The sequence below is a fragment of the Mchenga conophoros genome, linkage group LG12, assembly GCF_057382185.1.
Source record: "Mchenga conophoros isolate Kocher_MC1m ecotype Shallow Benthic linkage group LG12, M_conophoros_male_GT1.1, whole genome shotgun sequence".
Taxonomy (NCBI): Eukaryota; Metazoa; Chordata; class Actinopteri; order Cichliformes; family Cichlidae; genus Mchenga; species Mchenga conophoros.
Genome location: NC_140537.1, coordinates 31,230,770 through 31,374,948, shown reverse-complemented (window position 1 = coordinate 31,374,948; position 144,179 = coordinate 31,230,770). Strand labels below are relative to the sequence as shown.

The 144,179-nt window shown below is 39.2% G+C and overlaps 5 protein-coding genes across 6 annotated transcripts; 3 read left to right on the top strand and 2 right to left on the bottom strand.

Annotated features, from left to right (window-relative positions):
• Window positions 1–49,435: 49,435 nt before the first annotated feature.
• Window positions 49,436–56,616, bottom strand: hscb (HscB mitochondrial iron-sulfur cluster cochaperone). Its single transcript, XM_085295261.1, has 6 exons — window positions 56,142–56,616; window positions 55,950–56,046; window positions 51,616–51,705; window positions 51,322–51,466; window positions 50,033–50,080; window positions 49,436–49,880 (listed from the first exon to the last, which is right to left on the bottom strand). Exons 1-6 carry the CDS (start codon window positions 56,507–56,509, stop codon window positions 49,786–49,788), a joined length of 843 nt encoding a protein of 280 aa, XP_085151387.1. The 5' UTR covers window positions 56,510–56,616; the 3' UTR covers window positions 49,436–49,785.
• A 39-nt stretch (window positions 56,617–56,655) lies between these two features.
• Window positions 56,656–68,363, top strand: lrrc8ab (leucine rich repeat containing 8 VRAC subunit Ab). Of its 2 annotated transcripts, none has more exons than XM_085295259.1 (4): window positions 56,656–56,716; window positions 57,321–57,439; window positions 62,019–64,128; window positions 64,311–68,363. In XM_085295259.1, the coding sequence occupies exons 3-4, from the start codon at window positions 62,026–62,028 to the stop codon at window positions 64,584–64,586; spliced, it is 2,379 nt and encodes a 792-aa protein (XP_085151385.1). In that variant the 5' UTR covers window positions 56,656–56,716; window positions 57,321–57,439; window positions 62,019–62,025; the 3' UTR covers window positions 64,587–68,363. The 2 variants fall into 2 exon arrangements, with proteins under 2 accessions (XP_085151385.1, XP_085151384.1); XM_085295258.1 differs by having other exon boundaries at window positions 56,669–56,770.
• A 576-nt stretch (window positions 68,364–68,939) lies between these two features.
• ppil3 (peptidylprolyl isomerase (cyclophilin)-like 3) lies at window positions 68,940–71,087 on the top strand. The gene is made up of 6 exons (XM_085293178.1): window positions 68,940–69,047; window positions 69,266–69,340; window positions 70,103–70,196; window positions 70,291–70,358; window positions 70,445–70,563; window positions 70,679–71,087. The coding sequence occupies exons 1-6, from the start codon at window positions 69,045–69,047 to the stop codon at window positions 70,803–70,805; spliced, it is 486 nt and encodes a 161-aa protein (XP_085149304.1). The 5' UTR covers window positions 68,940–69,044; the 3' UTR covers window positions 70,806–71,087.
• A 699-nt stretch (window positions 71,088–71,786) lies between these two features.
• Window positions 71,787–76,194, top strand: LOC146562963 (uncharacterized). Its single transcript, XM_085295257.1, has 8 exons — window positions 71,787–71,860; window positions 72,100–72,270; window positions 73,259–73,437; window positions 74,616–74,709; window positions 74,824–74,893; window positions 74,989–75,025; window positions 75,719–75,782; window positions 75,940–76,194. The coding sequence occupies exons 1-8, from the start codon at window positions 71,837–71,839 to the stop codon at window positions 76,096–76,098; spliced, it is 798 nt and encodes a 265-aa protein (XP_085151383.1). The 5' UTR covers window positions 71,787–71,836; the 3' UTR covers window positions 76,099–76,194.
• A 33-nt stretch (window positions 76,195–76,227) lies between these two features.
• Window positions 76,228–143,521, bottom strand: col27a1b (collagen, type XXVII, alpha 1b). The gene is made up of 62 exons (XM_085295256.1): window positions 143,380–143,521; window positions 143,055–143,186; window positions 141,202–141,266; window positions 134,268–135,568; window positions 130,508–130,561; window positions 125,663–125,716; window positions 123,442–123,495; window positions 123,283–123,336; window positions 118,249–118,293; window positions 115,438–115,491; window positions 114,042–114,086; window positions 113,176–113,229; window positions 112,527–112,571; window positions 110,629–110,682; window positions 109,685–109,729; window positions 109,372–109,425; window positions 108,413–108,457; window positions 108,154–108,207; window positions 107,691–107,744; window positions 106,618–106,671; window positions 105,457–105,510; window positions 105,328–105,381; window positions 105,193–105,237; window positions 104,180–104,233; window positions 103,908–103,952; window positions 103,690–103,743; window positions 102,848–102,901; window positions 102,631–102,684; window positions 101,323–101,376; window positions 97,841–97,894; window positions 97,353–97,397; window positions 96,319–96,363; window positions 96,088–96,141; window positions 95,410–95,463; window positions 95,271–95,324; window positions 93,350–93,403; window positions 93,102–93,155; window positions 89,971–90,078; window positions 89,820–89,873; window positions 89,446–89,553; window positions 89,315–89,368; window positions 88,752–88,805; window positions 87,722–87,778; window positions 87,579–87,632; window positions 87,420–87,473; window positions 87,256–87,309; window positions 87,062–87,115; window positions 86,873–86,980; window positions 86,689–86,796; window positions 84,129–84,236; window positions 83,985–84,038; window positions 82,494–82,556; window positions 82,277–82,330; window positions 82,139–82,174; window positions 81,618–81,635; window positions 81,447–81,482; window positions 80,789–80,815; window positions 80,625–80,690; window positions 80,270–80,438; window positions 80,062–80,171; window positions 78,920–79,138; window positions 76,228–77,887 (listed from the first exon to the last, which is right to left on the bottom strand). The coding sequence occupies exons 2-62, from the start codon at window positions 143,105–143,107 to the stop codon at window positions 77,741–77,743; spliced, it is 5,094 nt and encodes a 1,697-aa protein (XP_085151382.1). The 5' UTR covers window positions 143,108–143,186; window positions 143,380–143,521; the 3' UTR covers window positions 76,228–77,740.
• Window positions 143,522–144,179: the final 658 nt, after the last annotated feature.

Sequence of the window (144,179 nt, the reverse complement as noted above, 5' to 3'; positions counted from 1 at the left end):
GGTTTGGGGAAGGCCTTGGCGACGGCTCCCGGGCCTGGCAGATCCGCATGTACTAAATAGGAGTGAAGAAGTTAAAGAATTGAGAACAAGGAGGGAGGGAGGGTGGGGCACGTAACGGAGAATGAACAGCTTGCAGAACTGGGGGAACCTATATAGATGACAACCAGAAGGAACGTGTTTGGAGGCGTGGCCCTGCTCCTGAAATTCCTATACATAATCTCCAATATAATGTGAGGCAATTGTAATGTAAAGACAATTATCACTCTACTATCATACAGTTTCTTGAGAGAAATATTGCAGGGAGGCCTAGAGAACCATTAAGAAGACTCTAAGATAGCATAGATCAATTGATTAATTTGAAAATTTTCCTCCAGAGGCACACTATTTGTCTGCATGCATATGCTCAAGTGTCATTACTGCCGTTATTAACATACTCCAGTAGAGTGACTGCCACACTTGCAATGCCCATAGAAAAGTAAGTCTCTCAGCAGATGTGTGACATTTGACTCTTGACCAACAGAGATGTGCAATCCCCCTAAAAAAAAATGAAGATGATTTTTCTAAAGATTTTTTTTTATTTCTGTTCAGTGTCCATTAGCAGTTTGAGTACAGCCATGTATGACAGACTGTTCAGCATTTCTCTGAAGAAATATAATGGCCAAATTGTGATAATTAGCTTATGTGAAGCAAGCTTATTCATTAGTTTTGTTAGATGCAGTTGTGCTTACAGTGGTGACACCCTTGTGCAAAGGCTGTGTGTATTCCTTGAGGATTTAATATTGGTATTTTTAAAGCTTCATTTTAAATATTTTAATGACTCCTTTGCACTATAGTCTACCTAACTCTAGGGAGTACTGTTGTTAATGGGACATCATTACCACTGTGCTTTAAAAAAAATGTGATGCAGGTCATCGACTCATCAGTGTTCCACTGCTCGATGAAACAAGAGCCTAATTAGTGCCTGAAATCCAATTCACCATAGATTGATTCATGACCTGCTGAACTAGGGACCAATTTAAGACAGGTTTGTGTGTTTTTGTTTACCTTAGCAGAAGATCTTGAAAGTAGATGTGTTCAATAGTAGAGAGACTGAGTTACATTTAATTTTTGGCACTTTCACATGAGCACGACCTTCTCTAAATAAAAGACTTGATAGTGCAGTTAGCCTCAATAACTGGCTCTGTATAAAGCTTTGATAAGGTTTCTCTTTGGCTGTAAACCAGGGTAAACAAAATAATTTGGGTTAACCAACCCTTAAATAGGTTTGTAGATGTACAAGAGGAGTAGTTTTGCGAGATGAGTGCACAGGTATTAAACTCAAGGCAATTTAAGATAAGGCCACTGACTTCTTTGTTCAGGTCGATAAGCAGAAGCTTGACAGGAAGAAGTAGTCTGCAAAGCCCAGGAGGGTTTCATGGTGTCAGGGTTGTGTGTTTGGGTTGCTGTACCTCGGGGCATGGAAGAGCTAACAACTGTGCTGTATAGTACATCTGTGGTGGCTGCCAGCTTCTCCGAGGTGACACGGAAAACAACGATCAATAGTCCAGCTTTCGTGTGTCACTGGCACAATTCATGCATTTAGCTGTGTGAATGCACACATTTAACCACCATATATCATGCATGACCTGGTATCACATCCATTTCTCTCTCACTTTTCTTGTTCACATCTCCCTTTCCGCTTGCTACAAGTTCCCTTCCCTCACATGACCATCCTGCTCTGAGCCCTTATTACTAGATTATTGATTGCCCCCCATTGCTTTTCTTCACTGTCCACTGCTACTAGCTGTGTTGCAGCAGTGTCTATATATAATAGCCCCACCCTTTGGTTTTCATTTGGAAATGATATGTAGGTAGGTTCTGCTATCTTCCTAACAATCGGTAAGGCATAAAATTGACACATGTTAGCAACTGTCACTTAAACACATGGAGTATATAGGTAGAGAGAGGCAGGGAGAAATAATTGAGATAACAGTTGGCATCTCAGCAGATAAGCAGGTAAAATACAAATAAAAACAGTATTCATCCTTTTGAAAAATAAGAAGAAATGTTGTCAAATCTCACTGCACCTCGCTCTGTGCATTCGCTTGTTTGCTCACAACCAAACCTCAAATCTTTGTCACTCCAATGTCGTTTTCCCACATCACTAAAACTCAGGTGTGAATCCAGCTGACTTAACCTTGCCACAAGAATACACATTGTGGTACGGAAAAACACAACATCTATCAAAACCAAGCCCCCTCTTTTTCCCTCCTAGTTGATTCCAACCACCCCCAGCTAAAGTGGAAGGTGGTGTCATCAAAAAATATGACAGGGATAGTGATCCACAAAGGACCTAAGCCTCTCATTGCATCCATGACAGAAAGCACTGGGATGGTGGGCGTCAGAGAAGGGGCTTTGTGAATACCTGATGAGTTCAACCACGGAGGTTCAATCAGGCCTGCAAGACGAGAAGGAGAGGAAGGAGTGGTGGGAGGAAAGACTGCCTCACCCTAAAAGGTTTTCTCCCTCCTACCTCTCCCATTTCTCTCTCTGAATATCTCTTTTTCTCATCTTCCCATCCCTATCACTCATTTATCTATCATTCTTCTTCTTTACAACCTCACAATTCTCTCGGTCGGCTACCCTCTCTGAATTTGTCTGTCGCTCCATCACGCTGTGTCGCTTCATCCCCTGCTTGCCGCAGTCCCGAGAGGGCCACTTTAGCTAAACAAGGGATTTGAAGATCAGAGGCCAATCTTCTGTGAGAGGTAAACACAAGAGACTTCTGCTGTCCTTAGAATAGCCAAGATGACTAAGAATGAAGGTATCGACTGGGCACATTCAGTCAACTGCATGTTAAAGGGATTACTGCTGATATGAGTCATTGACAGTTCTTAATTGAAAACCAGCATGAGGGAAAATGACAGGGCAAAGGCAGCATGTGAATTCACAGTTCTGTGCTCTCAGTGATGCTGTTTTTCATTTCTTCCATTCAAATCATGACTATCAAATAATAAAATGAAAGCCAAAATGAAAGGAGAGAATAAAACCACAAGATGCCAAACCTCTAGAATGAAACTATGCCTTTTTCTACAATAGAAAAATAGAAAATAGAAAACACAGATTACAACTTCTTAAATATTGTATTTTTGTGTTATAATTTAGTACCTATGAATGCCAAACCAGTGAGTGGAGAAACCGAAACTTTGCTTTATGGAAGAAAAAAATGTGAATTGTGAGAATTGGGCTTTAAATTTGGTTTTGAAAATGATGAATAGATGATCTCATTTATATTTATTCATGTTTTTCACAACCTGAAATTTGAATTAGCTAATTATTGATGAATAGATTACTTTAGTGATCAAAAAAATATGGGCACATTAAACATTAATGTAGCAGTATTTTCAGTCTAATGCGTTTATGGTGCCACTTTGACTTGGGGTCATATTAAATATTGAAAATTATAATAATCACGATATCATAACTTTGGCCTTCCCTGCAATTTTGAGATAAGAGTTGTACACCAAACAGATGTGCACACTTTCAGAGTCTTTTGTTAAAACCAAAGACCAACAAAACTGCGCTTTTCACTACTTCATTAAGAAGATGTGTCTTGACATTGTCAGTGATCCAAGAAAACAACAAAAGCGGAACATAGCCCTTTGTTACAGTTACATAAGACTGCTGTGCTAAAAGGTTTGCTGTTATTAAAGGCACTGCATCCACCAATGCGCCAAAGCCACTGTGACATAGCGGGGCACGAGGGGCAACGTGATGCAAATGATCCCCGATGTAGCTACAAAGCCTGCATCATTTACTTACTTGTCTGTTCACCTGAGACGCATTCAAAGAAAAAATTGCCTTCTTTTAGTTTGATGTGAGAATATTTTTTTTAATCTAACAAGAACTGCGAAGGCAAACAGTCTACTGAGAATGTGATGCCGTTTTTATGAAGTGCACTAATGAGGTGAATGTTATTGATTTCTCTTATTAAAGGAGAAGGTTGATGTAAAGAGAAGCAGACAACAGTGAGAAACAAGTTTGATCTTTACGAATAAGTAGCTTGATTCAAAATGGACCACATCGAATACATGCAGGTACATTTCAGTGTAGTCGGAACAGCATATTACAAATAAAAAACATTATATCACAAAGATTATACTAAAATTAACACCTAGGAGAGTCCACAATAAAGGTCTCTATTCACCTTCTGTATTTATTCTAAAGCCCACGTGGACCCATGATGCAACACAGCACTCTTTCCTCCCATGTCTAACCCAAATCTGCTGAGATCCAAGAACTCTTCAGCGGTGAGTCTGCAGAACTAGAAGAGGTGTTGGCAATTTGCAGACGAGACTTCGAGATGGAATATGCAAACCAAAATAAAGGCGGTGAACCACTGGAGCAGGTGTTAATTGGATACATCTGTGTACTGTTTCTTCTGCCTCTTGAGTGTTGGAGCAAGGAAACCACTGCCGCAGGAGGAGCAGTTGCAATGTGATGGCTGTGAACCACAGCAGGGCGTTGATTATGCATCATCTTATCCTGGGGGAGACAGCCGCTGCAATAGGAAAAGGCTGTATTTAACCAAATGCTCTAAATGCAGTCCCAACGAGTTTTATATGCGTGCGTGTGTGAGTGTGTGTGGCATTGGGTTTTTTGCATGGCAACATGTGTGCGTTCACATTTTTCTTCTAAGCCTGACAAGGATCAGCCTTTGGACGGGGAAGCAGTTTTGAGAAAATCACATTATGAATGTGAAGTGCACTCTCTGCATTTCCGCTGATGTTTGCTGCCAGTCCTCTAGCTAATCATTTTTATCAGTTACCTGCCCAACTCGCAGTCCTCTCTGTTGAGCAGCAATCTGAAATGACAAACAGTTGCAGTCATAACGACTCTCCTATAGCAACCATTATTTCAGTTTAATAGCAGCACTCTCTCGTTATTGTATCATCCGATGTGCTGTAAGCAAGAATAATCAAAGTCACAGTGACTGTAAGGATGAAATTGATACTCACAGCTCACGAGCACGAAGGGGATTGGGATTCGCACATTCATTTTGTTCTGTTAATCACTGGGAATTTGTACAACAAAAAGGGCAACAACTAAATCCCATCAGAGGCCCCAGTTGCCACATGTCATCCTTCAGGCTGTAGGAAATGGATGTGCTTCATTTCGCCACCCATAATATCTGCAGGGGCAACCACTTGACTCCCCAAAGGGCATGTGCTGGTGTATTAAAACTGTCCATCGTCACCGTGCTCATATCTTCTGCTTTTCCTGGCGACCTACAAGGGGTCCAAGAGCCAAGGGACAAAAAATGGTCATGCTGAGGAGCCCAATCTCACTTCACACAACTATTGCTCATCTGAACAGTAAAAGTAGTTGTTTGAGTCAGTTGCCTGCGGAACAAAGTCAGAAATTTAGTGAAATTGCAATGACAAAGCAAGGGATTGAAGTCAAAGTATGTCAGAAGAAGATGAGAGAATTAGTTGCCTTTCTTAACAGAAACGATACTTTTTTTCCCTCTCCCACAATGTTTTTGACTTCATTAAAGTTCATGTTTGAGCATGAATATTACACTGATACTCCTATGCCAAATCTCTGTATTGGTGGCTGAGTATGAAACTATTTGAGCCGCCTCAGTCAGAGGGATGGAAAATATTAATCTGTGTAACTCACACATATGCCATTTTTGTGATAAGTTCGCCTGAATTTCCAGTGATTAGCAGGTCAACACTTAGCACTTGTGCATATAAAAATGTGGAAATAGGACTCACAGTCCAGAAAAACATATAAATGATAGCACAGATGAGAGTACAAAATCAGTTCATGCTGCACAGAGGTGAAAGCAGCAAAGGAGGTAGTGTGATTTTGAGGGTAAAAGAGCATGCATCACATAAACAAGACAGGCTTTCTGGCAGTGCATTCATTTTCAACTTTTAACAGCACGGTGCAACGAAAATCTTTGCTCATTCACCTCTATAGTTTATTCATGCAAGAAAGCATGCCTCGGGAATATTGAGGGGGTCATAAAAGCAACGAGACAAGAAAAAGAAACATCTTACACTGCATTAACATTAAGTGATAAATATGTACTTTTAAATACTGCCCGATTCTTATTAACAAATGTATTTTCAGTCATAAATGTGCATCATAAACATCATTGCAGGGCGGTCTGCATACCACATCCTGATACACAGTAAACAGCCTCGTAAAAGCAAGTTATTTGCGTGTATTTATATCCAGTATTTTATTATTCAAAAATCTTTGCTTTGTTTTTCTCCTTCTTATTTATACATAGCCCTTTGTTGTTGTTGTTGTATGTTTTGGTTTTTTAATAATGTTTCCCAGGCAGTAATGGATAACATCTGATACTCATCTGCAACTCTTGCAGCTGCCCTAAAAATGTCATTGCGGCACTACCATATCTCCCTAAGGGCCGGTATCCTTCCCTGATTCTGCACCAGTGAAAGCCTTTTCTTCGCTATGCCTGCTCTCTCGTCTTTTCCATGCCTTCCTCACCCTTTTAACTTGTGCTGGGAGCTAAGGCCCTCCCACGCTTTAACCCCCCCTCCCAGTAAAAAAAAAAACAAAAAAACCACAGCACATATGATCAGACTGGTTTTTAAACAAAGGCTTCAAAATGATGCAACTTCTTTGACTCGATGTCGCCTTTGTTGTTGATGCGGACGCCTCAGCTCTGCTTCTTGCTAGTCATGTATCATACCCTGCGAAAAAGGAGGGCAGAAGTTGCAATTAAGAATTCAGCAGCCGTAAAGCAACGTTGGGACACGCCCACAAAGATTCACGGTGACATCCAAACTGAGATTTATACAAACACTGTTACTGTGAGCTTAGCGGCTGCAGCATCGTATTTAAGAAACTCCTGTCTGAGGTGCGCCACGCCAGTTTTTAAAAATGACCTGATCAACATTACTCAAGGTCAATAAGCTTTTTCTAACAGCGTCTTCCATCTTATTGTTTCCCTCCATTCCCTTTTTTTCCCCTGCATCACCAGCTTCTGTTCTGATTACTGACAACTGCAGCATATCATCCTCTGCAGTCTGAGAGGACACCTTAGAGTGAACCATTTAATTCCTCTTGTGGTGGCATCAGGATAGATTAACTAGTAGGAGTTCACCTTTAATCAAATTCACTTCTCAAGCACATTTTTACATTTTTTTTTTTAATTCTGTGAGGCACCACATTCCCTATTCCCCGAGGTAATAATGTGTATTTTTAGTAGAAAGTGAGTCTAACTATTGCTCTCAGAATAGGTTCATGATGGACATAACTTAATGAGATATCAGCCTAGTTGTGAGGTTGAGTATTTTTTTCCAGACAGTGTGTGAGCTGGTCTCCAGCTTAGACCCAGTAGGATTCCAATTTATCCAGCACAGCTTGATGTCATTGTTCGATCAGCTTTGTGACAAATGCATCAAGGCTGAGTGACTCTGCCCTTCATCAAGATATACAGGAATAAAGTTGCCGCACACCCAGGGTTCTAGGTATGCCATGAATAGTGATTGTGTAGATAAACAAGCAGGTTCTGGTAATTCCAGTCACAACCAGTCTAGCTGGAATATAGCATTCTAAAGGAGAGATGGCAGAACAAGGTAAGGCAGAGAAAGAAGAAGTGCAGCTGCAAAATCACCTCTGTGGCCCTGATTTGTCTTCCAACCCATCTCTGTGGCTCCCTCAGGAGAATCTTGTGCCGCAGTCTCTACCCTGGTGTTTGTTCTTGCTTTGCTCTCCTTTTCTCCGTCTCTTCCTTTACCTCCCTTTATCCTCCCTTTCCTTTTATCCTTTCTCCCACTCTGCTTGTATTCACGTTGTCCCGATGCATGCAGTGTTGAAAATGTGTGATTTTTAGTGCATATGTGTTCCAAAGTTGGAGAAGATGGAATATTTAAAAACTGCCCACTAAGACTGAGGGTTTTTTTTTTCCTTTTTTGGGGGGAGAGTTGGGAGAGGGGGAGATATTTGTTCAGTTCTTGATATGAAAGGTTTGCTAATTAGATTTTGAGAAAAAGGTGCAAGAAAGTACTGATATTCAATTACTTCCAATATGAATCATTAGTCATCCAATTTGCTAATATTGGATTAGGTAGCAGCGTAATGCTGGTGTGAAAAATGAATACCTCTAGAGGCTTCCCCTGAAAGGGCACTCACATCAGCCAGTGCAGTTGTGAGCTTTTCCTCCATGTGGTGCATTACAGGAGTGAATGGAATCTTAAAATGGTAAGAAAACTAAAGCAAAGACTAGGTGTTCATGATTTGTCATGTGCTCGCTTTACCACTAGTCAGCATAAGCTGTCGGATTCATTGTATATTTTCATTTGCTGTGTTCACAGCACATAACTAATTTCCAGTTTCTCCATTCTGAAATGAAGAGCAGATTGAGCTTATCAGTGTGACCCAGATAAATGGCGCACAAGTGTTGCAGAGGTTGGTCTTGTTTAATTCCAGTGAGTCATGGCCACTAAGAAAAATGCAGACATTATAAAGAAATAGATCAGGCTCAAAAGATGTCTGGCTCCCCTGAGAATTCACAGATAGCCGAGGAGAATCCTGTTAAGATCCTGGCAAATTACACTTTGAGCTAGCCTCGAGGAATGTGCTGCTCCAAAATAAGCAACGTCTTTCTTAGCACTGATCGAGGATACTTGAATTAGTGGCGATACAGCATAATGACTCTCACTCCAGGGGACTGAAAAGTACTTTGACTGTGATGCTAACCTGTCCTAATAGATCTCATTGCAAGGAATCCTTTCAAGCATGCAACTCAGATGAATGGAGTTCAGTGCAAACTTTGCTTAAGGGAAGCAACACTCCAGCAGTCGGGTATGTTGTTCTGTCATCTTAGTTTGCTGTTATGTGAAGCGAAGAGAGTGTTCTTAAGGAGTTTGCCTTTGTTTGACTCGGGGGCAAATAACCTCTAACACTAATGATGATATTACTGCAAGACTACAAAAGAAATGGTGCAAGTAAGTCATCTCCTCATCTGTGTACCCAAACTCCTACTGTTTGATCATAGTTCTGACTCGGCGACCAAATCTCTGACTGAATTCGAAAACTGTTTGTTACACCTGCCTGTCTCAGAAAAAAACTCAAAATGTAGACTTTTCAAATTATGTGGCGTCTGTATTTGTTATATATTCATTTACTGCATAAAAAACAAGCACACGTTTCTTCAGTGACTGAAGTCTTCTCAAAGCTTTCTTAATTTATTAAGAATATAATAAATGAATAAATCTTCTAAAGCAAGTTCATTTTTGAAACCCAAGAATGCTATTGTGCAATAAAGACAACATTTTGTGTAACTGCTCAGTGTGTTTTCCTGCTTGTATTCCACATTTTTGAAATATCTTAACTGTGCCATTTTCATTCCAACTTTATTTCACTTTCCACTGAGGATCTACGTTACAGAATCACTACAGCTTTCTAGGATCCTCCTGCTGCTGTGTGTGCTTTAGGCATGTGTCACAACAGTGGTTACTTTGTTAATTATTTAGTCCATTATTTCTTACACAGAGGAGATGGTTCAGGGACAAACCATTAATCACAATTTACCTCTTCCACTGAGATGGGTGAGCTGTCACACACAGAGTTAAATTATCTACATACAGTAGAGATCCTCAGGTTTAGTAGCCCTGACCTCTGCAGAACTGTCAGACTTCTCTTATTTACTTTGCTTTTAGTAAGTCTAAATCATTTCCTGAACAAATGTTTACGTTTACTATATTTTCTGTTTAAATTCAGTAGTAGGAAACATTAGTCTTCTAGTATGAACCTTCCAGATCTCTCAGGTCATCTGGATCCGGTCTTTTATCAGTTCCCAGAGTCAGAACCAGACACGGAGAAGCTGCATTCAGCTTTTATGCTCCTTATATCTGGAACAAACTCCCAGAAGGCCTCAGATCAGCTGAAACACTCAGTTTATTTAAATCCAGGTTGAAGACTCACCTGTTCTCAGCTGCATTTGAATAAAGCACCAAATCCACACTTTTAAGATTAAATTTCAAAACTTATATTTTAACTACTGATTTTATCTACTGTTTTTTTATCAATTTTAAATCATGCTTTTTATTGTTTTTGTGCGTTGAAGATCTCGCGGACTGGGGCCTCTGCTAGACGTTCCCAGCACACCCTCACTACGCGTTTAGGTGCACCAGGTCTGTCCAGCGTTCTCCCCCGCCACCTGATCCAACTCACCACCAGGTGGTGATCAGTTGACAGCTCAGCCCCTCTCTTTACCCGAGTGTCCAGAACATATGGTCGCAGGTCTGGTGATACGATTACAAAATCGATCATCGACCTACGGCCTAGAGCGTCCTGGTGCCACGTGCACTTATGGACACTCTTATGTTCGAACAGGGTGTTCGTTATGGCCAAACTGTGATTAGCACAGAAGTCCAATAACAAAGCACCGCTCGGGTTCAGATCAGGGAGGCCGTTCCTCCCAATCACGCCCCTCCAGGTCTCGCTGTCGTTACCCACGTGAGCATTGAAGTCTCCCAGCAGGACAACAGAGTCTCCAGGTGGAGCACCTTCCAGCACTAACTCCAACCTCACGCACTAACTCAGGCTCCTTCCCCACCAGAGAGGTGACATTCCATGTCCCTATTGCCAGTCTTGGCAGCCGGGGGTCAGTCCGCCAGGGCCTCCGCTCCTGGCCGCCACCCGGCACACAATGCACCCGACCCCTATGGCGCCTCCTGCGGGTGGTGGGCCTGCGGGAACCATGGCCTCCAAATCTGAGGCCATGGTTCTCAGCCGGAAAAGGGTGGAGTGCCCACTCCAGGTCGGGGATGAGTTCCTGCCCCAAGTGGAGGAGTTCAAGTATCTCGGGGTCTTGTTTGCGAGTGATGGGAGAAGGGAGCCGGAGATCGACAGACGGATTGGGGCTGCAGCTGCAGTAATGCAGATGCTGCACCGGTCCATCGTGGTGAAGAGGGAGCTGAGTGTAAAAGCAAAGCTCTCAATTTACCGGTCGATCTACGTCCCTACCCTCACCTATGGCCACGAGCTGTGGGTAGTGACCGAAAGAACGAGATCGCGGATACAAGCGGCAGAAATGAGCTTCCTCCGAAGGGTGGCTGGCCTCTCCCTTAGAGATAGGGTGAGAAGTTCGGCCATCCGGGAGGGGCTCAGAGTAGAGCAGCTGCTGCTCCACATCGAAAGGAGCCAGCTGAGGTGGTTCGGGCATCTGACAAGGATGCCCCCTGGGCGCCTCCTGGGTGAGGTGTTCCAGGCATGTCCCACCGGGAGGAGGCCCCGGGGCAGACCCAGGACACGCTGGAGAGATTATATCTCTCGGCTGGCCTGGGAACGCCTTGGCATTCCCCCGGATAAGCTGGAGGAGGTGGCTGGGGAGAGGGAGGTCTGGGCCTCTTTGCTTAGGCTGCTGCCCCCGCGACCCGGCCTCGGATAAAGCGGATGAAGATGGATGGATGGATGGATATTGTTTTTGTTTTTTAATGTCTCTATAAAGCACTTTGAATCACCTTGTTGTTGAATTGTGCTATATAAATAAACTTGCCTTGCCTTGCCTATTTGTGAGCATTTGCAATAGTGATTAATACAACAGTATGGATAGATGTTTAGATATTCTGACCTCTCAAATATTTAATTCTATTTTATCTTAACACTTTTTTCTGTAGCTGTTTAACATAATTTCAAATATTGAGGCCTATAATACACTCTCGCTCCTAAACCCTGTATTAGAAATCCAATCTATTCTCCACTAAGAACGACCCCCATTGGGGAGTTGACGAACGACACGGCACACTGCATTATACTCTGTGATTAGGTTAGACTGCAGACTACGGGAGGCAGTTAATTTTCAGCAGAGCTCCAGCATCATCTACCTCAGCTGCATATTTATTTGAATAAGCCAGGACCACTGAGCAGCACGCAATACACTAGCGACAGAGGTGTGATAATGAAAGTAAAACAGTGGTTGATAATTCTTGCGAATTGCTCCTGATCCCACCGGTGCCTACTCCACTAAAGCTCCCCACTAACTCGCTCATCAAGGCTAATGTAATGTACCAAGCAAAGAAGAACACAATCTGTCTCAGGACTGTTGGCACAGTTTTCTGCAGTATGAGTAAATATCACTTGAAACTGGTGAGGTTTGAGGCGCAGCTGCTCTGTTGACAGCACGGTTACAACAAGAGAGGTGCAATGTTCCACCTCTGTGTTACCAGATGTTGGAAAGCAAAGAAGTACAGTAGTTATTTAAAGCCCCATTAAGTCTCCACTCAGACTATGTGCGTGTTTTTAGATCATCTTTTTTTTCTTTTAGAATTCACGGTGGGTGTCTAATGATTTCATCGCAAAAACATCCTTTTTCAAATGTGTGAGGAAAGTGAGTAAAAAGGTAAAAAGTCTTGCAAGGGCATTGGAAAGGTATTGATTTGAGGCAATTAACACAATTTCTAGCAAAGCGTGGTTAAACATCAGCACAGCATTATATTTAGCAACCAAAATGTCACATTTGAATATTCCAGCGCACAGATGGGTCAGCTCGAGAGGGGAGAAAGTACTTTACATTTTTCATATGTTACATGTCAACAGAAGTGCCTGACAATGGTGGGAAACTCAGATTGCATATCTTAAGCATTAATCAAAGCGAAAATAACATTTCTGTCTGCATAAACACCCCCATCAGTACATTTTATGGTCATTTAATCTGATGGGTTTGTGCTAGTAGCACACTTTACTGCATTTCTCTTGTGCCACTGTGATCTAAGACTTGTAACTGTGAATTGCAAACAAAACTCCAGTTATTCAGGCGTTTCTTTTAGCTTTTAATGTGTCTATGTTCGTCCAGTTTATATTAAATGGTGTTGTTGAGTTAAAACATCTAAACATACTGATTTCTTTGAAAAACAAATGGAATTTATGTGATTTTTTTTTTTTTTTGTGATATGCTGTAGACTGATTTTTGGTGAGTATAGTCAGATTTTCTGTATTGTTTGCACTTTTTTCTGTTCATGCATGGCATCATTGGTTTTGCCAGTAGACAGCACTGCAAACAAAGTCTGTTTGCTGATACCTCTTTTTTTTTTCTTCTGTACCCCAGCTATTTTAAACTAAGAGGCTTTCTTGGACTATTTTGTGTAATACCAAGTACAAAGAACTTTTGTTGCAAATTGTTGAAACTAAGTGCCCGAATGTAAAAGAAAAAATACCCAACAAAGCTAAAGCAAAGTGCTGAATTTAGGTTACCTCTCTCAGTTTCTAGGAGTAACACTATTAGTTTCCTGCTACCTTAGAAAAGTGATGTTGCCAGTCTGACAGCAATTATCAGACACGCTGGTGTTGCATCTGAAAGTTGCACTGGCTCAGCACCCAGGGGTGTCTAAGTTGGAGAGTCACATATTTTCAGGTTTCAGATTTTACACAAGTTGTGTCAAATAAAAGTAAGCACAGTAATTGAGAAGACTGAGAGTGATTACCATACGCCGGTAAGACACTTGTTCATTCTTAATGTTTTTATCAATAACCGGTCATCGTAATAGCCTTGGTAAAATGGTTTCACTTTACATCTGTGGATCACTGTGTGTGTGGTTGTGTGTGTGTGTGCCGTGAGTGAGAGGTGTGGACACTGGGAATGAAAAGGATCCGGTTTGATAATGGGTTGAGAATGACACCTCGACTCCCCAGAGAGTCTGTCAAAATAGCCGTTTTATACTCGGACCTGCACACGCATTCATGCACGCACACACACTGAGAGAGACACGGCGTCCCTTGCTCAGTGCCAATATATTGAGCACTGGAAGGAAGTCATTAAAACGGCAATCAGTGTTTCTTAATCACTAGGCATTGCACAGCGATATTTGGTCTGTGGGGGCCAAGGGACAATTCTTAAACGTTCAGCTCTATTTCAGTCAATTATGAGGGCCGAGTGTTAAAGACCGGCTCCTCCATTTCCATTCTGTTCAAAAACAGACTTAATGAAATTGCCTGGCTATCTGAAAGCCTTGGCCTTGTTAAGTTAAAATACAATCAACATTGGAACCTAACTTTAATTTGTGCGAAAGGCTTGCTTTAATTTTCTCCCACAAAATTGGCATCAACTATAGTTTGCGTTCTAAACAGGTCTGAGGTACTCTGGGCCAGCTTTGAAATGAGCTAAGTGTGAATGTTTAAGTTTCATATGGTAAATATAGTCTTCCTTAATACATGAAACAAGAATTGCATTCTTGCAGGGGAAGAGGAATAAGTCTAGCATTCACTTGCAATTCAATGAGCCTGTTTGATTGATTATAGCCTGAGGGATAGCTGGATAATTACCAGACATGTTTTAAATATGGAGATTGTTCAGTGTTGCCTCTGTCTATGTTGCCTTATTTACATCTATTAAAAACCTGGGGGTTTGGGGTTTTTTTTTTTTGCTTTTTTATAGTGGCCACAAAGAAAAATGTGATTTCACAGAGACAGCACGTGCTGACAGTCAAGGACATGTAGGCAGACTTTGTCCACGTCTCTATATCACATCCGGCCACTTGGTCTGCATCAACAGGCTCGGTAGGAAGTGTGCCCATCCACACAGTACTTACATTCTGATTAGTGGTGGCAGTTTCCGGGAGTGCCAGAGAAGACAGCTTGGAGGGTTTGTTTGGAATAAATGCTCCTCTCCAGGACCAGAGGTTAAAAACCAATCCAGAGAGCCACAAATATTCTCAGAGTGAGTTTGATCTTCATTGACAGAAGAGATTTAGATCATTGCCTCAAGTCTCAAGTGCATGGGAGACAAGGATGACCTCACTGGTATAAGAATCCACATTTTAATTGTCAGTGAGGCAGGCAAATCATAGCAGTTATTTGTCTTTACCTTTATTTCAAGCCAGACACGTTACAGCTGTCACTTGGTATCCATTATAATCAATATTTTTAATAAATAGTTTTCATCAAATACTACATTACGTAGGGTTATTTTTGTTAATTTAAGACTTCTCTGTTCATTTGACACCTAGTGTTTTCACACACTCTTTAAACTCATTATTTTCTATTTATATTATTTTATTTTATTTTTCTCAATCTTAACAGCTTGGTCCACAAGATATCATGATAATAAGGCAGATTCAAAGCAGTCCAAAACTCCAATGATGCTGAAATTTACATGGATCAGTAAAAGCAACAGTCAAAAATTTTGAAGGTCATACACAGGAGATACAAGAAACAGCTAGAATGCTAAACAAAAAGTACAAAGGCACAAATGGAAGCAGTGGAGTAAAGGTACCCGTTGAGTAATTGGATAATTGAACACAGGCTTTGCTGAAAACTGACAAGAAACAAAGGATGAAGTAGAACTAATGGCAGTAAAAGATGGTGAGCAATTTCAAAACTCACATCCCCGCTCCCCACCGCCACATGAACATCCCTCGGGTTGAAGAGCATTGGGTTACAGCACCATAGCTAAAGTGTAAACATTTGATATATTGAGGCAAAACATCACAGTTTTAGAGAAAAGCTTGACCTAAGGAGACCTCAAAAAAGCTTTGAACCTCTCAGTTCAGCTCTTAGTTTCAGCTTTGCCGCCTGTTGTATTTTGAGTGGTATTGCTAGAAGTACCCCATGTCTCAGCTTGTTTACTCTTTTTAGTTGCCTTGGATTAGACTGAGCACCAGCCAGTCACTGTCTGTTCCCGGCATGAGGCCGTTTTCACAAAAAAGAAGAAGAAAAAAACAGTATCTCAGCATCTGGACTCCTCTGGAGATGAATACATGAATGTCCAAATACCCCGGTCAAAAAATGCTGGAAGTCAGCTCTGTTTTTTTGCACATTAGGCAAGGTCAAGGTGTACCCTCACGGGGCAGAATGAATCCTGAAATTCAACAATAGCACTAATAAGGCTGGAGATGACCCAAGGAGAATGGGGGCTGTTGAAAAAAACTGATAAATGCCAATCAAGAAGTTGCTGAATTATTTATCATCCCTGCTCTGCCGTCAATTTGTTTCTGCCATTTGGTTTTGCTGTAAATAAAATCTGTTTGAGTCAGAAATGGAATTCGGATGAATAGCCCACTATATAAGAAGAGAGGGATTAGGGCTTTCTTTTGTTTGACTAAGAGTTTTGTGCAACATTACCAAAGCCCCTTGGCAAACAGAGTCATCTCCCAATGAGCAATTGGCAAACAGCATAGGCTTTGCGAGATTTAATTACGTCTAATTGTGTCTGTTTCAGTGAGGTCCCATCAATCAGTCTGAGCTATTTTCTGTTCTTTTGCATTTTTAAATAGACAGAATTCAGATTCTTTGATAATGATGAGTGGATGGGGGGGAGAAAATTGTTGCTTATATAAGATGTTACAGCTTATACTCCGCACATCAAGGCAGTCCTAGCTTTGGGTGAATGTGCCATTGATGTTGTTGTGTTTGATCACTAACTTCCATCTCTAGGATTTGGTATGATGCAACAACCAAGAAAGCACAACGCTGCAGCATATGGCTTTAAAGAGTGGCATGATAGCAAAAGCAAACATAGCGGCATCTGCCGCCGCACTGTTATCTGCAAACCTGTCTCACGGCCTCTGCTGTCCTCACATCTCTGTGTCATCTGTGTCTACCCATGAATGATGTTCCCTTGCACTCAGCTCCCCCAGCCCACCCTCACCGTAAGATTAGTTCCACCTCCTCTCACCCCCTGAAGTGTTCTTCTTAAGGGCTTAGGCTGCTTTATCTCCTCTCTGTTTATATTTACCTGGATATATTTGTGAGAACGTGGGGTGTGCTGACCTGTCAGCATTTGTTATTAAATCCTGCAGCTGCTCATTTCAAGAATATCCAGCATATTGTCATTCTTGATGACGGATCAACAACAAATGGTCGCTAAAGTGGCACTAATAAATTGAAAATCCGTTGCAAGTAGGACTTTTATTCTACATGATTTTCCAGTGTTGCAGAGGCTGAATGTAGTAATTTTAACAGAGACCTGAAGCTTGGTGAGAAAAAAATATTCTGTATCATGGTGTGGCACAAAAGTAACACACCAGGTTCGAGTCATCTTACATGTTAATACTTTGCATTTTCTGTTTTGTTTTTCACATAATATTTTAAGGCATGTCTCTGCTTACTGTTTGTTAATATTTGTGCAGAGGTGAACACTAACCTTGACATTAACTTAAACCTCTAACCTCAGCCTATTTTAACCATAACTATTTTCCAGGATGACTCATCTAGATATTTTCAAGTAAACACAACATGTTATGCAGGGGTATCTGAGCAAGATAACAATCCACGATGACAAACACAGCATCTACAGTGGGGCAAAAAAGTATTTAGTCAGCCACCGATTGTGCAAGTTCCCCCACTTAAAATGATGACAGAGGTCAGTAATTTGCACCAGAGGTACACTTCAACTGTGAGAGACAGAATGTGAAAAAAAAATCCATGAATTCACATGGTAGGATTTGTAAAGAATTTATTCGTAAATTAGGGTGGAAAATAAGTATTTGGTCACCTCAAACAAGGAAAATCTCTGGCTCTCATAGACCTGTAACGTCTTCTGTAAGAAGCTTTTCTGTCCCCCACTCGTTACCTGTATGAATGGCACCTGTTTGAACTCATCATCTGTATAAAAGACACCTGTCCACAGCCTCAAACAGTCAGACTCCAAACTCCGCCATGGCCAAGACCAAAGAGCTTTCGAAGGACACCAGGAAAAGTATTGTAGACCTGCACCAGACTGGGAAGAGTGAATCTACAATAGGCAAGCAGCTTGGTGTGAAAAAATCAACTGTGGGAGCAATCATCAGAAAATGGAAGACATACAAGACCACTGATAATCTCCCTCAATCTGGGGCTCCACGCAAGATCTCATCCCGTGGGGTCAAAATAATCATGAGAACGGTGAGCAAAGATCCCAGAACCACACGGGGGGACCTGGTGAATGACCTGCAGAGACCTGGGACCAAAGTAACAAAGGTCACCATCAGTAACACACTACAACGGCAGGGTATCAAATCCAGACGTGTTCCGCTGCTGAAGCCAGTGTATGTCCAGGCCCGTCTGAAGTTTGCCAGAGAGCACATGGATGATACAGCAGAGGATTGGGAGAATGTCATGTGGTCAGATGAAACCAAAGTAGAACTTTTTGGTATAAACTCAACTCGTCGTGTTTGGAGGAAGAAGAATACTGAGTTGCATCCCAAGAACACCATACCTACTGTGAAGCATGGGGGTGGAAACATCATGCTATGGGGCTGTTTTTCTGCCAAGGGAAAAGGACAGAATGAATGGGGCCATGTATCCTGAGATTTTGAGCCAAAACCTCCTTCCATCAGTGAGAACTTTGAAGATGAAACGAGGCTGGGTCTTCCAACATGACAATGATCCAAAACACACCGCCCGGGCAACAAAGGAGTGGCTCCGTAAGAAGCATTTGAAAGTCCTGGAGTGGCCTAGCCAGTCTCCAGACCTCAACCCCATAGAAAATCTGTGGCAGGAGTTGAAAGTCCGTGTTGCTCGGCGACAGCCCCAAAACATCACTGCTCTCGAGAAGATCTGCATGGAGGAATGGGCCAAAATACCAGCTACTGTGTGTGCAAACCTGGTAAAGACCTATAGTAAACGTTTGACCTCTGTTATTGCCAACAAAGGTTATGTTACAAAGTATTGAGTTGTATTTTTGTTATTGACCAAATACTTATTTTCCACCCTAATTTACGAATAAATTCTTTACAAATCCTACCATGTGGATTCATGGATTTTTTTTTCACATTCTGTCTCTCACAGTTGAAGTGTACCTCTGGTGCAAATTACTGACCTCTGTCATCATTTTAGGTGGGGGAACTTGCACAATCGGTGGCTGACTAAATACTTTTTTGCCCCACTGTAAATGTTCATACCACTAGCAATAAAGCTTAACTTATGAATGAGAGAGGGCCGATGATACAACAGATGATATATAAAAGATAGAATTAGCCACTGTGTCTGAAAAGTGAAGTAAATGATAAGCAGGCTATGATTCCTTTGGTTTGCAAAGTAACTCAGACAACTTCTCACTCAAATTTATTACCTCAGTAAACACTTTCTTCATGGGTTCATGGTCTCCAATGCTAGTTTCAGTATTTAATGTAAACCAGGATGCTGCAGCAAATGTTATAATAATGTATGGAACCTTTGTAAAACTAGAAAAAGTGAAGGTATTAGCCAAGTCAGTGAGATTCAATCTCTGAATTTATGGGATCGCTTTGGCATCAATTATGAAATGTTTGGGGATTCTTTTGTAAAGAATCAGACTCGTGTTAGTCTGTCAGTGGAAGTCTCAGCTAGCTGTAAGAGATTTTCTTGTTTTGTTTTACACCCTGCGAGCATTTTTCACTTTATTACGTCCTCGCTATGAACCAGCAAGCAATTACAGACATGCAGGCAGCTCATCCCCCTGCCAACCCCCGTGTAACTATACTCAAGAGTGCGTATGAAAATTCACTTGTCATTTCTTCTCTTTTTCACAGCCTCTAAATAAAATGTGCTTTTCCACAGACTAGTTTCAACTTCAATCTTCTGCATAACAAATGTTCTTCCATCACATGTCTGCATGTGTTGTGTGGATGCGGCATCTCAGATGTACTACTGTTATTGCTGTAGCTACACTACTTGTCATTGGACCCCTGAGCAGCTCCCGCGGTCTAACGATACTAGCATACTTATCCTGTCATAATTCCAGTTACTGACTTTAGAAAACAAAGCAGCAGAGAATAGTTCCTAAGACAACTCGTGCAGCCATTACTTTCATGTTTCGTGTGTAGGGGGGGAAATGATCTGCTACGGAAACTGATGGCCAGCGTGATATTTCAAAAGGTTACGCTGCATCTTGCTCAGCAATTGTTTTCCACAGATTTATATTTGTTTAAAGGGGGGTTGTGGTTGTCAGCGATAACAAATGCACTGACAAATAACTGGGCAGCGTGCCATTTGGAATTCATTTACCCAGACAAGGTAGAGATAAAGGCACCACCCTGACTGTCTGCAAGCGACACTTCGTAAATCAGAGAACAGCGTAGATGAATTACACTAGTGAGAAAGTCTCTCTACTGAAGGACAACAGCAGTGTGTCTATTTACAAGCAGCTGGCCTACAGCATAGGTCAGCTCTCACTCCTTCTCTCTTTGCCCTTTTGAAAATGGTACACCAGGCCACAATGCAAAGAGTAATGAAAGACAGAACACAAGTTCAGAGTGTCATTTGAGCTGTTTCAAAGCCGTGAACCTGAGACAGTATTTCAGTGGCTGCATCCGAACGCTCCCTATCTTGTGATCAATCAGTCAGAACTATTAAATAAAAAGGTAATAAAGTATCAAAGAGTCGCTTTACCTTATATGTCTTAGTGATTAATAAATTATTAAGATTAAAGTAATTATTGTGATTTGTTTTACATCAGTGACATGAATATATATGTATGACTAAGCAGTAGTTGGCTTTTTTGCCTTACATTTTGCCACTTTGCATGTAGTTTAAACAAATCTGATTTTAAAAGCTAAATGAGCATATATTAAGTGGAATAAGTGTCTTTTTTGTACAGAGTAGATGATGTGTACACCTTAAATAGATTGTTTTAGCATTTCCACATATGTTTGTGTATTTTTAGTCTTTGTTTTAGTCTGATCAGTGTAGATTTCATACATTTTCCATAATAGAAGTTACTATTAAACACTGATCACTGTCTTGACATTGATTAGTTCAAGCTTTTAATAAATATAAGCTAAAATATACCCTAAAATGACACTATAACTGATAATATACATGAATTATCATTGTCTTTCTTCAGCTCCACTGGTACATAATATATCAGTTAATGATAATAATAATAATGGATTGGATTTGTATAGCGCTTTTCAAGGCACCCAAAGCGCTTTACAATACCACTATTCATTCACTCTCACATTCATACACTGGTGGAGGCAGCTACAGTTGTGGCCACAGCTGCCCTGGGGCAGACTGACAGAAGCGAGGCTGCCATATCGCGCCAACACCAGTTGGCCAGAGGTTAAAAAAATAAAGAATGAAAAATAAAACACTGAAGGAGGGACAGAAAGACACGATGGATTCATATCTTTCCCCACTTTGTGCCTGTATTATGCATTCAGTCCAATATTTAACCATGCCACAAAAAGCTCAAATGTGCTGAGATATGCAAAAACTCCTACACGGCTTTTAATATTTCTGACATGATTTATTTCAAAAGAAATGTTCAGAGGAGACATAAGAAATAAAATGCTATTTTTATGCAAAATGGTTACAGTGCTGCTGTTGTGGAGATCTTCTTATCTTTTATCATTTTGGCACCACTTTGTAGTCACTGCACATTATTAGTAAACAGAACATGTAGTAATGTATTATTCAAAGTAACCATACCATCGCCATTTACAGAAGCTGATTCGGTTTGACACAGAAGAGCAAATGGTTACACAGCTTCTCAATACATGATTTTAAAGTCAGTGTCAAATTACTTAGTCTTGCAATGTTTCCTGGCCCTTTTTCTGTATTTCATAATTGCTGACAAGTTCCACATCATGTTTTATATTAAAACTAGCAAAGGAGTGAAATCAGATTTTCTCCAATAAATGGATCGATTGAGGGTCAGCAGGAAGTTGGCAGAGACTGTCGACTGGAAAGCCATGCATACTTCACTGGACAGCGGGGTTAGTGCTGTTTTCACCCTGTGAAATATATGCTTGTTTATGTGTCATCATATGTTCCTGGAGACATCAGGAACTACCAAGAGAAGTGATCTTGACAGGCATTTATTACCTTTGCCACGGAGGTTTTGCTTTCAGTAGCGTTTGCGTGTGTGCGTGTCATTGGGACTGTAAACACAGTAGCTCAAAAAGTTTTGAAAGAATTCTGATAAAACTTTGTAAGATTATAGAGTGCAGTGATATAAACAATCCATTTAATTTTGGCATATGTCCAATGAGGTTCTCAAGGTCAACTTAATAATTTATTGGTTTTAAAATGGACAAAAAATGTAAATTTAAAAACTATGATTCTTACAAGTGTGGTGTATATGTTGAAAATATACAGAGTACAGTATAAAGATTAAAAATTTTATTTGACCTCTGACCTCTCCTTTAAGGTCAATAGATTATTCTGAAGATCAAAGTGATAATAATGCCAGACAGAGCTATTTAAAACAATGTTTCTTATTGCTATTGCTTCACTTTATTATGACTTTGTTATGTACATTGCAGTAGAAGGTTATAAAGATGTAAATATATCTGAATACAAAATAAACTTCTGAACATTTTTCACTTTACTATTAAGCATTTAAACAAATTTACTAAATAGTGAAATTATTGCTAATGTCTACTATATTAATAAATACATAATTGTTATACTCAAAATGAATGTTTTTCATTTATTTTAATTCTGCAATGAATTAAGAAAGAAAACAAAATGAATATATACAAAATACAACACTATTCCCTCAAAAGTAAATACTCCCCAGACTGTGAGCTTCCTTGGTGGAGTTTGCTTGTTATATTTATGTCTGGATGTGGGCAGCAAGATACAGTTGTTAAACTACTGAGGCTTTGCAGACACATGTCTATTAATCATGTGACATAAACTTGTCCACCATTTTTAGACATATGAAAATCACAGTGACAGTTAGAAATCTGGTAAATAAGGTCCCAGTCACATAGACCAATAGATTAATCTGCAGCCATCCAGGAACCACCTGGGGAACAATGTGTATTCCCCAACCTGTCGTCAAAAGCAGTTCTCATAGTTAGAAAGGAAGTGACAGACTTGTCTACAATTACTGGCCAGCTACTCTGTACTGAATAAACTGAATATCCAAACCGTGACTTCAGAGTAAAACGTGCACATATTTTGAAGCATTTTAACTGCAATACTGACGCACATTTTTTCTTTGAAGGTAGCCCTTCTCCATTTCCAATTTTCTTTGCACTTTATAAACTTTTACTACCGCTCAGCCATGTAGTTAGCAAGTGTGCAATTTGCTAGAAGCCGAAGTAATCCTCAGGCTTTTGGTGCATCACTGTCTTTACATCAGAGTTTACAGCGTGAGAAACAACAACCTCCAGGAACTAACTAGTCAGGGAATACACATCTTAAAACAGCAATCAGTGGTTGTATCAGGTCTGATATGGTGGACAGCTCTTGAGCAATGTGCTCAAAATGTGCTGTGAAAAACCTCAGTACCAATATGAGCATGGGATCAAAATTAATGCTGACTTAAAATGAAAGTGGCTTTCTTTTTCTTGGCCTACATTTGCACGCCCTGCCCTCAGCCCCAGATGGTTTGGGCTTAGTCCTAGACTTCGTCAAGCCTTAGAAACCCACTTGAGGTGTGTACTACAAAGCAAGCTCAGCATATCCAAGCTTTCTTTGAATTAGCTTTGTCTTTGTTAACCCAGGCTTTCACTCTTTCTCTCTCTCTCTGACACACACACACACACACCCACACATACACATATAGTGCACAAAACTGCACCAACAATTACACTTACAAGCAAAATCATAAAACCTCGTGAATAACCTTATATTTAATTGTATATGTGCAGGAAATTAGGCCAACTGTAAGAAAAATGCCAGCTTTCCTTTCATGAGAAAAATAAAGTCCACATGAAAATAACAAAACCTTTAAGAATCAGGTCAGTCATGAAGTCAGTTTACAACAACAGTCTTTGAAGGTTACCCCGAGTATTTCATGTAGGCCAGGGAAAGTGGCTGGCTTTATTTCCTAAGCTGAGTGGCAGATACAGTACAACGCTTCATTGCACCCATAGCACTTGACTGTGGGTCCAAGCATGTGGCCTTGATTTAGGTGAATGAGCACATCCAATTTATATTCAGGCAATCACCAATCGCTCAGAGAGACACATGCACGCACACAATTGCATTGACTGTCTCTCTCGCCAGCAGTGCTCATTACCCAGCTCAGACAAAAGAAAGAAAGAAAAGCAGAGACAGAGAAAACCCCCAGACACAGAGGAAATCTACTCCCACAACAGGCTGTTCACTCTACGCCAACAGTCATAGAGTCAGTGATCCTGGAAGCAGCTGCATGGCACTCACTCACTTTGCTCCCTCTCCCCACTGCCAGAAAGGTCCGTGACAGGCCTCCAGACTGCAGACCTCCTTGCCCCCTAGCCCCCTGCTCATGCAGCTTAAACCAGGTGCTGAGTGTTCATGCAAGGGACTTCAAAGAATCAGAATGAAGGTAATAAGAAGACAGCTGGCGTGCACAAAAAGGTAATGTAAGGACAAGCCAAAAAACAAAGACACTAACAGAGTAGAGTTACAGAATTGGAGGATAATCGTCATTTGAGTCAGGACTGTGTAGCTCCTTTTACAGTTCACATACAGCTTACAAATGAATAATAAGATGAGGAATGGTGCATACGCTTGATAAACGTGTTCTTTAATTTCTTGTTGTGTTAATGCAAAATTACAAATGCATGTTTTAATGTGAAGAAATCTACTTTAGCCCAACTTTGAGTTGAATCAAGCTAATAGCTCTCTAACAGTCTCAGCAAAAACACTGTGAGAGCTGAATTTCATGATGTTGTACAGGTGTTCATTCCCATGTTGCTAGGCAGGTCCAGATGGTTAGCAGAGTCACATGGCATATATTGCAGATGTTGCAACAAAAAAAGGTGGCTGTGGTTCAATTTGGACAAGTGTAAATGCAGTGCAGGTGGCAGTTAACCAGAAGGAAGGAAGGTAGACATGGTGTCAGAACAGCTCTGATAGAAAGTCACAGAAAATAGAAGCCTTTGTTCTCCTGCAAGTCATCCCCGTAATTATTTTGGGGTAAAATTTGATAGCGGCAGGATCAGAACCCATTTGTGTCCTTTCTATTTCACAAAACTCGAATTCCTGCCGCTCTCTCACAAGCTACACACTTCACTCACATGCACAGGATTATTACAGGCAGCTGTCAGTGTGGAGGATTATGTTAACAGCTTAATTATACTATTGCTTTCCAGGGTTGATAATAGTCATTATTGTGTGTATGTAATTGTAGTCAGTGATCAATTAAATCATCTATTATAATGTTAAACTGAATAACATTCAGTATTTGCAGGATATTAGGGCTGGGTGTGTTACAGTGATATCACATTACTTATAATAATGCAACACAATGCAGTATTTTACAGTTTTTTCCAGCAATTATGCAAATTAAGAAGAAATGAGGATGACGCGGGATGGATAGACAGGTGGGGAAGGAAAGATGGGCAGACATTACACGATGTTCAATGGAAGCTTCAGTTTGCCTGGGGCTCTTACCTAAGCATCAATCTGTGCTTGTCCACACTGACATACAAAAAAACACACGACAGCACAATGCCTGACAAGTGTGTAGTAAATGATAAATCACAGGCAAAGTTAACAACGTTTCAATCCGTGATATTATTTGCTCTGTGAGTAACAAATATGGAGTTATGGAGTAGAAACTGACACTTTTTTCCCCTAATAAGGCAAAAACAAGATTATGCTCCATTCATCCCATCTGAAAGGAAAGAGGACGATAACATCGTGTTACTACAGCCACAGAAAGGTTTAGTCACTTAATTTAAGCACTCAAGATGGAGACGGGCAGGGCATTTGTTGTTGACAGTCGAGATTAGAATCAGCCGCAACAGACAGTAGTCAATTTCAATAAGTGGACCTGGTTGCCTTAGCTGATTACTTTGATTTTTATTAGCTTTGACTGCTCTTATCAATAATCTAAAAATAAATTAGATTATATGAGGATACAAATAAAGGATAAAGGCAAATAACAGTAGACTGATTAAACTGAATAGGATAGATATGATTTTTAAAAGGCAGTCCAGACAGAGTGTCTTGTTCACCTGTGAAAACACTCCTATTAAAGTCATCATTTTGACATTAATCATTATTGTGGTTCTGGGTTTTCAGCCCAACATTTTGAGTTTGGCCTTTATCTTTTCTGTTTTTTAATTGTTTTTGGATTTTTGAGCTTGCATTCTTTTACACCTAGCAGACACTTCCTGTTTGTGACGATGTTACTCTCAGGTTTTCTTCATCTTGGTTTTGCCACCGTTTACAACCTAGTTTCTGTTCGTGGATATAGTTTTATTTATATTTGATTCCTCGAGTTTCAGTTTATCGTGTCTCCTCTGTGTTCCCTATGTCTTACTGTCTCCGTGTCTGTGTTACATGTTCTCTTGTTCTGGGTTTCCTGTTTTATTTTCGTAGTTATCTTGTCGCTTATGTTTCGTGTTCACCTTTACTTCCTTCCATGTCTCATTATCTGGACTATGTTCACTTGTGTTACCAATATGTTTCCATCTGTGCCTGATTGCCCTCTGTGTCTGAGTGTAGTTAAAGCCATAGTTTGCTTGTGTTCCTTGTTCCAGTATCTGTTGTCCTTTTCCACTGTTTCCCTCGTAATGTGTTGAAGGCTGCTTTGTATACTGTTTTAATTTTTCTATAGACTTCTGCATTCTGTGGATTTTGTACAAGCTATAATAAAGGGTTGGCTTTTATTTAATCTCAGAGTCAACATTCAGGCTCCAATCCTGCAACCCCGGACAATCATGATGTGAGTAAAAAAAATAGCAAACATGTGCAGAAAACGTATATCTTCTATGCCAATTGGCCACTGTAATTTTCCTCTTGTGACAGACATACTAAAGATGCCCTGACCCAAAGAGAGGCTCGGCAGGAGCAAATGACATTTCCTGTCAGCACTGCAACTCATGTGACAGTGTCAGTATAGGATGTCAACAGCATTACTATAGTCTCGGGGTACACTGATGACTGTCAGAGGAACTGCAAAATACTGTCAAGGGATTTCTCAATCTTCTTCAGCAGCGTTGTTACTTCGCACACCCAGATAACATTATAAAGATTTTTTTTCACCCCACGCTGGAGCCTTCTGAAATGGAAGAGAGACTCATTTTGAAAATTCATGTGTGTTATTCTATTGGCCCTGGAAAGTTCATGCAGAGTTGTAGAAAAACTTTCCTCCAAAGCTTCAAAACCAGAGTGCTGAAACTCTAATCTGCATTGTCACATCGATGTACAGCCTGGAGCTGCTCCATTAACTATGATAACAGGGAGGAACAAACTCTTTTCTCTTGTTTCAGTCTCTGGCAGACAGCACTCACAGTTACCAATACAGGCTGAACTCTCTTAGGACAACAAGATGACATATTTCAAACCTCAATACAATGGTTCTCTTCTTTGTATTCCAACCACCTCTGAGGCTTTAATACTTTTTCTCTAGAATTTAGTTATTCCGAGAACAAAACTGAGATTTCCAAGGGGAAAAAAATCTGGTTAGTGCTTGAATTTTTTTCTCTTTGCATGATTTTCTAATGAGCATCATTCAAAGTAAACCTTCCTTCCCAGAGAGCCTCACTGGGAGCTTCCACAGTAAGACATTGCATCTAATCGTCACTGCAATTATCTGTCCCACTGGCTTCATAGAGTCTGCCAGGAGTGGAACCTTGTCCTCAGCTCTCTCTTAATTTTCTTTATTGTCATTCCATAAACAAGATGCATTAGTAAAGAAAATGCACATTAATTTCCATTGGTCTATTTAAAAATTAATTCTAAAGGAGGGTGGTTTGATTGATAAACTGATATACATCCAGACATATCGATTTTTGTTTTTTCCAAATTCTACTAAAACTGGAATTATTTTTGATAAATATTTATCATTACCTGATAGTGTAAGGTGCAAATATATGAACTTGATGTAAGTGAAAATAGCAGAAGATCTGAAAGTGCAGGGGGATCACATCTTTCGTCAAAATCCTTCTGTTTTTGAACAAAGCAGTCAGCTTAAACATTCTGCGTTTGGATTTTTTTCTTTCCTCTCACTCGGCCTCTTTCTACATCCCAACAGTCCCATCCCTCCGCTTTATCTGCTCTTCCCTCTAAATCTATCTCTCCCGTCTTGTTTTGTTGCTTAAGCATGGGCTCTCTTCCCCTTCTTCTGTTTCTTCTTCTCTTATCTTCCTCTGTCTCCTCCCCTTTTCCTTTAACTCTGCCTCTCCAGTATATGTCTCTCGCAATCCCTCCCTCTTCTAGTCTTAAGCAAAAATCCTGGCTCCCATCTTATCTCAAGCCTCCATGTAGCAATGCCAACCATGACCAAAAAAAACAGGAACTTACATTTCCTTGGCTGGTTGCCATCTTCTCTGCCTCTCTCCTTCCCCACGGCTTTGGCCGGGTCATGTATCTGCCTGCCAGCAAGCAGAGAGTTGCATGAGCGATCGAAAAAAAAAAAACAGCAAAGGGTTTGCTTTACTTTGCCTTGAGTTGGCAGATCAGAACCTTTGACACCTTATCTCTTCAGACGATTCAGCAGTCGACTTAGTTATCATGCTTGTGTATGTGTCTATACACAGCCTGTTAAAGAATTTTATAAAAAGGGATAACTCAAGTTTTTCAGGCACCTGAGGACAGATTCCAAAAGAAGTATTTTATGTTGCCCTTAAGAGTTTCCAAAATAGCACAAAAACTACAAGAAATAGAAACTTTTAAATGTGAACAAATCAAAATCCAGAGCTTGGACTAAGGAAAGTGTTTCTCTTTTCGCTATAAATGACATCCATATATCCAGAATAAGTTCATAATAAGTATATGTACAAGCTGATTAATAAAGAGAGTAGCCAGTATTGGGGTGCTTTGAATCATCCTAACCCTATCTACCACAGTATGGTTTGCATAAAATGAGCTTTTTTGTACAGCATGTCAACCAATAAATAGCTCTTGTGTTTGGATTTTTGGAAGAAATCATTGCAAATCTCCCAAATCCATTTATTTTGAAGGCATGTGGGTTTTAGATGGAACGTATCCCAGCTGACATTGGCAAAGAGATGCGGCGCACCTTAGACAGGTTGGCTTTCATTCACAAAGCTAAAGCAGGAAGGCAGACAATCATTCACTCACACATTCACACCACCCAGTTCCAACAATTCACCAAGCAATCAAGTGAAGTGGCCCCATTTTTCAACTGCTGCAACAGTAACACTGTGCTTGACCCTTAAAGTTTGCTAGCAGATTTATTTTATGAGCATTTGAAGATATTTCCCCACTTAAAAACCAAAAAGCATAACATCATGGTAGCTGAGAGAAAAAATGTGGAGATCAAGGTTAGTATCGGGTGTGATGTGTAGGGATTATATATCTAAATATCTGAATCTAAATATCATTGCTTAGATTAGAACCATGTGGTGGACCAAAATAAAACTGAATCAACTGATTTTCATAGAATTTCCCAAGTAGAAGTCATGTTTGGGAAAGTTTGGGTTTCAGTCTCCATGACTGTAACTGTAACTTCAATTTTGACCAAGCAGAAAACTCGATGTTGCACACTTGAATTAATATCAGAGTAAAACCATAAAGTGTAGCACAGTGGTGCAGTGGTTAGCGCTGTTGCCTCAGAGCTACCCACCGGTTGACTGGGGCCTTTCTGTGGGATCTCTCCGGATACTCCTCCCACAGTTAGGTTAACTTGCAATAGCAAGCTGGTCATAGGTGTGAATATTAGTGTGAATTTCTGTTTGTCTGTATTAGACTGGGAACCTATCCTCCAACCTCCAAAATTCTTAAGCAACAACATTCAAGGTGAATCCAGGGTTACTTTGTGACTATAACTGGCTTAATTATTAATGCTGTTTCAGCCTCAGTTTCATAAGCTAACAGATTAGTATTAATGGACACCCTGCTGTTGGCTCGTGGGTGTCAATTGTGAAGCATGTTTTCATCATTGCTGGACTGCTTTTATTTAATAACCCTGTTTATATAACCTTTTTTTCACCATAGGAAACAGCCATGTTCACAACATTTCAAATGTTTAATCGTTCTAAATATTTAATGAAGATGGATTTTCATTTGTGAGAGACTCACAAAATAATTTAATATGGACTAAATTATGTTACAGTGGATTCATGTGCAAATTCCAGCATTCCTGAACGGTGCTTGCTGAGACCTCTTGAGTGTTTTGCATCTTTCTTCTCTGTGAACGTTTTTTTTTTTTTTTTTTTTAATTACTCCTATCCTACATCCTGCTACAATTTTGAAGAAATTTGGAAAGCTCACTGCAAATATTAGTATAATGTTTATGAATATCAGCTCAAAAACCTAAGTCATTTTCATAACAGTGGGACAACCACAACATTTTTCATGTTGTGGCTGGAAGGCACCATAAATCGCTCAGTGTGTCCTCAAGATCCATGGCAAGGCATGACGATCAATAAATGTATTTACCATGGGTGCTGAGTGACTCATGAATTTTACATAGATAGGAAGCCTCTTTCCAAAGTCAATATGTCATTATGAATAATTCTTTACATGCGAAACCCCCTTCACAGAAAGAAAAAACATGAATGGAGAGAGCAAAATGAGTCGCTACCATGGTGTAGTGTGGGAACATGCTGCGTGATATATTGGCAGATTTCAACATAGACACAGATGCGGTATTTGAGAATCATGTCTGCCGATTATTGGTGGAGTAATGCAGTCTGCAGATGCTGGCTATCTGTGCGACGCAAGGCAAACAAATGTGTCCGACTAGCCAGCACCGGGTACTCTGCAACACTCGGCCAGTACCTTTTCCTGTATTTGCATCTGAACATAATTATAACACCCACGCAGTGACATTATTGCTATCCGGCTTTCTATTCTACCCAAACATTGTGAGTCTCGGCATAATAAATAATAAACAAAACTGGAAGAAAGAAAAAAAAGAAGAGACATAGAAAAGCCAAACCATATTTGCACTGGAAATGATGAATAATTGAATCTGGGAGGCATACTCACAGATGCAGACACAGACGTGCTTTCATGCACACACATTTACACGCACACATGCTATGCACACACTCCACTGGGTCTCCAGTGCCATCTAGAGTTTGACTGCCCGAATGTGAGTGAAAAATGCTAATATTACAATTATGGTTTTTAGGAGTTTCGTTGTCATGGTGGCTCAAAAAACGAGGGTATGGGAGATTGTACGCTCATGTTCACACTATTTCCTCCCACTGTTCAAAGACATACGATTGCCATTAAGCAACGATCACTCACACGAATAAATGAATATGAATGACTGTCAGTTGTTTTTGTGTGCCACTCAGTAAAGCAGCAGCCCTTCGTGAGTACAAAAAAGGAGGCTAGTAGAAAAATTTAATGATTTATTTATTTATTTTAATTAATTTTTTTTTCTGCATGTCTTTACAGCTTTTTATGGAGAAATTAAGACTTCTGTGTTTCACCCTGCAGTGTCACAGTGAGTGCTCAAGCTTCTTGCTCAGTCTCAGCTGTACTAACAAACAGCGGAGCGTTTTGCCGAGGGTGACCACGCACCAGACCTCGTGTCTAGCAGCTGTGTGCTTTCACATATGTTCTTCACATTAATGAGAAGATGTGTCACTCTTCCGGCTGGCCGCTCCTGACAAAGCAACAAGCCATGCATGAAGTGTTATCAGCTTGCCGAAACACCAGCAGAGTGATTATCCCTCAGGGTATTGGTGTTGTTACAAGGATTAACTTTTTTCCCTCATTTTTCGAGTATGTTAACTTCCACCAGCATCAACTGGCCTTGGTTATTAGGGTTCCTGTTACTTTCTAGCTCTCTAAACTTGTCTGCCGAAAAACGTGTCTAAATTGTCTATCATCTATCTTCTTGTTCTTAAAATGTTATCTAATTAAGTTTTCAGATTAAATATTATTGTATTGTATTGAAATATCTAGTATTAGAATAGTGTGTATTTCTATCACTAAACCATATAGTTTTTTTCTGTACTTTGACAAGATACAGTACAAAAAGTTTCATTATATTTTAAATGTAACAACAGTCCACTAATATAACACATGGAGTAATATGACCATGTAATAGTTTTAAAGAGTATTCCGTTTGTCAGTAATACTCCAATAAATTTAATTTCAAGATTTAAAAAAATGCATAAATGCATGTCTTTTGCTTGTCCTTATTCCAAAATTGTAAATAAATTCTCTACCACTGCCTTATGGATTGTTATTTTCTGTGACTGTTAATACTGTGTTTCCTACATGCACCTCTTGCATGTAAGGGAGCAGACACAAACACAAAAATTCCAGAAGTTTTCACAAGCACCTTCATATCTGCCATCCTTTTTTTCCCCTATGGGCGCTGGCAAAGGAATACACAACATAAGCAGCTGTTGCTCTTTCCACCGCTATAGACGTTAATGTTGTGTTTCCCATTGGCAGCACTTCAGATGCCATTGGCAGAACCTGTGCTCTGAACATGGCACCACTCCAGAGGCTATCCATCCCTTGCCATTTAGTGCCTCTGCAAGTACACATAGGTCAGGGTGATTTTGTTTTTCCCCCCTCACGGGAGGCTGAATAGACTGGGGTAAGAATTGAAAAAGGTACAGAAAAGCAATTTTGGTTAGTTAAAAAAAATCACTGATGCTGTGCTTTGGATGTCCTCTTCTATCTTTTGATCCCTTTTCTTGCACCATAGAGTTGAAACTGAAAAAGAATAGCCAATACTGAGAGGCAAAGAGGTGAAAGGGAAACTTTTAATTGGCTACACAGAGCACAGCTGTGTTTTGTTGTTGCCCCCAAAATTCCATTTGTCAAAAGTGCCGAGCACTGCAATAGGGAGGCAGGCACCTGAAACTAATACATACTGTAAATACTGGTACCGGGGTTTATAGAAGTCTGGTCACCTTCAGCAGTCATGCTTCCAATTTCCTGGATAAGATAACTAGCTAATTCAGTCAGGAAGTAGATAATTCAAATTGTAAACTATCATATTTGTCTAATTGACAAGGGGTATGTAGCTACTGAATGATTAAAGGCGGCTGCGTCTGACCCAAAATATCTGCACAAGCAGTGCCTCAGTGCAACATTTACTTTGATATGTTTTATTCATTTTTCCTGACTCCAGAGAAGGGAGGAGGGGAGGCGATGTTGGGAATCAGACCGTGTTTCCAATCACCGACAGCATTGCCTCATTTCACTAATCATCATTCAAATTGATTTGCTTCCCCCACCTAGTCCCTCGTTTTAGTGTAAACGCTTTACAGTGACTGCACCCCCACCCCCTACTGAATTGCAGCTGAATGGTCCCCAAGTTCCCAACAATAGGCTCATGAATACTGAAGTAGTATTTTAGTATTTTATTTTTCTCTGGCTGCACAATTCTATTTGCTGTCATAAAAGAAATGAAATCCACTTGAAAACGAGGCCTTTTGGATCATTTGCATGCAAGCTTGCCTAGTAATGAAATGAAATATGACACGCCAATTTAATTACTGCTTCAGAATTGTCTCGCCTCACAGTATAAATATTGATTTAGGCTCCTCTCTCTTCAAATCCCATTCCACTATCCCTTTCACTCTTTCTTTTGATTCTTCCATCTCTCATATAATATTCCAATCTTCTCTGTTTCTAAACACTCTCTTTTTCTCTGTGACACAGATGCTCAGAACTGCCGTCTCTTCCTCAAATTTCCCTCTCAGTCAATCCACCTCTCATCTCCCTTCCCCAGCTGCCCACTCCCCAGTCTATCCATTCCTTATTCTGCTAGCATCAAGCGATGCATGTCATGTTGGCGGGGCAAAGACTAGCAAAGGAGCAACAAATATGAGATTCTGCCCTGGGTGATCTTCGGCTCCAGTGTGATGATAGTAGTGCTCTATATGCACGCCCGCACTCACACTGTTAACGGCCCCTGAAATTACACACAATTTCCATAGCAATAGGCTTTATAGAAGGCAAATGGGTCCCTGTGGGGGCCCCAGCCACGCCTGTACAGTGTAGGAGAGTGCAGGGAAAGAGAAGATAGGCAGCATGTACAAACGCACAGAGGAGGAGTAGGACTGGTAATTTCTCCTCAGGCATCTCCCATGTGGACTTCTATAAACTCTTTGGCACTGCCGCTTCTTCTTGAGTGTGTGATGGGTCAGGCTCATGGCAAACCTCAGGCTCTCAGTGGGAGGGATACCAGCCTAGTGATGTGGTCCTGACTGTGAATTCGTTGGCTGTGTTGTGGCTGCCTGCCCAGCCAACTAGAGCCATAGCAGGAGAAAAGAGTTGAATATGTTCATAAAGTCAAACATAAAAAGAGGCGTAATAAACACATTGAGCAAAGGTGCCCTTTTAAGGATTTAAATGCAGAAGATCAGCGTGTTGCTCTTGGCTCCTTGGACCTTTTTTCCCCAAAGCTTTTCTAAGTCAAAGGAAGAAAAACACGTAGCATCCTTAAAAGCACAGGCATTTTGTAAACAGCATATCCTTGCTCACAAGGACTAAGTGTTTCTCATGTTTTCACAGTGCTCTTAACAACCTGAATGCCTAACAGGGCTATCCAAACAAGAGATGGAGAACTGGATCATTGTTGGAGGTTTTACTCATGAAAACACAGCCTAACAGCTCTTGTTGTTTTATTTATATTAAGTAGATTCTATTTTTACAAGTCATACTATAGACACGCGGAGCCTAAAGACAATTATAAAGATGGCTCTGTCAAATCGTTTTTAAAATTTATCTGCCTCACACATCTAGAGATGCTATGTGGGCTTTTAGGGCACCTGTCTTTCAGAAAGCCTGCACTTTCAACCCACTCGCTCTTCTCCTCACAGGGTCATGGAACATGAGCCATTTCCCAATGGCTCACTCATGTGAATCATCACAATATAGCCTAAAGAAATGGTGACAGTGCTGCCCAGTCTGATGCACTGTTAACACTGTGTAGCTGGAGCAAAAGGGAAGGCAGAAACATGACCTGCTGGCAGATTAATCCACCAGACATGGAAGTTAAGGTCAGCACTGCATCCAGGGACACCGGCACGATACCGTGGTAATCGCCTGGTCCGTGAAGCGGGCTAAAATAATTGTGAATATATGAAATAAAACCGTGTTAGAGCAAGAGGTGTTAGAGCCGAGAGAAGAATGTGAAAGGAAACCAGATGTTTTGTTTGTATGATTAAACATTTCAGCCTGCAGGGATCTCACCAGCAATAATTATGCAACAACTGCAGTCTCAGATTTTTTTTTGCCTTTATCTCATCATACAAGGTCTCATGTTGAAATGCAGCATTTGATTTTTAATTAGCTTTTGCAGTTCTGTTTGTTTAATTTGTGCATCAAAGGAATTGATGGGTAATTTTAGGCGGATAACAAAAATTAAGAGCACTATTCTGATCAATCGCAAAAGTCCTTGGATTCCAGCTCAATAGCACTTAAGTTTCTGAATATTAAAGTGCTTCAAGTTCTTGTTAGAAAGGCAAGTGAAACTAGAAACTGTGAAAATAGCCCTAATACGTTAATTTTATTTATTAACAATGAGTTATTAATACTGAGCTGAGTTTTAGAGCAAGAGAAAAGACTTCCAGTCCACAGCAAAACAAACAAACTTATTAGAGACCCGAACTATCCCTTGAAGGTAGCAATAAGTATGTCTTTACTGCTACTATAGCAGAAAACAACCATAATATATCTGCAGAGGACTATGCTTTAAAAACTCTCTTTTACTGCTTGAAACTTTGTTTTAAAATAAAAATAGAAATTCTAGCATCTATATTTGAAGGCATCCCTCTCATGAGGTTTACTATACAGAAGGCTAAACTCAGAATATTTTTATTTGTTATTAAAGCATTTTTAATTAAATTTATATGATCACATTCATATGATCATATAGTCAATTTTTGTTTTAATTACTTGATTATATATCTCTAATGCGAAAACCGCATCATTTGACTTTTTGAGTCGGCAATCCCTGTAGAGTTTGAGACGGGTTTAGGGTGCGGTGTAGTAAAGAGATTTGTCAGTGATGTTGTAATTCCTTCTTCAGAGGTGGATTTAAGTTATCTACTGCTAGATGCAACATTAAGCAGCTTTGGAGGTCTGATGAATTTGAATCATGTATGGAACAGGGAAATAAGCCAATCAATGCTTAATCAAGATGCAATCAGTATCAGTAACAGTAGCACAGCGAGCACAGATGGAAATAGTTTGTTATACATGCAATCCTTTTTGCAGAGAGCTCATTAACTGTTGTGTGACAAAATGTTGAATTCATCACCACCTGCAGATCTTTATACCAACTGTTTTTGTAATTTCACTTTTAAAAACAACCACTTGAAAAAGAGACGTACAGATCTGCTGGTCAGTCATTAGTCAGGCTACTGCAGCTGTTGCAGTCTATAATGTTAATTGTTATAGAACACAAGATCAAACATTCAGATTTCTGAGAACTCTGAAAGAAATGGAAAATCTGATAAACACTCTAAATAGCTCAAACGTATAGTTTAAAAACACCTGTAAAGTGTCAATGATAAAGCATTTTTAATTAAAATATTGCAAATATGTGTTTAAAATTATATAAGACAATTTAAGATTTATGTTTTCATCATGTCTTTCTAACCCGTGTTTCATTAACACCCATGGAAAAGTTTTGGAAATCCTCAATAACGAGGATGAGCTTCACTGACGCATTGAATGCATCATAATACCAGTGATCTGAAAGCCTACAGGCGACTCACGTAAAAACATAAAATATTGCAATATATTTAATTGTTACATATGTTTTTTTATTTGTGATTTTTAGCTGTGGTCATTGTGGTGAAACAGAAGATTCCAGTTTTGTGTGATGAAGTGATTTCCGTTATATGCCAAAAAATAATTGTAGGTGTTTGAACTGTTTAATATGACTTGTTGAATATCTCAAACATATCTGTCATGAATGTTATCAAGTCTCTCTAAGCCAGTTAGATCATTTTTATCCCAAGGCAGAAGCTGCAATTAGTTTTTGGCAAAGTGACTTTAATTTATATGTTATTTATCAAGGTAAAGAGATCTGACCAACATGAAAGCAGAAATTCCAACAAATGTAACATTACAGTTCTATAACAAAGTTGTAAGTGGCGAAAATAAACTGGATTGAACATAATGTAGATACAGAAGAGTCAATAAACTCTTCATAAATCCTGTTGATTATAGTGTATTTAGCATCATAAGTAAAGATAATACAAATAGAAGACACATGGAAACATCACTGCTTTGGGATACAGGGGGTTAAGTGAATATGTGTAATTGTGTGATAAAAATGATGCTCCCAGCCAGCCTTGAAACATTCCTAATTTGTATGCTTTCCATACATATGAAAGTCCACAGGGATGAAATTATTAAAGATGTGCTTGATCACTGAAATTTTTATGGAGAGCAGGTGAGAGCTTGCATCATTTTGTTCACTATCCCAGAAGAGCTGAAAGAGCAGAGAGCAAACACTTTGAGTTCATAAACTGGAACAAATTTAATTCTCTTGCATTCTCACATTCAGACATAGGGCCCCTTAACCTTGATTAATATTTAATATTCCTGTTCACATATACTGATGCAGTACAAGTTGTTCTCACACAGCCACAAATGAAGGAAAATAAACAAATCTGTCATGGGTAAAAAAAAAACAAAAAAACAGACTGCTAAGAGAGATGACTTCATTTATCATTTCCTATTATGACTTTGTTGCAAAACTTTTGGGCACAATAAATTACTTACTATGGCATTTGTAGTAACTTTGTAGGGTGCGGTACGTGGAATATCGAACAATTGTCCATAAAAGAGCAAGACAGATCAAAGGACAGGACAAAATTTGGATACCGCATATAGCGTTTTCATTAAGTCTAGTTATTAAAAATGAAACAAATTTAGATATGCACTCAGTGTATAAGTAAACAGAAAATAAAGCAAGCAACCAATCACACTGAGAGAGGGAGAAAGAGAGACTATATGTAGGTGAGCTGTCACACCAATCCAGGGTTCAGCATCATTCCCAAAGCCAAGCAACCTAACAGGAAATGGGTCTTGAGGCCTAGGGGCCCATCACATATCTTACAGAGACCAAATAGTCATTCCATTTGCACAGCATCCTGATAGGCAGCACATGTGAATAGAACGTAAAACCTGGTTCTGAAACCTGCCAACAGTTGATTAAATTCTTCAGTTTAAATTTGTTGCTTATTTCTGGGATGAGTAACATGAAAGAGAAGTTGTTTTTCCAGAGCTTCACCTAATTTGCATCCTACTTACATGCTGCTAAGCTGGCAGCTAGTTTCCCTGAGGTCATCTCAGGTGGTCAAATTTTGCAGGTCTAGCGGGTTTTCGCACCTGCACACGCCAGTCCTCTATCTCCATGCCTTAAAATCCACGTGGGCAGCGGGCAGAAAATACACTTTGGCTTGCAAGTCAGAAAGCTTGTCTGGGACATAATGAAGCGAGCGACATCCTTAAGCCTCCTGGTTACTAGTGCAGAGCATTTCTCTCTATCTGAGCAGTATGTTGTCCCATGCAGGCTAACGTCAACTCAGCTGTTACATCTGCCCAGGCTCTCCAAATCTCCTTAATTCCTTCAGCAGGCAGCTGGAATCAGCCAAGGGGGCATGCCAAAGATGGAGTAGTAGTTAGCAGCTGTGCAGCCATTCAGAGCTCTTTATGTATTTTGAAAAAGTCACCAGTCTTGAAATAGAACCTCTTTTTTGTCATTTCTTTTTTATAAAGTGTTCCCTTTCCAGAACAGTATATAAGGTCACTATCTGTGATTTTAATGGTTACTGCATATCTACACTTGAATGTGAGGATGATATGCTTGCTAGACCTCTTGCAATCGCTCTGCCAGGGGACTAACCAGTGTAAGAACGTACATCAGTAAGAAGAACATTTAAGAGATTTCAGGGAAAGCTGTGAAGATAAGCATAATGGCTGTAAAGTATACTAATCCAATTACAGCTATTCCATTACATTCAATTACAGAATTTAACTTTAATAAGGTATTACCAAGGGAGGGGTCACAGTGCGGTTGTCTTTCCATGGCTACAGCCAGAAACCTACACTTGAATGAAATATAGAGTGAAATATATCACCCACACACTATATAGTTTCAATCCCCCCCCCCATCAACTGGCAAGTATTTGTCAGGCCTAGAAAACACACGGAGTCACACTAGTCAACCCCGCAGCAGGAGTTCGTGTAAATGATGGATAGGTAGAAGGTTATATTTGTCTAAACAGTCAAGCAGAAAATGAACAGGTGAGACAAAAGAAATAAGCACACATTTTATTGAGATGTTCTGGAGGAAAGATGACTGCAAGAAGCGAGAGATGAAGAAGGATCCATGGAGAGGGGAGAAATTGATAAGCCAGATGAGACCACCAGCTGGCAAAGAAACAATTTCCCACGACCTACACTGTCAAAAATGCAGCTATGAACTCACTTTGGAAACAGTAGCTGTCTCTATCTGACAAACAAGTCAGATATAGCCGGCTACTGTACTTGTTAAATCGAGACTGGCTTTATTTCCTGCAGTCTTTGCCACAAGACTTCCATTCATCGGTATGTGTCTGTCCAGTTACCAAACAACTCTGGCTCATTGTTCTTTGAGAGCTGTTTTGTTCTAAAACACTGGCTTTATTGCATTAGTCATTTTGACAAGTGGTCCATGGAGGGTTTACTTTTTATGTATTTTATGTATTATTTTCTTATGAATAATTCCAATTTGACACTAAAAACATTTTTTAAATTCAGAATACCAATTAAATTCAGTAAAGATGGCAATTTTTCATCTTGACATTTAGATGAATTAAAATAATAACACACGTGATGCTCAGTGTTTCCCACTAATAGATTTAACAGTGTGGAAGATAACAGTCATTAATTTCCATTTAGCCTGTTAAAGAAAGGTTGTGTGGAAATCTGAAAATAAATAAATAAATAATGCCTGGGAAACCTGGGATTGCATTCTGAGCTGTCAAATGAAAAAGAATAAGATATCCTTAGAGCGTTGTTTACCTCTCAGGCAAACCCCTTGAGAGCCATTGAAGTGAACATCAAGTTTGTCCAAATGACAAATCAAGAGATGGTGGCAATATGTGCAACGACACCTGCTGAATGAGCGCTTTCTCTTTCAGGTTTGACAAAGTATTGTGTCTTCCCTTCCTAGAGGAATTTTTTCGGTGCATGCTCAAATGAACTTTGTTAGCTTGAGATGTGTCAACACTTTTGCTTAAGCAGCATGACTAAAGCTGATCTGGGGACACAGTCAGCCAGTGCTGGAAAGCAATCTGCAGCACTGCTCTATAACTAGCCTGAAATCAGCTGAAACTGTCTAACAACACAAACATCCACACTGACAACCCACCTTAGAAGATGTGTCTGCACTCAGGCAGTGTTTCATATACAGTAAATCATGATAAGTGTAGTTTAGTATACGACATTTATCTGTATTGTCTTTTTTTTTTTTACGCAAGCCTAATCACTGTAAAGTTTGAGGGCCACAGAATTACAGGATACAAGCATCATCAATCTGTCACTGTCTGTGAACTCCTGCTCTCCTGGCAGAGATTCAGGCAGTGAATTAATCAAAGGAACCGTTATTGCCAAATTACTGACATGGGTTCAAAGATAAATGTCTCCTGGCTGACGCCAACTGACAGCCCTGAGAGTGATTAATTTCACTCCACTCGGGTGATTGGCAAGAGACTCAAACTGAGGAGCGTGCATCATCGTTGTGCCACACATCATCACGTGTTGCACTTTTTTTTCCCAGAGTCTGGATTACAACAGCAATCCGTATTTTACAGCTTACGGCACCAGTAAAGTGGACAACATATTCTTCAGTTTTTAACCGAAGGGGCACTGAAGCCCAAGGGTCAATGACACAATACTTTCTCAAAGGTATTTGAGCTGGCAACAGGATTGATTTATGTGGACACTGTCCTGTCAAATGCAATGAAGAAAGCAAGTCAGTGAAAAGCCCAAGGTTTTCTTCCAGTGACCAGAGCTTCATATAGCACACAATTCAATAACTGCTGCTGGCACTAATGCAGTTATGTTTTCCTACCGTGGACAGGCAGGGCTGCATCTCTGCCCGAGAAATAAATCTACTTGGATATTAGCATATTATTGTAAACATTCTGCTAAACGTCGTGATGTATTCACACTCAAAACAAAATGACAGTTTAAAGAAATCCTGCGATAACCCTAACAGGCTGTTCATAAATAATCAACTGCAGCAAATTGGTAAGTAGAGCAAAACATCACCTTTTGATCTTGCCTGTTAGCAGAAATATCCCTATCAGTCTTGATATCACTCCCATGGAGAGTAACGAGATCGATCAAATCCATTATCTGGCTTTTGTGTTTATCACGCTTTAAAGTTGCAGCAGGGGCTTGCGTTGTCATAGAAACAGCTGCAGTAGAAAAAGGTTAGCTCGTTGTTGAACTTGGTAGGATGCATGGAGCGAAAAGAGTCATCATTATGGGAGATATCAGCAGCAAAAGCGAAGAGGCGACTGTTGCTTCTTTTGTTTGCTTAGAAAGCAAAGCCTTACAAATTATTATTTGCTGGTGACTGCAAATGTTCTTCCGCTATATGAAAAAGCAGGAGAATGTGTTGAGACGGAGGGGCAATATTGAGTCAAGGCAATAATACTGCCACAGGTGCAGGGATCTGGCTGAATTCCTGCATAGTAATAAAAGTCAGTGACAGAATTTTGTTTTCAAAGCACAGAATTGGTTTGTACCTGCACTACAATGCAATCATCTTGTCTTCCTTCCCCTCGAAAATGAATCTTGGCTGGCCCACACGCAGTAAAGCTGAGCCTCAGTGTGATGTCTTTTAACTTGAAGATTGCACATTAGCATTCACACTGTCTGGGGAAGCTTACCGAGCCTCACCAATGCAGCTTACAATCTATAAAAGGTTGGGCTATTTACAATAAATGCTTTCACTTCAGTTCAATTTTACGAAGAAGTGACAACGAGGACTCTATGATGTGTAGAGCCATTATCTTAAACAGAAACCATAACACTGCTCAGTTTTCTTATCCATGTAAAAACAGCGTATATTGTTATAGTATATAGTTGTAACAGTGGCCTAATGTGGTGTGAAGAATGTGATGAAAGTCGGCGGCATGATAACTTTAAAATGGAGCTTTCTAACTCCAACTGTTTGATGTTGTGAATAGAGTGTGTTTGAAAAGAAATCATTTTAAAGTGGAAACTTCAACATGTTGTTTTAGAAGGAAGTAACAAACAGCCATTATGATCATTTAACTGTGGTCATAGTTCACCATTTCATCTTAACATGGTTATATAGTTAAGTAATAAATACTAAATACTATAGGCGGCAGGTAGTCCTCATGCAGCAGTCGCCCCCAGCTGATGTCAGAGTAGGAGATATTCACCCCTATGCTACAAACTGCAAATTAATCCCGCATGAGTGAAGCCGCTGGCTGGCTGCTATGTCCATTTTGATTGATAATGGTTAAAAATGTTCTTCTTTTACTGTTACTTTTTGTGGATGACAAGGTTTAAAACTACTTAAAAAGACACACACAAAAAAAGTTACTCCGCCAGAGTGCCTATTTTGGGTCACTTTGCCGGTCCCAAGTCCGGATAAAGGAGGAGGGTTGGAATTACTGAAAACAATAATAAGAAAAGAGAAAGAAAATTTTAATTTGTAGTTCTAAAAATATTCTATATATTCTAAATGCTTTTAGTGTGTGTGTTTTTTTTTAATCACTTTGTCTCTTCCACGATGTTATGTCTCTCTCCTACAGCTACAGCTACTGATACAATTACATATGCAGGACAAATTATGCAAATTAGGTGAGGACGTCATTTAGCGACTTCTAGCGACTTTTAGGATAGCCAACAGTGATTTTCCTTACTGAGGAGTTGGCAACACTGAAAAAAGTTAGCATTCATTCTCCAGCTTCACTGTTTATGTTATGCTAACATAGCTGTGTTGCTAGCGATCACAAAGCACATCATTAAATACCAAGGTAGCCCAACTTCAGTAACCCTACAGACGTCACTGCTGTTTAGTTTCCTGTCTTCATTTATGTTGGAAGTGATAGCAAAGCTGTACATTAAAATTTTTTCACAAATCTCTCTTTCAGAACATGGTATATCATGTTTAGGTAGAAACTAGTGAGCTAACTTTTTGCTAACTTCTAACTCCGTTAAATTTAATACATTCTGTTTTCATGGATGCTTGGATGTTAAACTTCATTGTTACACCTGTTAAAGCAGCAACATTGATCATTTTATTAAAGATGAAAGAATTAGACAGTTTTTAACTCTCAGTGATGCTGCAGTGTTCGTTTGACTTTGGGACCTGAAGCGGAAAGAGTTTTGGACCCAGATTCCTCTGCGAGGCTCCTGACTATGGTAGCCATAATGCTCAAAACAATCCATCGAGCAGTGCGGCTTTGTAGCTTACCAAAGTTGCACTAAAACATTTTTTGACAGATTTTTGAGTGCCGTGTACCACATAAAATCAGTTCAAAGAGTGCATTTCTTAGTTTACACAGCTCGGTCAAAATTTTAAGCCACTTGAGTTTTCAGAAGGGAATCCAGAGCTCGGTTAGGCAACGAAACACAATACTGCCTATGGTATTCAGATGAGATGAGAAACTAACAGGCTAGATCTGAACCGAGGACAATGTGATTGCTGTAAGATAGGCAGCAGGAAGTGTCTGCAGTGTACGACAGGAGATAAGGTGAGGAGAGCGATCTCACCAGAGGCAAGTGTTTTGCTCTGGCTGATCTGTGCATCCACATGTATACACCTTGTTTAAAACCCCTGGTTCTTTTCCTTCAAAGGCTTTGCAAACTCAAAAGCCACAAAGGAGCCTTCTGAAGGAATATCTCCTGGTGTTTCAATGGGACAGCCGTGCACCTAAAAATTTCTCTTAACTTGCAGATCCACATGCAGCCTCCTGCTTCACAGATGTTTAATTAAAAGCGGATCCCACTTTTTCCACTGAGATTTCTCATCTGAGTGGGAGAAATGATGTAAACATAGCAGATATTTGATATTTGTTTTTATTGGCTTATTTGACGTAAATGCATTGTGTCTTCGTCTTCTGTTTTTGCATACCCACACGTTTAGGGGTAAGAAAATGCAGCTGTAACATATGGGATATGACGAATGTGCAGTTTGAAACAAGCTTCCTGTATAAGCACTTTACTAGAAAGATCACACCTTTCCATTTCAGCTAGGTTATGGTGACCCAATTACTAAGTTTTCTACAGACCATGTTGACTGGTTCACAAATTGTGTAGCTAATTAACAAGACAAACCTAATATGCACCAGTGGGAGACTAGGCTAATCTAAGTTGTATGAATCATTTAAAAAAGAAATTGCAATGAGAAGAAGCACGTGTATTTGACAGGTGCAATGCACCCCATCAAACCAAAAATCATTTGAAGGAATACGTGTGACAAGAGGTCCTTCACAGGGCAGTTGATAAGGGGATTACTTGACTGGTGCTTTTTGGCAAGCCAATACCCCATTCTTAGAAGTCAGAGGGATTTGAAGATAGACATACAACCATGTGTGCACAAACACACAAAAACACTGTGTCTAAATGCTCGAGCTTTTCCCTCATATTGCTGAGGAGAGCACAGATCCCACCAGAAATCTCCCGGCAGGGCCTATATCAAAAGCTTAGTCTGCTGCAGCAAGGATCACACCTCTGGGAATTCTCCCCACAAACACGTAGCTGAGAACAAAGGCAGTTATTGTCAAAGTGTGTTCTGATTTAACTTATAATTACATTCAATGAGGAAAAGCAAGGCAATCTAGGCTGTGTGAGATATCACATCCAAAGATTCAATGAACCGATTTGCCATAAAAGCTGAAGATAAAATGAAACAAGGAGCAGAAAACTGAGACAATCAATGAGGAAGGTGATGCAAGCTTCCCACATATTTAAAAAGCAGAGGGAAAAAATATTATTACAGTATTCGTATCGTGCTACAAACTTCTGTTGCTCATGTTTAATATAAAATGCTGGTGCAAGTTCAGATAAAACAGAACATTACTGCTGTGCTTCATAATTCGTGGGTACTTTTGTGTAAAATACTGACTTCAGGAATTTCATTTCTTGAGCTGTTGTGTTTCAACTTTTTACATTGCCTCAGAAAAATTCTACAGCTCTTTGTCCATTCATACATCCTTCTAACTACTTATTCAGTTCAGGGTCGCAGACGGGCTCTGACATGCAAAATGCACCGATAACAACAAAAAAAGAAAATTTTAGAAAGAAAATAACAAAACCAAAAACACAACAATTATACAGAAAACTTCAATGCAATCAGTGGAACCTAAGTCGGTGGTGACAGGCACAAATCTTTTCTCAGTCTTTGCATGTCTTTGCATGAATTTTAAACAGAGTTTGAAAGGATGAAAGATGAGATTGGAATCATAAAGTACCTTTTTAACAAAGGACATTTGAAATTAGAATTTCATACACCACAGAGTGTGAAAACTTATTATCAGTGTTTAACCCACCAACAGGGTCTCTGCAATTGGTATTACAAGTCTCTCACTTGACCCAAGCTTGAATACAGAAACTAGCCATTTTATACTATGTACAATAAAAAAAACTCTCATGTTATTAACAGTGTGTTTAAAAAATAGACCATCTTAGCCTCACAATTAGCATTATACCTGACTGATGTATACACATCACATTATATGACATAATAAGTGCAGCATATCCACCTTCCTTTGTTAGTTTAAAGCCAGGAGAGTTAACAGTTTTGCTGATATACTCTATGACAAAGAGTATTAGTATTGTTTTTATTTTAGCTATGTGTGGTCTCTTGATGGAGACAAACATTGGCAAACATACAGAGCATTGGATAACACTGGCAGGCAGAACAGGTATCATCAGTGCTGATTCACTGCAGTGTGCTTTTGGCGTTTGAACGGACTTTTTCATGATATATGTTGAAAGGTGATTTACATTGTATGAATGCCCTTATGATTCTGATCTCATTGATTTCCTCCTCCCTCCCATTTAGCAGTACATAGGGAAAGGACTTACTGTGTACTACAGAAAAAAGAAATTATATCTACTTGTCACCAATGACGGTTTCCATCCACTCAAAATAAATAACATTCTTCGTACATTTAAATGAGTATTCTGAAAGGGTAATGTGTGTGTGCAAGTAAGCAATATGAAAGTTATAACATAATGATTATATAATTAATTTACACTTGACACCTACTTTATTGCATACACCTTGCTTGTTTGGGTTAGACCCATTTTTGGCACAGGCTCAATACGTTTCTGGAAATATTTCCGCATAGATTTGGATCCATATTGACATGATAGCATCGATGATGTGAATCTCCCTTTTCACCACATCCCAAAGGTGCTCTGGTAGATTGAGATCTGCTGCTTGTGGGGCCATTTGACTACAGAGAACTTAATGTCAGATTCACCAGCTTGAAACCAGTTTGAGATGATTTTGAGCTTTGTGACGTGGCGTGTTACCCTGCTGAAAGCAGCCATTACAAGACGGATACCCCGTGGTCACAAATGGATAGACATGGGCAACAACAATACAGTTGGCTATGGCTTTTAAATGATGCTCAATTGCTACTAAGTGGCCCAAAATGTTCAAAGTGGCCATTCTCTCACACTATTACATCACTAGTAGTAGCCTGAACTACTGATACTAGGCAGGATGGATCCATGTTTTCATGTTGTTTATGCCAAATTCTGACCCTTCCACCAAATGTCGCAGTGGACTAATCAGATTAGGCAACATTTTTCCAATCTGCACTTGTCCAGCTTTGGTGAGCTCATGCAAACTGTATCCTCGGTATCCTGTTCTTAACTGACATAACCCATCTGCTTGAAGGTTCAATAGGCGAAGTATTCAGAGACATCTGTATATCTTCTTCCATCGCTGATTAGATATTTGCATGAACAAGCAGTTGTGCAGATGTACCTAATGAAGTGGCCAGTAAGTGTGGACAGTCCCGATCCAAATATTCAAAGAGAACATTTTATAGAGCAGCATGTTTTAAGTAAGCTATAGCTTAGAGACTCTCTTTTATGACACAGAGACTCCAGTTATTAAAAGAATGAGGCAAACAACAGAAAACACACTAAATTGAGAGTGGGAAGAAAGCCTAATGGTGGTAGATTATAATGGTATTACTACTTTGTGAGACACAAGTAGGATACACGCAGCAGGCTTGAGGTGTCTGCGGGATGATGGGACTGACACTCAGCGGATGAGTCACACACAAGCTAAGCAGAGGGGTGAGGATCATAAAGACTTCTGCTCAGCTGTGAGCAGAAAAGAGCGTTGCTCCATTGAGTCATCCTCTACTGGTTTTGACCTTTGTCACTCAGACCTTTATCTGCTGACTGTTTACATCCATAGCTGAAGGTCTATATGGAATCCTTGGGTGTTTATACTCCTTCGTTGCAAGCCAAAGATGATGTAATGAGGGATTTTTCCAGTAGGTTTTAGTCAAAAGTGCTGCAATGGCTCACTACCTTTGCAGTTTAATGGGATTATGACAACATTGTGATATATTAATCTTGTTGTGATATTTATGCTAAGCTAATACGGAGATGAATTACGCTCTGACTACAACCAGTATTAGTCACAATTTTAGAGGCTTTTGATATTCTAAAATCAAGTGAAACACTTGCCTGGAGTACAAAATAAGCATCGTCTGTCATTTGACTTTAGATCAGCAAAAGTATTACTTTTTAGTACGCATCTCATTATTACTGCAACAGAATTTAAAGAATATTTTGAAATTTTGGGACGTACACATCTGCTTTCTTGCTAAGAGTTTGACAAGAAGATTTATATCACTCTTATGTGGATCCTTTAAGTATTAAACTATAGCCAGGAGCTAGTTAACTTTGCTTGCATAAATTTGGGGGAGAAAAGAGACACATTGCCTTCGGTTGCTTTGGAATCGAATCAAAGTAACAGTCTATGTGCTGTCACTGTGCAAGTACATATCCAGAACATATCATCTAGTTAAACTGTACACTGGTATTTCTGACGATTAAAACACTGAGAGACAAAGTAAAAGGCGATGGCGAGCTAATTTTATTTCTTTGGGACAAAACCAGGATAGCTATTCTTCTTTTACCCCTATATGCAAATCCAGAGATATGAAAAAAGAGACATGGGTCTTAAAATTTTGAATGTGAGAGACTTTCACAAAAACAAAAAAGGTAGAATTCACAAGTCTGAATTTAAAAAATATAAAACTGTGTCCGATGTGACTGGTGATTCTAGATTAGATAACTGAACAATGCTTAAAAAATTGCTTTAAAAAATTGAGCAGACAAATAACTGGGAGATGCCAAGTTTGCACTACTTTTTTCTTGAAAACCTTTAGTTAAGCTGACCAGCTACAGGCTGGAACTTCATATTTAGTGACCACACATAACAGCGGTATCTTCCCATGTCATCGAAATCTTGAAATCAAAAAAGCTTATTTTGCCAGATGTACAACCATTACAGTAACTAAGGGGAATTCTATGTCCTGGGTCATGTAGACCTCAATATAACTGTTGGATTAAACCAGTGCAGCATAACTAGTAAACACTCCATCAGCAGCAGCACATTATGTAGTGCGCCTGAAGCTGACCTAACTCATTCCAGAAGCTGCACAGTGGTCACATGTACCTAGGTCCTTTGCCAAGCCATCCCATCCAAGTCAATTTCACAGCTCGCCTGTAGTGAGTTTTTTCCCTTCTTTCTTCTCTTTCAAACTCAATTTCAGCAACTTCTGGGAGACAGCAGTGGCCTCACTGTTAGTCGATCACATTTTCTCATTAATTTAAAGGCACCGTAGTTGCTGTTTAATTCATTGTCTATCCATGTGCATTAAGGAAACTGCTTCGCCATAGTTTAAAAAACCCAAACAGCCTCAGACGTATGACACTGTTGTTCCAGACTTGATAAACCACCAGTCAGGATGTGTTACAGTAGGATGTTCCGGAGGACTGTCACACACAGAAAGAAAAAAAAAAAAGAGTAAAACTATTCATACACATACAGTTTAGTGTGTGATCCTAGTATATACAAATGATATTTTTTACAGGATATGTGAGCTAATGGCTCTCTCAGATGAAGTGCCTCACCACATATGTCAGAGTAGTTACACCTCTATCAGTATCTTTCTACATGTGATTTGAACTCCAATTTGTAATTACAAAATTATGAGGATTTTTCTCTATTACATTAAAGAAAAATGAAAGCATGTGTATGTGAAGGTGCATGAATTTGCATTCTGATGCATGCACCAGTACGCTGCTGGCACAGGTGTGCAGGGGCTATTTACATTCATTTTATGAGCTATAAATGACAGAGCAGGAATCTTAGATTCATCAAATAATCGTCATTCAGTGGGGGTCATCCTGATTATCATAGCATTAAAGCGACATATGAAACAACCATTAATAATTCATAAGGTTGTCCGCCTCAATTAAGGGCTTCCTTCTGGTCTTATATCTGGCTTGTACACCAAGTATTGGTTTTCTTTATGATTGTTAAGGTGTTATGTCTCCACCTAAAGGTACTCCGAGGAACTGTGTGGGGATCGTTCATCTATGTGTGAGCCCCACATGACAAAAAGCTGAACTGATAGGCAGGATAATCATATAAACACTCAGAGCAGCATTTTAATCAGAGCCAATTATAGATCTCTGTCATATTTAATGACACATTAGGTACAAGTTGATACGATTAGCCTTGTGAAATTAGTGGAATTCAAGGGAGATATTGTACTCATCCAATTACAGATATATATCTATAGTTTTTCATTGGGAAAAAAAGCAATTATTACCATTAATGCAACTGTAGATAATGCATTACAAGTAAAGTTTTATTATTCAGCTTTAAAAATACCATTACATGCTCCCAAGATAAATGTACAATAGATTAAAATGTTCTGTATAGAATTGCACAAAGTGTCAAAAATGTTTCATAAAGTGGTTTAAATAGTGAGAAAACTACAGGAATTCTGAAAGTTTTTCCTTTACTTTCTCTTCAATGTTTGCATAGTATTTCATTTGGACAAGTATTGCTTTTGCGGCCTGTAGCTCTCCTGAAAAAGAAAGAAAGAGGGTGAAAAAGGAGGTTTAATCAATGACTCACTCAGTGACTTAAAGGGAAGCTTCAACTAGATTACAAAACACACAAAGAAGAATGAGTGGGAGGAATAGACACTGTTTCAAAGCAGCATCTGAATATTATTACCTTTACGAAGAGCAGCATCTATATGCGCTGTCAAGTCTGCCAGTTTTCCTGCAGGTAAGGAAAAGGCAAGTTCTATATCTGCACGTGTTTACAACATACCCCACACGTGGTGCTGTTTATTCACAGTGAAGAGATCTACTTAGAAACTGTACAGATTCTATACACATAGGCAAGTCTGTCACGTACTGACTTTACTGGGAGGCAATTATGACTGTTTCTGTAATGTAATGGGTCATTTGTTATGTAAAATTGGGGGCAAATTAAAAACTACTGTAGTCAGTGAAACTGTTCCCATTGGACAAGCACATTTCCTAATATCCTATGATTTGTCCTCTTCAGAGACAAGGTTAAATTTTAATCATCCTTAAGCTCAATAAAAACTCATCAAAATCTGCAAGTTCTGCCACATGCAGCATGATGTGAGCTATACTGAATTGAATCTGAAGGCACACAATTGTATCTGCTCCATCAACCAGCAACTGGCTCTGTTTGAAAAATCCAAAACAATTGTATAGGGACATTGTCTTTAAGGACTAATAGATAGCGGCGTGTGGAGACTGCTGTCTGCCATGTATAAAGCCCCTTGCAGTAGCAAACAGACATACATTATGCTGAGCGTTTTGCACTACAATTGACATTTAAAAATGTTTTTCTTGTGACACCTTCAGCGTGAGCAGTTTTGAATCACAATGAGAAATTCAAAGCTGCTCACACTGCATTTCCTGGGACACGAGTACATTCTTCCATAATCCAGTTTTTTTTTTTTATCCTGTTCATTTTTAGTATTTATTCTGCATTAATGATTCTGAGTAATTACTGTGTATTCAGTGTTTAATGACCTTTTCATTTACTATATTTCATTGTTCATGTCATTCTCACCTTGGATTCAATCTGCCTACATATGCACTCCACCAGTGCTGGTCTGTTTGGTTGCTGTGAAAATGGGTAAATCCCTTGCTTCTCTGTTGTATTTCTGACAAGAGTAGCTCCTTGAGGAGTGTTAGATGTAGTGCTACACTGCACTTGAGGTTACTATGGTAACCACAGGTGTTTCCAGATAGACCAGAGCTGAAATCTAAGGGATTGCAACCTTGACCCTTAAAATCAAGCATGTGTGCAGTTCAGCCATTAAGTGATTCTCATCTCACACTTTAATAACTGACGATTTAGACTGAAGTAGATACATCTGACATGCAGAAAAATGTACATTACACATCCACTTTTGCTACATTAGGCAAACGACTTGCTAGAAATCTACTTAAGTAAAGTTAAAATAACAACTTGTTTACCTTTTATATCTCGGCCAATCATAATGGCCTCTTCTGGAGCCTGTGCTTCATCGAGGGCCTCATTAATCTCCATCAGCTTCATTAGAAAATTTGAATCAGCTCCAGAGTCTGTGCCCTCTTCTATATTCATTCCCTCTAGTTCCAGCTGAAACATATGATGGGAATCTGTCAAAGGTTGCTCCTTTAGATGTAAGACACCAGTCTTGACTGCCAAATGGTGACGAACGTGATCACACAGACAGACCTTGTAATTACGAATTTTGCTACAAGTTAAATCAGAGATTTGAAACTCACCATATAAAGACCACGACTCAAAGGCTTAAGCAGAGTGCCGTATGCTTTGTTAACGAGAGCAGACTGGCTTTCTGAATACTCCTGTTCTTTCTGCAAAAGAGGGATGTGTTGTGTTAGGATTATTTCTAAGCATAGCAAGTTCAATCCAAAATCATTTATTAAAAAGGAAAAGCAAGGCTGTATTATAATGTTTTGTTTTTATTTGTATTGCTATGGATTTGAAAGAATGAACCTTTACAATATTCACAGAAAATGTGAGTGATTTTACACTTTGCAATCGCAATCTATAGCATTGTCAAAAACCTTTATGATACTGATAATTATCTGTATGACATGCATCAACTCTTGCAGTCAAGCAGTTTGGGACCCTTCAGGAGATGCAGGTGTGAGTTTGACATGACAAATGTGCGGAAACAAGATGTGAGGTTTGGGTGGGAGCGGGGGTGAGAGCTCCGAAATGGTTGGCAGATCTGAGAACATTTTGCAGCTATCAGGTCTGTCGGCTCTGGTGAAAATCAATAGTCGGAAGCTCTGACCCATGGGCCCATCGCGTGAGGCTGTTTCTCTAATAACAACCAATGCAGTAGGTGGCTGCCTCATATAAGTAATGACTTTTCTATATATGATGCAAACCCCTGAGGGTGGAAGATGTCTAATTAAGAAAAAAATGGCCAGAGGTGGTGATAAATAAAACAGATTCAGTACAATATTGGACAGGTTGTGTATAAAGAAACAATTTAGGCTACCTCTCCCCTCTCACATTCTGCTGAATATGAGTTTAGCTTTCATATCATATCATGACAACATTCTGCCTTTCGCTTTTCCACCTGAGTGTACAGAATAAATTACACCCAAAGCAATACATCTCCTCTCCATCTTGCATTCATAATGCTTATTCTCGTAAACTGCCATGCATTTTTTTTAATGATCTACAAGGGGGGAAATGGAAAATGGGGAGTTTTAACACTATTTACCACATTGTAAAATAACATCTAACACATTAAAACTGATGCACTGGGACAAGCCTTATTTCCTTATGTGAAATTGTTAGGCAAGTGATCACCCTTACAGTCTCACCGTAAATGAGCTGTGGGCTCAATAAGATTTGGCAGGAACCTCAAACCTGACACAAAATTCTTTTTTGAACTAAAGGAAGTGACAATTTACAAATGCAAAGATTAAGAAAACATCAGACTTCTTTCCTAAATTAAACTTCTTTCCTTTTATTGTCTATTTCATGGAAAAAAGATCTCTAGTGGTTTAGTATTTACCTCACAAAGTTATGGAACTCTTAAATGTCCATTGTACAGGATTTATTGTAAGAAAAGAACATTCAGTATTAAATTAGTGTTTGCACACTGGTGTATGCTCAGCTAAAAATATGATGCAACCCCCCCCCATAAAAAAAAACAAACAAACAGTAAGGTGAGGGGTAGTCATATTGTTGCAAACTACACCCTCTGTGCTCGATGACACTAATATGGGTGTTCTACCTTCTGCAGTTACATAACCTACCATTTATTTTGCCTGTGGAACTTCTCTGCCCAGCCACTATGCGATTTTACCTGTACATTTGTCATTGTCAGACTCAATTTGGCTGAGTTTGTCAAAACATCAAGCATGAGAAGGCACTGGTTTGTATATTTGCTGAGTCTGGGATATTTACATAACTTAATTACATCAGAAATTTGCTACCTGTTAAATATCCTTTAAATATATGCAACTTAATTACTTAATTACAGCTAAATATTCTGAAATTTAGAAAACAAAAATATAGAAACTAAAAGCTAAAAGAAACTAAAAGAAAAGCTAATTGGATTTTAAAGCAAAAAATGTAAACAAATGAACAACCAAAGCTATATAATTATATAACCTTAAAGTTAGCTGCATTCTGTGTGCTCGTCTAAAGGGAACAGAATCCCAGCCTTAGTCCTACATACTGCTCCTTATTAATTTTTGATGAACAAAAAAAAAAAAAAAAAGTATGTCACAGAGTGACATAATGCAAAATAATGCAAGTGATAGGTTTTTCCAAGATATCCTCTCCCCTTGGTACATATCTTTATCTTTCAAACTCTAAATTTGCCATCTCTCAGCACAAGCTGAAATACCCCTGATGACATCACAGCAAAATTGTGTCATTTTTCTTCAACTTGTCAAAACTCTTCCAGAGCAATAGACAATATCATCCTATTTGTAGCTGGGGGGGGGGAACAAACAAAACAAAAATACTGCCGTGCTACTGTACACCACTGCAGTGGATTTTAGATTAAACAAAGGCACAAAAAAATTTGGAAAACTGATGATATAACTTTAAATATGAGAATGATTTTTAATACGTGGACAAAAATTCTCTTCTGATGACTGCCTGAAGTCCAGAAAACATGGACATCACCAAATGCCGTTTCTCCCATTGAGACCCTCTGCTAGTCTTAACTACTCACTTCCTGCTTGTTTGTATGTCTCTCCTTTCCGTTTTATCTTCATTTACTGAAAAGCATGCTCTTCTATGTTGAGATCAGGTGACTCACTTGGCCATTGAAGATTATCCCATTCTTTTGCCTTGAGAAGTTCTTGGGTTGCGTTTGCAGTATGCTTATCTGTTATGTGCTGTCTGATTTGCTGTATTTGGGTGAACGTGAGAAGAAACTGCACTTGAGAATAGATCCTGCTACTTCTGGTAGCGGTCGCTTGATCAGTAAACACTTGTGGGGCATATTATGTCCCTCCCATAACACTGCATCTACCATGATTGGCAGATGATGAGCCATCTCTCTTCCTATTATGACTTCCTTGTTCTTGAGTGTAACCAGTGTTTTGTTGGTGTTGTCTTGTTGTAAACCATCTACTAGAGTTGCCTTATAATGGTCCATCAAGGCTTTTGGTGTTATTCAGCTGGCCAGTGCTTTCCTAATTTTTCCTTTTCTTTTTTCAGTATTATGGTGACCCTATTTACTCGCAGCAATCTGACATCATATTAAGAACTTCAGTGAAAATCCACTAGATATTAGTTCAAAACTTTGAATGAATGTCAGATATTATATCTACATAAAGTTTCATAAAATACACAAGGAATCAACCTCAGCCTCACCACGACTGTGATTGTCAATCAACTGTCCAATTAGGAGGATCTGAAAATGCCAAAGCAGGTAATACAATACTTTGTATTAAACCCATTGAATCAAAGTTAAGTTTGCATTTCAGTGTAATTTTGACAGTTTTAAACATCTTAAATCTACCTTGGTGGTGTACAGAGGCCAAATTAAAAAGACGGTGACATGGACCTTCCTTAGTGTAATTAGAGTTTACATAATGGGTCAATATACACAAACACAATCAGGACTGTCTTGACAATGAAGTAATTGTTTCAGTGATCTTATTAAGCCAAACCGTCCAAATTTATTTGACTAATAAAGAAAATAATCCGCATATAAAACATCTTAATAGTCACAACATCTTACCCCCTATTTTCACTCTATTATTTTCAGGGGAACAATCTCAGCTACTTACTTTCCCTAATCTATCCAAATAGACTCCTGAGTCACAATTTAGCAGCTTGTGATGAAACCTTTTATCCTGGTAGGAGTTACAAAGTGTCCATTCATAAGGCAAGATGAGTAATTGAATGAAAACTTTCTAAACCAAAGTTAACTTTTGCTTTCTTAACCTGTATAAATATTTAATATATTTAATATACCTCTGTTTTTCTCATTTTGGATTTTGCAGTTATAATATAAAATGTTTTGGAACGCAGGTCCTAGTAGGCACTTTTACATTTCACAGCAGGAAAAGCACTAGTTTAATTATCAGCATAAATAACATAAAGTCATGTTGGCTTACTGGAGTTGCCTCCTGGTTTTCATAGCTGAAATAAGCAGCCAAGAATCCCTTCAGCTACACTGATGCAATTCAACATGTAAAGCTGTTTATATTACTAGATTTGTCCATTTTTCCCAATTTTATACCCCTTTTTTCTTTTCCCTGAGAAACAAATGCTTGTTCGTCTACACATCTACAATTCCTTAAACTTGCTTCCTATGAATTGAGCTTGCTTGGTAGCTTAAAACAGACCAAGTTCCCTAACCAGGCCCTACATTTGTCAGTGTCTTTTAACAAGCCCATCTTTCTTACTTTGCCCAGAGTTACTCCCATGGCCAAGTCGCAATGAATTATCACGACAAAACAAAAATGCACACACAAGTGGACAAATGGGGAGAAGGGGTCAGACCCAATTTCCTGTGTCACAGGGCGACTAATAGAAAGGAAAGTGTTCTCTGACTCACAGACCATCTCACTCAGCAGATCTCTTTCCCCCTTACATTGCCCCTGCCTACCACAGATTTCTGGCTGAAGTTGTCTGGATGAAGAGACCGCTGGAGCTGCAAGTATGTTTTCTGCAGCTTTTGTGTGTCCAGTGTGAATGTGTAGTCACTGAAAAAGGTAACACGTGATAAAATGAATGGACTGGATTCATTTGGAAAACTTTTAAAGATGGTGGCATATGTTAAGGTAAACAAGAAACTCACCAATCCATGATCTTGAAGTAGGATGTCCCTTCTACTGGGGGCTGCACTGCTTTGCATGACACGCAGAAAAATGCAGGTCTTTTGTCAAGAAGATGCTTACAATTCCAACAGTTCAATTTAATTTGACTTGTGCAGCAATTCCTGGGTGAAGCGGATTGATTAGTGAAGTAAAACAGCTCTCTCCCCTTTCTGAGTGCTCTGAAGTTCATGTTGCTGTGCCATGTGCCCTTCCTGTGGAGGCTGGTAGACATACAGTAAGCTGTACATGTAACAGCTTTAGAAACAAGCACTCGGTTGGTGGTTAGCCAGCTTGAGTGCAGTACAGCCCGGGATGAGCCAACAATCCTCAAAGAGTTGACAGACAACATTTCTGGAATTAAAATGCACTACTCGCTGTCGTGCACTCAATAAATACACGAAATGTTCGCTGCCAAAACACATCTCTTCCCGGAAAAACAAAGGAAGAAGAGCGTTCTTCTTCTACGTTTTGTAATGCTGCCACACTGCCGCCGCTCGGTGGGTTTCGAGTTCTCGATGGAAAACCAACAGCTAGCTGGCAACAGCAAACGCAATTTGTAAGGAACTATTGATAAAGTATCCTTAGTTTTGGACACAGCACACCAATTGAAGTAAGCTGAGCACCTCACAAAATTTTCAGTGTTTGTAAGTAGTGTACTAGTGTCGTTTTAGGTGCGGCTTTTGCCGAGGATGTAACGATAACAAGAACCCCTGGTCTGCATGTAGCTAGCTTAGCTCACTAGCTGAACAGTATAGCTTAGTTTGCGAACATGTCTTAACAACAAAATGCCTTTATTCGTGGTCGGTATTGACAAATAAGCTGGTTGTTGTCAGATTCTAGTTCACGCCCTTAAAAACAGCCTTTCGTGTTATTTAAGGGCACATGTAAAGAAAAAAAGCACCCGGGTTTAACTTTATGTTGAGTAGCTTGCTCAGCTAGCTAGATGACAAAGGCATCCCATGTTATGGTTATGAGCGGTGACAAAAACAAATTCAAACTAGCTTATTTTTATTATTATTATAATAAATAATCACTCGTTTAAGAAGCATCAGCTTAAAACATCACTTAATGCACGCTTGCGTAACTTTAATTGCCTTTTTCAGAAAGTCTAGAAGACTGCATTTTCATACCAAGTGGGTTGTTGTTTTTTTCTCTTTCAGATTCAACTGCGTTCTGATAAAACAGGCAATGCTTCATGAAGAGTTCTGGATACTCAGTGAGTGGCTAGTCCGCCAGGGACATCATCAGGCACTGGAGCACAGATAACACCTCCAAACTTGTGAGTTTATTGACTAAGAGTACTTTTTGCTGCTTCATCATCCATCCATACAGGCGGTCGCAATACAACAGCTGCTAGCTGTGTGACGAAAAAAAGATTCTCTGAACACTGGCCAGTCTAAATATGCTTATTTGGCCAAGAATCAGACTAGGCGTCTCGACTGTTTGTCATTACAGTTTCCTACCAAAGTACAAGCTCTGTGATGAATGCCAGGTCTTGATTCTTGTGTGTGTGTGTGTGTGTGTGTGTGTGTGTGTGTGTGTGTGTGTGTGTGTGTTTATGGGAGGTTGCAAAAGCTGACGGTAGAGTATTCCAGAGAGACACTTGTTGGAGACAGCAGCTTCTATAAGGTAAACAGGATCTCTTCCTGAAGGTCGAGGGAGGTACTTCTCAAGGCCCCCACAGACAATACTCTGGGTATTATTAACGGAAACCACTAAGAATAGAGAGCAGGGGAGCAAGGTGGCTCCTCTGGCGGTCACGTTGTTTGGGTTAAACAAGCCAAAACGGAACATCTTCTTAAGAAGAGTGACTTCTCGAGCTTTCATGCTGGGTGTGGCAATTTAGAGGGCTTTATCTGGCTCTGATGTACAGCAGAGGAAAGGGAGATTAGTTGTGGATTGCTCTTGGCTGTTTATGTATGGAGGACTTGTGCTTTACAATTAGAATCTGTAAGTAAAACACATTTTCATACCTAATAGGACATTGTTAACCTATCATTTTATATAAGCTATGTATTATGTGCCTTTTTTTTATTTTGGATTTTTTTAAGGCAGTGCATGACTTTGGCTGGTCCAGCAATATCCCCCAGATAATGCATTACCTACCTACTAAAGGAAAGAGTCTCTGTATGTTTGTGTCTGTTCTTCACTTTTCTTAAACATTCATCATAAGGAAGGTGATATATCCTAGTATTGGGACAAAAATTTCCTGCAATGCATTTTTGTTCTAATTGCAAATACATACATAGATACATAGATAGATAGATACATACATACATACATACATACATACATACATACATACATACATGTATTTACTCAGACATACATGTCTGAGTAATCATGTCTGGTATGTCATTACTTGTGTTTCATAAGTTTGTCAGTTATATTTGGATGATGAATTGATTTTGTGTTAATCAGCTGACTTCACTTTGTGTGATCTAAAATTTTTGAGGAGATATTACTTTTTATTGGAGTTTGACTAATCTATTCATGTTTCTTCTTTCTGAAGGACAAATTGTATCAGACAGCATATTGGAATCGGATCAGATTTTTTTGAATCACCAAATATTGGTATTAGTATTAGTACAACCAATACAAAACTAATAGCAAAGAAATTAGATTAGATTAGATTAGATAGAACTTTATTAATCCCTCGGGTGGGTTCCTCTGGGAAATTCGATTTCCAAAAAAGCACAGCACCGACAGAAGTTACAGAATATTATATATATATATATACACACACACACACACACACACACACACACACACACACACACACACACATATATATATATATATATATATATATATATATATATATATATATATATATAAATACAGAGACAATATAAATACAGAGACAATATAAATAAAATATACGAAGGGGATAAATAGAATAAATAGGAATAAAAAATAAAAAATACAAGTGAATTGCACATTTCAAGTATTGAGGTCTATTGCACTGTTGACTATTTACAAAAGTATTGCACAAAAGGTATTGCACAGTGAGGTGAAGAGGCACTACAGCTTAGTTGTTCCCCCCTCCTTTGTCCTCCTGTTTCCCCTCCCTCTCCCCTCCAGAGAGGAGTTAAACAGTCTGATGGCGTGTGGGACAAAGATGGGACAAAATCAGAACGATGTTAAACGATGATTCAAAGGGTTTAATAAAAAAAGTGTTGGATTACCTGTTTTGGCATTTTCATATGCTCACAAGTTACTAGTAATTAGCAGTCGGGTTTATAACGCTATAGCCTCCAAAGTAGCATTGCTTTGGCTACAGCATTTTTCTCTTTGGATCCTCCTTGGGCTGGTTTAATTATCTTTACTGTCACCTTTGTGTTAATACCTACATGCTAAAAGAAACATCTTGAGTGTGCCCTTGATAGAGTATGGGTTTGTGTCATTTTGTGGGACTGTAGCATAAGGTTTATGTTGTTAACTCATGGTAATGTGACAGCGTACATTATGTCATACCACCTTGTTAATAATGCAAAAGTTATATAATGAGCAGTGTAAGGAATTCCTTTCTTCAGTGAGTAAATATGTAACAAAATGAATTCATTTTTAATTTTGATGACTGTGTCCTCAGCAGCTTAGTAAGGCTGTCTGCGTGTATCTTCCATCCAGTGTGAAATTGTCTCACATGCTGGATTATAGAGCTGGGCTATAGAACGATAACGATATGTATTGCGAAATAACCTTTTCTCGATAGAAAAGGTTAGTTTACTAAACAATAGTTTACTATTGCGATAGGCCTCATCTCTCTTGTCCTCTTAAAAAGAACAGCCAATTCAAATTAAGTAGCGCAGAGCCAAACCAATCACAGCCGCAGCGTCACGTCACGTGACTTGTTACGTACAGCACAAGTGCCAAGCCGCACATGTGTATTGGTTTGGGAAGCAGCCAGCCACCGTGCCGCCCGAGTGTGCCAACTACAGAAAAATCAACCGAGAGCGTGACCGAAGGTTACCGAAGAGAAAACAGATGATGGTTCCAATGCTGGAGAGATTGTCGAACGGAAGTGCCATAGAAGTTCCGTAGTGTGGAGGTATTTCGGCTATTTCAAATCTGACAAAAAACAGAGTAGCGCGCACTGTAAATTGTGCCAAAAGCAAGTCTGGAAATACAATAAACCGGTGCATGCTCAATCTCTGACTGGAAGCGCTAATTCGTCATTCGGCTTTTGTCAGACTAAAGTAACTGTTAAAACTGTTTGAAAAGCGAAGCTATACAACAAGGAGAGATTGAGAATTTCCTTTTAGTTCTCAGTTTATTTGATATTGACAAAAGTTAGTCAATTTTGTCTGATCTTCTGTAAAACAAACTAGGATTTATTTTTAGAATTAATATTTTGTTTCTAAGTGGAATTGACAATTTAGTAGTCTGTTTTGTTTGTTCTATTTTGAAACGCTTTAGTGGCTGCCTTTTGTGTAGTTTGCAATATTTGCCTTTATTTATCTGAAAGTCTCATGTTCCTTAAGTACATCTACCCTGTTGAACTTATTATGGGAAATAAATATTTAAATCAAAACAAGCTGCTGATTATTTCACATTTTACTTGTGAGCAACGGCACATTTAAATCTTACAAATATAGTTATTTGGCTTATATCGTGATATATATCGTTATCGCCTGAAATAAAAAAACATATCGTGATTTGAAAAAATCTTATATTGCCCAGCTCTACTGGATTATGAGCAACTCCACTATCTGCTATATCACCACAGTTGTGATGTAAATGAATGAGTAATGAAAGTCGAGTTTCTGTTTAATTATTTAGCAATGGTTATTACATTAACATGTGTATGTGCTTTGTTCAGTGAATGTATTCATGGCCACCCCACCATAAGAACAATTTAAATCTGTGGGTAACTGTTCAAAATTCACTTTTTGAGGTTGTCTACACATTTGAATGATAAATGAACTGGTACTTATATAGTGCTTTTCTACTCAATTTGAACACTCAGATTCAAATGTTTCTGAATTTGAGTGCCAAAATCTTTTAATATGCATTGAAAACCCTGCCTCATTAATTGGCTCCATTACTTGTATAGGCCAAAAACCCCATGTTAAACAGATGGATGAATCTCATGTTGTCTCATCACTGTATTATTGTAGGGTCTTTATCTTACAATGTAAAGTGCCTTGAGGTGGCTGTTGTTGTGCCTGTTTTAGTTTTGGTATTCAGATTTTGTGTTATTATCAGCATCAGAATAGAGAAGTGGAATTTATGTGTTATTACTGCTGATGAACAGTAATAATACAACCTCTAACGATTAACAAGTGTGAAATTACTGCCTACCTAACTTAGTCATTTATCACGTTTACACCCTGCATACATATTGAAGGCAGCTGTTTCTTTGCCTGTATGGTTTTTTTTTTTCTTAACATAGGCAGCCCATTAACACTTCACCTTAATCTTGTAGGAGTAATTTAAAACACAGATAAATTTACTTTATATTTTATTGATTGACATTTAACCCTAACATTTGAAATGACTTGTGTGGTATGAAAGTCCTTTCAAAGCAAGATTAATTGAGCCTGCTTAACAATAGGAAAATCAATAACATAAAGTTAAGTAAAGTTAAACACCAAAGTCTTTGTCACAATCGCTATTCATTACTCCTGACAGCCTTCAAATTAACCATGGTCAGTGTTCTGATGTGTGCCCTTGTTAGTTAGAATTATAGCATTGATTTCTCTGCTAGGTTTTGTGTCGTCGTTTAGGCAAAGGTTGCTTAAGCATTACAGGGAAGGAGCGTTTAATTTGTAAACAGACATTTCTGTATTGTTCTGATGTTTGACAGGGGTCTTTAATTCAATACATCACTGTCTACATTCTCTATGTTCCCACAGATAAACCATGATCCCCATCACCGAGCTGCGGTACTTTGTGGACACACAGCCAGCATACCGCATCCTGAAACCTTGGTGGGATGTCTTCACCGACTATATCTCCATTGTCATGCTCATGATTTCTGTTTTTGGGGGAACACTGCAGGTCACCCAGGACAAGATGATCTGCTTGCCCTGCAAATGGGTGGTCAATGAAACCTGCAAGAGGAACTTCAATTCAAGCATCACATCATCAGTGCCCAAAGGGATCCAGTATGATTTGGACCGCCACCAGTACAATTATGTTGACGCTGTCTGCTATGAAAATACATTGCACTGGTTTGCCAAGTATTTCCCCTACCTAGTATTACTCCACACCCTTATTTTTCTAGCTTGCAGCAACTTTTGGTTCAAGTTTCCACGGACTAGCTCCAAACTAGAACACTTTGTATCTATCTTGCTAAAATGCTTCGATTCTCCATGGACAACAAGGGCACTATCAGAGACAGTGGTTGAAGAAAGTGACCCAAAACCAATGAAAATGAATGGCTCGATGGACCACAAAGAATCTGTAATAAGTGAGGATGTTGAAGCAAGTGTTCCTATGCTTCAAAGGACAAAATCACGCTTTGAGCAGGGCATTGTAGATAGAACGGAAACAGGAGTTTTGGACAAGAAGGAGGGTGAACAGGCAAAAGCTCTGTTTGAAAAAGTGAAGAAGTTCCGCATACACGTGGAAGAAGGAGACATTGTGTACAGACTGTACATACGCCAGACTATTATCAAAGTCATCAAGTTTATTTTGATAATCTGCTACACAGGGTATTATGTGCATGATATTCAATTTAGTGTTGACTGTTCTGTAAATATAGAGAGCCTGACTGGTTACAGCGTGTACCGTTGTGCTCACCCACTCGCTACACTTTTTAAAATCTTAGCATGTTTCTACATTAGTTTAGTGGTGGTGTATGGTTTGATCTGCATGTACACGCTTTGCTGGATGCTTCGGCGCTCCCTAAAGAAGTACTCCTTTGAGTCAATCCGGGAAGAGAGCAGCTACAGTGACATACCTGATGTGAAGAATGACTTTGCATTCATGTTGCACATGATAGATCAGTATGATCCTCTGTACTCAAAACGCTTTGCCGTGTTCCTCTCAGAAGTAAGCGAAAATAAGCTGAGGCAACTCAACCTCAACAACGAGTGGACACTGGACAAACTCAGGCAGAGGATAACTAAGAATTCTCAGGAGAAGTTGGAGTTGCACCTTTTCATGCTTAGTGGCATTCCAGATACAGTGTTCGATCTGATGGAGTTGGAGGTTCTTAAACTGGAGCTAATCCCAGATGTGACCATTCCCCCAATCATTGCTCAGCTGGTTAACCTGCGAGAGATGTGGCTTTATCACACCCCAGCCAAAATAGAAGCTCCAGCTTTGGCTTTTTTGCGTGAAAATTTAAAGTCTCTGCATATCAAGTTCACCGACATCAAAGAAATCCCCTTATGGATCTACAGTTTGAAGAATCTCAGTGAGCTTCATCTGACAGGGAATCTCAGTGCTGAGAACAACCCTTACATCGTCATTGATGGGCTCCGTGAGCTCAAGAGACTCAAAGTGCTTCGGCTGAAGAGCAATCTCACCAAGCTACCTCAAGTGGTCACTGATGTGGGCATGCACCTCCAGAAGTTGTCCATCAATAATGAAGGAACCAAGCTCATGGTGCTCAATAGTCTAAAAAAGATGGTAAATCTGACAGAACTAGAGCTTATTCGCTGTGATCTTGAACGCATACCACACTCAATCTTCAGTTTACACAACTTGCAAGAGATTGACCTGAAGGATAACAACCTGAAAACCATTGAGGAGATCATCAGCTTCCAGCATCTTCATCGGTTGGTCTGCCTTAAGCTCTGGTACAACCAGATTGCCTACATTCCTATTCAGATTGGCACCCTGAACAACCTGGAGAAGCTGTACCTGAACAGAAACAAGATTGAGAAGATCCCCAGTCAGCTGTTCTATTGCCGCAAGCTGCGCATCTTGGATTTGAGCCATAACAACCTAACCTATATCCCAACAGATATTGGCTTCCTCCAAAATCTTCAATACCTGGCAGTGACAGCCAATAGGGTAAGTGATGTAATAAGCATAGTTTCCAACCATTTTAATATTATCCTAATTATAGATTGGAGTTTATCCATAATGCTTTATTTGTATTGTTTATTTGCTGATAAAAAAATAAATGAACTTACAAGTCATAATTTCTTTCCTTTTTTTTCCCAATGCAAAATTCCTTGTTCTTTAAAATACAGATTGAGAACCTGCCTAATGAACTGTTCCAGTGCAAGAAGCTTCGCACTTTGAACTTGGGAAACAATTGCCTGCAGTCTCTACCATCACGATTTGGAGAGTTGACTGCATTGACACAACTAGAGCTTAGAGGAAATCGCCTAGAGTGTCTACCGGTGGAACTTGGAGAGTGCCGACAGCTGAAGAGAACTGGTCTTGTGGTGGAAGAGGACTTGTTCAACACACTGCCCACAGAGGTCAAGGAGCAGTTGTGGAAAGCGGACAAAGAACAAGTTTAAAAAACAGGTTTGCTTCTGCAAGTACAGATACTGATCTACTGGCTCTGGACCTACAAGTTGGTCCCAGAGGCTTGCCATAACAGGCAGTATTCCTGCTGCATTGTGCCGTTTCTAAGTTTGGGCATCAAGAACCAGTGCCAGGTAGAACCAAAATCCTGGCAGTTTCTGGCTGTCTTCTTAGTCTATTTGATTTATTAATTCCTTCACAAAAAACTTCTCAGGCCTTTACATTATAATTCAGTAATGATGCTTTTTTTTTTTAGCAATAATATAGTTTGAATCTTGTGTTTACATTTTTATGCCTCTCGATTATGGTATAGAAGACAGTGTATGCCACTGATCAATACTAAAAAAATAAGGTTTAATACATTAAAATATTTTGTCAGGTGTTCCGGTTTGAAGGCACAATGAGATGGCAAAATTACTTCCAAGACATCTTTATTTCTGTATATAGACGATAATCACTTGTTTTGAGTTACAAAGACACTATTAAGAGTGATATGATAGTATGACTTAACAAAACAGTAATAACTATAGATGAGTGGAATATGATTATACTGAGAGCCTTGTACCTAAAGGTGGTTTACAAAGTGGGAAGAAGAAGGCCATTGAGGACACTGTTAGTATTGTAGCGCTAAAGGGCTTTTTGTTGGTTGGTTGGCTGATCATCTTTTGATACTAGAATGGACAATTTGGCAGAATGTAGGGTTCGGTTCCCTCTTTCTATGGAAAGATGTGTGTTTGACCTAGTGCTAAAGGAAAAGCAATTATTCTGCTGCATATCACTTATTGCACTAGCATTAAAATGGCATTAGTGAAGCTTATCAGAATACCCTAACCTTACTGCTAGTATATCTTTAATGGAAAATAACATTTTCGCAAAAAAAGTATATGATATGTTTGCAATAACTTGCACATAACAAAATAAAATGCGGGGGAATGCTTAAAGATTTTGAATGAGATGAGTCGTGTCTGCCTCACAGGAATTCAGATTAAGTTTATACAGAATGACAGTGGTGAAATTCAAATGGAGCCTGAAAGTATTTGTAATATGTCTGTCAAACGTAGAGGCTTAAATGAGATTGGGGCTTCGTTTTTTTGTAACAGATGTAAAAAGAATCACTGGTGATAAGCAATGATAGCTCAATAGCTACAAATAAGAAAGACCAGACATGTCATCATGTCTTTAAATGTATTTTTTAAGCACCTAGCCTCATGTTCATTTTAGTTTGTTACTATACTCAAATTCTGTTACTTTATTATTACTGGACTGCATTAGTGTGCAATGTTCAGTGAAGAAGCTGCTCACCTATGTGTGAGAAAACACACATCCTAAATGTTAAATGTTGGAAATGTTACATATTACTCACTGAGGTGAGGATAAAAGTCTCTTTTACTGTTTTCTGCTGATATTAAAAAGCTAGTAGTAAAGAAATTTGAAATTTTACTGCTACAGAATCAACCTGCATTCCAATTAAATGAAAAGAAAATGAAGTAAATCTTACAAGTTGATCAGATTAGTTGCCTTATTTTCTCCTCTCGTTGTCATGCATTGATTGTTATATTTCTGTTGTCTGGTCAGATGAAAATTGTTAGTTTTTCAAAGTGCACCATAATAATAAGCCCCAGATAGTGATGGAGCTTTTGTTGTCATAATTTCCTTAATTTAAGCTGTCCGGTAAAACTTCTACAAGGCTGTACCTAGCTGTTGAGCTTAGATTTTGGTTACTGAAGATGCACAAAGTGTAGTTTATTATTAATGTTTTATTATTATTTATTTATTTGATTTGATTTTTTTTTTTTTTTTTCTTTCAAAGCTCATCTGTCCAAAAGACCATTGAGCTTATGCCAGGCATCCATGGTGCATTGTTCATTCAAAAGACAGTATTAGTCACAATATAATCAAGCTTGCACACACAATAACCCAATGAATCCTCATCTAAATTATGCTCAAGATCAAGGTCATTTGTTGTTTTATGGGCAATAACCTCTGAGTTGTGATGGATCGGGTGTCAGATAAGCTACTTTGTCATTGACGTTCTGGGTTTTGGGGAAGGGTTTTATTTGTTTGTTTTTATACCCGTCTTTGTTTTAGTACCAGATGTAAGAAAAAGAAAAGATATGTTTTTTTGTTTTGTTTTTTAAATCAATAATCAGACTTAATTGGAAGTAACCAGTGCATTCTTTTTCTCAAAATATGAACTTTATTTCTCACAGTTAAAAGCATATTTAACCTTCACTAGTTTTTAATTAAGAAAGAGAGATTTTTTAGGTAAAGGTTTACTTGTTTTTGCTCAATTGAGAGTGACTGTTCTGTATTTTTGTTTTGACACAGTGACCAAGACAAAGCTAAAAATTTGGAATTTGTTATTGATCCACAGTTCTGATGCAGCACAACACACAACAGGAATTCTCGTATTTACCCCAAGAAAAATACAATTCCTGTTCTAATAAAGATTGACTGAAGCAATATACATAATAGAAAACATTTCAGCTATGCGCATCTATAACCGTGACATGTTTGACTATGCTATGTTGTGCAGTATTACATTTATTTAAGCTGTATTGTTAGTAACGATATAGATTTCTAATGTGCATTTGTATTCATTTTGTCACATTGGTTTTACTAAAGACATGGTGAGATTTTCACATTAAGTAGATTAGAGATCGTTGTGCTTAAAGGATGCTTTTGCACTATAGCACTTCTCTCAGAACTTACTTTTAGGTGTTGCAAACAATAGTGTACAAGTTATTGTATGCACATAGAAAAACCTGTTTTGGGCATTTTCCAGTGTGGGAAGGTTAACCTGAATGACTGCCAGCCACGAGATTAAATTTAAGTTTACGCTTTTACATAGAAATATTAAAAAGGAAAAAAAGAGATGAATTTTGGTCTTTAGTAGAGCATTTTGAATGACACCCACAAACACATTAGCAATACACCTATTTAGTAAGACAATCGACTATTCCATTTAAAAGAGACATCATGTCATCACCTCTGAGTGATTTGTTGCAATCAGTACTGTAAATAAGTGGTCAGTGCATAGTGTAGTAACATTAAATAAACATGTTTTTGTCTTAGTCACTGTTAATCTTTCTTTTTTCATTTTTATTATTAGACTAATTTTATTATTTTAATTTTGATATCTGTTAGGATTATTGTAGAACTAAATTTCTCAGGAAAGCAGCCAGTACTCACTTCTTTTTTTTTAGTTGATTGCCTATTATTATTATTATTATTATTATTACGGTATTATTTTTTTATTATTATTTCTTTTAATAATTTAAACGGTTGTGATAACATTTTTATATCAAATTTCTATACATTATTTTTTAGTTTTGTGTATTTAATATTAACTGCTGAATTGAAACTAAGTGTATCTGTATTTTCAAGGAGAAACCACTTTATTTGACCTTTCTTGTGTTTTTGTCAAACATCTCATGTCTGAATTGTCTTTATTGTGAGCAATAGATAAAGCCCAAGTAGTTTGTCTGATTAATGGGACTTCTTTACCCTTTGGTTTCTGTTTTCTATTTTTAATTTGTCTTTTTTCCTCTTAAAATGTTTAATTTGGGTACAAAATAATTTTGCATCTTTCTCTGTTTCTCTCAGACGTGTTATCTTGACACACTTGGTTTTGTGCAGTTTTGTTTTGTTTTTTGCCAAAGGAACATCATCAATGCATCAGTACTGACGTTGAGTGTGTTTGAACATGTTTCTCTTCATTTCTTGTACACCACTGACTCCAGTAAAATAAAAAAATGAAGTAAGCCACATTTGTCTTGGTGTGTGTTGGGCTTTTTGCACAAGAAGGGTTAAACAATTACATAAAGGTTTAGCTTGATGTGCAAGTGTGCAGATACAGATACTGACCAGTGTGCAAATGTGTAAACCACCACACTATGGAACCCCTGGCACTGGTTGATATATACCAGTATAACATCTCTCATACTGTAGGTGTTCAACTGGCTGCAAAGACCCATATCATGCTACAGTCACACACGTTCAAACAGAGGTTGGAGATAGTGGCATGACCAAACCTACAAATTGAAATTTCCTTGTCACAATGACTAGGCTATCCTATTTGTACTCTAGTGTGACTGAGCCATTAGTGACTGACCCATTATGCCCTCATGGGCAAAGCTATTGTCATGCAGGAAGATACCACTCCCACCTTTACAAAAATCCTTCATCATAGGATAAAGGAGATCATTAACAATTTTTTACAAGGGCCATTTCCAGAAACTGGACAACCACGCCCAAACCATGTCAGCAAAATGTCCCTCCCCTCACTGTTAGTGCCAGTGACTCTTTTTTTTTTTTTTCTTTAATTTTTCAATTGTCTGCGCCTCTCGTTTTGTTTGTGAAAATTCCTTGCGGAACCATTCACCGCTGGATACCCATCCCCACACGGACATGTTTCTTCGACACACTTAATCACAGACGCAACATTTGAAATGGTGAGTTTCATTGTCGCATTTACAGTCGCTATTTGTCAAATTGAGGTTGTTTCCTAATACGTTATAACGGTTCTAAACAGGCTACGAGTCACTTAAAGCATTGTGTAATAATGTAGTTCTTTGCGATAGCAGGCTAAGCTAGTCAAGTAGTGGAAGTTGAAGTTCGGGAGAATTTCCTTGTCTTCGTGATGTTTTTGATGTTCTTGTCTATTTTGCAGGCTGTTACACTTCACACAGATCTAGGAGACATTAAAATTGAATTGTTCTGTGAGCGCACACCGAGGGCATGTGAGGTAAATGTATTTCTCACCCTAACTCTCCCTAGCAATCAAGCCTTTTATTTTAAAACTCTTACATTTTATGGACCTTTACGTGAAAAAGTAAGACGATCCAGCACTCGATTTATTTTCTTCCACTAATTCAGGGTCGTAGGTGGGATGGCGTTTATCCTAACCCACTTGGATCTTGTGTTGTTGTAGTACGAAAGTACGCTAAAATGCAATTTGGGGGCTTTCTGTATGAAGTTTGCATGTTGGTCCTGTGTGTGTGCATGGGTCTATCGGATTCCTCCCACAGTCCAAAGGCGTGCCAGTTCTGAATTGAATGCAGGTGTAAATGATGATGATGATTATTGATAAATCAAATCAAATGAATGATTGGACTGATGTAGGACATTTCTAAGAGGTTACTGACCCGATTTCAGACTTTATTCAGATTTGTGTGCACCTGATGTGTCGGAATTACTTTCCAGCATGGCACAAGACTACAAAGAGCATTAAAAACTCAATTTAAAAACTCAGTTCTAAGATATACTGTCTGTAATGAAGATGGAAGAGGGGTGATGTGGTCACCTCTGGCAGATAAAGTTCTTTACAATGTAGACTCAGAAATGATCGTATTCTGTCAGGTAAATAAAGATAGTCAATTCTTAAGGGCGATGAAGGTGTTTAAGATTGCATTTTTTTTTTTAATGTAATAATAACATTTGTAAGTGTAATTTAAAAACATGACAAATACAAGAATTTGCATTTAATTTTGCTGGTGTTTTTTTGCAGAACTTTCTTGCTTTGTGTGCCAGCGGCTTCTACAATGGTTGCGTCTTCCACCGAAATATAAAGGGCTTCATGGTTCAGACTGGAGATCCTACAGGTACAGATGTTATTGTTGTTTTTGAAGTGGCAAAAAAATATATAAAATGAACTTCCTGTTCATTGCATCTTTGTTTTCTTATTAAAACCTCCAGGTACAGGTAAAGGAGGAACAAGCATGTGGGGGCGTAAATTTGAGGATGAGTTCAGTGAACACTTAAAAGTGAGTAAATCCTATAGCTAGTTGGTTTAAGCTGGTTTTACCCAAGTGTCATTCTGTGGGAATGTTTTTCGTTCTTCTGATTTCAGCATAATGTAAGAGGAGTGGTCTCCATGGCAAACAATGGTCCCAACACGAATGGCTCCCAGTTTTTCTTCACTTATGCCAAACAGCCTCACCTGGACATGAAGTACACAGTGTTTGGAAAGTAAGCATCTTATGCAAGCCAACAAAACAGGTTTATGATTGTGTGACCACCTACTGGCTTTGTTACCTCAGGTAAAATTGAAACATTTGCTGACTGCTTACCCTCTAAAATTTAGGATCATAGACGGCTTGGAAACACTGGATGAGCTGGAGAAGCTGCCTGTGAATGAAAAGACGTTCCGGCCACTGACTGAAACTCGGATAAAGGATGTCACCATTCATGCTAATCCTTTTGCTGGATAGCAGATTTTCACGTTCATATGATACAATGCTTGTTGCCTTGCTAAAGTCGAAATACTTTTCAAATGGTAGAACTGGAGAGTCCACTCACATGCCCAGACAGTGGGCAGAGTGCTGACTTCAAAGCTACAAAGTGTTAAATTGTCTTAACTTTTATACGGTGTAGTTCCTCATTTTGCAACTTCATGTAAAAAGTATATATAAATCAGGGGGATGTCTTGTTTCCTTTAGACAATAAACTTTGTAAACAAAAAATAAAATATGGATGTAACCACCATGATGTCACCCATTGGTTAGTGAAGTCTCATTCTGAAGTGTTTCAAAGTTGTTTTTTGAAGCTGACTGTCACAAGATGGAGGTGGATCTAAACAGGAGACCAGAGGAGGCCACACACTTCTTACTGACACATGAATGATATGTTGTTAACCAGTGAAAATAGCGTGGAAATTTCTTAGTTTCTGGTTGTAAAAATTACTATATTTTACAAACTGATTATGATTTACTTAGTTAACCTGAAACTAGCAGTTGAACCCAAAGTTATCAGGAAAGTGTTTGCTGAGGTTACATAACAAAGGAGCTGAGGATTGTTTCCCCATAGACTTCTTTGTAAACGCAAGTCTTTTTGGAACTTTACGAGTCGCCTCCTGCTGGTCGTTAAAAAGATATACAGGTTGAAGTTCGTTTCACCTTTCAGACGAAGATGTATCCGTATTTTACACTGTCTGTGCTTTAAATCAGTTTTGAAATTATTTTTGTCCTTAACAGGTTCCTTTCCATTTATTCAAGTACTCTAAAGGGGAATGTAATAAATTGCCAATGTTGCGTGTTTAAAAAAAAAAACAAAAAAACTTTTATAATAAAAACATTTTTGATTTTAGCATGTTTTCACAATATGTTTTACATGCAGCATCTTTTCCGCGAGAGTCCGCTTAACATCTTGTAGTCCTAAGAACTAGTTTGAACTACAAATGACTTATTGCGTCACATTGCGTCATCAGTAGTGGACAACTGTCACGCGGACCCTGGTAGAAATCATGGCTACAGGTGATGCGTTTAAAGTAAGTTTATTGCCTTGCGTGGGTTTACAGTCCTTCATGGTTGCTCATTTATGAGTTTGGTCATGTATTTATTATTATTCATTTATTTTATCCAGGCGAAAACTCATTGAGAGTTACATTTAACTTCCAAGAGGGACCTGGCTAATAAGGGCAACAAAAATGAACGAAATCCGGGCTTATTTCTGCAAGTTAAGATACCTTGGAGAAAGACTTGGAAGTGTTTTTGCTGTGCATTGTAGGTGTCATCTCTGAAGGGGAAAGTGGCCCTGATAACAGGCGCCAGCTCGGGAATTGGAGCCGGTACGAGCGTCCTGTTCGCTAAACTCGGAGCTCTGCTGGCTCTGAACGGCCGCGATGTGGAAAACCTCAACAAAGTAGCCAAAGAATGCACAGACTGTGGAGCCGACGAGGTACATAACGTAGTATGCTTCATATATATATGCACACACTTCCATAATGTAGTTGAATAAACACAAGTTGGATGCTGTAATAAAAATATTATACTTTTATACATTTTCTAGCGGTTGGTACAACCTCCTGTGACCTCCTGGTGGTCAATTTAATGACCAACAGCAGGTCAATTTAATGAGCAGAACTAAGTTATTAAACAATTTTAGTGTTTGTAACTACATCAGAATTACAAAAACAAGCATAGAGATGCATATACCTACTTACTGTATACTTTGTAAGTTACACCTTACTAGTAGCTTTTTTGCCTTCACAACTGCCTTAAATCTTCACGGCATAGATGCAAGAACATACAGGAAACATTTTGGAGATTTTGGTCCATATTGATTTGATAGTGTCAGACAGCTGCTGCAGGTTTGTCTCCTGCATGTCTATTTTACAAATCTCCCATTTCACCACAATGCCAGAGCTCATCTGTTGGACTCTGGTCATTTTGGAGGGCATTTGAACAAAGTGCAAAGTCATTTTCATGTTCAAAGTGTGTCAAGAAAACACTATTACACCTTCAGCAGCAGCCTGAACCTTTGATGCTATGCAGGATGGATCTGTGCTTTCATGTTGTTTACGCCAAATTCTGAGCCTACCATCCAAAGCAGCAGGAATGGCACCTGCTGTGGTACCCTGTGTGGTCTTCTGCTGTGGTAGTCCATCTATTTCAAGGTTTAATGTGTTGCATTTAGTAATACTCTAAATACTCAGAGACTGACTAATTAGATATTTGCATTGTAACTAACAAAGTGACTGGTGAGTGTAAAGAAGCAGTTTTTAAGGCTGGTGCCACTATTGTTATTACTTGACCATTATTTGTGCCATTAACAAAACAGTTTGTTCTGTATTTACTGTTACTTTAGTGTTGAAGGCATACATTTTTGTCAACTTTATAACTAATTTAAAAACCAGTTCTTAATGAAAGGTTGTGTGTGCATGCAGCCTCTACTCGTTCCTGGAGACCTGACTGATGAGGAGATTGTAAAAAGCACGGTGGAGAAAACTATCGCTCACTTCGGCCGGCTGGATGTGCTGGTCAACAGTGCTGGCATACTGGCAATGGGCAGCATCGAGACAACAGACCTGGCTCAGTATGACAAGGTCATGAACGTTAATGTGAGGTAGGAGACCTGGCTTTATGTAGGAGATGTATTGGTGTCAGTTTCACAAAGCCATATAGTTGTTGATTATCAGAATCAGAATCAGAATACTTTATTGATCCCTGGGGGAAATTATTTTTTGTTACAGTGCTCCATTTTAAACCAACATTAAGACAAGACAGACAATACACTAACTAAGAATAGTACAATATATACATATATATACATACATACATACATAAGTCACTCATAAATAATAGTTGGAAAAGAAACATGTGTAGTTGTAGCAGCAAACAGTGTGTTAAGTGGATGCGTTGTACAGGGAGATGGCCACAGGCAGGAATGATTTCCTGTGTCGTTCAGTGGTGCTTTTCGGTAATCTCAGTCTCTCACTGAACGAGCTCCTGTGACTGACCAACATGTCATGGAGTGGGTGGGATTAAAGAAGAGGTTAAATATAAAACTGGGAAAGAGAAATCATTTATTACATGGCACTCTTCATATATTAAGAATATCTTTATAATAATGATACTTGTCAACCTGTGAGGGTATTTTTTAAGATGCTGCATTTGAATACAACTGAATATGATATTTATTTTATTTAAATATTCTAAACTGTACGTGACGTTTAACAGTTAATATTTTATTATTTTGTGAGCAGTTTAGCAGTGCTTTCTCTTTAACGTGTGCATGCGTGCTTGAAAAGTAGAATTAAGCATGTTTAACCATTTTTCCACACCATGGACACAATGAAGCTGCATGTATGAAAATGTGAGGCTGCTAAAATATAAAATGTTAAACAATTGATAAGAACACGGTATCCTTTTGAAGTCGATTTTTTTACATACTTAGGATGGCCAATCCTTCTAATGTAGGATCCATTTAGTCCTACATTAATTCTATTGTGCTGTAAAAACAGGTTGGAATTCACAAGCAGAAAGTGAATTCTGTGCAAATACAGATTTAACACTGCCATTATCGACAGGAACATTATCTCAGTAGAACCATTCATCAGCTGTCTAGACTGGATGTAGCCTGATTAATGTAGGCCTTGGTGAGATACTGCTTTTACTACAATGGTGAAGCCAATCACAGATGTCAGGATGTTAACTGACCAAGCACTGGTTATTATACTGAGTCATAACTGCATATTTAATGTTCAAAGACTTTTAAAAGTAATTTTAGTTCATATATTACAGATCTATATACCACCTGACCCAACTTTGTGTACCGCACCTGATCAAGACCAAAGGCTCCATCGTCAATGTATCCAGTGTGAACGGACAGAGATCAGTGGGTACTCTGCATGTAGACGCAATATTTAAACAGCACCATCCATATGAAATATCTTTATGAACTTATGTGTTATAAAGCATCTTCAAAGAAGTGTAATTTTTCTCTCTGTAGTTCCCTGGTGTGTTGGCCTATTGCATGTCCAAGGCTGCTATTGATCAGTTTACACGTTGCATAGCACTTGGTGAGCTCTTTATTACCTTCATGTGGACAGCAATATAAAAGTTTGCATTGGCATATAAGAATGGCCCATCATATAACTACTTTTTTAAATTTCAGAGCTGGCATCAAAGCAGGTTAGAGTGAACTCTGTCTGGTAAGTGCAATAAACATGTTATCGTTGCACAGGTTCAGATTTATGATCACATTCATTTCTCATTCTTCTTTTAATAAGAAGTTTTTCAAACGTGCAGTGCGGCCCTTCACATTTTCAGATTTTCAGCGGATAGTGCTGATAAAAGTGAAAATAGTGAAAATAGCACAAGCAAAGTGGGCATCATATGCCTCCTGCCTGCTCTAACGATGCAGCACCCTGGTTTAAACCAAACAAAGAATTTGACATCTCAAGCAACTCCCGTGGGCGGCTGTGGCTGAGGTGGCACAGCAAGTCATTTCCCAATTGGAACGGTCAGTGGATCAATCTCTGACTCATCCAGCCTCGTGCCGAAGTGTTCTTAGGCACCCCTGATGCATCCATCGGAGTGCGAGTGTGCGCGCCACTGTTACAAAGTGCTTAGAAAGCACTGTGTGATTTTGTGTGTGATTGGGTGGATGGAACTTGCAGTAGAAAGTGCTTTGAGTGCTCAACTGAATAGAAAGGTGTTGTATAAGTATCAGTCCATTTACCTGCTGCTGTGTGCTGCAAAGAAGGGGCAACTTCAAACTCCTGAACTGGTTCTCCAAACTTTTTCAAGAGTCCATGTGTGAAAACTGCTTTCAATTCTGTGCTGTTTGACTGTCCAAAACTCTGATGGGGAGAAAAAATTCATTTCTGATTTTATTTGTTCAGTCCTGGTGTGATCATCACCGATGTCCACAAGAGAGCGGGACTAAATGACGAACAGTATACCCAGGTAATATTTACTGTATTCAGCTGAATAAATATGTATAGAATCTCAGTCATGCAACTCAAGTCATCTCAAATGTGAGGATCTATTTCTTTAACTTTTTTTAGCAACAGAACCAAAAGTGTAGCATTATTTTCTTATTGTTTTATGTTTTTACCACCAGTTTCTTGATAAGTGTAAGCAGACCCATGCCCTCGGTCGACCAGGCGAGGTGGAAGAAGTGGCCCACAGCATTGCTTTCCTGGCATCTGATGCTGCCAGCTTCATTACTGGAGTCAACCTGCCAATTGATGGCGGCCGTCATGCCATGTGCCCGAGATAAGACCGTGTATGTACAGCATCCTGTACAAACATGGTCTTAACTGGTCTTATCAACACCCATACAGCACTCTGCTAATATAACACTTTTAAACCTGGAGTCTGTCTGTGTTTTTGAATTGCGTAAGACTGCAGTAACATTGCCCCTAATGGCATTAAAATTTAAATGATGATGAAAGCTGCTAGAGAAAAAAGACATCACAGACACCATTTACCTTCATCTGTACAATGGTAGTAGTGGCTGGCACGACATCAAATTTCCAGGTGTGAAATGAACAAAAGGAAAGTAAAGTGTCACAAACAGGCAGTTTAAATGCATTTATTTTGTTGCGTTTGAAAATTTTCCTTTGAAGAAAAACTCGGAAAGCTACTTATCAACAAAGCTTTCAGACTTTTTATCGAATTACCTATCGAGGCGTTAGACTTAAACGTCTGTGCAGACCAAAACAATGTTAGCTTGTGTACCATGGTAGTTAAGAGTTGTATAGTGTAAAAACAAAAAAAATATCCTCTGAGTCGTTATCATTATTGCATATTTCAGTAAGAACCTTTAAACCTCCGAATGACAAAAAAATAAAATACAATCCTAAAACGGTGCCTAGTTTGAAGATTTTAAATAATCTTTAAATAGAATCCACTGATAATAAATGTTGCATAGCTATACATTTACATTTTGACAAACTGAAATTATTTTGTCAGAATCATACAAAGAATATTGAAAACGGTAATACCTTGAAAATATAATTTAAGAAATTTGGCCTGTATGTATACGTAACAGTCTTCCCTTTAAAAGCACAGACCTAGCTTTGCTGACAAGAGTTTATCATACGCGTGTCGACTGCGGCAGCACCAGGTGTCACCTCTGTGTCATCCCAGATCATATCAGGCAACGACTTGTTTTGCTGCGGGATGGGAGGAACAGAACGAGGTAGCATCTTGACACTTTTTTTTTCAGTTCACACGAGAAATCTTTGCTCCACCTTGACATTTAAGGCACCCCACAGCAGTTATTTGTGTGAAGATATCCGCATAAATGTGGTGTCTCGTAGCACTTGACAGTTAATAGAGGCTCAAAAAGACTTACCTGGAGACTGTGTGTGTGTGCTTGTAGCACACTATACCTGAATGAGTGATATGACATTGATACGGTGTATCCTTAAAGGCTGTGTAACAATAACTATTGCACTTTATCTTACAATATACAGTACATATACATGTTTAAATAATACTTAAACGTTGAAAGAAGGAGTAACTGAATTTGAACTGTTCTGTATTTCCATACAAGTCAGACCGTGAAGAAACTATGATACACCGTGGTCTGAGAGATGACAGAAATGAGACGTTCATAATACTTCCTTCCAAAAGGGGCATCCAGGTCTTGTGTCACACAAACAAGTCTCTAACAAAAGGAGCTTATTGTGTTGCATATGCTGATTAGTGCCAGAAGTCTTATCTCTGCGATTCCAACGGGCCTTCTTTATCTGGCGCCCCTCCTGTTTCTGCAGTCCAAGCATATTTTGGGGAGAAAAAAAATGGGAGGTTGTTTTTTTTGTGTTTTTTTCTTTTTTGCAAATCACTGAAGTGCTGTTCTCCCTAATCCAAAATCTTCCATGAAGTCACTGCTTTTAGGAGCGTGCCACAGTCATTTATAAGAAGCACACAGGTCCAACCTCTAGGTGATAGTGTGCCCCGGGCTCTGCAGTTGGGAGGTTGTGCACATCCACTATGGGGAGTAAGTTTGGATCCTGGCTCTGGAAGATAAAATGCGTCTGATGCCAGCGCCCATCCTTGATCTGAAAGCCAGATTTGCATAGTGTTATGGGATATAATCACAAAATTGCATGAAAGAATCAGTTCTCCGTCGCCTGGCGTCATTTCTATATTGACACAATTTTATCAGCTCATTTTCAGATATCCATCACTGTCTTCAAAACCAGTGCAAAAAGAGGTAAATGGAATTTAACTGGGCCCCTCACTGAAAAAGCAGTCTATTCTCGATAATCCTCAGACGTCACTGGGAATAATTTTAATTGGAATGACTTTCTACCAAAGAAATGCTCCTTCCAGAAACTACTGACAAAGAGTTTTGTGGATTATCCAAAGTAACCGGGACAGGATTTATGGAAAGAAGGCTAATGCTGCATTCCTTTTTTTGAGCACATCAAACCAAACTGCATTAACCCACAAAATATTAGGTTGAATATTGAAGAATGGAGCTGGGGTGAGAAGGTGATTAGCTTTGTGAAGCATGAAGGCTTAAAGAAAAAAACTAAACAAAAAACTTGGTTAACCAGTATCTCTGTATAACTGATGAAACAGCCAACTGGCTGTTAAAACATTAAGTTATGTTTTTAGAGGAACTTGTCATAAAGTCTTTAAAGCACGTGATGCTCTATAACAGCGGTCCCCAACCTCCGGCCCACGGACCGGTACCGGTCTGTGAGTCATTTGGAACCGGACCGCAAGAGTTGAGGCTCGGGTGTGAAATTTATGGTTTTCAACGTTATTTTTTTTTAGTGTTTTTATCATTAACTCGGTTTCCCTGGGTCTTTTCCTGTCTTATGAATGAATCTTCTTTTTTTGGTACCGGTGCTGGTTTTATTTTGTTGTATTTATCCGCGACACCTTAAAGGCCGGTCCGTGACAATATTGTCGGACATAAACCGGTCCGTGGTGCAAAAAAGGTTGGGGACCGCTGCCCTAAAAGGAAAAAAAAAACATTTTTTGCTTTGTACAAAAAACCCCAACATACATTAATAATACAATTAAGACCAAAGTACTGAGTATTGCATTGACTTCAGTGCCATAACGGTAACGACGCATACCCAGCAGTCATCTCTGGGTATGAGCGGCTGCAGGAGGTCTCCTGCTCCAATCCTCTCCCCTGTCCAGGCCTTGAAGCTTACAGCTGTGGATGAACGTTGCAGCGAAGGCCCTGCTGCCCACACAGACATGTTGAGGCAGTGAATGATGATGTGCTGCACAGCCTCAGTGCTCAAAAGGTGGATGAAGTTCATCTGGATGCGACCGACCCCGGTGTCCAACTATAAAGTAAGTAGATTTTTCTCAATGCATTTAAATGTGAAAAGGTCAAGTTCAGAATCTGGACGACGTGGTGTTATGACAAACTAATTTGCTGTATACTGAGTGTATTGGCTTCATCTTACATCATTTACTCTTTTTGACCATGATTTTTGAAGTAAATGTACTATAGTACGTTCAGAAAAGCAGTTAAACTAAGATAAATGATAGCAACCCCTAACAATTGTTAATTTACAATTAAAAATAACCAATTGTTAGTCTTTCTAATGGACAGACTTGAGCACAATCTGTTTGGATGTTGATAACAGACTGCAGCTCTGCTATGAATCTGAATGAGGTACATCTGGATCACAGATTGTACCTTAATTATGACTATCTAACCCTGTTATTATATTCACAGTTTACCAAGGAAATAGATCAGTCCATATTTGTGTTATTGTGTGCCATTCGGTGTTTTGTTGCAATATCTTCAAGCTGAAATGACAAAAGAATCAGTGGATAAAGGGTATTTTCAGAGTCTGAGGATTTACCTGCCAACTCAGTGTGTGTTTGATGATGACTTGGCCAAGTCTGAAGACCAAATGTGATGCCTTAAGATTCACTACGACTGTGATCTTTCCAAATAGTCCTAGAGTTTATTGTGCAGAGCCAGAAATTGAACAGCTGTGCTCCTTTATTTATTGCACGAGTGTCATTATGCACACACATGGCCCATCTTAAACCCCAAGCCTCTCTACTTTTTCAGAAATCTTTCTGAAGCCAACACGAGGAAAACATTTTCCACAAGGACACAAGTGGATTTGATATTTACCCACCGTCTGCATAGTATTCAAAGCAATCTTGTCTGTATCTAAGTGACATGTATTTACATTTTACAGGATATTGTATCTAGCTGAGGCAAATGGATACAAATAGATAACCTAACCTTGGAAACTGTGAGAGGCTTCAGGCAAGTTTGTCCTCCACCAGTGAAGTTGCAAGTCACCTCAATCATGTCAGCTACGCATCCGAGGTTTGGATCAATCCAGTAAGTGCCTTTCAACATGAAGGAAGGATGGGAGAACAACCCTTAACTACATAAACAGAGACCATATGTGCGCAGAAATGATGGTCCTGTTTAAATATTTCCTCACCGTCATACATCTTCTGCTCACAGTTGTAGAGATCTCTGCAGATTCGGGCAGGATTGTCGCGGGTTCCCAGCGGGTTCTTAAGACTCTGGATCAGAGTGCTGAGATGCTGCAGCATCTTAAATATCTCATTGCCCTGGTCTAACATGGGCAGGTCCATGCTCGGATAATTCTAATTTGCACATAAATAAATCACTTGAGGTTTTGAAATTTGTCTTTAAGTACATGAAACTTCATTTCATTGTTAACTGTTGGTTTATTTGTAGCTATTCTTGAAAACTGTGATAGTCATGACTATATTCTGTACTGCTGCAGTGACCCAATTAACTTTAGCTGCATAGTTTCCATCAATACAAACCTCTTGTCTCAGTGCAGCATGAGAATCAATAATGACTTGAAAAGCAGCACCGAGGGCTTCATTTCTCTGCCAGAAAAAAAAAGTAGCAAGGCATGAAGGTAACTTGCATTATGTGATTAATCCCAGAAAAATCCAGTTTAACAAAACAGGTGAAACACACTTACAAGTGAAAGGGCAGAACTGGGACGCCCCTAGAAAACAACAGAAAAAAACCTGTTATATTACAACTTACTTTGTCTTATCTGCATTTATGTAACAACAGCCGTTTAGTGCATTTGTGTTCATGAAACAGTTCTGTAAATCCTGATCTACCCTGTCGGTGGTGGTGTTTAATTTTCTCCCAACGTGCAGATAAGACACAATCATGAATGCAGAGGAAATGAGGCATGAAAAAGCAGGAAATAAAGCGTATCAAATGCAGAAAAGAAAAGCTGCTAGCCAAAAGCTATTTGTATTAGATCACAGTGGGGGGAAAAGCAGGTGTAACTAGTTAGATTATCCTGTAAATAGCACCGTATGTTTATAGTTTAAAGTGTACATGTACAAATGACTTTTTACTCTTCAAATTATTTTCCAGCAGACTTAAAGGGAATCCCACGTTTTCCTACTTTTTACTCTCAGCGTGTCTCAGTCTGTTCTCCCACTAAATCATCCTGTCTTTGCCAGAGATCAATTAATTTATTTATATTTTCTGGAAAATACAAGTCATCCATTTCAACTAAACATAATTTTCCCTGGCATTTCCCCCCACACGCATGAAACATCAAAATCAACCCCAGATTGTCTGAAACAGAAATCTGCCTTAGAAAAAGAAGAACTCACGGTTGGTCCAGGTGGTCCACGAGGACCAGGAGATCCCTAAAAAGTTCCATTCACACATTAGGCTTCAAAATATTTATAACTTGGCTTTTATAAAAAGTGATTAAGGTCATTTATTTCTTTTCATGCTTTAAAAAAGTAATGTAAAAGCTACAGATATGATTAATTACTCACTCTAGGTCCCTGCGTCCCCTGTTAGAGAGATGAAAGCAATACAATCAATATAAGTGCAGAGACGACTTTATATTATCTTGTACAGTGTAATGGCATCTTAGTGCTACCAATTCAACAGACAGTCTTTATCTACTGTATTTTGAATTGCCCTCTTGCTTCTTTGCAAGCCTACACTCAGAAATCTTATTTCCACACAGCAAATCCTATTTCCACACAGCAAACCCATACATGAATGTTGTTGGCGTTTTAAGAGTGAGGTTGCGAATTATCCCTGTGTATGAGCACTCAACAAACCTCTTAAAAAGCTTGAGAGGAGCAAGCAGCCAACATTTATCACCCTGACAGGATTTCCACAGCAGCTAAGTGTCACTGTGAGTGTAACAACAAACAGTGGAACACAATAGGAAATGAAAAGTCCTGAGGGCAAAGGAGGCTGAGCGGTGTGCTGTCTCCATACTAAGTATCCTATTCTGTGCTCACAGTAAAGACAGAAAAGGATTCATCAAAACAGCGCCACGCACCGTCTCCCCTCGACTTCCTTTGTCACCCTGGGGTCCCTGATGGAGAGAAACAAGACAAAGGATCACTCCATCATTGCCAAAAAACCAGGGAGAAGTCACATAAAGCTTGGCACATGGGATGACATACGAGGTACATACAGGATGACCGCTGGGGCCAATGATGCCAACGGGGCCCAAAGCACCCTCCATACCCTGGAAAGCAGAAGCATGTAAGTGACTGAGGACGGATGATGTAGCATCTGATGAAGTGGTACTTAATTTTCATGCCAAGTGTGCAGTTTGTGAGAGTTCAGTGCACAGAAATTGGCTGAAATACTGCACCAAGTTGCCAAACTACCGTTAATCTTCATCTTACCATCAAACCACGTGGTCCTTTTGGTCCCTGTATTCCTGCTGGGCCAGTGTCTCCTGGAGGTCCCTAGAAACAAGCCCAAGAAAAAAAAGACAATAGTATTTGTATTTCTTTGTCTAAACCAAACATGTTATTTAAAGTAGTGAGAACACATCCAAAGCTGTGTGCTACATGTGGGAAACTGGATGATGGGAAACCCTGATTCTCATGATATTGTCTGATGTTGATATGTTTAAACAGCTATATGCCAGTTTTAAGCTGTCCTCCATCACCATTAAAGCTGCTGAAGAAATGTCTCTAGCTGCAATTCATTAAGAAGCAGGTCTAAGATTGTGTCTGTGTCAAAGCCCCATGTGCATTAAATTTATACATCTACTATTATAATAGTCATTTTATAATATTAATACAGTAAAATAATGTTTTACCGCACTATACAGATCAGCAGATTATTTTCTCAAACAAACAAAACGATGTTTTTAATATCAGGTTTAAAAAGTTGCTTTAGAAATTTTGTGTGGATTTACCTTAGATTGTGTAAAAAGCAACTTAGCTTCAAGGTGTTAGCATCTCTTTTTTTGCAGAGGTAAGAGTACAAACAAACACTACATCAATTAGGCAGCTTTTTAAATTAATAAACAGTTATTCTTCAAGTATGTAAGTTGTTAAAAATTACTTTTTTAAACGAGCAGTCTGGAATCTAAAGCTAAGCGGTTTACAAGCACAGAACACAGCAGCGCAGAATATTCTTATAAATCTAAAGTTTGGTTTCACAAACATGGAGGTGCTGTTACAGATGTGCTATTTCAAACATTTATCCAACAGGTGAACAGCACATGCGCTGACAGTTTTCCTTTTAAATATGTATATAAAAAAGGAGTAAATGGTTTGAAGCACAGTGTTTTACAGAAGCCCTGACCATAAAAAGTGCCATTACAAAAACACTACATTTTACACTTATTACAGTTATCAATATTGTTGACATTACAAACGTAACATCACTCCAGAACTTGTCATGCTTTAACTATTCTTGCCCATTTCTTCTGAGTAAGAACGACCATTATAAACTCTACCGAGCACCGGCACAAAGCTCATGCGCTCGACACTCCTGTTCAACTCCCCACTGCAGGAAAATATCCAACATCACTCTCAGGGTTTTAAATTAAAGACTCAGACTCCAATAAAGCCTATTCTGTTTCTTCAGCTTGTAATGATATATACTTCAGCAATGCTGTAAGTAAAACTTATGGTGTAGCAGATGTCATCCTGAGGCATGTTACAGTAATACCAAACAGCTTTCATGTCTAATATTTCCAAAAATCATATAATATTATGCAGCTCTCGACAACTTAAGACTAAAAAAGTTTTTCAGCCTTAAGGTGACTTAAACCCACAAATTACTTTAATAAGCCTATTCTAAAGGTTAAAAACTTTATTCAGTCTAAAAATGTTGGCCTGAGGTCATCACTTCTAAATGGAGAATGTGTAGAAGCTTACCTTTGGTCCAAAGAGACCAAACACCCCCGGAAATCCTTGTTCACCAGTATCCCCCTAATAAAAAAGAAGGAAGGGAAAGTATGGATTTTATTCCCTAGCAAAAGAATGCTGTCCTATAAAGGAATTTGAGTTGTCAGCCCTCACCAGTTGTCCTTTAACTCCCTGATCTCCTTGTTTTCCTGGTAATCCCATCCCGCCAATGGATCCTCTCTTCCCTGCTGGACCAATTTGTCCTGGGAGCCCCTTCTCGCCCTATAGAAGAAATGCAATCACACGAGAATCGTTTTTACATCCATGCCATAACCTCTATATAGATACTTTAACAAAAATACAGAAGTATTTAGTAGTATTTAGTATTTAGTATTTATTTATTTATTGTCATTGTCAAGAACAATGAAATTGCGTTTGGGGCTTCCATACAACCCCAAAAAAAGAAGAAAATAATAAATACCCCTTAAAACCCAAGTGTACATATTTAACCCAGTGTGACTCCAATGCAATAAGACAATCCTTAGCAATAATGTTCGTAGAAATTCAGACAAAGACCTGAGAAACATGACAAAATACAACAATGCAACCCATTCAATATTATTGTACTGTGAGATATGATATCAGATATGATAGTTATCTATTTAAGAAAGAAGGGGGGGGGGGGGCAAAGATATGATGCACCAATGCAGACCAGTTCATTGCTATTAAGAAGTTGGATATGGTTATTGTCCGCGAGAGGGGGGCAGAGAGTTCAGGAGCCTCACAGCCTGTGGATACAGGCTGTTGGCCAGTCTGGATGTTCTGGCCTGTATAGACCTGTACCTTCTCCCTGAGGGCAGCAGATGGAAAAGGTGGCGCGCAGGGTGATGTTGGTCCCGCAGGATACTGTGCACCCTCCTCAGACAGCGAGTGGGGAAGATATTACTGATCTCTGGCAGACTTGTTCCAATAATTCTGCCAGCTTCTTTCACCACCCGCTGGAGTGCTTGCTGATCGGCCTTGGTGCAGCTGGGGAACCACACTAGAAATCCATACGTCAGAACGCTGCTGATGGCACAGTTGTAGAAGTTCAACATCAGAGATCTGGGAATGTGTGCGCTCCGCAGTCTCCTCAGGTAGTAGAGGCGCTGTTGGGCCTTCCGTACAACTGAGGTGATATGGTTGCCCCAGGACAGGTCCTCGGTCACAGTTACCCCCAAGAATTTAAAACTGCTCACCCTCTCCACCGCCTCACTGCCAATGAAGAGAGGCAGATGGTTGTTATGACCCCTCTTCCGGAAATCTACAATGATCTCCTTGGTCTTTTTGGTGTTTAAGACCAAGTTATTGTCGTGGCACCATGACTCTAGTTGTTGCACCTCTGTCCTATAGTTTGTCTCATCATTGTTGGATATAAGTCCGAGCACTGTAGTGTCATCTGCAAACTTAACAATGAGATTGGACGCGCAGGAGGAAATACAGTCATGGGTGAAGAGAGTGTATAGCAGAGGGCTCAGAACACACCCCTGAGGGGCACCGGTGTTGACCACAAGGGTGGAAGAGGTGTTCTTACCCACTCTGACACTCTGTCTACAGTTAGTGAGGAAGTCCACAATCCAGTTGCACAGAGAGGAGTTAAGTCCCAGTTGGTGGAGTTTGGGACGGAGTTTGTATGGCCGGATGGTATTAAAAGCCGAGCTGTAGTCTACAAAGAGGAGCCGTGCATAGGTGTTCCTGTGTTCCAAGTGCTTCAGTAATGTGTGCAGCACTGTGGCGATCGCATCCTCGGTTGACCGGTTCTCCCTGTATGCAAACTGGTGCGAGTCCAGGGATGGTGGAAAAGCAGCTCTGATGTGTTTAATGACCAGTCTCTCCAGGCATTTGGCGGGAATGGGGGTGAGTGCCACAGGTCTGAAATCGTTCAGACATGTGACATTTGACTGTTTTGGGATGGGAACGATGGTTTCTGCTTTGAAACAGGATGGTACCAGTGAACAGGACAATGAGGTGTTATATATAGAGGTGAAGAAGTCACTATAGTTCAGCGAGCACCTACTTCATGTTTTCTGTGATAAGGCACTGCTAATTGCATTTAGTGTGGTCCCTAATCATGTAGCAAGTATCAGTAGCAAAACTTAACCTAAAATACAGTTGTGCTGGCCTGTTGCTTTCTCATTTGGGTGCCCCTTAAATCGGTTTAGATTTAGATGCAGAAGAACCAAGCTACAGTTCATCAAAACTTGGCATGTTTATGTTTAGATCATCACATATAACAAAATTAGAATGCAACTTGATGCCCTGAGTGGGGCAGCGAGGTGAAAACTGTCCAATGCTTCAGATCTCATAAATACAGCCTCTCTGTTTGTCTTGCATATTTGCATCTTATATAATATTTGCAAGGACATGCAAACAAAAACTGTGGCAATTCATTGATACTTTCCAACACAAACTTCCCGACATTATTGCAATGGATAGTAGGTCTTCTGAGAAACAGTATAAAGACTTTATGCAGCATTCAACCTTTGAAATTACATAAGGCTCCACATATAAAGGCAGCATTATGTTGCTGAGGGAGGCATTTATAGCAGATTAAAAGCTTTCTGGCAATTACGAGTAATATCAGCAACAATTTTGCCTGCACTGCAGTCTATAAAGATTCTTATGCTGTTAACATGTTCCTTATGAATATGATCAAAGCCAGGCAAGCTGTCAAGCATCATTTCATCATCATCACCTTTGGACCAAAGGATCCTTGATTTCCAGGAAGCCCTGTTACACCCTTTTCACCCTGCTGCCCAGGTTTTCCAGGAAAGCCCACGTTTCCATCTTCTCCTTGCTCCCCCTAAATACAGGAGGCAATCAATGAGCAATATTTTCTTTTCATTCAATGAAACAGGCACCACTGACAGTGTCTTCACCTTAATGCCTTTACTTCCATCTATGCCAGGCTGGCCATCCATACCAGGTGGACCCTCAAGTCCCTCCCTCCCAACAACCCCACGTGGACCAGTGGAGCCCTCGGGACCCTTGGACGATCAGAAAACTTTATGTTAATGTTTAAGTTAAGGTTTCATTATATAAGCAGACAAGGAGTTTGTCCAACTCACTGGTGGCCCTTTGGTACCAGATGCACCTCTTGCCCCTGATTTTCCTTTCTGACCCTGAAACACAAAGAATTCATGTCAAGGTTCAGACATGGGTACATAAAAGAAAATACAGTAATAATAATATCCCAGTAATATTGGAAGAGGTGATTAAGTTACTCATAAATGTAAAATCTTGCAACTATTTATGTCCTTACTTGGTCACCTTTGGATCCTTTCAGTCCTGGTTGTCCCTTTGGTCCAGGTTTCCCCTGAAATGATTATTAGTGTTTGATTTAAAGATTGCAGTTTTTTTTATGGACAATTTTACACAATATTCATACAACTGAGTTTTACAGTTTACAAGAAAAAGTATACTTACAGGAAGGCCAGGGGCACCAGGATCCCCTCTTGCTCCATCAAAACCTATTTGACCCTGAAAATGTTTATTTTCTTCATTTCAATGCTGATTTTAACCCCGTTTGCACCAAAAATAATGTAAAAAGAGGAGCATATCACTTTTTTTTAAAACTTTACTTACAGTCTGCCCTGGGTCACCTGGTTCTCCTCTCTCTCCTCTGTCTCCAGGACGGCCCTGGATTAAGATTGGAAAACATAATAAACAATCAGGAAGAGCACACAGAGAACCAGCACTTGAAAAACTGCTAAATCTCGGAAACTCACTCTGTCACCTTCAGGACCTGGGAGACCTTCTAATTTGCTGTCATCCCCCTGTTCACCCTAATTGAGCAACATAGAAAAAAAAACAACTGCAATCAGTAGATTTTCCCTTAAATCCAGCAGTCTTTGCAAAATCAATGCATGCTTTGTTTGAAACACATGGCTTGCTCTCTTTATATGGATGGCAAATCATTACATGCACTATTACCCACAATGATTCCATTTTACATAAATGGAGCCAATATTTGTTCCAGGGTCTTTATGAGATTCATTAAACAATAGCCACAGATATGTGTATAATTTTAATAGGTATGTGCTGTGCATGTATCAAGTGAAATAAATAATTGAAGAGCCCAGAAAGGAAAATAAAAAGCTGAAGTATAATTAGGGCTGAGCAGGGGCCAAGTAAATGAACGAAAATGTACTGTAGCAAAAATGATAAAAACAGAACTGTGACAGATCTGTATTTATCTGCACTATTTTTTATTGACAGTCATAAATTTTGCAATCATCCATGTGATTGGATGATATTGATTTAATTAGAGCACAAGCATAGCCATCATATCTAGGATATTGGCAAAGGGAAAATGACAAATATCCACATCCAAATGGCTTCTGCCAAGGGACTAAAAAAATTGCAAATTAGCATCTCACTAAAACTGTGGTGCAGTGAGTTACATTCTATGCTGCTCCTGTCAAATAAACACAAATTATGTGGCTAATCTCGCCAAAATCATGTGCAGAAGAGTCCAGGTGCTTGGCTAATTATATACACTTGATACACTGAGTTAATTGGGTGTGTCCTAGTTCATATCACTGATCAAATTAGAGATGACTTTGGGGATATTGCAAGGACAACAAGATAGACACAGGAAGCACTAATTAGAGACACAACTGAAGTTCAAGTGTATCCCCAAAAAACACTCCTGACCATGCACTCAAAGACAATGTGCTACATACATTGTTAGGAAGAGCTCATTAGACACAAAGAGCAACTGCCTATTAGAGGCAGTAAATAAGACTGGGAATGTACCTTTTCACCTTTTGGCCCAGGTGGTCCCAGTGGGCCTGGTGGTCCAGCGTGACCCTATGACAAGAAAATACGATTATGACCCAACCTCATTTCAGAACAGCAAGCTCTGAGCTTAAGCTTCACAGTGTGACGTGTTTGTAAGACAGAAGAAGAGCAGAAAAAACATCCGACTGCATCCAATAGTGTCACTGGCCTTTACTTCAATAGCGTGCATACAGTCATAAAATAATTAACTTGAATGAAAATGTTTATTTTACTACTTGATAAGATGAATCCCCAGGTTAATGATATTATTCCGTCTTATATGCAGTAATAGTGTTGCATTTTACTGTTATATTTTTTATAGATCGTCGTCTCATATATTCTCTGACTGGAGTAGGTGCCACTCATAGGGATCGTTTTGTACGCAAGAATCATCGCAATGACCCGTGAAAAAACATCCCTTTTTATGTGAGTCTGTACAGAGCCTGAAGATGAAAACCTGGCTGTTTGAATATTCCCCTCGGGTCTCTCATTTTTCATAACACCCCACAATTAGATGCTTGTATTAAACAAAGGCTTACCTGGTAACCTGATATGCCCGGGTCTCCTTGTTGGCCCATTCTCCCTGGAGCACCCTAGGGAAATATATATATTTAGCCCATATATACAAACACACTAATGAAGTCTTTTAGTCCTACTGTAAAGAATTTACCACTGGTCCGATGGTTCCTCTTGCTCCCTTCTGCCCAAAAAATCCTAGCTCTCCCGGCACACCGGCTGGCCCAGTCTCACCCAGATGACCTTGTTGACCTTTGCTCCCCTGGAGAAAGGCCATCAATGAGCAGCTATTCACTGAGCATACAAATAGCCCTAAGTAGTTGTGCAGTTAGTTTGTCAAAATCAAACATCTAATGCTAAAACTCTACTTGACAAGCACCTTCAGTGTTGTGCTTATTGAGGTTACAGACCTTTCTGTTTGTTTACTACTACAGTAGAGAACGTTTTAACTCCCAGTGCAAGAGAGTAAATTGACAGACATCCAAGATTGAAAGATGTATTTAGCTTCAAGCAAGTGAACTGACAAACCTTTTCTCCTGGCCTTCCTCTTTCCCCAATTTTGCCAGGTTTACCCTCCTGACCCTGATAACAGAAAATCAAACAGGGTTCTAGTGGACCAAAAGAGCTGTCTTTTTATTGGAACTGAATGAAATTTGGAGCTGGCTACCAAAACACTCACCCTCACGCCCACAAGCCCAGGAGGCCCAGGGGGTCCTTCCTTTCCTTTCAGGCCAAATTCACCCCTGTCTCCTGTGGTGCCCTCAGGACCAGCATCCCCCTTTTCACCCTGGGAAGAGTGGAACGAGTCAAATAAAAAGAAGAAAACCATGATCTAACAGTTGAGTGAGAATAAACTGGATTACTGTAACAATAATTACAAACATTCATAGCTTCATATATTTGAACAAAGTATCATTATTTATATCCAATAAAGTATTTTACAAGCCCAAAATAAATATGTTACAGTGTTTTATAAGCCATTAATGATACTGCCCACTGAGAGGCCTGCACAACAGCGGATGGAGATGCCTGCTGGTAGTGTAAGGAGTTAATATCTACCAGCCGGAGGAGTTTGATTCCGAGGAGAGCTTCAGGTTATATATAAAATCTTTAATGGTATTCAGCATTTCTGTACAGTAACAGACGTCTAAGCGCAGAAAAGGCAAGCGGTACAGCTAACTGTATCTAAAAGTCTTACTCCAGCACTCTGAGCTAGCTGCAGTTTCCAAGCTTGTAAATAGAGCTACAGCCGTTAAGCCAGGATGACACAAAAGCATGACTAATTTATTAGACCAAACAGGCACCGTACTGGAAATATTTCAGAGATAAAAAATAAATAAATAAATAAAAGTGTCATTTTGACTTGACATATTCTTTAAGGTGTTTGTGCTCCCAGAGTATCAAGTATCATAAGAAAGTAGGGCAAAGTTTGGCTGTAAATATGATGTTACATCATCAGAAATTATCATGAGGACAGATTTGTTTCACTGACAATTTCTTGGCCGTCTAACTTTTTACAGCCGAAATGTCGTCTTCTAAGAAAGTCTACCCGTCTTGCTGTCTGACAGTACTTTTTAGGAAAAGGCATAGTGGACCTTCTTCATGTAAAGTAACGAGAAATAAAACAGACTATCCCAAATGAGTATCTCATTAGAATGCAAGACTGAACTGAGGTGTCCCAAGAAACGCACTTAGACTTTAGAGAACACGGCATATTATTATTATGCCATTATTAACAGAGGAAAATGAGAACAACTTCAGTTTTTTTTCCAGCACTGTAGTCAGGCTGACAGTTCTGTCAGGTTTCATGGTCCTTTGTGGTTCAGTCACAGAGCAAAAATAAAATGCAACCTCCTTGTGACTAGGAAAAAGAGACTGAGAGAAATCGGTAAAGGTTTGCATTAATTGTTGTCTATAAATGTAGACACAGTTTCAATTTTGCAATCAATCTGAGGCAGCCTGGAACAATTACTGCAACTCAGTGCATGCATGTCATGTTGTTTGCATGACTTAACTGGTTCTATTCTGGTTCTATTTCTATATAAAATCAAGGATGCAGAGCATCTATGTCATTGTTTTGCACCAACTGTGTTGCACTCGCTGTATTCTTGGAGACATTTTTCAATTACTGTTTCAAATCTACGAGGTTCTGGCTGTGCTATGAATGTAATTAAGTTAACTGTGTGTAGTCACAGATCTGGTCCCTGCCTTCAAAGCAACCATTTCAAAGGCAACACGATCATAGTCACTATAATCTTAGCCGTGCCACGATCTTCAACCCCTGTTGATCCAGAGTGGCTGCATTAGTGCTAACTAGCACTGACATCATGAAGTTCTTTAAAAATAAAATTAGAACAATTCAAAAAATGTTCTTCATCTAAAACATCAACACATGTTTAAATCTCCAACCCCACTACCCCTTACCCTTAATTAACACTTTGTTATTAAGTCATCAGTCAACATTTATTAGCAGGGAATGAAGAGTGACCTTCATTACTCCTGATCTAGCCCTTTTACATTAGGTTCCAGGACATTTTAGAATCAATTTTAAGATTATTTAAATTACTTACAGAGTATGGTCTGACTCCCCAATATATTGCTCCTCGTTTATCACAGGACAACCATGTTCATATTCTAAGATGTAATTGTGAACTAATGCTGACTAATGGTGAAACAACAAACAAATGCTGTGATCCTTATTTTTAATCTAAATGCAGGCTGTTTAGTATTTCCGTTATCTGTTACAGGATTTTTATGTGTAAGTCATCGGCCCATGATCCATCACAATTCACAGGTTACTGCCTGTACAGCGTGACCAGAACCTTGAGAACGATTTTGGGTGAAGACACATTCAGCAATCATCGTCCGTAAGTTTGATTAGTTTCTGACTGGTAGTTTGTTACTTTAGCCAAATGAGCTAATAACACTTTAATACAGGAGAAGCATTTATTTGGCAAAGTCAGGGACATTTTGCCACCTTCTCAAATAGAATACTGGCTGGTAGCTCTGACGAGACAAGACTGCAAGACATTTCAGTGAAAACAAATATAATGGGGTTCATACCATGTCAAAGTATCGTAATTACATAGTTTGGTAAACATTGTTTCTAAAAGTTTAATCTTGTGATTTTCTGCTGATGGTTTACATAATATTTGTGCAATAAACCACTACAATGCACCGATTTTCACTCCCCTTTCATTCCTCAAACAACAGCAAAAGCTGCTAATCTCTTCTGGTAGCTGCACTGTGGCCAGAAACCTCTCAAAGTAGTTTACTCCGCTGAACAGAAGAAAAAGTCCTGTACAGCATGAAGCTGAAAAGAATCTCAGGTTGCTTCTTCTAATCCTCAGTGTTCTCAGCTCACATTTTAGCACGTTGACAGAGCAAAAAGCGCTTTGTGGGTCCATCAGCCGTACTTCCAACATTTTGGCTTTGCTGAATAGGCACACTTTTTATGCTTTTCCTCTTTTTTCTGTCACACTATCTGCCAGACAGCAGAGCTCCTAAAATAGCTTGCTATCTGTTTTCACTGAGCATCAACACAATGTACTCCAATTGTACAAAGGCCAATATCTCACAAACAATACTTGACTTGTTCTAATTACAGTAAGCTGCTACCGTAAACAGGAAAGTTTGCAAAGTTCACCGACAGCTTCAGGATAAAATTAATCAGCGTCGAAGTTAATAACAATTATTTAACTACTAGCTGAATAATTGATAAATGTTTTTATAATCACTCCGGGACTGTACAATTAAAAACAGTTAATACACATCTCTTTTTTTATATTTTTAAAGTATTTTAAAACTTGCCTTGGCACCATCAGGTCCACTTGGCCCAGCCTCCGCATCAATGCCTGGCTCACCCTGACAGACAAATCACAAAAACATTATAGTTGTATTTCTTCCTGATGACAAAGACGGTAATGAAATGGAAGCAAAAACAGATGTAATTGCACACTCAAACATTTAGCACTTTGTGTCGATTTTGGTGCAGACTAAATAAATCAAGTACATCATAATCATTAAGACATCACAGAAAGAAAACTTGGGAAACTCACTCTCTCGCCAATCAAGCCTTGTTCGCCGATGCTACCAGGTAGACCAATGTCACCCTGTCAAACAGTGAAGCGTGACCGTTAAGCTACCATCAATGTGTTAAATGTCTAACATGCAATCTTTGATATCAACAGGATAAATTTAATCAGTGCCACCTGTTATGAAGGGTACTACGATGTAAATCATGGGAGTAAAAACTGACTTTTTACAAAAGCTTAACTAACTAATAGCTTAACTTAATCTGCCAGCACAAAACTACTACCGGTACTTTTTGTGCTGAAAAGTAATGAAATTATTAACAATGGCAGCAAAGACAAAGACAGCAACCTGAGTGGATAAAAAGCATACAGGAACACAACAGTCACATATATACAAAAAGCAGTTCATACAGCTTTGGAATTAATGTTACTTTTTTAAAACTTGAACTTTGAGCAGTTACACTGTATTCACAGGTCGATACCTATCTTAGTAGATAAGTCCAAATCCAGTAGGTTATTCCTGTGCATCAATATTAAACCCACTGACGGGTCAAGGGAGTAACACCTATCCCATTACAGTGCAATATTGTAATGAAAAACCTTGAGTCTCGGATTTCATGTGGAGTTTAGTCTGACAGATACCTCTCAAATAAAAATTGTTGTAGACCTTCTGAACTCATATGATGTATGGAAAAACATTTGTCATAGAAGCACTACAGGGTCAAATAATCTCAGCTATATATATCCATAGCATCCATACCATCATAGTTGGGTATGCCCTCAACTATGATGATGCCCTCTTAACTTCAGCATTGCACCTCGACTATATGACATATAATTTCACATGACATTTCCTTTCTAAAGTATCTACAGTGTTTTCTGGCTGTGTACAAAACAATTTTCAAGAAAAATGAGACCCTGTGGAAACTGGAGAACTATTTTTTGTTATACAAGTTTTATCTTTACTACAAGTTTGAGATCTGTTTTGCGTGTTTAAGAAATTGGCGTGTATAGAACAAACACACTAAACTTGATTTAGTGTGTTTGTTGATTTCACTAAACCATCTGATTGTGGAGATTTTGTCTCCAATATTGTTGGAATACAATATAAAGCAACTGTTGTTGTGAATTGGCACCGTATAACTAAAACTGAATTGATCTATTATATATAGTATCATTAAAATATTCAAAGAATGAATGGAAATCTATACATGCAAGGAACAAGCCAGAATTGAAAAGCCTCCGAAATGAAAGGCCTCAGACTCTCAGGCGGCACAGCAATAAAAGCAGGCATGATTTTGTAGCGCAGAGCCCTGCATGGGCTCAGAAACACTTTTGAAACCCGCTGCCATTGAGCCCTGTTCATCTCTACATGTACAAATGCAAATTAAAAGTATTAGGCAAAAGAATAACCATATAAACGAGATCCAGAAACACTGCTGCTGCCTCCTGGGCTTGAGCTCACTATGCATGGAAAAAAGACAGGAAAATCCTGTGGCCTGATTTGAAATTCTTTTTGGAAATCCTGGAAACCGCATCCTCTGGTTTAAAGAGGAGCGGAATCGTCTGACATCCCTGATTGTATTGGGCTGCTTTAGCGCAAGTAATATGGACACATAGGTGCCATTAATGCTGATCGATACATACAGGCTTTAAAATAATAATAATAAATAGTCTTGTACCATTGCTGTACTGTATTCTGATTTTCTTTACATTTTATGCTACCGATAATTTGGGGAAAATGAGTCTGAATGTATTCAGTACTATATATTTCTGTAAAGCATAAAGCAAATAAATCACAATTTCTCAATGATCCCAGAGTAGACCTAAAACAATGTGACCTTTCTGGAGACACAAATGACATGATTAAATCATCAAAGGCAGTTTTGATATTATAATTCAATAAAAAAAAAGTGCAATTCTGACAACATATCATCCTCGTCACCTTCTCTCCAAGATCACCAGGCGGTCCTCTCTCTCCGGTCTTCCCTGGTAGCCCCTGTTAGGAACAGTCACAGCTTTATTATTCTATCCAAATGTAAAAGTCAGTTGGAGGCTTTACACAGACTGTGTGATCAACTTACACTCGGCCCAATCTCCCCAAGTGGCCCAGTCGTTCCTGGTGGCCCTGCTGGTCCCTGTGGCAATAAAACAGGAGCCTCAATAAAAAGGTTAAGAGCATTTTCTAATCTTGGACAAACCTCTGAAAGTGACATTAAAAGAGTAAAAAGAACAGGTGAAAAGAAACAAGTAATAGGCAGAAAGTTTGGATTTATGAATATAAGTTAATCTGCAGCCATCACAACACAGAGCCAAAACTCCTAAAAGATGTAAAAACTGGGCTGCTGTCATAGAGACACAGTGAGGCTACAATAAGGCTGCCAGGGAAGGAGGAAGGAGATGGTGTAAATCAACTTGTCTCCAACTCACTACTTTTCTGCTTGTGTTTGTGAGATTTGGGAAGCATGAGAGAAAGAGGATTAGGCTGTCTAAGGCTTTTTCAAACAGGATAGAAGTTCCTAAGTAGGGTCAAAAATGAAGAAAATCAGTCTAAATATGCAGGGGCACGTAGGGTGCATAGTAGCTGCTACAGAGCTCTGAGTTATAGTAGACAATGAGATACTGATTTATGACGTATCTTCTAAGAAATTCTGCAACAGCTAGATTTTGCATAACTAAACCACATGGAGTGAACACCAGAGAAAAAATGTGACCAACAAAAGCAGCTATTGTTAAAGCTTCAAAAAAGTACTAAAACTCACTGGCTCTCCTGCAAGTCCTTTGGCTCCTGGAGGTCCAGAGTGGCCTTGGATACCCTGAAAATAATAGCCATTTGTTACACCCACACTCCAGGTACTCATAAATATTTTGAAATGCTATAACCCCCACGAGATAAACATAAACAACGCACACCTATGTCTTATCCACTACTATTGCTTACAACAAATTCAACACTGACCTAAAAGAAAGCTTTGTTAGCCCCAATAACTTACTTGAAATCCTTTAGGCCCAGATTCACCTGGCTCACCAAGTCTTCCCTGCAGACAATGACACACACAGAAAAATAGGTTTTGAAATCTGAGCAGCCAGTTAGATATAATTGTGTTGTTTCCATGTGTTAAAATTAGGATAGGGCTTGGTTCACTTTCTCTCTATCCTCGATTAGGTTTAACGTTACAGCTACGTTTTGCATTGAAATCTCTGATAGCCACTAGAACCACAACCATTTCCTGACAAACAGGAAATTATCTTGGTAAAGTTTCTATCCATCAAAGTCAAGTTTGGTAAATGGAATCTGGACCCAAATTTGTGTGAGTGCATTTTGCTTTCATTATTTTCTTATGCCTAATAACTGCTGATGTATTTGCCAAATAACCAGGAGGTGCCAAGAGTAAGAACTGCCAAGCGTTCATGTCAAATAATTGAAGTGACAGTCATTTTGAAATGTATCAATAAGTTTAAAAAAAATTAACCTAATTCAGACCTGATTGTGTTCAAACCCCACCAAATTCAGTTCAATGAGTCGTTCAGTGGGCCATTCAGGGGGTCAGGGGCCAGGGTCATCACTTTTATATTTTCAAGTGCATAGTGTGGAGGATGCCATAAGGCCTTGAGGCAATCAGATGTAAAACACAATATTTCTGAGTGTTTTAAGTTGTAAATTGAGGCGATTTGACCCGAAAATGACAGGAAGGTTATTTATGTAACTTTTGCAACGCTCACTGCTCAACTAATAATGGTTAATACATTACAAAAGTGTAATAAAATGAATTATTTGTTCATTTAAGAATCTGCAGAACACTGTGAACCAGCTGAGGACATTACAGCTGGAGTAATGCTTCCATCACAGTGGAACCAAACCTGATGATCATCATATACATGCAACATTAAATACTGAACTTCTACAGTATCAACAGTGCCCGTTTATCTGAAATGCTATTTCTGAGAAAGCTGGAAGGCTAAATGATCAAATGCAACCAGGATTTGTGCTAATGCAAAAAATTACTGTTAGAAGAAATTTCGTCACCATGTCTCCAGGGAGGCCCAATTTTCCTCGTGGACCATCAGGGCCCTGCAAAGAAAAAAAAAAAACCATCGGTTAACTGAGCTTTTTCAAATCCCCCAGAGTTTAAGTGTTTCTCACTGACAAGCACTACCAGCACCATCAATATTTTAATGCTCTTTGATTTAAGACTCAGTTGTTAAATTTGTTTTTAACAAGAGTGCCCTCTAAAGATTCTTCAGATGCTAAAAACAGTTAATAACCACAGTCTTCAGAACAAAGTCTCTTGTAAAGATTCTCATGATTTGTCGTTTTCTCTGCAGAAATTTGAGCCATTTGTTTTTCATGGAGCATATTTGATGTGCGTAATCAGGAAACCTAATGACAAACATTCCTCAAAGGCAGCTGCAGAATAATATGACCAGCAATGAATCCCTGCGCGTTAACTGAACATCACACTCTGCGTATCTTGTAACTAGCATCACCTTTGATTTTTTTGACCATGTGCTCACCTTTATTCCTGTAGATCCTTTCTCCCCCACTGGGCCATCTGGACCTCTTGGACCCTATGCAAAGAAATAAAAGCTGAGGAATAGTTTGAGAAACACTGGCCTTTAACAGACCTAAAGGGGATGTTGTTTAACAAATAAAGTTAATGATTTTGGGCAATTAATCTCCATTTTTGTCATTCCCATTTAGCAGAGCCTGGGAGGCAGTGCTTCTGGTTTGATTGCATACTATGGTTTAGCCCACACTGGAGAGACATCATCAAAGATTGTGGCTATTTAGCAAATAGTTTGCATCTGGATATTAGCTCCACACAGTGCCCACACTGTGAACACTTTGTCCTCATTTTTCCAAGACTACGCACAGCAGTGCTGCCTTCACACTAAAGTAATTTTGAAGAAGCCTTGGGAAAGGCTAAAAATCCTTTAGCTGATTCATACTTGCTTTTAAAATGAACAAAACTGTTTAGTCAATACTTAAGAACTGATTCTGTGTGATTCTAGTTCTTTTTCCTTTTCTAAGTATCCTAAATAATGCAAACAGACAGAGTAGAATATATACAGAGCGCTAATTTAATGCTATTTCCATTAAGCTGTCAGAATAAAATTATGCTTTCTGTTGTTCAGAAACTCAGCAGTGTTAGGAGTGAGAAACCTTTTGAGGTAGTAACTGTGTTCAGCTTGTGTTCAAAACTTGTGTTAAACAGGTTGTAAAATATACATTTAATTTAATAAGAAACTGAAATTGAGATTAATAGATTCACTCAAAAAGTCTGTTTCCTTAAATATAATGTTTTGTCTGATAATGAGAAATATTTACACGTCAGTAGGATCATTTTAACTGTTTCCTGTTTAAATAATTTTTTAAATCACGTCTCACTTTCTTGATGCATAATAGGAGAGTAAGTGATCATAATTCAAGATACTCTGACTTGTTTCCAACAAATCTTTAAACAGATTCATACAATTTCATTAGATTTCTAATCTAACTTCACCTACAATCATTTTTTTTCACTTATTTAGCACAAAAGACAAGGTTGACTATGTTATTTATTCAGACTGAACATCTAAAGTGCAAACATTTAGCATCCATCCATCCTTCCACTGATAATCATTTTTCACATCCTTTTAACTGGGACAGGAACATTAGTTTGAAGTTCACTCGCACTCAGTCTTTCTTTATTTCTTAAAAAAAAGAAAAAAGAAATGAATGGTGCAGTCAAATCACTAGAAAGAAAATTATTTTAATGAATAACCTGCAAATACCTAAAATGCCTAATGTGATGACTGAAAATTTAGTTCTATTTATAGTAATTAGGCAGGATAAAAGCATTGAGCTCTGTGACCCTGTAGAAGTACAACATAACAAGGGCAAACAAAAACATATAAAAGTCCTGTTTATTACAGTCATGTAAAAAAGGAAGTTTTCACTGCACTCTTTCAGAGCCCTATGAAACACTAAGTACACCTTTACTGCTTCCATAGGAATTAAGAAGGAAAGTATCCACCAGGTGCTGCAAATTACCCTTCACTAAATGATCAGCAAGTGACCACATGTTGACATAATGCCACAATATTCCCAGGAGTGGACATTTCAGCAAACTCATATCTGATTCAGACTGTCTAATTCTTATAGAAATTGCAAAAAAACCCCAAAAAAACCCTACATGTCAAACTGAACAGGCCTCAGTCAGCACAACAAAAGTTAAAGTTCACGACAGTACCAATACATAAAGACAGAATTTTGGCTTATTTGGAAGAGCTGCCAAGAGAAAGCCTCTTCTCTGTAAAAAGAACATGGCAGCACAGCTTAGGTCTACAAAGTTGCATCTGAACAATCCACAAGACCTTTGGAACAATATACTTTGGTCAGACAAGACCTTGTGGGAGATGTTTGGTCGTAATGCCAGCGTCACTTCTGGTGAAAGTCAAATACAACGTGTCAACATCTCATACGAATTATCGAGAATGGTGGTGGAAGGATGATGGCTTGGACTTATTTTATAGTCACAGGACGAGGAAACTTTTCAGACCATAAACGCTTCCGTAACAAAAGTCCCTCAAAAACTGACAGTCTGATAAAATAATATAGAAAAAGACTACTTCAGTTTACTGATGCTAAAAGCTTTTCTACAAGCTACTGAATCATGATATATGATATGATATATATGCAGGTTTTCACAGGATGCTGCAGGCTTGTGAAAACTTTAATGTTTGTATGTGTGTAGGTACTTATAAAAATTATTTCTATAACAGACACAAATGTATAGCAGTCACATATGGATATATTTTGCATGTGAGATGAATCATTAGGGACAAATTAAGTCTTTCCACCAAGTGGGTGAGTACCTGGAAAAAACAAAACAAAAATACTGGCAGCGACCCGTGGTAGCCCTCAGCCTCCTATGTATGCACCTGAGGTATCGGTTTCAAAGTTATTTCAAAGTTAGCCAAGTTATTCGCATATACAGGATTTTCAGAAAATTTGACCCCTTGACCTCAACCAAGAGGTCAAGGTCACAGATTCAAACTATGATACACCTATGGTATCCATTTAAAACTCCTACACCGCTTCATTCGCGAGTTATCATAGTCAAAGGTTTTTCAGCAAGCTTGACCTCTGACCCTTGATCTTGAGGTTGAGGTCACTGAGATTCAAACTCAACTGAGATTTTTAGTAGCTACGCCTTTGGTATCAAATTCAAAATCTTACATTACCTTATTCTCAAGTTACTGCATTCACAAACTTGGGTGTCCACATCACGCGCCCACCATGCCCACCTGGGTGACAACTATACCCCATTAGCCTTTAACGGCTGAGGGGTAAAAATGTGGCTAAAATGACATATTAGATCAATTATTTATTTTGTCCAAAATTTTGCACTCTTCCATTAAAGTCTATAACTCCTTAATTATATTATGCAAAGCTGGAAAACAATGAAGCACCAGTGACAGATTTAAACCTGCAGATGCAGCAAGATTCTGAGATAAGCTGCTACATCTTCTATATAGAAAGATATACAGATGGAGGCTCACTGAGGTTATCTTCTAAAATGATCTGTGGTTTTGCATTATAGAAAAGTACTTTAAGAGACGTCATTATGTCTGGATCTTTTGGAGACAATTAGAGCTGAGGTAATGTTACACAGTTCATCTTCTCATTATTGTGGAAAAAAAAGAAAAAACAACTATTGTTACTGCAACTGGGGATGTAAAATTACAATTACAATAAATCAGGGCTTTAAGCAGTCACAGTAATGGCAGAGGCTGAGTAAGACTGTAGAAGTGTAAGCTAGCATTTCAACAGAAATAGTGACACTAGTGTTTAGCAGCCATGGTGCCTTTTAGCAGGTTACTGGACATGGATCATGATGCTAATTTCATTTGCTGGGTGCAAACATAATTATGGTGTATTATTTATTAACAGACAGTAATTAAGAGTCACATAATGGAGATATCATCGTTTACTATAGCTTCCATTTGCTTACCCTCCTGCCTTTGGGTCCTCTGATACCAACAGATCCCCGGGAACCTGGAGGCCCCTGCATGTGTATGAAAAAATATTCTTTGAGTTTGAAAATGGAGACTTAGATGCAACTACCTCACTTTTTTTGATATGTTGTCAACCATCAAAGGCTGCTAAAAAAACACAACACCATATAATCATATTGAACTATTACTGTGTGACTTTTTTTCTGCTCCCTTTCTATCACATTGATGTCAATCTAAACCGAAAAGCACATTCTCACACTTAACCACACACATCTCTTCTAATCTCTGTATCAACTCTGTGTTGTCTTGTTTTGTAGTTTGTCCCAAAGTGTCCATCAGCATTTTGTCTTTTTGAAAATCAATCTATAAAAAAAAATAACGCAAAAAAAAGAATAAGAGGCAGAAACTTTAGCTGCCCTTTGGGGTTGTGTCGGGAAGGGCATCCGGTGTAAAACTGCCAAATCAAACATGTGGAAATACCTTCTGTGGCAACCCTTTGTGACATGGCAGCAGCCGAAAGTAGCCACTACAGGAGGCAGAGTCTTCAGCTATTGGGCCTCTTTCCTGTGGAACCAGCTCCGAGTTTGGAATCTACATTTAAAATTTTGCTTAAGAACTTTATTTTCAATAAAGCTTAGAATTAGTGCTAGATCAGGTCACTCTAAACCATCTTGTGAAGATGCTATCAGATCAGGCTGTTGGGGGACTTTCCATAATGCACTGAGCATTTCTTTCTCCACTCCCCTCTTTTTACTCTTGATGCATTTGCATGCCACTGCTGCATGAAACTAGCTTTTGTCTGCTCTCTCCTGTAATTTGTGTTTAGGCCTAAACTCTCTATTTTGATCTTCACTTTCTCCTTACCCCCCAAACGGTTGCAGTACAGTACTGTACCTCCCTGAGCCTGGTTCTACCAGAGATGTCTTCCTGTTGTACGGGAGTTTTTCCTTCCCACTGTTGCCAGGCGCTTATTCGTATAAGATCGTCTGATCGTTGGAGTTCTCTCTCTCTAATATTGTAAGGTTTGTTTTTTCATCTTCTAGGAAATCTCAGTTTATAAATAAAACTAAATTGAAAGTATCTCTACAGAAGCAAGAGAAATGCAACATAGCACCAGTGTAGTTGGGTGCGGTGAGAAGTGCAATCTGAGACTGCATACAGGCACCGTTTTCATGGATTAGATAAGGTCTGTTAGTGTAGATGGCACAATAGGTTAGTATAGCCACACCATACACATGCACACACACCAAGACAGTTTACCTTCTCTACAGCTATGATACAGATAGTAATAATGGTAAACTTACTGGAATCCCTTGCAGTCCAGGTGGCCCCATCTCACCAGGTATTCCAGGGTGACCCTGATGAAACAACGTTACTTGAATGATATCTATACAATCTTTCAAAGAAAGCATAAATAAGTCCTCAGATGTGACATGATAAATCAAATCTGTTATCACACCCCAACCCTTTACAACAGAATGCCCCCTGGTATGAGAGATGGGGTCCAGACTTACTCCTTACCATCGGCCCCTGTTCACCTGGTGGCCCGGGGACGCCTGTGTTCCCTCGATCACCCTGAAGTACCAAAAGCCACGATTAGGGAAACGGAAGTAGGATTGCAACCGATCCAACAGTCAAATATATGTCAAAACATTTAATTATACCCAGTAACAACATAATAAAGTAATGCTCTCAAATTGTTGCTTTTGTTTTATCAGAAATGTACAATTACATTATATGGAGAAAGTTAGCAAATATGCAAATTTTAATGTCTCCATGTGGGCAACGGTCATTGCAGGTGGGATCACTTTTTTAGGTTGTACATCCAGTTCTTATGAGTGCAATATTTCTGGAACATCTTTAAAACTATCATTCAGTTGAGCAGATTAAATTTTGGTCAAGCTTACTGTGATCTAGAATTTCATTACTATTTATTCCAAGTTCAGTTGGACTCAGTGAGAACTGATTAGATGTGGCTAGTCAAAGGTCAATGTATGATTGGATCATTTCCATCAAAAAATAAATTGATAATAATTAAATTGTATATGTTTATCTCAGTTGAATTCATCTACTTTTGGGACTTGTGTTAATATCTGATGATGAATTAGGTCATATTTATACAGAAACATGAAAAATATTACAAATCTTACTCAAACTATAACTGGTGATCGGCTGGTGCACGCGTACAACCACAAGACAGCAATTTTACTTGCATGAGAACTTATTTGAAAAACTGTGTTCAATATATTTTTGTGCATTTGCTGGCCCACTCCATACAGCACTACAGAAAAGATTTCAAAAGGTCAAAACGAGACTACAAATTGTGACAGTAGCAAAGAATGACACATTTAGACCGCGCTAACCTTTTCTCCCGCGATACCCATCTCTCCGACAGGCCCAATAAAACCAGGCAGTCCCTGAGGGAGAGAAAAAATGCTGTCTTAACTGTGTCTTATTTCTCTTAGTCTTATGAACTTGTAATTCTCATAATAGGCTGCACAGCTCTGGGGCACTGACAAAACAGACACACACTGTGAGCATCAAACAGAAACGAGCAAAAAAGAGGGAGAAAAGCCTTTACCCTCTCGCCAAGCTTTCCGACCTCGCCAGTTATCCCGGTCTCACCCTACAGCAAAGCAGCCAATTAGCATATCACAAACTTATTCATGCCTTTCGTTTTTAGTGCAATTCAGTTGAAATGTGCTTAGAGGCCAGTTCCCCTGTGGTAGCAGGGAATTAACATCTAATTTATACATATTCAGATGATACATTATCATAAAAGAAAACCAGGGAGAGAGTGTTCAGTTACGGTGACAACGGTTCGTCTGTGAACGTATGACAATTAAGTCTGACCTTGAGTCCATCTGTGCCCGTCAGTCCAGGGAATCCCTGCCTCCCCGGCCTGCCCTGAACAGAAAGCAGAAATGACAGAGAGAAGTGTACTGAAGCTCCACACAACAAACAATAAACTCTGTATCTCCAGTAAAAAGGTGTTGCTTCCCTCAAGAGGCTGCGACACAAAACAAACCAACATTTGATGCCAAAACAAAGGCACCCCTTTAAGACAGCTAATGATTCAAAAAATAAAGAGGTATTTCTAGCATCAAAGGCTTATTATTACTCACAAAACTCTTTGGGTCATTTGTGTTTGTATTTTCATATTCACTTGTGGGTTTTACTTTTGGGAGATGGCAGACTGAAGTCTACCACTGCAAAAATAGATTGTTTTATTGGAAAAGGCTTCTCTATTGTTTAGCCTGGGATGACTCCAAACAAACACATTTTTGGACAGAGACGGTCACTGTGGACTTTTTTATACTGTGGAGCAGTTCAAAGTCATCCTATTCGTCTTTTATAAAGTCACATTTGGCTTGAATAGCATCTTTATCAACAATGGTCACAATTCAGATATAAAAAATCTACATCTGTTGAAGTCAATTGATAAACAAACAATAACGGGAACTTGTTTGACTCCACTCTTAAATAGATTTAATAAATTATCTAATTATCTTTATAATTATCTTTCTTGTGCATTTATCTTAAAAAATAACTCAATCATTAGATACTTTTTAAAGAATTTCTTTTGTTTACAACACTCTTGTTTGCTTTCACGTTCTTTTTATGATAGACAGGAGGCAGCAATTTGCTGACCAATCTGGTAATATGAGTACAGAGTGTCCAATAGGAAGTCTTTGAAAACATCTGGAAAACAATAGGAGATCAGTCAGCCAAAGGACTTACTATCCATAATTGGTCAAAGTTACTCCTCCAATGCTAATTTAGGCAGAGACACATGAGCGTAGTAAGTGCTGAGGTTTTAAATGACAACTTTGTTATTGTTGTGTCTGGTCTTAGGTTGTACTCACCTCGGGTCCAGCGGGTCCAGCTGGCCCAACTGGCCCCTCATCACCCTGACCAAAAAAAAAACAAATAAAAAAAAGTCAACATTACATAAAGAAACATTTATTTCAGCTTAAATGAACTTTTAAATGTAACCACACCTGAAGTCCTGAAGTTCCACTTGGACCTGGCAAACCTCTTGCTCCTTGTTTTCCCTATTAATGAGACATTGAGGTTCAGGGTTCAGTTAATTTCTGTGGTTCTAATTGAGCTGATGTGGTTCTACTAACCTTGGGACCTTCAGGGCCATTTTGTCCTGGTGGGCCAATGTCACCTGGAAAGCCCTGCAGAAATAACAAGAAATGAACCCCAGTTATATCACCATATGGTAGAATGGTTTATGCTACTCTAAACTGTTAAAATGATAAACAGCACTGAGCAAAAGTCTTGAGCAACTCCTCATTTCTTCAGATTTTGTTTCCAGGAAGCATTGTGCAATTCCTGAGTTGTCATGAGAAAGCTAAAACTCGGGAGGTAGAGCAGGTCATCTACTAATTGGAAGGTTAGTGATTTGACCCCTGGTTGCTCTTGTCTGCAGGCTAAAATATCCTCAGGCAAGATCCTGAACCCCAAGTTTCTCTCCAAGTGTGAATGTTAGATTGAAAGCACTTATACATAGAAAGAAAAAGCTTATATCAATGTGTGTGAATGAAGCATATTGTGTAAAGCACTTTGAGTGCTTGTGTGGAAAAACACTCCACAAGAACCAGTCCATTTATCAATAGTTAGCCAGGCTTTCTGAAGACTTTTTAGAGTTTTCTGTGGACATTGGCTACTTTTTTGCTCATTTTCAGTCCAATTCTTATACCTGACCATTTTCAGAGGAATGTTTTTATTTGTTAAGTGACTTAACACTGACCTATGAAACACCTAACTCAAGAGATGAACCATTGTTGTGTTTAGCAACTTAGCAAGAATCAATTCTAAATTTTATCTTCAGGCACTTTGTTGCCAGCAGTCTGTTGCAAAAATACATAATTCACACCCGTTTCTGTAGTTGAATCTACAAGAAAAAGCCAAAAAGTTGATTCCCAAAGAGCTACTAGATGAAAACTTGAGAATGGAACAAAAGGCAGCCAACATTCAAAGAAGAGCTTTGAATGTCCTTCAAGAAGCCTGAAGAACTATCCCCGAAGGCTACTTAAAGGATTTAGAAGAAAGCTTGCCCAAGAGAGTTCAGGCTGTGTTAAAGAGTAGGTGGTCATACAAAACATTGACTTTCAACACCATTTTTGAGTGTATTTCTATGTTTGCAGGTTTCGGTAAATCACTGCACCCCTTTTCCTAGCAAATATAAAGAAATGAGGTTTGGCTCAGGACCATTTCAAATTCCTGTATTTAGATAAAATGTTTGTATGTGACTATAATCTATATGTATCTATAATTCCTACCTCTAGGCCAGGAGGACCAGGTAAACCAACAGGACCCTTCTCACCAGGTTTGCCCTTAAAAATGTCACACAATTATCACCAAGATTAGAATTAAAAATGTAAAAACAACAACAACAAAGCTAAAATTTACACATTTACTAGATTGTGGAACCAACATAATGTGGCATTTTAATGAAACAATCCAATACATCTTCATTTTTTTCAGTTATAATAAACCTGCCCTTTAGCACCTGTAAACATGTTATGCAATTCAAGGTTACGTCAATGCAGAATAAAGGAAATTTAATTTTCATTGCACCAGACAACAAATCCCTCAAACAAGGGAAAATCCTGATATGAAGAATGAGTTTAGCTCCTTGGAATGGCTGTTATCATTGCTGAAAGATGCATAAATCACATAGCAGATCAAGCAAGCATGAGGCTTAGTTTTCTATGCAAGAACCTCAAATCAGATCAGAGAGCACTGAAAACATTAAGGAAACTTTTAGATTGCATAAGTGCCAAAGCTTGGAGAGCGTTCACACTGGGAATTTGCCTGTGCCCTACTCTTTGAAGAGTTGAGCTATATGTGCTTGATTAGACCAAAATTCTCACACACACATAAGGGCATAAAGTTTGCTTTTGTATACGTTTGAAGATTTCTGCTCATCTTTCTTCAAGAAGACCAGCCTTTTTTTCTTGAGAGCATCTTAAGACTCACTGGATCCTTTGAGTGCACCACTATGCTTTCAGAACAAAATTCTCATCCGGAGTTTAAAAAGGAGAAACTGCCTTCACATCATAATTTAATTGCAAAGCAGGCAAAGCAAATGTTTTCTTGCTTGAGAAAAGAAATATCTGTTATTTCTAAATAAGGTTATAATGTTCAGTCTAGAGATCACTGCAACATCACTAATTAAATAATTTTAATCAAATAAATTCCAATTCACTGCACTGGCTCTGGGGGAGCCATTACTGCAATCCAGTTAGATGTTAACTAAATGAGGTTTCAACTATACTGAATGGAGTTTTCCTGCATGAAACTATCCACAATGGATAATTGTAAATCAGTAAGCATGTGGAAGGTAAAATACCTGTTGTCCAGGTTTTCCACAAGGACCGGGCAACCCACGTGAGCCACGGCTGCCCTGTAACATAAATGCCAGTTAACAAGACAAAAAGGGGCATCAAATGCATCAAAACAAAAAGTACTGTGCAAAGCCTATTTGATACATTGGAGGCATTTGTGAAAGACTGTTTACCTTTTAGTGCCTAAACCTGGTACACGGCTATAGTAAATGGTTTGTACTTCCCTTTAAGAGAGCAGTACAAGAGACTTTACAACAAGTCCCATTAATCCATGCACACACAGATGGTTGCAAAGATGACACACTCTGTGCTGGTCTAATTGGTAGCAATCTGGAGTGAATCATCTTGCTGAGGGGAATCTGACACGGACCCAAACAGATGCATTTACGAGAAGCCAGCCATTAAATCCACAATCTTATTAATGGATGATCTGCGCCATCACCTGAGCACATACAAAAATACACCTACCTTGTCCCCTTGGAATCCACATTCTCCCGGCTCTCCTGGCAGGCCAACATCCCCCTGGAAACAGAAATAAACATAGAAAATAGTGTGAATGCTAATAAGAGAAAAATTCTATCAACAAGGAGCTATGATTAGCACATGCTTTATAGCTTTGCCTTAAATGTTAGCTTTCTCAGGAGAGAGATACAATTTTGTGATTTGTCACATTAACCATTCTTTTGTAGAGAAAGGTAGTAGTTTGAGAAAGACATATGCAGATCACCTTATCACCTTTCAGTCCTTGTTCCCCTGTATTTCCAGGTACTCCCTTAGAAGCAAAGAAAAAAAGCGCTGTCATGTTTCCCTGTTCACAAGGGTGTATTAAAGATGGACACAGCCAGACCTGAAAGATAAGTCATGATCTCTGTGCTCTGAAGCCTCAACAACAGTCACCAAGTGATTTTTTGGTGCTAAACGTTACTGCATTTGCTAAGAGTGCAAAATGCTAAGTAAGTAAAAGCAAGCAAACGTAGTTAGCAAGCTGTATTCATAAACGGCACAAGTGCAACAAACAGACACATACACAGCTACACAGGGAAAACTGTTTTGGTTTGAGGCTGTATGCTTTCCAATGCAGTTTAGTTTGCCTTTCTAATATGGTAGTGTATCGGGATTGACCACCAGTTCCTTTAATGGTCACTCGAGGCTTCCCCCAACACTAAGTCTGCTATTTTATTAGTCTGTATTAATGGGCGTCTGTGTCTTGAACTGGTAGAGCTTATGCATGCAACTTGCTAACCTAGATTGCTAGTGTCAGCTAACTTAAAACAACCTGATACCCTTGACTAAACAGGGTTGTTTCTGCCTCCACAAAGATAAAACAGTAATGACCAAAACACTAACACTGAGGATTCAAAATACAATCCAAAACCAACTGGCGTTATGGTGGCTCAGTCCATCATTTACATACATCTTTACATGACTCCCTTTTGGCTGTTAGTAGAAATGGAGATTTTTGGCACTTCCACTTGGCATCATTTTCAGCCCAGCGATTGCCGCTTGAGGAACATCTATTCTGTAGCATAATTAATCCCAAGACTAACCATGTCTGACCAATGCAAGCTTAGCCTCTATTGGAGGAAGTTTTGAAGGCCAATCACTAAAATACCAAAATGCATACAACTTACAGTTAAAAATCCTCAAAAACAGACAGAGGCAAAACAGTGAAACTGGAACATTTACCTTGAGTCCTGGTGGTCCAGGTAATCCCATAATGCCAACAGGGCCCATGTCTCCCTGCAAACAATCACACCAACAGCCTTAAAACAATGTCCTTTGGAGGAATTTTGTTCAATAGCAAAACAAGTGTTGTTTTAAATTCATAGCAGATGCTCATAAAGAAAGAAAATAAATAATACTCCACAAAAAAGTTGTTTCGAACTAATTTTAGAAGGAAGAAAAATGAAAAAGCAGAGAGCAACAGACAACGAATCAAAGTGCATAAACCACAAATATAACTTTATGAAATCAGTTACAAGGACTGCGCAACACTCACAATAAGACCAGGGACTCCACATGGGCCAGGAGCTCCCAGCTCACCCTAGGAGGAATGGGAAAGAAGAAGAGAAAGAAGAGATACATGTGCACACTCAGGAGCATAGAGCTGTCAGTACGAGATGCGATTGAATGCGGCATGTTTCTATATTTGTTTTGTTGATTAGTATTTTCCTTATCCTGAGAAAATGTTTTCCTCTACTCTATCTCAGTTTAGCACTGAGTAAGCGACTTGGCACTTAACACACAGAGCAGATTGTTGCCCAAATGATCTACCCCACAGCCACATGCTATGCCTACATCCTCTCCAAGCCACGCATCCAATACAGAGATGGATGACACACAGCCCAGTGTGGCCTTCCTGTCGCTTCCTTTCTTTCTCTATGAATGAAAGGAGGTGGATTTAGCCAAATGGAACATCCCCTCTTCTCTCTGGAGAGAGAAGAAATGAAGCCAGGGGGATGCTCTCAGAGGTCAGCCAATCACAATCTAACACTGACCCAGTCAATCACAAGTGGTGAGTGTCAAGCTAAAGAAAGATGAGTGGCGAATGAAACTGCTGATGGTGCCCTCATATCAGTATGGATAATGATGAGTGAGGGAGAATGCCAAGATCTGACTCGTGGTTAGTCCTGAGTAAGTATAAAATGTTCCTGCTTTAAGTTTTGACTGTGTTAAAAACTTTTTCAGAATTATCCCTCTAGGTTACTTGATGTAGACTAAATAAATTTAAGTGCTACATTAAAATTTGTATGAAGTGCACCTGTTTGTTGCACTACAGCATTTTGTATGTAATCTTCTAAATGACACTGCAGTGTGATCGTTATGTGAAATCAGATTAAATCTGTGTCAGGTGTAACATTGTGGACTTCAGGGACAAATGGGAGGAAATGGATTCCACCAATCATGAGTAAATCGTGCAGGAATCCACATCTTTTCACTTACTGGGTTCCCATCAGGGCCAGGTGGTCCCCTCTCTCCAACGTCACCAAGAAAGCCCTGAGCACACAAAGAGACAGCATCGTCATGTAACCATAGAGAGAGAGTCTTTATTATATTCATTCTCTCAAAATGCCCATTTTGATGTTGAATGCATTTAGATATCACACGGGATGTCAGTTAAGTTATTACAGCAAACACAGGGGATAAACAAAGTGTTTTTCCAAAACGGAAGTTTCCAGAGTAAGGCCAAGTTATCAGATGTGCTCCCAGCATTTTCATTCCCCAGAGACCGGCAGGAAATTCCATGGCTGATTGTTTCCAAGCGACGAGTGTCTGTGTGTGCACGCACTGGCAGGGATTGCTCAGCAGCCCGCGAACCAAACCCCCAGGACGCGCCTAAATGGCTGAATAAAGCTGCTTGGCCCAGGAATTGCTGACTGTGCTCTTTTTTTTGCTTGGCGCTCGTAATTCCATTATAGAGGCAGAACAAGAGGAGTGATGCAGCCAAGAGGCCACACGCTCATCGTGTGCTTGTCAGTATGCCAAGGTCAACATGCAACCCGCTGCACATTACACCTCAGTACTTGCCTATAGAAGGTAAGTGTTAGGGTTAGGGGAATGATAAATGGCAGAACTGCGGTGAGGTCTCTTTTATCGTGTCTACAGAGGGAAAGATCAAAAAGGGCTTGAGTCTTAAACAGATGGCAAAGATAGGGGCTGCTTGTGTGGCAAACAATCATTCCTTTTTTAGAAAATTAGGCAAAAGTGGATCAAGAAATAAACAGTAATTGGTGCAAAAACAAGAAACACGGAAAAATTTGCTGCTCCCAAACTGTCAATAACTCTCTCAGTTTTGATCAGAAACACATGCAACTCTTTTTTTCTCGTGCCGACAGTAAATCTCAGTGAGGATTTAATTATAGGATCTGTCCAATGAAAGTCTCTTCTCAAAGCTATGTGCAAATTCTAGCCAGTCATTCTATCTGTATGGGTGACACAAGAAAATGGGAGCAGTTTGATGTCATTCAAAATCTGAATTCAAAAAGACAATTTTCATCACACATATTCCCATTTGATAGAATGTGCCAGCTCTTTTGCTTGTCTGGTTCTCTTGCACTGCTGCTGAGTCAGGATGGAAAACAAAAAAAACCCAACTTCTTACACAAACTGATCTCACTTTTCACCACAGAGGAAGAGAAATGGCTTGCTCATGACTTGGCAATGAAGGGCTTACTCTTAGGCCTTGGCATGTATCACTGACCATTGCAGCATAATAAGACTGAAAAATCGTGTTCAACCAGACTAAGCCTGGGAAAAATATGTGATTCATACAAGTGGTTATGTGCAGTATTAGTATTTTCCATGTAAGCTTGGAAGGACGGGAAATTTGCTTCCAGGCGCCAATGACAATAGACCTCTCTCGTCTGTGGGTAGAGCTTCCAGAGGGCCAAACCCACAACTGACACATTATATTAGCCTATCAGTCTAACGCAACACAAGAACAGTAATAAGCACACTGTTTAACACATAAAGTTTCCAAATCAACTTCAGTCAGAGAAAATTAATTGCACTGATCATGAGATTTATAGACAGATAGCATTTTTTAACATTAAACTAGCAATAAGCTTAGTGGGAATATGATTATAATCTTCTGATATGTACTAAAGGAATCTATGCTTCCTCTTAGACTGTAGTAGGCTGAGCTTTTTGTGCCTCATATATGTATTTACGAGTAAGGCCAGGAGGGGTTTCACACTGAACTGAAGTCTCTGTCAGAGTAATGGTCATTTAATGGGCTTTATAGTAGCTCTGCACTGCAGTAAGGTCCCATAGATCACAAACACTGTCATTGCCATAAGGCTACATTAATAACTGAGAAGTATGTTGAGAGAAAACTTTACCGGCCTACCCATCTTGCCCTTCTTCCCATGAACACCAGGAATTCCCTACGAACAGGAAAGAAATGGATAAGAAGAAGAGTACATCATTTCAAAACCTGGACAACATTCAGCAATAAGACTCAATCTATTGGGCGGTGTGTAGTTTTGATGCTCCTCACAAGAACAAAATTATTGACTGAAAGCAGAGAACACCATTTCTTGAAACTTTACCAACTGTGGGGGGGTAGGGGATAAAATATTCAAATTCCATCCTTCAGCTTGGTATCAGCAGATGACAAAACAATCTCAAAGGGTCCATTTAACAGCTGATCTGTAGTTTGCTATATTATTACATCATGATCCTCAGAAGTGTTCAGGAGAAAGTTGAAATCTGAACTTCTGATAAACAGAAGAGCTATAAAATGGATCATGAGGTGAGGTTATTTCATCAGATAAGACATTTGAAGCTCAACTTATTGGATACAAAATTGTGCATTCATTGTTTTTACTCAAGAGTAATGGATAGGTTTGCCTAGTGTGGTCTTAGTGTTTTAATCTAATGCCCTTGTTTTATTCAAGTAAATCTAATCTGGGTCTCATTTCCATTTCATAATTTTTGGGACATAATGCAGCCCAGTGGGTATTCTCTCTCAAAGCCACTAATACTCACTCTCTCGCCATCAGGACCAGGAAAGCCAAAAAGCCCAGGGATGCCAATGTGACCCTGGAGAGATAAATAAAAGATGGAGTAAAGGAACAGATAAGGCGAAGATAGATGGAAAAGCAAAAGGTGGATAAGGGGACATAATGAGACTGAGCAAAGATGCTGGGCATTGTGTAGGACTGTCAATAACACTAACACGTGTCTAAAAATCTTTATAAAGCCTTCAGCTGTGATGGGTCCATCTGCAACAGTGCTCTGCAAGGTTTATGTTACAGTTGAGTGGTCTCGAAGAGCCAAACCTTGAAGCAAGTGTATATGCCCATGGACTGCATGGTGCTGGCTTCCACGATGTAGTCCAAGGGCACATACCCTCACATCAGGGATCTCTGGAGATCTTCGTGCCAAACCTGCTCAGTGGAAAAGTAGAAATAACAATGACATGAAATGAGAAGCTTACATCTGGATGCATTATGCAGCACAGCTATAAAGTTTTATGATCTCTGGCTAGCATTACTAAAAACTGTATTGACTCTAACATACTTTAACTATATGAAGAAAACCATCTGTTACCATTATCGTCGCGTTAACGGGGAAAGATGAGCGGTGTTTATGACACTGGGTGTTTTATACAACCACACTGGTTAGGTAATTAAATTAGCATGATTTTCACAGCTCATTTAAGGAAAGCGAAGGTCCAACAGAGAAGAAACATGCTGCTCTCCCCTGTGGCCATCAGTAGCTGCTACATGAGGGAGCATGACAAAAACAGGAAACATTAAGAAATGGCAAAAGACTTGCAAAGTACCATAGAGAGTCTTACAAAAACACACATCCCAACACCACCACCAAGAAGAACTGCAACATCTACTTACCCTCACCCCTTTTATCCCCATTTTTCCTGCAGGCCCAGGAAAGCCCTAATTGTAATAGATAAAAAAAAAACATATTTCAGTAGTTACAAACAGCTGCATTCATCTGAGATGCCATACAAGTAAATTTATATATTTAAATCGGCTGACTAGTCTACTTAACAATTAGCATCCACCTTTTGGATATTAAATTTTGTATCCTCTTTAAAATTCTGTTTAGCATAAACCCTGACATTTGCAACATTAATGCTTCAGCAGCATTCACATCTGTTTCCCAGAAACACTGTCGTCTAATGCACCAGCACAGAACATGACTCTGCAACTATAAAGATCAACTTTCTGCTCAGGAGAGCTCCCAACAGCAAATTGTAAAGTCTTGACATAAACATATAGCCCTCCTGATTCCCAGCCTACAGATGGTAGGGGGTGCTAAAACCTAATCCACCACACATCTCTAAGTTCATATAGGGGATCAGAGTTTTGGCATAGTCAGTGCAGTAAAGCACAGAGGCAAACACAGAGACCTGTGCCTGAACACTAAGTTATCTTAAACATTCAAGGGTTGTAAATGAGGGAATAGCCAACCAGTTGTTTTTGGAGTTTAAAGCTGAGATAAAATAGATTTCTAATGTGGAGAAACTCTAATACTTCCCAGCTTTGACTTCTTCAGTTAGACTACTCCTAGAAGTGAAGCAAGGGATAATGCTCAGAGTTTTAAAGGACAGAAGAAGCTTTTATTGTGTGTGTGTGTGTGTGTGTGTGTGTGTGTGTGTGTGTGTGTGTGTGTGTGTGTGTGTGTGTGTGTGTGTGTGTGTGTGTGCGTGTACCTGGGGACATGTGGCATTAGTCACACTTTTATTACCTTTTCTTTCTTCAGGGTATCGCTTACGATAGAAACCCTTTTGACATTTTATTTTCTCACAAGACCAGGGGCATCCATCGCTGAAATTCCACCACAGGTAATTTTTCTTTTCAATCAGCAGCTACACACTTTTCATTCTGAGTTATCAAATTAGGTTTTTTTGTTGAGGCGCCGGTTTCGGAGATTTTTTATAGTTTTGCTACCATCCAGGATTATTACATGTAATTATTTCCTTGCTTAAGAAAACATAAGAATTCAATGCTCCACTGTAGTTCTCAGTATGTTCATCATTCTGACAGCAAGTAAAAATTACAAGATGGAATCTGATTTGTTCAAAAGTCCCAAATCAGCCCTAATTTTTCAAAAAGTTGAAGTCACAATAGAAAAAATGTGCCGGCCTCCATTTATTGTTTTATTTCCACACGTGTGTCTGTGTGTCTATGTGTGTGTGTGTGTGTGTGTGTGTGTGTGTGTGTGTGTGTGTGTGTGTGTGTGTATCCCTGCTCAACCAGTGCCACAACTCTAGATTTACTGCACCTGCCTGCCAGGATAGCCTTTTGCCCCAGGGCTTCCATCATCTCCCCGCTCACCCTGTGGAGACAGAGACAGTAGAGAAATACGTGCTAGAAGAATGCGAGAGACTAAAAAGCAGGAAAAGGAAGGAAAAGAGGATGAGGAAAGGAAATATTCCTAGAATAAGGGCCTCTTTTGTGCACAAATGATTTCTGCTGCAGCCTCGCTGATTGCCGTCCTAGAAACTTAGGAAACAGAGTAATTAAAACTGTAAGCAGACATATTTATGCCGTAATAAACAACAGTCAGTTGGTCCTATAGAGGAATTCAAAACCTCCAAGCTTTTCAATAGAGTCCTATTGTTTAGTCGAGTTGCCTAAGGAAAGAGGCGCCACTACAGACATTGCCACTCTAACCACTCAATTAATCCAACAGTAAGTGCTTTTATAATGTGGTCAAGCTTGCATGCTGTTAAGACTACTGTGAGCACAGCTCTGCATTGGTATGTTTATCCTTATCGACACACTGTATAATGCATGCGTCATCCCTTCATTGTGGTGAGACCAAATGAAATGCATCAATCAGAGAGTAACATTTAATTCTGTAAATATGGGAAAAGAAAATTACTAAATTACTTAATGAAGGAATGCAAATTACAGGCCCTTCATACACTATATTCATTTAAAACTGAGGTTTCTGCATTTTCAGATTCCTGGGAAAACTGGATTAACATGTTAAGACAGGCTAGAAGGATAATGTCATTAAAAACCATAATCAGAGAAACAGCAGTCATTGTTGCAGCCCCCCTTAATATTACACACACTCTAGAATATACTGCAGTCCAGTAAAATGCCACCACTAACCAGAACATCAGAGCTAAAGCTATAATTAACTCCTCGATGGCAGAAACTGCAAAAAGTGCATTACAGAGATTCAAAAGGTGCCCTTTAAAGCTTAACCGTTAATTGGTTTGCATTAGACTGTGCAGGTGCAAAATAAAGCAGACACCATTGGTAAGTAAGAAATATTGCACAACAGAGGGTTAAGATAAAATAATAAGTGTTGAGCTAAGGAAGAGCAAGACATTTTTCCAGAATTACTAAGCTTTATCAAATGGCATATTTAATTACAATTTATTTACAAATATTGCACCAGCACACACACACACACACACACAGCACATGTACACAGCCATAGAAGTGATGTTACACACATTCTTAACTCCAGAGGGCAATACATAAAAAAATATTTCGTTCTTACAATCCTCACTCTTCCCATTGTCCACACTTAGTTAACCTCCAGGTGGAAGTAATAAGTCAATAAGCAGTTTCTAGCTAATAAAAATATGCATGTAAACACATTCACGTGTTGCATTTATGAAAACATATCATTTATAAGTGTTTTAAGAAAAATATATAGTTAACTATTTCACTATCAGCTTAACGTTTGACACAGTTTACATTATCCGAAAAACTTTAAACCTTTTTCTCCTTTATTGTGACACGATGCAATCTTCTAAGAGATATTTCACAGGTTTTAGATTCATGAAGATGGGAAAGGACTAGGGAGGGGAATGATCTAGAGTCTTCAAACTATTTAGCCTACTTGCACCTCTGCCAAAAAACTCCCACTATTTTCCCACCAAGATTCCCAAATGACTAATATCTAACATCTCTAGTCACCATGTGTAAAGACATAATCACTGCTATTTTTTTTTTAATGAACCCAGGTGTGCCTCTTTTACTAGTATTTTTCCTCTGTCACTCTCCCTTTCTCCTGTTTTGTTACTATAAATGGAAAGAAATGCTTAAGCGTTATGGGAACTGTCTCTGTAGACTCTTGGCTCTTTTACTTGGTAAGTAAACATACTGTGACAAACAGCTAACACACGCTGCAGCCATCAGACAGAAACATTTTTTATATTATACATGACAAAAAATATATTATAGAAATGCTATGATAAATGTCACAAGTATAAAAGTAAACGGACTAGGCTCTGAAAAATATTTATATATCAGTTTAACTAAAATCAATATTTGAAAAAATGGACTTTGAATTTAAACCAGTACTAAGTTAATAGGTTAAGCCTCTGTGTCTCCCTTTAACAGGCTCTATGGACCTCTATAAAAAAATAAGTACAGTACATTCCTACTAGAAAATTATATATTTTAATAAAAGCATATTTTTTATAAAAGTGATATAAATGATCACAAAAATGCAATGTCAAATCTAAATCAAGACGTCTAGAACAAAGACTTTTAGGCAGATGAAACCAAAGTGGAGATGTGTCAATGCAGAGCGTCATATATGGTGAAAATCAAACACAGTAAAAGCACAAATGCCTCACCCCAGCTGTCAAACATAGTGGAGGAGGAGTAATGGTTTGGTTCTGTTTTACAGCCACAGGACCTGGGCGCTTTGCAGTGTTTAAGTCAACTATGAACTCCTCTGTATACCAAAACATTCATGAGTCAAAACTGAGACAGCTATCTGACAGCCAAGCTTGGCCAAAATTCCTCCACAAGAAAATAAGTGACTGATTAAGTGATATAGAAGATCATTGCTTCAAAATATTGCAGCTAAAGGTGCTTCTACAGGCTACTGGGTCATGGTTTGTATTTAGTTTTTCACAAAATCTTTCTTTTTTCACATCACAATAACAGACACAATCTCCTTTATTTGGATATTGACGCTATGATCAAACGAGGCGCCTGTTTCATTCTGAAGGATCAAACGGGCTCCTCCATGTAAACACTGTGTGAAGGCTAAGAAAACCGAACCTTTTCTCAGTACATGACATTAAACTGTTACCATGCTCCTGTAAAAAATACTCACAGGTTCACCCGGGAGACCAGCAGGACCAGGATATCCTTTTTGTCCCTGTTGACAAAAAAACACAAAAAAAGCAACAAGTTAAAAATTAATACTAATAATTAATACTAAGTAAAATGATTGTGCCATATAATATTCCAGTCACAATTCCACAAGGAAGTTCAGTGTTAAGTGCCTTGGAGCAAAAAGACGGTTTATCTTGGAAGGGAAAAAAGTTAAATGGTCACTCGTCAAATTCAATTAATTTTTTCTTTTCTTTTTATCACCTTGCGTTCAAGAGTGCCTCAGTTAAGATTGCAGGGGTTTAAATTATGCTAGTAGTTTCCAGCTGCCTTAGAGAAAATTTGACTTTGTTTTCCTATAAAAAAGTTCAATAAAATGACTTCATAAAAACCTGGAAGGCTTAGCTTAAAAGGCTCCACAGCACAAGCAAACGTAATAAATGTGAAACTAATAAACCACTTACTGCCTGGTGAACCCTGAATAAGGCATTTCTTTACCATTTCTACACAAGAACAATGACATTTTATTTATTGTTGTGGCACAGCTACTTGGCTTTGGGTTAGTCTAATCATTGCCACCGCCGCACCCTGACAAAACAATTCAGTATCATCTTGCATTAATTAAACCAATAAACCAATTAGGCAGTAATGCGTAAAACCCAAAAGGGTAATTAATGGTCACCTTCATGCCCTGTGATCTCAAATGAGCTTGCCAGCTGGCTACAAAATGAATTAATCTTTTCACAGTCAAGATCTGCGGCAATAAATAAAGACATGAAGTCATCTCTGGGGGGAGAAAAAGTTGATTATCTGAAGTGTAAAGTCATTAGCCACAAGCTGTTTTGGCCTGACAGCAGCAGCACAAATAAACCACAGTCAGACAGAGGCTGAAAAAATTAGTAACTGTGTGTACAGTAAATAAAGTCGACATCAAGAGATCAATGCAAAGCACTCCCGAACCAAACACCAGAGTGTAAAAAGGGACATCAAAATTCTCCTTACACAAACATCCTCTGAGGTATATGGTAGTATCGATGTAAAGGGTCAACTTTAAAGGTTTCTTTACTTAGTTCATGCTGGCTCGGTGAAGGAAAATGCCACTCGATAAAAAAATAATGCAGCTGGGCACATTTTAAAGTTGTAATTTGACTTTTTTGAGCTGACATTCTGTTTTCTGCTGTCTTCTGTGTTTTTGGAGAAAGAGTCTTCATTAGAATTTAAAGTAAAGTGTGTGTTTTTTTTTTAATTATTTGTTTGGTTGGCTGTTTTTTTTTCCCGTAATGATTGGCTGTCCAAAGATAGTAAGTATTAATGGACAGCATGAGTCTGGGTTGAAAGTCTGAGAAAGATTGACACTGACAGCCACAGAGCCGATAAGTAAAATCTGGCTGGCAGGTTGACATCTTGAACTGATAAAAAAAGAAAAAGAAAAAAAGAAAAGCCTTGTGCAACATCTTAGAAATGTGAGCTATCCCACAAACCAATTAAACAAAACTAAAGTTTATTATGTCATCGTGGCGTAAGAACTCATCCTTTAAACAAGCAGACAAAGTAATGCATTCATTGAAGTTTGGTTCATGAACATTCATGAGCTGACTTTTACCAACACTCTGTGATTGTGTCTTAGTTCAAAAGGTCCTCACAAAGAAATAAGCACGCTTTCAAGGACAACTGTCTTTCTGAGATTCATATTTTCTGCACAGATCAAAGCCAGATGTCAGCCGATCGGCCACAGTAATTCTCTCAGACACTGTTATATTCACGTTTTGTGAAACTCCTGATTATTTGTCTATTTATCTGCAGACAAGCCACACTGCTGAGAGATGGAAATAATTGATAGGATTTTCGAGGGTAGATGAGTCTCCTGCTGGAGCCAAAGCAATGCAGCCACAAAAGAACAAAAGAATGTGTCTGGGCTTTCCAGCACAGCCAATACAGCTTCACAGTACAGTACAGTAAAAATAGGGAAAAGAAATCTGTGCATGCGTGTCGTATGTGGGCTAAACAAAAATTGGACCACTTTCACGGCTCTGTAAATCCATTGTGTGACACAAAATGGCAGAATCCATTGTGCGAGAAAAAAAGATGGCAAGGTATCATTATCTTCATTAGTTCTTCTTGTTCATGAAGAGCAAACAGTTTTAATTAGTGTAACTCACACCAGATCAACCCTACAGCCAACAGGCGAAGCGAAGCAGCAGCACCGTCTCCGCTGCGTGAAGAATAAGTAACAGATTGTACTTGGCAGACAAAAAATACATTGTTCTTTCCATAGATTTTTAATTTTATTATAACAAAAACCTAATCCCACCTGGCAAGCCTTGGGCTTATATTTAAATGTGGAGGAGTGCACACCTAATAAAAAATTTGAGTGTTGTTGCAGTGTGCCATCATCAGAGCTGGCTGTGTAAATGGAACACAGGTTCAGAACCGGTAGTACTCTTTGCAGAGTTTTGGTTTGACACACACATGCATGAGTCTCTTCTTATTTTACAGCGCAAACCACTGATTGACTCCCAGGCAACCTTCCCATTACATCTTTACACATTTCCCACAGCGAGAAAGGCTGTTTCTGGCAGAAAGCCAAGGGACTGAGAAGAAAACTCAGCGAAAACCGTCCATGAAGCGGTGACAGGTCATAGCTTTGCAGGCTGGTTAGACAGACAAAGGAACAACCCTCGAGGTTCATCAGAGGCAGGTGATGGAATTTCAGCGTAATTGTAATACAAAAGTGCACTATAGGGAGTTTTGCCTTACTTAGTACAATCAAAAAAAAAGTCTAAGTCAAGAACAGCTGCAAGCAATGAGGTGTCTCGTGGCTTTCAGGGGAGCCAAGCTGATTGCTTTGTTTTTATTAGCTGGATACAAACTGCATTTTAATACTTTTTAGGGCTGTCAGCAGTTTCTTGCACAGACACGGGCCTTTTAAGTTTAACGTGAACTTGTGTTACCGGAATCTCACCTGACCTTATAACCAGAACAAGAACAGAGGATCTGTTACAGCTATTTAACCTCCGCAAGGATGCTGCTTTCAGCCTACCAAAGATCCACAATTACCATAACTCAGCTGAAAGAATATCAGCTTTTCCCATGACTCCATGTTCCATGACTCAGAAGACGAGGAGAGGCCTTCCTTTTTTTTCCAGTTGGAGCCTTCCCCACTACTAAACTGAATTGAGGGAAACTGAGCACACCAGATGGTTTTTCACAGTCAGCCCTGTCTGATTGCATAACAAACTGCTGGCGCTCCCGCCAAAGCATTATTGCACTCATATTATTGGGTCCCAAGTGAGAACACGGCTGTGTGTATGTGCATGCGTCTCAATGAGAACAAAAGTTGCTTATAAGGGGTTTCTCAGATTGTGTAACAGCCATTTTTAATTAGCATTCTTCAGGCATCCGATTCCTGACCTTTCTCTGACCTTTTACTGTACCGATGTAGCTTTTACTTCTTTCTATCTTCACCAGAGTATAAATTTGAGAGCTGCCCACAAGAGGAGCAGTGTGATCATATACTGTCAAGTGCAATTTAAAAGAAGCTTTGTCTGTGGATTTTCTTCCATAAGCTTTTATGACTTTGTTTACTGCTGCAGCAGCCCATCGGGTAACTCATCTCTAACGCTCTCTGCCAAGTTTCCTTTCTTCTGTCTCATTTTATCCAGACTGAAAGCTGTGTGTAACCTGTAAACACTTCAAACTATTTCAACACCATATTAATTCAATTCTTTATTTAGATTCACTGCTGCTAAGTAGGCAGTGCAGGTCGCCTCATTGAAAAATTCCATATGAATATAATACATCTGGATTTCAGTCTGTGGATCCTACAGTGTTTCTGAGATTTATTCTTACTGAATCTGGAGGAAGCTTTGGAAATTAGAGGGAAGAAGTGTCCGTGAGGTCTGCTGGTTACTGGAATGAGCCATAGCTGGAGAAGGCAAGTAAACATTTTTCTAACATTAGCTGCTGTTGTTAGGAATGAAGAATTAGGTGAAACCCTGGCAAGGACAACCTCCAAACCTAATCAACATTTCTCATTGACACATTTCCAAAGATTTCAGGCTCTTTAATCATTAAAGAGCGAGGCTAGTGACATTCTACGTTTTTCTTAATATTAAGAAACTCAATGAAAAGACTTAGCTAGAAGTCGCGTAGACAGGCTTCATTCCTACAGTGCTGCAGTTATGTAAAACTATTATTGTAAAACAAATTCTATGCAAAAGTACGATCAGATTTACCATTTTATTTGTACACTGTGCATAGTAAGAAATCCAGACAAGTGCCAGACCACTTGAGATGTGCAATTACTGTGAGGGGCTTGGGAAAAGGCCAAAGATAAAATGAACAAGGCCACTGAGAAAACACTCTGCTAACCGTCACTCTCTGTCAGGATAACCCAGCGCAGTGGTATCCAAAGAACGTTAAATAATGCTGATTGCGAACAAGACCAGATCACAGCGCTAACCCACATTCATAAGTTGTCCTACTTTTTTAGAAGTACTGCTCTCCAGAGTGAATGACATAACAACCGAGGAAACCATGTAAAACTTTTCACCCGGCAATCTTTATTTTCCCCTCAGATGCCTTCATTATATTTTAGGCCTGCGACACAGATGATGTAACAGGCCTGGTATTCAAATATTTCATTTTCCAAACCAGTGGGGAGCTAGAACACAGGTATGCTCCTTGACTTCTGCATTATGTTAGGCTGTTTTCCAAACAAGAACTCAAACATTCATGTTTGGCTGAAAGCCCCACACAGACCGACAGATTCCACCTTCAAAGGCAAGAGAGCTAAAGAGCGTTCATTTGATTTACGGATCCTCGTTATACAGGACTGAGTCAGTCCTTCATTCTTGATGTGTCTGATTTATGTGTGAAAACACTGTCAGAAAGGAGAAAGAATGGACAGAAACCAAGAATTTGAACTTTCATGGAAGAGAATCAGCAAACTGTGATGGCAATTAATTACTTCCTGGCAGATTTACAAACAAATACATACACAGTTTCAGTTTGTGAGCCAAAGCAGCCGTTTTACCTTTCGTCCGTCTTGGCCAGGCAGCCCAGGGGGGCCCGTGACACCAGGTTCTCCCTAAAATGGCAAATGAGGACACATTCAGTTTATCGACATATTTACATGCCTATGTCTGCGGATAATCCAACAGATTTAAGGAAGGAAATGTGATAATGTGTATACTTTTTGTCCTTTTGGGGATTGACCAGGGGACAGTCCAGGATCTCCTTTTTGTCCCTAGAACATAAAAAAGAGAAAGCATTAATTTTTCATGACGAGTACAACATGTTCTAGTCTGCCAGAGCTTTTTATTGCACAAATTTCAACACTGATCCTCACAAGGTGCAGAGAACTTTGAATTTTATTTTTTGGTTTATATAATCAAAGAGTAACAAGTTCATTAAATTGTTGGTGGTTGTATTTACGCAACTGTGCAGTCCATTTATGCCCTCCTGTGACTCAGTTTACATCAAGCTAGGGAGAAGCAATGGGGAGTGACTGTGTACATTCTTCTCCCTTTTCGGGCAGTGGGAATCCTGTCAGTGCGGCCTGGGTCAGCATTCAGTGTTCAATTTTAATAGTGAAAGAACTGCCATGTAATTTGTGCAACCATGTCCAAGTGGAAGCACAGTATAGCATTTCCTGTGTTAGTGGTTATCATAGTGGTAATCAGGTGATGTGATAAAGCACCCAAACGGTACAGCTATAATCAACGAGGTGATTGAAAATGCTGTAACACATTACATTTGACTCCAAGTGTGGAAAGTGTGGAAATAAATCATCCTCTTTTATGACGCACATTGCAGCTTGCAACCAAAGCCTGTTTTCAAAGAAAGTAAACTTCTTATAGCAAATAGCAACAGCACATTAGCATATGAGCATAGATGGAAAGTCATGCATAGTTTTAAAAGAACACTTTTCATTTTTGTACTGGATAATTCCCCCCTTCACAGCATATCGGCCCATTTAAACTTGCATGTTTGTGTCAGTTACCACTTGGCACTGAATAACCTCTTGCAGTTTCTCCAGACTGATTTCTTTATAGTGCCGGGAGCACCACGCATATACAAACACTGTCTTTTCACTCTCCTTGAACTAGATTATCTGAAGGGTTTAAGGGTTGGAAAAAGATGTGGAATTAGTTAATAACTTCTGCAAGCTCAAGACCTTAATAAGCACTTTTACCTTCTGCTGATTTATCCATTTTCTATTCCTTCCTTTTCATTTTTTAAGCCTAATGGTCAGGTACTTACAGTAGCGAGTAAGTGAAAATATTTTTGATTCAATTTATCATAATTACATCTAAATATACTAACAAACAAAAAAACAGCATAGCGTGCTTTCATTTGACTGGCTCGGTTTTTCTAAGTGCAGCGAACGGGGCCAAATCAGACAGTCTGCAGTTTGACGGTTAAGTGCAAATGAGTCAAAATGAACCAGCTCAGGTTTTCTGTTCCAGATAACGCATATTTACTAAATAAGACCTAACAAAAATATAATAGGACTTTTTTTTCTCACAGTTATAGCAGGCCAAACCAAGATATGAGTTTTGGAAAACGCTGTAATTGGATGCATTCAAATGGATTAGGTACGGACGTGAAGTATGGGCAATTTCCGTTTTATTCCAACAAAGTTAAACAAGGAGATCCTTTTATGATAGCAGCCTGACAATTGAAATCAGCTGAAGAGCAGGCTGGTGTCAAGTACATGCAAATGATTGAGACAGAGAAACTTAAAACTGCTGTTCTCTTTTGAAGGGAAACAAATGGCTTTTCAAAGTGGTAGAAGGAGCCAAAAGGATCTGACCTCCGACATGCAAACTAAGTAAAATCCCAAACAAGCATTGGATGACTAGGAAAAAAAAGAAAGAAATGTCCTCAGTTAGAATATGGAGAATGAAGGAAATGTTTTATGCCACATAAAAAGTTTTGCCATTCATTTCATTTCAGTTATATTATACTATCCTGCCTGACTGCAAGTACTTGTATCCCTGAGGGGTTCTCGTTACAGTTTTGCCGAAGGATAATTATACTTTATTCAGCGCTAGCAAGGCCAACTGATGGTCACACCAAATACTCAAAAACACTCAAGTTTCTCATCCGACTAATATAGCACGGTACACTTCAATAGTTGTAAATATCATTTTTTTGTAAAACCTTCTATTTCATTCCAGTATTGTTTATTAGCTATTAACAATGTAATTGTTGGTGCCAAAAGTGTAGCTTGTATAAAAATGAAACAACAGTGCCAATGTTCAATGTGGTGGATGGAAACATGACACCCAGAGCAGAGGAATTAAATAAAAAAGTCTTACTCTTTTAATGTTGTTTTATTAGATAGACTAACATGAATAATCTTCTAGCATAAGTCATGACAGTCACTACTATTTAAAATGTAGATGTACCTTCATTCCAGGCAGTCCAGGACGACCCGGATTTCCATGGGGGCCTGGAGGACCCTAAAAATCAGAGATTCGTGTGATGAAAGAGGACACAGAGGAAATGTAGTCATTAAAGAAGCAGCAAAAGAAAGAAGTCCTACATGTGTGCTATTCACAGATGTGCAGTTCACAATTTCAATGTGTTGTGAGACATGAGGTCCTCTCTGCTTGAGTATGGGTGCCCTGTGCCTGCTTGTCCAGATATGATTGTGATTTTCCTCACCTTTACACTTTTCCGCTGTTTTCTGCAGTCCCACATCATATTGCGTGGTAACTTTGTGCCACAAACTGTAGGAGTATTAAGACCTATCTCTGCCAAATATTTTATCAAATGCGCCATCTCCTACAAAGCAGGGGATGGTAAAGGAAAAAAGAACGAGGATACAAGTTTTATTTTTCAAGTTGAACTTATTAAAAATTCAAGCAGTCTGCAAAAAGAGAATGTTTGGACTTCCACGACTTCCTGAGGCTTTCAAGTGAAGAGTCTTCAGTTCATCTGCACCACACCTTGTGCGGTGGGGATGAAATGCTGAGCATTGGAAAATCTTCTCCAGCAAAGTTGAAAGCAATGAAACATGTTGAAAAGGCCCTGAACGGGAAGCTACTGTAACTTCAACCAGTTCTTTGAGTTGCAAAGAGTTTCCATGAGTTGTGAAGAGACACATTCCCCCCCAAGCTGGAGGTGAAAGTGAGGGATTGAATTACTCTGAGTAAAATAGACAGGGGCCAAAAGGTGTAAGTGTACGGTTGGGTGATCCAGCCAGTTTCTGTCTCTGTTATTTATCGTGCTGTATTATCACACTGTGGAGAGTCCACAGCCTGGACAGTTCCCCTCAAACTGGCCAGACCTCTCCCCAAGCAGACGCTTGCTGCTGGACATATGGAGACACTTAACAGAAGCTCATCTACAGATTTCCTCCTCCTCTTCTAGTCAGACCATTCTGCCTTTCAGCTCAATATGAAAACGTATGGAAGTCATTAGCTTCAGATAGGAAGCAAGGACGAAAGAGAAACTGAGAAAAAGAGAGGTCAGGATAGTGTATTACAAATTACATTCTCACAGTACATAAGGTAAGGAGGCCTAATAATGATGACAAGCTGTTTGGGTGATATCCCAGCAGGGAAAAGAATAATAAGTAGAATGCATACATTTGTCAAAGTGCCTTCACATTATTAATTATTAAAATGAGCCCTGACAAGTGGTCATTTAGAGACCACCAGCACATAACCGCAAGATAATGAATACTAATAAGATATAGAAGCACACAAACACACCTGAGGTCTGCAGATGAAGGGTACCTATGTGCCAGCACTGTGACCAGGTTTATGATGTGGGGCAAGGTTTTTACAGGAGTGGCGCGTGGAGTGCTGCAGTTTTATAGGCCATTAACCCAGAACAGACCTGCTAACGCCTTCTCTGGAGCACAGGGACGGAATTACTAGCTTTTATATGATGCTTATGCAATATAATGTACATTAAAAGATCTTAGCTTATTAATTTTATTGAGTTATGAGCTCGGGTCCTAACTGAGCACTAATTGTTTCCCCAAGATCAGTGGCACGGTCATCAGTACAGCTGGTGTTGTGCAATGACTAATCTGGCCCCAACAACTTAATTTGCAATCATCAAACAGGGTTCTTGTTTCACATTGAAAACAATGGTTTTCAAACAAATTCTATTCAAAGCAAAAAATAAAGAACTGCCAGGTAATATTCAGAGTATGTTTTTTTTGAAAGAAGGAAGTTATAATTTAAGGGGTTTTTGTAACTTCAAAACAATGAAGGTACGTACTACAAGAAAAGGCTTTTGTGTTTCTGTTCAAGGAGTGAAACTATGGAACAAACTGAATATGGAATTAAAGCAATGTCCAAACATAAAACTGTTCAAAAAGAGTTATAAAAATATGATCTTCTCGATCTATAAAGAAAAGGAAAATATTTAAATTAAGTGAATGTCTCTATTTAAAAACAAACAAACAAAAAATTCATGATGTGATATTATAGTAAATAGTATATCAGAAATCTGTTCACTATTTTTATTACAAATTATATCAGTAAGGAAGCTGACTAAATATTCACTGATAATTTATGGGACAGGGGTGGGATTAAATAAGTGTATACTTCTTCCCACTCCCTTTCAACATGTAAATTAATCAGAATGTTTTTTTGTATGTAATTTGTATAGTATATTTTTTTTCTCTCATTTCTTTTCTAAATGTACTTGTATATTGTTCACATGTTGAAATAAATTACCAATCAATCAATCAATCAATCAATCAATGGTGACCGACTGAGCCTGTCTGTGTGGAGTTGGCATTTTCTTGACATGTCTGTAGTTAGGACTGAATTCTCTTGATGTGACACTGGCATATGGTCAGTGTTTCTGTTGATGTTCAGGATCATTTCATTGGTGATCAACAAACTGTTCAGAATGTCAGTGTCTCTTAACTTGAATGTGTGAAAAATAGCAAATGTAATCTAGCTCTTAGTCATGGCTACATACGGAGCATGTACCCTGCATAATCATAGTCGATTTTGTTGTGATTTGGCGCTATATAAATAAAATTGAATTGAATTGAATTAATCAGTTCCATTGCTGACCCTGCAATTTGTGTCAGAATGTATCAAGCATTCTTCAGGCAATTGTGCAAATATTCTCAGTTTCACAATAACCCAGCATTGCATACTGATTATACGCTGGCAGGTCAGTTTGTTTGCACAAAGCCCTCTTTGATCTTCTCTCAAGCCTCACATTCAGTGCCAGGTGATCTTCGGCACCCTGCCAGGTTTACGGCTGTGTCAAGGAACATGGATGTTTTCACGTGTCAAGAGGTGCTTTAAGGTGGTAGCAGCGGTGAGACTGTCTGCTCGGTCAGACATGGCACCTCGATGTCAGAGAGGTAAAGCCTTAATAGTGCAGGGATATTCCAAACGTTGTAAAGTTTATGATGGGAAAAAGAACTACACTTTCCCGGAAATGCTACACTGTTCACATATTTTCTGCAATAGCAGAGCAGCTTCTTTAATATTGTGTCTCCCTGGAACATTTGGTTTATATCTGACCAGAAAGAAGGTGAAATTTGATCTGCAAAAGATTGGATTGCTCTTTTAACTTGAGAAAATACTTTTACACATTCTCTATTTCCCCATGCCTTTTAATTTCCCATAGGTGACCAGCATCTTATACAGCCAACTGAATCTGCAGTTGCTTACATCCTGCCTTTTCCAAATATCTCTTGCATGAAAGATATAACTCTTGAATTAGTGATGAAAATGTTTCAGACAGAAAATTCTTGAAAAATGGACTAACTGTGGCAACTGTATGATAATTCTGTAAATTTAGCCGTACACAGTGTAGAGACTCATTCGTTTAAATTGGATTCTGCTCTGGTGAGTTTGAATTCAACCAAAACAAAGTCACTAGGCTTCCCAGTCACACTTGGCCTTGTTTCCACACTGAGTCATTCGTTTTTCTACTAAACATTGTTGTTTTAAGTTTAAACTTTTTTGACAAATGGGCACAAAATGGGGCCAAAAAAAGCAACTACGTTTTGAATTACATGGAAATGAACACCAAATAAAAAATACAGCAAACGTCAGTTTTAATCCAAATGTTTATAACGGATTTACTAGATCAGAGTCCACTTGTTAGCTTTCTGCAGGTCATGCGTGTAGCCGTTTGGTATTCCCTCTCTAATCGTGTAAACCAGGACGGTTCATGGAAACGTTGAAAAACCTGAACTGCACCCTCGCAATCTGAGTCAGCGTGGCCTATAGTTGGGTCTCGAGAGCTTGATGATGAATGAGCTCTATAGAGGGTATGGAGTACAACTGGAGAGAGCTACTGAGCTCCAGACAGGGTCTTAAATGCCTTTAATAAGATGGGGACAAAGCCCTCTTTCTTCCTTGTTTAAAGAGATTGGGTTCCACAACCCACCCCTGAGGCCCAACTGCAGGGTGCAGTCTCATAGGCTCCAGTAGGTAGCTGATATGCAAAGTCTTTAGATGCACAAGTGCTCTGCAGGTACACTTTAGTGGCAGGTCAACAAAAAGACCAGTATCACACCACTGAAAATGTTTCCTCTTTCATTCTATCCATGGGTGGTGAAGAAGTAGTTCACAGGTCAGAAACTACACAAACACCCATCAATGACAATGTCTTTGAGAGAAATTATAACAATAAACCTTCCCTTAGGACAAATTATGCCCCGGTGTTCTTTCACTTCTTAAATTTCTTCTGAAAACATGAGCTTAAAATAACATCTCCACCTTCTCTATTTGATTCCATCAGTTCTCGAGCTACACTGAGTCTAGAAATTAAAGACATGGCACCAGAAGACTTATACTCATTGGAATACAATAGAACTATTCACTGACATTAACTTAGGACCCATGCCTAATTTAAGTACTGTTAATGTGCTGCAACCTTCATTTTTCTCAGTGTCTATTAAATATCTACATAATGTGATCCATTATATTTTAACCCACATATGTGTAGGTTGTGTTTGCTTGCTCTAAAGCTTTGCAAACGGACCTTGAAAACATAAGGTCAGCTAGATCAAACCCAGAGCCAAAGTGAACTAACAAGTGACTGAAAAATCTTCTGTGATCCACTGAGCGCTTGATCAAAACACTCAAAAGGTCATGCACATCGGTGAACAGCTTGTGGTGTTATCACCCTATCATTAGAGCATTATAGAGATTTGAGCATGAAAGGAACTGTAGAAGAGCCCAGAAGGGGAAGAAAGAAGAATTGTGGGTATTTGTGGTTAAACTTGTCACTGGTTGGATTGACTGGGAAATGCTCACCCGTGGGCCCCTCTTGCCCGGCTTTCCTGGCAACCCTGGAAGTCCTGGAAGACCCTAAAAGCAAAATATAGAAGTTGTCAGTGTCCGAGTGAAATACAGAGGAGGAAATAGAAGCTGCTGCCTTTTTTGTGTTATTTTAAGAGAGTCTTGAATACTCTTGAATAATAAAAGACAGCAAGTTTGGAGTTTTCAAAGTAAAGAAAAACCTTTAAAAGCCACTCAAGCTCAAGAGTCAATTAGTAAAAACATGTTGAGTTTTTTTGTCCCTTGGTGAAGTTAGCTATAAGTTGCAAAGCACTCGGGCACTGAGACGCTGGCAGGCATGAGGATATCTTGTTAGAAACTAATGTCGCACTCTCCCTCAGCAGCCAATGTTATTTCAGCCCAAAACCACTAAAGTGCATACACTGTAACTCTGAGTCATTGCACTGGTTGGGAGGTCGGCGCTGGTTCCAGTCACAGCCGATCACATTAATTATAAGCATCAGCTAGCTTTGAAACAATTTCATACATGGATTAGCAAAGTCCTGAAAGGTCAAACTTAATGAGGGGTCAATCTGAGGAACCTGAGTTTGCTTGAAATGTTAGGATTGTTACTTATTTTCCCATTGTTCAAGCAGTTTAAAGTGGAAAAGAAAAAATAGACCTAAAACAGCCCGAGGCAGTCCTGCTGAAATTGGGCTACTGTAATAATGTCAGATGTATGGAGCACTTTGGTCTGTCTCAGCCAAGACCACAAGCTATAATTATACTATTTCAGCCTCCGTACACTCTGGAAATCCAAATGTCTTTCAACAACTTTTAGATTCTTTAGATTGCAACCATCAGGCTGTCCACACATGATAAGTAGACTCAGCTGTAGTCGCTGCTAGGGTCAGTGCCAAGGCAGTACTGGAGCTCATGTTTTCAGAGAAGTCATTAGATTGAAACATGACTAAAATTTTAGTTGTACGCCTCCACCAACCAGTCAAACTGCAGTTTGCAGAAAGGGGGGAATTTGATAAAGTATCACATTAATTCAATCTGTCAAAAAGCTGATTGGTGTAGAAAGGTAAGCAGCAAATATGACAGTAAGCAGTGCTTCAAGTATAATATCACCGCAAAGAAGCAAAAAATCCTAAAACATGGCAGCACAGAAGGGCCAAACAGTCACCACCAATTTGACCTTCTGAGAACAAAATTACATCATGTAACATTTGTCACCATTAGTGTATGTATCTTAAAAGTGGTGTCAGTGTCACAGGCTGGGTCTCCGACCCAGCACTCTGAGTTTTCTTTGTATTTTTTGGGTTTTCTATGTTTTGGGGTTTTCTATTTATTTCATCACGTATTAGGTCTGTTAAGTTGTGTTGTCATTTCCTGTTTTATTCTGACAATGTCATGTGTTCTTTGTTCATTGTATTTAGCTTTCCTCTCCTGGTCCTGTCATTAGGTTTATGTCTGTCAGCTGTTTTCCCCCATGTGTCGCCACTTCCCCTGATCACCTCATGTCTGTATTTAAGCCTTTTGTTTTCTTCATGCCATTGTCAGTTCGTCTGTTTATTCTCACCAGAGTTACAGTCATAGTCATAGCCTGTTTATTTTCCACCTCGGTCATAGTTATAGTTTTTGGTCTTAGTACCTTTAGTGTTTTGTTTCTTAGTGTTTTGCCAGCTCAGTGTTTTGTTTCTTAGTGTTTTGCCTGTTTGCTTTGGTCTCTTGGTTCATTTCCTGCCGTCATCGCAATAAAGGTTCACTTTTCTGTTAATCATTACTATTCCTCGACAGTCAGCATTCTCCAAAAACCACATAATAATTTATTTAAAAACCCCCAAAACAAAACAAACAATACCAAACAATAATAAACTATCCAAATGTCTCCAACTTCCTCCTAAACATCCAGCTTAGCTCATGGCTAGCAACTGAATCGTTAATTACAACATTAGACAAATATTATGACCCATTCACTCACGTTCCCTAATCGCTATCATATGTTCCTCGATTAAGCGAAATTATTTATCTCTTACACTTGGAGCAGCACATGTCATTAACTCCCCCGGCCACCCTCGCATTCTGTGCCACTCGAGAGAGAGACTGCTGCTGGCGCTGTAGAATTTTTTTCCCCCTCACAATCAATTAATCATTTGACAATTGAATATCCAATCTAATTTATATTCCGTTATATAATTAGAATATTAATTGATAGCCATTCTTAATGTGCTCCCAGGGTGACAGATACTGCCATTCCATCAGATAGCGCTGTCATACCAGAGTGAAACCCTTGCCATCAGTGCGCTGATGAGGCAATAGCAGACTTCAAGAGTTATACTACTGTTATATTTTAGAGAGACAAAGTCTACATATTTAGGTCGGAGGAGTGTAGATGACAAGTTTTCCAGCCAGGAGATCCGACTCTGTTATCAATCCAGGGCTTTGTTTTCATTAGCCGATTAATTTCGTTTGCACTTAATTTTTTTATTTTGCTTACAACCACTGGTTTGGTTAGGCATCAAGAACTTTTCGTTAGATCGATGGATGGATGTCTTTACCTGAGAATATTACACGATGAAATAAATTATGATATTATTGTATACATCGGTGTTGAAATAATTTCATACAGGGTAACATGAAAAAAAGATCACTTATCTAACTGAAACACTGAACTTTACAATGACATCGGTATTCTCTGTATTGTCTATTTTTTTCTGAAATATATGTATATTTATCTGATTCATGTGAACAAACAATATGTATCTCAATGCTCCAAAAGCTTCAAGATCCAAATAGACTCTGGTTCTTCAAAATTAAAACCTTCTTTTATCATCTAATCATCACTTCAGATTAGATTTATACTTTATATTTGAGCCTATCATAACCACATTTTCAAAACAAAGTTCGTGAAACTCTTGTGAGCAGCCCACTTACGTCAGCTGTATCCCAGCAGAGTGGCATCAGAATTTAAAAATAATAATAAATGGCACATAAGATAAGTTAAATTGGACTATAAGCCAAACTCAGCAACTTGTTCAGACAACATAACTAGTAAGAAACACAACAATACAATTGTATTTATTATTGCCCTGTATGCAAGTGTAACATTTATATTATATTATAAGGCCTTCAAATATTTAGTCCCAATAGGTAACTGGGCACAAGTGCTTTATCCCTTTTTACCTTTGACCCTGCTTTAAAAGTATTCGTTCTCTGAGCAGTCCCACTCCCTCCCAAAGGAATCTAACACCTCACTTCCACCAAGACAAACACTGACTGGCAAATGCCGACTGTGAACCTGACTGTTTTCACCATAGCTTTGAAAATAAAAATGAGGTTTGAAAATTATTAGCACTGCTTGCAAGTACTTTATCAAAGTCATGAAATAAAACGATTTAGTGGATTTTTAAAAACTCCCCATCATTAACACAACCAGCACTTCTACAATCAGAACAGTACACGCTGGGTCACTGCCTGATTCACAAAACCACACAATAAAGAGCAGCATCAGTTTTTACATCAGAGCAGGTCTGGAGATCACAGAGTGAACCAGCAAATAAGCCATTATTGAAGCAACAACCTGTTGAACTTATGTGTCACTGTGGTTCAACAAAGGGTTAATAGACTAAGCTAAAATATAACAATACAAAGATAAAAAATAATGCTTGAATTCAAACACAGCAACACCAGAAATGTACTCATCTAATCGTTTTACAGTTATTTCAACACAGACATTCACGGATTTCAGCAAAATGTTTGTGTTGTGTTTGTTTAGAGCTGACACACTTACCGGCGGTCCTGGTTCGCCCTTTAGTCCAGGTGATCCAGCGAGTGCAGAGAATTGGGTCGGTTCCAGGTCAAATGTTTGAAAGCCATCTGTTGCAGCTGGAGTGACTGGAGTGAGCGAGGTGGGCTTGACATCCAGCACGCTGGTCACCTTTGGCTCGGGTTTCTTTGGAGCTACTGTGGTTAGCTGCTTTTTATTATAAAAGTAGGCGTTTGAAGGAGACCCCTGCGTGGAAGCAGCTGTACTTTGGAGAGCCGGCTTCATCTCTGATGATCTGGTAAAAACAGGTAAGTGTATACTTTTTCCAGAAGGTTGCGGTGAGTTGGTATCTGCCTGCTTTGTGTTTTTTATGGCGTGTGAGGTTGGTTTGGGGTTCGGTGGAGTCATGTTGATCCCAGGAGATGTTGTAACAGACTGAGTTGGAAATCTAGATGGGCTTTCAAGCCCTGGGTGAACTGTTGGAGAAACGGACACAGCACCAGGTTTTGGAGTACTCATTGCCATATACACAGACATCACGGAGTTGGTTGAAGGAAGAACTGTAGTCCTCATGTTTTCCTCAGTGAAGGCCAAATTAGGTGTCCGAGCCTTTTTGGATATCTCCGTCAAAGAGAGAGGAGTTATGTGAGTGACAGTAACGTTTGGGTCTGTGGAAAATAGAGGTAGCAGTGGTGGAAATACAGGCCGATAAGTGTCAGCTTCTCTGCATTGTTTCTTAATGTAATCACAATAGTTATGAGCTGCCTCGGCTGAGGGATAAATGTCAAACTGACAGATGGCACCTTCAAATGGCACCGAGCTGTGGTCCATTCTGCCCAGCAGGAAGGAGCCCTCTGGATCCAGAGTCTCCTGTTTTCTAGAATGCAAATCTGCATGTATGCTTTTCTTACCACAAGATGTGTGTAAGAACACTTGTTGGCCTCGAATATCCAAAGCCAGACTGTGCCACTGGCCATTGTAGACATCGTAGTCAAAACTTACAGAGCTCTGCTGTCCTACGTGTACAAGGATCTTCCCTGGTACAAACTGCACTCCGAGCTGAACTTTTCTTTTCTTTGACAGAGCTGAGAAAAGGAAAGCGTTGTTGATGCGATGAACAGATAGGCTAAGGATAAGGGAGAGATTGGAGGGGTTGTAAGAAGAGGGTATAACAGTGTGCAGAGGTGCCTGGATGCGTGCCCTCTCAGTGAGGATAACGCCTGACTTGAAGGGGATGATGCCATGATGGATGGATCGAGAGCTTGAAGATGAGGAGCTGCCAGTCCTTCGCCCAGTAAGTCCAAGCTGCTGCAAGACATCTACATCTTTAAGGAAACAAGAAAGAAACATTAGCGGACAGCTAATTCTGTGTGCAATTAATAAGCTAATTAAATTTACACAAGAATCTGATTATTAGCATCCTACTCAAATGCAATCTGTATTCAAGTAAAAACAAAAGTGCAATAATATAAATGATCATCTATTAAGATGTGAATTCCCGTCATGGCATCGTAAGTTTAAAGTCCAACTAATGGAAAAACCTGAGGCAAAGACAATTTTAAAAGACTGCATAAAATTTCCAATATATGGTCACACTTCCATATTTGCTTTTGGGGATTGCTGGAAATTGTGTGATCGTTACATCAGGCTTAATTGGAACAATTTCAGGGTAAGGAGGCTGAACGAGTCCCTGGAAAGGAAAGTGGTGGGTTTTTAAGAGGTGCATTAGAAACGGAAATGCTATCTCGCTTTATCTGGAAATGTCTGCTGATTAAAGATGATCGCTCTGACAGGGGCCCAAGCTCATGAAAACACACTGCTGTATTTTCTGCGGGTTTTAATTGCTACTTGCTTCTCAAGGGAGGAAAATGTGGGTAACAGTGATCCATTACAGCACTGTGTATTCTGTATATTGCACCTAATTGGATCCACACCTTTGTGCTAAAGTTTAATTAAATCCACATTTCATTGTAGCAAGAGACGGGTGCTTTTTTTCTAAAGAACTCTTTGCGATAAACGTACACTCTTGGGAAAGTGTCCCATTTCTCTTGTGACCAGGAGGCAGAGCTACCAACCTTCCGATTACTAGATGACCTCATCTACTGATCGGAAGGTTGGTGGTTCAATCGATGGCTGCTCCTGTCTGCATCCCAAATATCCCTGGGCAAGAAACTAACGCCAATGTATTGGAGTGTTAGAAGACTGTGTTAGATGTGTGAATGATGCAACCAGTACAAAGCACTTTGAGTGCTCAAGTAGAAAAGCGCTACATAAAAACCAGTCCATTTACCACCTATTAGAATAGAATATCGAGTCAGGAACATTCTTTCAATGAACCAATACCATTATAACCTATATTTAACCAAAATTTAAATAGAGAAAAAGCTGAAATATTATACATTTAGTAACACTGCTTGTCCCAAACCACAAACCGAGACCCATTAAAGTAACAGCATCAAGGTTGTCTCAGTTATTTATTCTTTTAACTTCGATGTTGCATTTGAAAAAATAACATTTACTCATCTTTAGAAGTCAAACATCAAGCACATCGTTACTTCGGGCAGTCAGGTCAAGACATTAAAGTCAGCTCACAATCTCAGCACATCAACGGGTCTCTTATCATTAGTTCTTCCTCCCCATTATCATCAAGTGCTTGTTTATATGATCAGACCCTAATACTGCAGGATCTTTATGATATAAACCAGCGTGTGATGAACAAAACTGAGTAGATTTGGATCTCAATACCCACATTATAGCTCAGCTCACACCATTCTACACATTAAACTGGCAAATCTCAGCTACACTATTTAAACTATGTCAATCCCAACTTACCTGTTTCATGCCAGGCCTGACTTCATGGATTAGCCTTTTCTTTTGACTATAAATATAATGGACTGAACTCTTCAAATCAAAACAGACTCACTTCACATTATTATATTATTTTCTATTATTAGCCATAAATTTAGGTAATCAGTGATTCTAAATATAGGTTTTTTTTTTCTGTTTAAATTAGTAGGGCTGAAAAATCTCAAACCAATCAGCGCATGCTAAATATATATTATGTATTAATCTTCTCTGTACGTTTCCCCATCTTCTTAGACTAAAAGCTCACATAGAAATTGTAAATACCCATTCTTTTTCACTTAGCAAATATAAAGCGCTAAGTGATCAATTCTGGCTCAGCAGAAGAAAAACAAGTATAGACACGAGTCCCGCTAGGAGGTGGGAAATCCAGCTCAGTATGTGCAGGCAGCGGGAGGTCAGCTCGACTGAAAAATTCACACATGGAAAAGACACATCAAACAGTAAGTGAAACAAGAACAAAAGCCTTCTTCAGTCAAATTTCTTATATAGAACTGATTTGAATTGTTAATATGGTATGAGGAAAGCAAAATTGTTCTTTCATTGTGTGATGTACTTTCAGGGCTTACACTGCATATTTAAATCTAAGCGGGTAGGCGGGCTGCCTCTGGCTTTTTGTGGCCTCCTGATGAGCTGAAAAAATAATAACTGAGAACTGAGTCTGACACATCCTGGAGACACGCATAGTTAAAGTACAAGTGTATCAGACAACAAAAACTTTTCACAGAAAGCAGGGGAAGATTAATACGTTTCCACTATTAGTATGCTGCTAATGTAGATTCTGTATTTTCTGCAACAGCTTGACAGCAAAAATATTCTAGCAGAGACAAAAAATGTCTATTTTATAGATACCATCAAGAAAAGCAACAACACTGAATAACAAATCATGTCTCTTTACATTTATGTGATGTGATCAAAAAGTTCTGAGAACAGGTACGTAAAAATCCTTACATTATTTCAATTTAGACAATCTCCAGCTCAAGGTCATCTTCTCTGCCATCACCAGATGGTTTTCACCACGACTGCTATTTTTAGATCATTCTCAGGAAGTGGTGCTCTGACCACTTATACTGTGTGCTGTACATTTTCACCAAAGACCTAAAGCCTGCATTGAGAGGCAACATCAACTTCTGTTTAAACCTTACCTAAATTTCACATGACTATTGTTTGTGATGAGATCTGGGTCTCCAGCTACGAGCAGTTTTCCATTGAAGAGTCCACAGTTTCCAAGCCCAGAGGTAGCGTGTCATATGTGAAATGTTCTGCATTTCTCTCAACATTTTTCAGTTTACGCACAGAAAATTAATTCCTCGGGGTGAGAGTGTCAACAGGGAGTGCTACAGTAACATCCTGAGGCATCCGAGGGAGCGTTTATAGGAAACCGTCCTAATTGTGACACATGCCAGTGTAGCATCTGGCGCCTGCTCAGAGCACTTTGAAAACGGAGGAGTTTTTTCGTGACATAAACAATCTTTGCTCAAGTCCTCAACCACTCACCAGATTTCCCTTCATGGATCTTTGTCCATTTTCTAAAAATAACAGTCAGGCTAGTGGTTTGCCATTTCGACACACTGGAGGAGATCCATTGGGGGTTGGAGCCTATCCCAGCTGTCATCGCGTGACAGACAGGATACACTGCACAGGCTGTACGGAAACAGACAACCATTCATATTCATACTTATAGCCAGTTTAGAATTTCTAATTACCTAACCCACACATGTCTTTGGACAGTGGGAAGAGGCCGGAATACCTGGAGAACCCATGCAAGCTTTGAAAACTCCTCACAGAAAGGCTCTTTCTGGCTGGTGGCTAAACACAGCAGTCACTAAAAACTGTCCATGTGTGCAAGAGAAGATGTCTTTTGATGTGAGAATTACCAAACACAAATATGGTAAGACAGTTCTCAGAACCTTTTGGTCAAAACTTGTAGGATGACTACAAAAAAAACAAAAACCATAGCTTGTTTTTGAAGAACCAGAACGTCAGTGACGTAGTAGCTCAACATGCTTACAATCCATCACAGTTCACAGGTCATTGTTCAGAAATTGACGCATGTGACCACGACCACAACCTTGGGTACAGTTTTGGTGAATACGTGCAAGACGATTTGTGGAAGTCTCACTAAAATCTGATGCTTAGTAAGAGAAAAAGTGATCCTTGCAAAAATGGTAAAGTATCCTTAAAGACAAATATGTCTATTGCCATGCAGTACTATAAGAGGACTAATTTGTGCGTGAATGGTCAGATGGGCATGGATGCCTCGTTAACGCATGAGGCCAACAATCCTTTTGGTCATATGAGCTAAAAATTAATGTGTTTTAAGAACTTCAAGTACAAGAAGGGTTTTGTTTTCACTAAATTTCTCATCTGAGAGAAGCTTGTTGGCCTTTGATGAGGCACAATAATCCATCTACTGGGCAGTGTATATTACCAGTGGTTTAGCTGGCCATGGCTAAACTTTTACTATTCCATATTAAAAACTGTGGGAGGTTCTGCACCCAGAATGTATGCTTTTTTATTTACTATCATGATTATTATTGAAAACAGTCTTAGGCTTCTTTCCTAACTGACTTCATAACAGAAGTACATGTAGTTGCTCAGTCAGTTTCACTAAGGTTTGCTGGTTCAGTGTCTGGCACTGACAGATTGGCTGTCATCTAGAAGATGGTTGGTATTACATCAACACATACATAACGAACTCCCATATCTACTCTGGGATTACTGCACTCTGGCTGACCTCAATCGGGAACACTTCTGAAAAAAACACACAGGCTGCTGATATATGTGTAACTGTAGGAACTAAACTTCAAGGCCTGTGCACACTGACAGTGAAGATTTCTTCTGGTGTTTGATGTCAAAATGTAGAAAACAATGCAGACTAAAAGCTGTAGAATAACAAAATCTGGACTGTGAAGTACAGGCAACAACATCCAAACACGCATAGACATTTCATATCTGCAGGACTGCTCCATGTGATCTATTTGCAAATGATCCAAACAATCTGCCGGGTTGTGTAACAGCAAAACTATTTTTCTATTTTAGCCTTTTGCAAGCACAAAATTGTGCTTTGTTAGGATCTGACAGTGTGCAAATTAACACATATAAAATACTAGGTCTCTAGACACTCAGTCATCACAGGAGGGAAATATCATCTGATGCATGCAGAGTTTCAGATAAAACTGCCAGAAACTGCTATCAGGGAACACAGTGGCTTACGTTATCAAATGACATCGAGAAACTGGGAAGAGTGCCGATTGAATAAAAATCTGGCGGATTTTTGATTGACAGCAGACTCAGACAACAAGCTGATAATGGCCTCTCAGATGTGTAACAGCAAGCTAACTGCAGCAGACATCGATGCACAGCTGAGTGTGAGTCACAATATGAAAGTGCGAAAGTACTTCAAGCAGACAAGACTCTGCAAAGTGTGGCTGATAGGTCAGGTAACACTTTAATTAAGTTATCAAAGAGGGGGCATGAGGTTTGCTGAGCTTTAGAGGCTTAGAAACAAAAAAATGAACTCCTGCAGAATGAAAGAGGTCCACAGGTTCATCTTTTTTCCAACAAAATAAATGTCTGAACCACATCTGATTGCACATTATTAGAATACCTGTTTTTGTGTGCGACATTTGAGTTACCAGTTCAGTTTTCGCTGTAACAGAGACGTTAGCAATGAAACCAAACCACTTTAAAATTGGTTTAGTAAAGTCAGCAAGTTATAAGTATTTAAACCTCCTGCTTCTATGAACATATATTAGAAGATGTGGCTGTCCCACATTCGACCACAACTTAATATGGTTTCCAGCGAAGAGTAAACACAATGAATCAGTCTGTGTAGTTGGCAGACTGCACTGCTCATAAAGGTAAAGCTGAGCAGGATTTATGCTATTCACAAATAAACAGTGGTAAACTGACAAATGTTTGCAAGTCCATGTTAGGGCCACATACTTACCCAGCCTTCTACAGCTCATTAGTTTATTTCAATTTTCTTTTTCTCAGTGGTTTTAAGGCATATTTGTGACACCACATGCTCAGAAATACATTGAATGAAAATGTATAACAGACATTTACCCACCTTTGCTTTAAAGTTTCTTACCTTGTGCTTGTGTTAGCCTTAGAGAGCAGGTACAACAGAGTAAAGTCCAAAGAATCAGAACTCTCCTAAATACAAAGACAAAAGGAAACATGTCAGATGTTAGAGGTTTGTGTAATTTTTGTGCTTTACAATTAACTCAGCTTTCAGGTGCACTTCAATCACATTTCATAAAAAAAACTTATAAATTCCTTAAAAATGTCATCTGAGCCCTTAATGTATCTCTTTCACATTCTTGCTTAGTCCAATTTAATGCAAAATGTTATGTGAAATAATTTGCAGGATACATTACCAGTTTAAGTAAGCAAAGTGACATACTAAGTTAGCTGGAGAGCCATCTGGCACAGTCATGTTAGGTGCTGCTGCAGCATCAGCAGCAGCAGCCCTTGCTTTTTCAAACAGTCTAACATCTGCTTCAAGAGAGCAAGCTCTGGCTTATCTTGCTGCCTGACCAGATAAGCTACTGCCCAGCAGAGGCAGGTAAGTGCTCCCATAAGGCCACCTCTGACAATCTTTAAAAAAGATGCACCACATCACCTTAAAACCCACAATGCCAAGCGAAAGATAGACAAATGCTTTGGGGAAAAAAAGTGTTTCACATGTCAGTGTTTTATCGCTAACATCTGACTTTTATCTGAGGCAAACTGCAGCCTAGCCGAGCACTTTTGGACTGTGGGTTTTAAAAGGGGTTTCATCTAAACCCAGCAGTGAGAAAAAGCTGCTTTTCTCAGCCTACACAGGGACGTGTAATCATTCAACTAGATTTAGATCAATTCTGTTTTCACAGGCCAACAGTGCCACTTAATATCCAACATCAAGCAGCACACGGCAAATTTTACACCATTGATTTTTCTGTGACATTTATATGTCAAGACAAGTGATAAAAGAGATGCTGATTACTCATATGGAGCTGCTCTAAAGGTGCTGAATTATCTCAAATGGGTGTGAATTTCAGCTGTCTCTATGATAATATCAGGTTTTCACGCATCACATCATTTGGGCTTTAAATGCAGCAGACGAATCTGGGTGAATGTGGTACAAGTGCTGCTTGAAGTGGCACACACTTAGTGACAAGTGCTATAATTAAAGCATTTTCAGGAATTCTTACATTTGCGGTTCTTCTCCAAAGAGCCACAAAACCACTGGTCAGCCACTGGCACAATGAATGCTGGTTTGAGCTTCAGAAAGTTTTAGTCCTTCCACCTTCACTGTAATCTCGCTAAACTGACAGCAGCAGCAGAAACTGTATGTGCCACTTGTGACCAAGCCTCCTGTATGTCCTGCAGATTTTATGTGATGCAACATCTGGACTTTTATAGGACATCTCCTCCCATTGTGTCAGCCAGGCCAACCAGCTGAGTAAGATGCACAGCAGGGAGGAGAGAAAAGGAGTAGGAGGAAGAGGAGGAGTGTCTCCTCCTCTCATACATTTCCCTTAAATCAGTCCCAGATCGTTTGGCAGCTCATTCAGATACAAGCTGCAAAGGCAGAACTTGTAGAACAGCACAGCAGACTACACTGGCTTTCACTGAACTGATGTTAAGAGCAGAGAAAATAGTTTCCACATGCTTATCTCTGCAAGCCATTAATTACACCACCTGTTCTGCACGATTTCTCAAACAAATACCTCTAAAAGCTCAAGTCATTTGTCTTAGTAACCCAAGAAATGCTGTCACAAGTTTTTTCAAACAACTACTGTAAAACATACTGCTTGTATCAGTGCTGCTAGACATCAACATCTTTCTCGAAAGGACATGGATTCGGGGGAACCCGAAAAAAAAAAGAAATCCCTCTTTAATTCAGAAAAGTGAGAAAGAAAAGTGCTCATTTATGCACTTCTGAATATGTCGACTCACCCCCCGACTCCAGTGGTTTTCAGTTTGGAGTACGGGGCATTATCCGGCTCCATAGCGGTTACTTCATTCTTTCTTGGGAGTTTTTTCTACAGTCCAGAGGAGGCAGATAAAGTTTTTCCATCCCAGGTGTTCCTTGAAGAGTCGCGCGTAGAGTAAAAAAGTGCAAGACAGCAAAAATAAAACAGTGAAACGATGCGGGATTAACCAGCAGTGAAAAAGCTTCTTTTTGCCATTGTCTTGCCTCTAATTCTTTGAGTCTCCTTCCAGAAGATAACAGCAATGTGATTTTTTTAAGGAAAAGAAAAGACGCTCCACAGAGCTTCACCTGTGCGCTTCCGATATTTCTTTCCGTCTTTCCGTTAGAGTCTCGTCCAGCTTTCCCGGGGAATCAATGCAGGACAAGATGTAGAAGCCCAGCGGTGTGTGTATGTGTGTGTCGACTTCCCAAAATGAAAGTTTATTGTGGACTGAGGGAAATCTTGAGAAGCGGGAGAGGGGGGACAACACCTCCCTCTGTCGCCCTCAGCTGAAATCCAAGGGAAGCAAATCTGGAGCTACACGCGGTTTTCAGGCGCTCCTTCAGCAAAAGGTGTGTCATTTCAGAAAGCAGCAGCCTGTCAGTGTGCACGTGTGTCTGTGTACTGCCGATCAAATCACTGAAAATCGTGTAGTTTTCGGGATGTGCTAGAAACAATCACATCTGCAGCATCTGCTGGGCCACAGCAACCATTTTAGAAACAGATGGTCAGCCCTCTGTAGAAATATGGTGACCAGACATAAAAACAAAGCTCTAAAACAGATCCTGCTTGTTAGTTTTGGCTTTGATCAGTTAAGGATAATTGATGATTGAGATGTTTCCACTTATGACGTGGATAATGGTGCTCACTGTCATATCTTGCTGGAGTTAAAGGAGCGTTGTAAATGTTAATAATAAAGGTTAATTCATTCTGATCTAAGCACTGTTTTACTTAGCGAAAAGATTCTGTGGGTTTATTATCAGAAAGATTTGATTAGTAAAGGGGTTTTTTTAGCACCTGGAAGCTCCAGTTATACTCACCATGCTCCTACAACATCAGTTTGCCACAAATCTGCTAAGAGTACAGGGATATAAAGCAACTAACAACC

Excerpts from the sequence above, each read along its gene's own strand:
- hscb (XM_085295261.1), bottom strand. The coding sequence starts at position 56,509 with ATGTTGTCTGTCAACTCTTTGAGGATTGTTGGCTCATCCCGGGCTGTA. Across the intron at positions 56,047-56,141 it reads TACTTCAAGATCATGGATTG|TGACTACACATTCACACTGG; the intron begins GTGAGTTTCTTG and ends TACCTTTTTCAG. Across the intron at positions 50,081-51,321 it reads GATTGGCCGAGATATAAAAG|GAAAACTGGCAGACTTGACA; the intron begins GTAAACAAGTTG and ends CCTTACCTGCAG.
- lrrc8ab (XM_085295259.1), top strand. The coding sequence starts at position 62,026 with ATGATCCCCATCACCGAGCTGCGGTACTTTGTGGACACACAGCCAGCA. Across the intron at positions 64,129-64,310 it reads TGGCAGTGACAGCCAATAGG|ATTGAGAACCTGCCTAATGA; the intron begins GTAAGTGATGTA and ends TTTAAAATACAG.
- ppil3 (XM_085293178.1), top strand. Across the intron at positions 70,197-70,290 it reads TCAGACTGGAGATCCTACAG|GTACAGGTAAAGGAGGAACA; the intron begins GTACAGATGTTA and ends TAAAACCTCCAG. Across the intron at positions 70,359-70,444 it reads AGTTCAGTGAACACTTAAAA|CATAATGTAAGAGGAGTGGT; the intron begins GTGAGTAAATCC and ends TTCTGATTTCAG.
- LOC146562963 (XM_085295257.1), top strand. The coding sequence starts at position 71,837 with ATGGCTACAGGTGATGCGTTTAAA. Across the intron at positions 72,271-73,258 it reads CAGACTGTGGAGCCGACGAG|CCTCTACTCGTTCCTGGAGA; the intron begins GTACATAACGTA and ends GTGTGCATGCAG. Across the intron at positions 74,894-74,988 it reads TACACGTTGCATAGCACTTG|AGCTGGCATCAAAGCAGGTT; the intron begins GTGAGCTCTTTA and ends TTTAAATTTCAG.
- col27a1b (XM_085295256.1), bottom strand. The coding sequence starts at position 143,107 with ATGGAGCCGGATAATGCCCCGTACTCCAAACTGAAAACCACTGGAGTC. Across the intron at positions 130,562-134,267 it reads AGGGCGAACCAGGACCGCCG|GGTCTTCCAGGACTTCCAGG; the intron begins GTAAGTGTGTCA and ends TTTTGCTTTTAG. Across the intron at positions 82,175-82,276 it reads TTGGCCCCAGCGGTCATCCT|GGACCCCAGGGTGACAAAGG; the intron begins GTATGTACCTCG and ends TCTCTCCATCAG.